Raw genomic sequence first — 102592 nt, forward strand, 5'->3', positions numbered from 1 at the left:
CTGTCAAACAATGAATAAATGATTGTAAGTTCTCCCATCAAAGTGTCTTCTTGGTGAGAAATGCTGTCAAACAATGAATGAATGATTGTAAGTTCTCCCATCAAAGCGTCTTCTTGGTAAGAAATGCTGTCAAACAATGAATGAATGATTGTAAGTTCTCCCATCAAAGCGTCTTCTTGGTAAGAAATGCTGTCAAACAATGAATGAATGATTGTTAAGTTCTCCCATCAAAGCATCTTGTTGATGAGAAATGCTGTCAAACAATGAATGAATGAGTGAGTGCTTTGCATGGGGCAGCCAAGCAACCCTTCACTCATTTTGCTCTTGAAGAGGGGCTGTTGCTGGGGCTTCTGTGTCCTCAGGCAGCATGTTTTCTCCCCGTGCATGTTCCTGTTTAACTCCTTGTTTACCATGTGCCAGGCAGGACAACAGAGCTAAAATAAAAATATTTGACCACATTGGCAGACGTCCAAATGTTTGCCATCAGTCAGTTCTCTGCAAAAATTGAGTGCCCGGCCAGCGGGGCGGTGAACAGGGGCCAGGAACCTAAGGACCTGGAATGACAGGGACAAGAGACACGAAAGAACGACAGCAAGACAGGTTTCTGATCAAGCTGCAAAATTTTATTGTGTTCGCAGGCATTTTAAGGCTTTGGGGAAGGGGGAGCATAGGGGGAAGGGGGAGGCAGAGATCGCGGTGGAGGGTCCCTTGCAACTATTTCTGTTAAACTATAACTATATGGTATGTCACTTAGTTTCTGGCAAACATCCTTCCTACGGGAATTAGAAACTTATCTTGAGGGCTTCTGTTGTTTCAAGGCTTAGCTTCTATCAAGCAGAGAAATGGCTTCTGGCAATTGAGAAACAAACTCATGCATAGCTGGTGAGAACTCAGAATCCAGGGCCCCTATATTGGCAACAAGAAAAGGACAGGTGCATTTTCCTTTGGCCCAGCCTGTTAGGATTCCATCTTGAAGAAACTGCAAAGAAAAGGACTTAACAAAAAAAAAAAAGGAAAAGAAAAGTGGCACAGTGTCACTCGTTCTGGCATCTACAATACTGGAAAAACAAAAGGCAGGAAAAGTTACCGGGCAATAAGCCAACAACAGGTGCTACAGGTCAGCTGAGTCACAGGGAAGGTGTGATCATGCATCATCAAGTATGCAGCAGAAGGCAGAAGAAAAGAAAAAAAAAAAAAAGGCTTCTCATGAGGAATCACCTCCAACTAACTGCCCACAACCTGCCTCTGTTCTACTGTTTTTGTTCTCACACTGCACTAGATAGTAGGAGACTGAATAAGCACAAGGGCAATTGAAGTGCGTTCTGAACACAATGCATTTTGAAATTATGTTAAATATTTTACACATTTATAAACTTCAAATTCCTAAAATGTAAAAGCAGAATCTGAAATGAGTGGATCTGACTGCTTTGGACCAGATTCTAGAAGCCAAGCCATTCCACCAGTAAGAACTAGGAAGGTGACCCCAGCCACACAGGCAGGTGGAGAGGAAGGCCAGGCAGGAGCAAGTACTGGGAGCACTGGCCCCTGCAGGCTCCAAGTGCCCAGCCTGCTGGCCCTCTGCCCCGGCCACAGGGCCTCAGGAGGTCCAAGGAGCTGCAGACCCAGACAGGACACAGGACATTCTCCGAGTGTAGGAAGTGAAAACTGTTTCACTTTCTTTTCTTTTTTCCTTCCAGGGTTATTGCTGGGCTCGGTGCCTGCACCATCAATCCACCACTCCTGGAGGCCATTTTTCCCCCTTTTGTTACCCTTGCTGTTGTAGCCTCGTTGTGGTTATTATTATTACCATTGTTGATGTTGTTTGTTGTTGGATAGGACAGAGAGAAATGGGGAGAGGAGGGGAAGACAGAGAGGGGGAGAGAAAGACAGACACCTGCAGACCTGCTTCAGGCCTGTGAAGTGACTCCCCTGCAGGTGGGGAGCCGGGGCTCAAACTGGGATCCTTACTCCGGTTCCTGCTTTGCGCCACATGCGCTTAACCCACTGCGCCACCACCCGACCCCCGTTTCACTTTCTAAGTATTCAGTATAAGGGTCCGAATAGGACTCCTGTTACCTTAGTGTTTCATCTCTTCCCCAGAGGTCTCCTAGACAGTGGGTCAGCAAACTTGCCACAAGAGTTTTATTTTACAAGAAAAACTAGTCTCCACCCTCCACTTATCTTAACTTCTGACTGACTGGAGGCAGACAGTAACTGAATAGCTAAGGAATGAGGAAGAATTGTTTAAAATTTTGTTTTTCCTGAATCTTGGAGTTGGTGCACCTGGTTGAGAGCACAAGGTACCATGAGCAAGCACCCGGGTTCGCGCCCCGTTCCCCAGCTACAGGGGGAGCTTCACAGTAAATACTGCAGGTGTTTCTCTGTCTCCCTATATCATACTCCACTCAATTTCTCTCTGTTCTATCAAAGAAAAAAACGGAGAAGTGGCCACCAGCAGAAGTGAATTCAGCCTGCAAGAACCAGGCCCAGCGATAACCCTGGTTAAAGCGTTTTTAAAAAGTGTTTTTCTAACAAGATCAGAAACGAAAACACAAATAGAACCTGAAATGTAATTGGCATATCGCACCAAAGTAAAAGACTCTGGGGTGGGTAGGTGGGGAGAATACAGGTCCATGAAGGATGATAAATGACATAGTGGGGGTTGTATTGTTAAATGGGAAACTGGGGAATGTTATGCATGTACAAACTATTGTATTTACTGTTGAATGTAAAACATTAATTCCCCAATAAAGAAATAAATTTTAAAAAATAAATAAAATATATATATTTTTTAAAAAGTGTTTTTCTGGGGCCAGACTGCGCCCCTGGTTAAGCACTCACATTACACTGCACAAGGACCCAGGTTCAAGCCCCTGGTCCCCACCTGCAGCTGCACGAGTGGCTGTAGGTATCTGTCTCCCTCTCCTCTCAATGTCTGTCTCTATCCTATAATAACTAAGTAAATGATTTTTAAAGTGCTTTTCTATTGCTAGACATACGGACTGTGAAGCCCAGCAGCCCCAGATGGTGTCGCGGTGGGCAGACTGGGCAGGCGCCCCCTTCCGCTTCCGCAGAATCCAATAAGCGCCTGGTTTCCCGCCTTTCTTCAGGTGTTAAGAGCTGGTCCTTGGGTGACCCGCTAACATTTCTAACAGGGCATCTGCCTTCCCGGGGGTTGGGATGGGGGGTCACGGTCTTGGGGCCCGGGGTCCAGTGGTTCGGGGCCTGGGTGGGCCGGGGCCTGGGTGGGCCGGGCGGAGCCCGGGGGCCTGGGGTCGAGGGGCTGGGAGTCGGGGCCCTGGGGTCTGGGGAGCTGGGGTTCCATGGTCCGGGAGGTCGGGGCCGGGGACCGGGGGCGCGTGTGACTCGGGACGTGGCCGGTCAGGCGGGACGCGCCTCTAGTGGTCTCGAACCCGCAGCCGGGCTCTCTGAGGCCCGGCCAGGACCTTGTCACCGCGTCCCGGCAGCACGCTGCGGGCGCGGGACACGCCCCCCACGACCGTCCCGTTGCGAGAAGACCGCGTCCCCCGGCCCCAGATGGACACGGGTCAGCTCGGCGACACGCGGCACTTCCGGCATTGGCCCCACGTTGCCCGGCAACGAGGCCGACAGCCGATTGGCCGTGCCCAGCCCCGTGACCCTTCAGGGAGGCACGCACTTCCGTTGGCGCAGGAAGTGACGTCACTTCCCCGCGGAGGCGGAAGTGCAACTTCCGGGACCGCAGCTCAGACGATAGCTTCAGCCCGGCCGATGGCGGCCTACCCCTACCGCCCCGGCTCCGGGGCCGCACCCGCCGCGGGGGCCGCGCTGCCGGACCAGAGCTTCCTGTGGAACGTCTTCCAGAGGTGCGAGGGCCATCTCCTCGGCAGGGCGCGTCCCCTCCGCCAGCCCCGCCCCCGACACCCCGGGCGCTGCCTGCCCCCGACGCCCAGGCCTCCTCTCCCGCGCCGTCCCCCACCCCCAGCCCCTGCCTGCCCCCCTCCGGCAGCTCTGGCCAGACGCGCGTGCCCAGTCAGTGCTGCCCTGGGAGCCCGGGTAGGTGGGGACCCCTAGCAGCCGGGGGCCCCTTCCTAGAGGCCGGCCACCTGGTGACTCGTGGCCCAGCTGCCGGGTGGAGCAGGGCGAGGGCAGCAGGGTTGGGGCGCTGCGGGCGGCAGGGAGGCAGCATCCCCGTCGGGCAGAGCCAGGGCCCCCGCTGGCGCCTGGACCTTGCAGGGACGCGTTCCTGCACTCGCGGCCTCCCCTTGCCTCCGCAGGGTGGACAAAGACAGGAGCGGCGTGATCTCAGACAACGAGCTCCAGCAGGCTCTGTCCAACGGTGAGTGTCCGCTGCCGCCCCGCCACCCGCCACCCGCCACCCGCAGGCCACGGCTCCCCTCGTGTGCGCCGACCGACCAGCCAGCGTCCCTTGTGGGGCGTGCGAGAGAGCTCACCCGCAGTGCAGGAGGCTGACGGGTGGGGTGGGGTGGGGGCCTTTGGAGGGGCTGGCAGCCCTCTGCTGGGCAGTGGTCTTGCCCGTGGGGTGGGGGAGCGCCAGGCTCAGGTGGAGGCGGGGTTGCGGTACCTTGTGGCTTTGGCCAGCTAGGCTCAGCGAGGGCCGGCGGTCAGAGGTGTGCCCCTGCCCTCGCCTCCGGCTGTTCTCTGTCCCAGAGGCCTCTGGGGAGTCTAGACTTGGAGCTTCTGTGCAGAGGTCTGGGAGATGCCGGGAGCCACCGCGGAAGAGGGTCCCATCCCCACCCCCGCCTGCACCCTGCACCCCACCCTGCACGGTGTGGGTTATTCTGCACCTGAGCTGTTCACGCCCACTCGTGCCACCTTCACTCTGGCCCCGGGTCTCAGGCCCCGTCACACATGCCTCCATGTGTGTTCACTCGGCCCTGAGGGCTGTGCCCTCCTGCTGCCTGTCCTTGCTAACCCAGTTTCACGTTTCATGAGTGTCTCCAGGCCTGCCGGAGGGCTGTCGACAGCAGCTCAAGCAGCCGGCTCCCTGCTCTTCGGCAGAACCCGGCATGAGGCTTTCTGGTGCTGGCCCTCACGTGGTCAGCTGGCCCAGGTCAGAGAGACTGGCACTCTAGCGAGAGGATGCCGGCTGGAGCTGCGGGGCATCCTTCTGAGGCGTCTGTCCGTGGGTGGGCTAACCATGTCGGTGCCCCACTTTTTGTTCGTTTGTTTGGATTTCCAGAGGACTGCCGGGCAAGAGCTCGTGAGAAACCTCAGCAGGAAGCGACAGCCAAGTGCTTGGCTTCCTGAACTCAAGGTGTGCCCACCCTGGAGCTTGGGGCCCAGGGCCTGGTCTGAGGGCTGCCCTGGTAGGGCTGCTGCCCTAGGCTGGTACTGGCCTTCCTGGCTGGGCCTCTGTCTCCAGTCAGTGCGCTGCAGGCCACGGGCTTCCTGTAACCCTTGGTGCCCAGCACAGCCTGCGCCCTGCTTGCAACGAGGGGGGCTGGCGGGAGGCTTGCATGCCCAGTGGGGGCGATGGTGGTTTGGCCAGTGTGTGAGGCTGGCTGCACATGCGTGCCCCAGTCACTGCTGCCCTAGGACCCTGCGTGTGGGAGGCCTCCCTCTGACCTGGGGTTGGGACTCTTGTTCTTGGCCCAGACAGATGAGCTTGGTCGCTGTGTGCTCGCTCAGCTGCCTGGCAGGGCCTGGGGCTCCTCTCCAGCAGGACCTCTCCCCAGGCTTGGCAGCTGGGGTCCGGGTTAGCAGAACTGTCTGCAGGTGTGCAGTCCCACCCCTGCGGCGAACACCTGAGCCCCCCAGCTCACTAAGCTATCTCCCCAGTGTCCGCAGTGGCTCTGCATGCTTAGTCCCATGGGGTCCTGCAGGAACCGACCCTAAGGCCTTCGTGGCTGCTGACCTGAGGGTGGGCTCTGTGACCTCAGTGCCTGAGGTGGCTACCCTGCTGCCTATAGCTTGATCCCTGGGCCATGCTGCTTGTGAGAGAACTCGCAGCTCCAGCTCGTCGGATCGGTGGGCGTGCACATCTGGTACACGTCCTGTGCACACCCCTGGCCCAGAGCTCTGCATCTTGTGGCCAATTTCTTAATTGCTAAGCAAGTTAAAGGTCTGCTTTCTGAGAGAGCTAAATGAGAATTTAGAATTGTATGTGCTGGGTTACACTGACCTATCTCAGACACATTACTTTTCCCTTAAGATTTTAAAGTTATTTTTAATTAATCTATTTATTCCCTTTTGCTGCCCTTGTTGTTTTATTGTTGTTGTTGTTACTGTCGTTGGATAGGACAGAGGACAGAGAAATGGAGAGAGGAGGGGAAGATAGAGGGGGAGCGAAGGACAGATACCTACAGACTTGCTTCACCACCTGTGAAGCGACTCCTCTGCAGGTGGGGAGCCAGGCATGCGAACCGGGATCCTTACGCCGGTCCTTGCGCTTTGTGCCACGTGCATTTAACCCGCTGCGCCACCGTCCGACTCCCTGGATTTACTATTTCAGTGACTGGGGAGATAGCTCAGCTGGCAGGGCACTGGACTTTGATGCCCAAGGTTCTCAGTCCAGTCCCCAGTCCTGCATCGACAGGAGGGTGCTCTGGCTTCTCTCCTGTTTCTCTCCCTCCCCCAAAGCTTGCTTTCTCACATGTACTAAATAAAATTTAAACAACTCAGATGTACTTATTTAGAAGACCATAATCCTGCTCTGGTGTACGCAATGCTGGGGAGCAGACCTGACTCTCAGGCACCCGGTTCCTGTGCTGTGCCAGCTGGGCCTCCTGCCTGGCTGACCCAGCCGTCCATCTGTCCTTTTTATTTATTATGACTGGACAGAGCTAGCCGGGCCTGTCCCTAGAGCCCCAATGCCCTGTGCCTCCCACACACTGAGCCCTTGAGAAGAGTTCCACACTTGACCACATGTGGGAGGGCCACAGTCACAGACGGAGGGGTCTGTTCCCTCTACCTTCAGTGCCACAATTGTCATGAGCTGTTTCTCACATTTCTCAGGTTCAGATTAACCTAGCTCAGGCCCCTTGTGTGTTTTTGCAGTCTGCTTTCGTGTTGATGTGTTCAAGGAGGCATCTGAACGTACACAAACCTAGACCATGTTTTGTCAAATTAAAGTTCCTGTTCTGGGGAGTAGGGCGGTAGCACAGCGGGTTAAGCGCAAGTGGCGCAAAGCGCAAGGACCAGCGTAAAGACTCCAGTTCGAGCCCACAGCTCCCCACCTGCGGGGGGGGGGAGGGTCACTTCACAGGTGGTGAAGCAGATCTGCAGGTGTCTGTCTTTCTCTCCCCCTCTCTGTCTTCTCTCCATTTCTCTCTTTCCTATCCAACGGCAATGACGACATCAGTAACAACAACAGCAATAAAACAACAAGGGCAACAAGAGGGAATAAATAAATATTAAAAATATATATATATAATATATATGTATATATATAAAGTTCCAGTTCTGCTGGGAACCAATGTGATGAGGAAATGAGCAAAATCAGACCACCTAAGCAGACAATTCTTGCAGACTTCCCACCTGTCACATCACCATCCTTGGCCTGGGGGTCCTCCAGTGTCATTGGCCCAGTGTCCACGAATGCTGTGGGTCCTTTCAGCCATCCAGCCTGAGTGTGTCTGGGGATCCACATCACAGCCTGTCACATCCTGCTCTTCTGAGGTGTGGCCAGCCAGAGTTCCAGATGGAAACAGTTGGGTTTGGTGGACAAAGCCAACAGCTTATCTGGTCCTTGAGCAGATCACATTTCTGGCCTTCAATTCTTCAGAAACCAGGGCAGTGGGAAGTTTAGATCCTCTCCCCAGATGCTGTTGGTCTGTGTCCTCCACGCGGTCCTGTCAGACACACTGGGCTCTTCTTCTGTCTAGACACTTGCCTGTTTCTTTCCTTCCTTCCTTTTTTTTTTTTTTTTTAATAAAATAGGGCTTCTTGAGATATTGTATTTATTTATTTATTTATTTACTGTTTGATACAGACAGAAATTGAGAGGGGGGAGATAAAGAAGGAGAGAGCAAGAGAGACACCTACAGCCCTGCTTCACCACTTGTAAAACTTCCCCTTGCTGGCGGGGACCAGGGGCTTGGACCCGGTCTTTGTACACTGTATGTGTGTGCTCAACCAGGTGCACCACCTCTGGCCCCCCAAGACTTGCCTGTTTCATGAGAGAGACGGAGTACTGCTCAGGGCCTGCCGTCTCCTGTGAGGACGCTGCTCAGGGTCTCTGTCCCCTGTGAGGACTCTGCTCAGGGCCGTCTGTCCCCTGTGAGGACTCTGCTCAGGGTTTTTGTCCCCTGTGAGGACTCTGCTCAGGGCCTGCTGTCCCCTGTGAGGACGCTGCTCAGGGCTGGCCGTCCCCTGTGAGGACTCTGCTCAGGGCTGGCCGTCCCCTGTGAGGACTCTGCTCAGGGCTGGCTGTCCCCTGTGAGGACGCTGCTCAGGGCTGGCTGTCCCCTGTGAGGACGCTGCTCAGGGCTGGCCGTCCCCTGTGAGGACTCTGCTCAGGGCCGGCTGTCCCCTGTGAGGTCTCTGCTCAGGGCAGGCCGTCCCCTGTGAGGACTCTGCTCAGGGCCGGCTGTCCCCTGTGAGGACTGTGCTCAGGGCCAGCTGTCCCCTATGAGGACTGTGCTCAGGGCCTGCTGTCCCCTATGAGGACTGTGCTCAGGGCCGGCTGTCCCCTGTGAAGACTCTGCTCAGGGCCAGCTGTCCCCTATGAGAATTCTGCCCAGGGCCAGCTGTCCCCTATGAGAATTCTGCCCAGGGCCAGCTGTCCCCTGTGAGGACTCTGCTCAGGGCCTGCTGTCCCCTGTGAGGACTCTGCCCAGGACCAGCTGTCCCCTGTGAGGACGCTGCCCAGGGCCTTCTGTCTCCTGTGACGTCTTCACGCCCCTTGTGATGGCAGTGCTCAGGGACTTCCTGTTGGAAGCCGACTCGCCTCTTTGGCTGCTCGTGTTGTAGACCCAGCAGTTAGAATTTCTCACAGAAGCAGTCCTCTTACTTTGGCTCTTGTTTGTTTTCAGGCACATGGACCCCGTTCAATCCCGTAACTGTCCGGTCGATCATCTGTAAGTAGGCCGCCTCCGTCCCTCCTTCATCCCCTCAGCAGCGGCATGCGGGCGGTGGGCCTGTCCTCTGCCCAGCTCTGCACCGCACTGTCACTGGCCAGTCACACCCTCAGCTTCTTGTTTTGAAGATGCTATGCCCAGAGCACCAGCCCAGCCTGCTCCACACTGCTGGCCAAGAACAGGGGTGTGCAGTGGGCACTGGGTATTGCTCACAGGACCTTCTCCTCTTCCTCTTCTTCCCCCTCCCCCTCCTCTTTCTCCTCCTCCTTCTCTTCCTCCTCCTCTCCTCTCTTTTTTCCTTCTCCCCTCCCCTCCCCTCCCCTCCTCTTCTCTTCCCCTCCTTCTCCTCTTCCCCTCCCCTTCTTTCCTCCTCCTCTCTTCCTCATGTCTTCCTTCTTCTCCTCTCTTCCTCCTTTCCACCCTTACCCTTTTATTAGTCTATTTTAATGAGAGATATAAAGAAAGAGACACAGACACCAGAACCCTGCCCAGCTCTGGATGATGGCGGTGCTGGAGACTAAGCCTGGGGCCCCAGAGCCTCAGGCAGGGGAGTCTGTTTCAGAACCCCTGTGACGCCTCCCCAGCCCTACCACAGGACTTTGATTTGCTTGCAGTGCCCTTCTGCCCAGACCAGGCGTCTCCTTGCAGGCTGTTGTTGTCTTTTAGAGTGCCTATTTTACAAGGGGGACACTGGAGCTCTGCTCTGCCCTGTGCCATGTGTGCTGGGGCTTCACCCATGGGGGCCCCGCACACAGTCAGCACTGGCATGCCCTGCAGCGTAGTTCAGACCAAGTTTCCAGATAGATCTGTACGGTGTTACCCCTTTTGCCGTGATACGCAAGTGTAGTTACGGCTTCTTTGGGGCTTAGACCCGAGATCAAGCTCACTTTTGTCTCCTGAAAGTAAAACAAGTAGACGCTTTCTCAGGGAGTGAGCCCCCTTGGACGTGTGTAGGTGTCTGCTCTGGCAGCTGAGGGTCCCCACTGGGGCTGAGAGGCGGCTCTAGGAACCAGGAGACGGGGCAGGCAAGCGGGCAGCTGTCCTCACAGGGCGTCAGCTTCGTTGCCCCTCACTGCACCTACATCAGGGCCCTAAGGTGGTGTGGGTGTGGCCGGTGGCAGCCTGCCCACCCGGCAGAGGTAACACGGAGGGTCTCTGGCGGGCTTCATGGTGAGTGTTGCAGCCCTGATGGCCCCACGTCCCTCCTCAGCCATGTTTGACCGGGAGAACAAGTCGGGCGTGAACTTCAGCGAGTTCACGGGTGTCTGGAAGTACATCACAGACTGGCAGAACGTCTTCCGCACCTACGACCGCGACAACTCGGGCATGATCGACAAGAACGAGCTGAAGCAGGCGCTCTCAGGTTTCGGTAACTCTCTTCGCTGGCTGTGTAGCCCATTTCATTTTGGAGCCTGGCGCCACGGCCGCCACTTCCACGCGTCTCTAACCTGTCTGCTTGCTTCACACAGATCTGTTTGGGATTATTCACACCACGAAGCTTATGTTTCATCCAAAATGAGATAAGGCTATGCAGGTGGTTTGCCTTGGTGACGTGGGTGCCCTCACCGCACCTTGAGAATGTGGCTGCGACAGCTGGGGGGTGAGGGTGGTGGGTGCGTGTCCATGGAAGGCAGAGTGCCTGGCCGCCACTGGCGTGGGTCTGTGGCCCATTCTCAGGAGTGTGTGAGCCTGCACACGTCACATGTATGAGGCCTGAGTGTGTGCCGTGCGGTGGGGGGAGCACCTCCCAGAGCAGGCTGGCCCCTGACCCAGTGTGACTGAGAGACAGTGGGTTTCTGGAGGAGAAACTGAACTGAGGGACCCCTGAGATTGGTGGCCACAGTTTCCAAGCCGCCCCCCCCCCCATGCCCGCTGTCAAAGGCAGCATGAAACACCTAGAAAAGGGAGGTAGTGGGGCCGAGTGGTGGCGCACCTGGTTAAGTGCACATGTTACAGTGCACAAGGACCTGGGTTCGAGCCCCCGGTCCCCACCTGCATGGGGAAAGCTTCATGAGTGGTGGAACAGTGCTACAGCTTTCTCTCTCCTTCTCTGTCTCCCCCTTCCCTCTATACTTCTGGTTGTCTCTTTCCATAAATAAATATGGAAGTTGGCAGTAGCGCAGCGGGTTAAGCGCAGGTGGCACAAAGCACAAGGACTGGCGTGAGGATCCCATTTTGTGCCCCCGGATCCCCACCTGCAGGGGAGTCACTTTACAGGTAGTGAAGTAGGTCTGCAGGTGCATCTGTCTTTCTCTCCCCCTCTCTGTCTTCCCCTCCTCTCTCCATTTCTCTCTGTCCTATCCAACAATGGCGACAACAACAATAATAAAAAAAAAAAATACAATAATAAAACAAGGGCAACAAAAGGGAATAAATAAATAAAATAAATTTTAAAAAGTACTTGCAAGAACTACAAAGAGAAAAAATAAATATAATAAAAAAGGGAAATAGTGATGTGCTTCAGCTGTCTGCATTTCATGGGCTTGCAGGACGTTGGCAGCTTGTCACCAGCTTGATTTCTGCCCTCCCTGCCTTCTCTTTGAGTAACACACACACACACACCGAACCCCCATGAATCCACATGGGGGTCAGACCTTGGGAAGAGCCTTTGAGCTCAGGATCAGGCAGGACTCACTCACCTCAGACTTTGGGCTGAACTTAGGAAGCAGCTGCCCCTAGCTCTGCCAAAAGAGGGTGCAAGGGGAGCCTGTACAGGAGGGTCAGACGGGGCCCCAGACGGAGTGGTGGAGAAGGGCCTGGCTTAGGAAAAAGACGGATATTTCACACAAAGACCCCTCATGTCAGGCTTCCTGTGTTTTTGCTGGTGGAATTCCAGGGTCACTTGTCTCCTGAGCCCACTGTGGCCGTCCTGCCAGTCGCTGTCTCCTGTCCTCTGCCCATCTGCCAGGCCAGGCACAGCCGAGGCTCATCTTCACCCTGCAGGCAGTGCTGCCTGGCTCTGTCCCCTGCTTTCCCCTGGGCAGATGTGTCCTCCCCTCCTGGACCTCTGTCTGACCTGTGCACTCTCTCTTCTGGCCAAGGCGGGAGGGACCGGGGCCAGTGTCACCGAGCTGCGCAGGATAGCCGGGCCACTCCGGAAGGTGCTGCCCTGTGTTTGCGTGTTTGCTCTTGGTGGTGTGACTGGGTGCTCACGTGGGGGCTAGGCTGTGACACTCCCTCCACAGAGGCTCCAGATGTCTGGGAGCATGGCATGTCCTGGCAGTGGGTCTGGGGACAGAAGTGCACATATGGTCCCTGTGGGGGCCTCTTCAGCATGCCCTGGACACACGGGGTGGACCGCTGACCAAGCTCACACCAAGGCAGCTGGCAGCATGAGGTCTCCAGCACTGTCTCCTGGTGCTTGTGCTGAGTCCTGTTTAAGTCTCAGGGTTCTTTGTGTTGAGGTGCTGGGTTTAATAGCAAAGGTTTTGTAGAGAACCCACTCCAGCCAGTCTGCCCTGGGGAGCACAGGTCACAGCAGCGCCTCCAGCGGCAGCTCCCAGCACACACTGTGTTTGCTCTCTGTGGGACCTCCAGCCTGGGCCTTCACCCACCCTCACTCTGCCCTCCGTCCCCAGGCTACCGGCTCTCTGACCAGTTTCATGACATCCTCATCCGGAAGTTTGACCGCCAAGGCCGGGGGCAGATTGCCTTTGACGACTTCATCCAAGGGTGCATCGTCCTGCAGGTAGTGTGAGGCTCCATGGGGGATACAGGGGTGGTCGTGTCGGGTTGGTGTATTAAAATGCACCCAGGGGTGCCCCATCCCACAGGTAGTGGGGCTCCATGGGGGCACAGAGGCAGGGTGGGGGGTGGAGTATCTGACTGGCTCTGGAGCTGGCAAGATGGAGCCCCCAGAGTAGGAGCCGACTGTCTTCTGCACACGGTGCTTCTCCTCCCCCGGAACGTTCTGGAGTAAGCGTCTCTCCCGATAGCTGTAGCCGTGCACAGGTTTTCTGTGGCATTTTGCTGTGCTTTTTGCTGAGGAGATGGGTCACTCCCCACTGTGATCCTGGCTGAGCCCTGCCTCGTGCATGAGCCAGACCCTCAGCTGGCTCCTCCACCCACAGTCCTGTCCAGCACCCATCCCTGACCACTGTCTGACCCCTGCACTGCGTGTCCCCTGCCATCACCTCACCACCTCATTCAGAGAGGACTCACCCAGCCCAGGGAGAGGCCCAGAGCGTCCTCTGCAGGCAGCCAGGTGTCTCCCTGGCACCACCCACTTCTGACAGGGAACCAGGCTTCAGATCTTCCGGAAATATTACCAGCTAGTGAGGAAAGTGGGAACATGTGAGACTCAAAAGCCCACTGCCTGCAGCAAAGTCTGTTTCTGTCTGTCCTTGCTTGCATCCAAGTTGAGGTCACTTCTCTGCTCCACAATCCAGAGGTGTGAGTGAATAACACACTTGCATTTATTCATTTATAAAAGTTGCTCATCAATGAGAGAGAGAGAGAGAGAGAGAGAGTAGGAACAAGAAAAAGAACCAGAGCATTATCCAGTGCCAGGGATCAAACTTGGGCTCCAGAGCTCTAACCACTGTGCCAGCTTTTCTAAGGTGCTTGACTGAACCCAAGGACTCATATCTATGAGACATGGTTTAACCACTGAGTCCTCCTTGGCCCTTCATGAGGTTTGAAGTGTAATTTGAGATTTTGGAGAACATTCTTAGTTTTGTTTAGTTTTGTTTTCCTTCCAGTTGAAAGGACATGAGTGAAATTTATCTGCTGGCCTGCTCAGTAAAAGCAAGCCTGCCTCTGTGTTGTCTCTGCCCTGGTCTGTGGCTCATAGTTAAGGGCCAAGTCTCCAGTAGAGAGACCATCTCCCATCTACCCCTCCAGGCAGTATGGTCTGTGCCCTGAAGCCACATCCTGGCTAAGCATCTCACTCATCCCTTCAGCACCCAGCTTCCATGTGGCTTTGCACCTGGTGGGGTCTGTGGTCAGAAGCCCACAAGCGTTTTGCCCAGGCCTGAGTGCCAGCCAGAGGTGGGCATCGAGAGGCCAGGAGGTAGCAGGCGGGTGGGGAGAGGTGGTTCAGTGTGGGCACACATGGTCGAGGCCCCAGGTGTTACCCCCAGAGCTCACATGCCACAACTGAGAAGCTTCCCCAGGAAAGGATCGTTTTTTTATCAGAGTCCTGCTCAGCTCTGGCTTATGGAAGTGCTGGGAGTTGAACCTGGAACCTTTGATGCCTCAGGCTTTCTGCATAACCTCCATGCTGTCTCCCCAGTCCTCCCCCATGAAAGTAAAAATCTAGTTGTGGTGGTGAGTCGGGCGGTAGCGCAGCGGGTTAAGCTCACATGGGCGCAAAGCGCAAGGACCAGCATAAGGATCCCGGGTCAAGTCCCCGGCTCCCCACCTGCAGGGGAGTCACTTCACAAGTGGTGAAGCAGGTCTGCAGGTGTCTGTCTTTCTCTCCCCCTCTTCCCCTCTCTGTCTTCCCCTACTCTCTCCATTTCTCTCTGTCCTATCCAACAATGATGACATCAACAATAGCAACAACAATAACTATAACAATAAAACAAGAAAGAAGGAAAGAAAAAACAATAAAACAAGGGCAACAAAAGGTAATAAATAAATATTTTAAAATAAAAAAAATACCTAGTCATGGCAGGAGGGTGGCCCAGTGGTGGAACTCAGGACTTGCCACCACAAGTACCAGACTGATGCTCTGGCTTGTTCCTTCTTCCTCTCAAAGATACATCAGTCTTTAATAGTAGCCTAAAATAAAGTAGCTGGTCAGATCAAAGGTCTGCCAGCAGGCCTCCCTGGCTGGTTGCCACCAGCATCTCACTGAACCCACCGCCCCAGCCCAGTGCAGGAGGGCCAGGACCCTTAGGAGACTGGGTGTGAGCAGCCTGTGCCCTGCAGGGGCTAGTCGGCCATGCACGTTCTCTGGGCGCTGAGGACATAGGCAGCTCTGAGAGGAAGGGCGGGCCCCGAGCTGCCCAGAGACCTGCCCCTTGCTCTAAGAGAGGGGCCCGGCAGGGCCGGCTTCCTTGTAGCTGGAATGGAAAGCTCCCCTAAGGACTGTCCTGGGATAGGAATGTGTAAGGTGGGCCCAGGCTCCCCCACAGGCCTGCAGTCTTGCCCTCTGCCTGCCCTGTGTGCCCCCCAGCAGCTTGGGGGTGAGGGGCACCGGGCCTTGCTCTGCTGTGGGTGTGGACACTGCACCTTCTGTTGAGTGAGCTCTGAGGCTGCCTCCTGCCTCTCCCCCCAGAGGCTGACGGATATATTCAGACGCTACGACACGGACCAGGACGGCTGGATCCAGGTTTCCTACGAGCAGTACCTCTCCATGGTCTTCAGCATCGTGTAGCAGGGCCCCTGGGACACGCGGCTCACGGAGAAGACTGGGACGCCAGACCTTTGCCTGCGGCGGGCCCTCCGGGCAGCCGGCACCACACTCCCTCTCGCTGCGGCAGCACCGGCGGTGGGACCCGGCAGTTCGGGTGGACGGGCTGTTGGTGTCCTGGGCCGTGCCGTTTTCAGAGACAGACGCTGTGCCATGAGCAGGGAGGGTCTCGGCCTTGTGCGTGCACGCAGCCCGCTGTCCTTGCTGGCAGCCTGGCTCTGTGAGAAAGCGCCTTTGCTGGCACAGGAGCTGCCAGGCTGTTCACGTGCCTTGGCTTTCACAGAGGGCTGTGCCCTACCCACGTGGATGTGCGGTGTAAACAATAAAGCAGGTGTGCCCCTCGGCTCAGACACTCACCTGGGGCTGTGAGGGCCCTGGGCAGTCTCCCTGATTCCTCTCCACTCGTCCCTTTCCCCTGAGCTGACTAAAGCCAGGATTTGGGGCAGACAACCTGAGGACGCTGGGTTCTGGGTGTTGCGACAGTTAAAGGCTGATAAGTAGGTCCAGGAATCAGAGATCGGTGTGGCTGTCTTCGGGGGCTTGGTGTGGGCTTCTGGAAGCCAGAACTTCATTGCTTGTGGGGGGAGTTGGGTCTTGTGGGGCTGTGGCGTCTCTGAGGCCCCCTTTCCACATCAGGTGCCTCTCTGGACACTGGTGGCTCAGCATGGCCCCACTTCTGCTCCACTGAGGTCAGTCCCTCCCTCCAGCCCATCCTTATTCATCAGGACCCCAGGTGACCACCAGACCCTGACTTCCTGAGGCCTCTACCCTAAGGCATCACATTCAATCACCAGGTGACTTCCCTCCCTCACCTGAGCTCCATGGATGCAGCTAGCACACACCATGCCACACCTGGGCCCCTGCCTGTGCTGCTACGAGACGGGCGATGGGAGGCACCTTGGCCACGTGCGTGGGGTCCTCATGCTGCAGATGGACCCTGGAGGCTTGTGCTCACAGTTGAGAGCCATGGTGGGGAAGTCTCTCGTGGTTTCCTGAAGGCAGTGAGGAACCGTGAGTGGTGGGGTTTCCTCTCACCACCTCCAGTGGCCAGGGAGCTGTGCGCCTAACGGAAACCACGTGGGCTCCACAGAACTCTCAGGTATGGGCCAAACAGTGCTGTGTGGTGCAGATGATGCAGGGTGGGGGGCGCAAAGGAGCGTGCTCCCAGCCAGTGATGTGTTGGGGAAGGGTTGGTGACAGCCGAGGCTAACGGTCTCTCAGGGCAGGTGTGGAGGCCAGACAAGGCCACTAGAAGTCTCGGCGGTGGGCGTGCCACTGCCCACTCCACACAGGAAGCCCCACTGCCCACTCCACATGGGAAGGGTCTCTGGCCACAGAGAAATCCTAGGGGGACAGGAGCATCACCTGCCACATGGGGGCAGTGTGGCCCCACCCTTGGCTGTCCTGAAGCCCCGACCACAGGAACTGCTGAGGGGTTTTGTCTAAGAACTTGAAGGGTGCAGTGGCCACAACCACCCCAAGAACCAAGGGGAGCCTCAGCTTCTCGTTCATTGGTTTGAGGTGTACCTGGCCACGGAGAGCCACATGGAAAGGACACGCGGGCACCAGGCTGGGCCAGCTGCTGTGCCTACCTCAGTACCGTTGTCCTTTGTCTCACCTCTGCCTCCTTCCTTCTTCCCCATTTCCCATCACCCTCACCTCTGCCCCCTTTCATGATTACTTATGCAGTCTGCACCCATCCCATCTCCGCCCCCACCCTGCCCTTGTCACCACCTTGCCCCTGTCCTGTCCCTTCACTTCTGATCACTGCTGTCACTTGTCCTCACACACTGCCCTGCCTTTCATCTGAGTGGTGTTCTGAGTTAATTCCTCCTCCGACTTACTGGGGAAACAAGGGGCCTTCCCAGCACACGAACTCCAAGCAGAGGAAGATAATGACTTGTGACAGCAACTGAAGCCATCCTCACTGCTGGTCAGCTCTGGTGCCCGCCTGGCTTGTCCTCACCTCTCACGGTGAATCCAAAGCTGTGTGCACAGAGGGCTGGCTGAGTGACACGTGTGCAGAAAGCACGTGTGTGAACGTCCCTTTCCCCGGCTGAGAAGACTGACTGCCCATGTGCCCCCAAGAACAAAGCATGCTGACCTGGTGGGTGGGTGTGGGCAGTGGGGCGCGCATGCACTATACAGGCAATAGTCTGGCTGTTAGCTCACTGTCTTGGCCGAGCAGGTGTGGTGGCTGGAGGGTATGAGCACCTCACGACTGCATGTCCACCTTCAGAATGCTCAGCACACCCCACTGCGTCTCTGGCCCCTTGTCCCCAAAGGCCCTGGAGCCCTGCATCGGTAAGGATGAAGGGGTCGCTGGCATCTGCTTAATGGGACATGCTCAGCCCAGACCCCAAGGGAGGAGCACGGCCACCCACATGAGCAGATGCCTCGTGCACAGCACAGAACTGTGCCCCCACATCTGGACACGTGCATTTCAGGCCCCTCACAAGGCACAACCATCGCCCCAGATATGGGCTGCATGGGTCTCTCACCTAGCAGCACCTGCCTCAGCCCCAAGAGCCTGCAGTGGCAGTGAGGCCAGGGTGGGGGTGGCACTTCCGGTCTCAGCCCTGGTTTACTGTAACTGGCTTCCTTTCTGGAATGAGCTGCCCACAGTGACTCACTGCTGGGCTTTCTCTGAACCGGAGAGTCCTCCACATCCTCTCAGCTCACAGAACCTTCTGCAGGCTTCCATGAGGTGTGGCACGCAGCCCTACCGGACCTGACTCCTCCAGGCCACTGCTCTCTGCTTCCCTTGGCCTGCCCATGTGGGCTCCATTGTCCCAAACACAGGACTTCCTCCCAGGAGCAGCCTCCAGATGGGCCCAAGCCATCACGCCACCTGAGCACCATGACCACAGCCCTGGCTGCCCCTGGCCAGCCCCTGCTCAGTCACAGCCGAAGGGAGGGGCTGTCCCACAGCCATGGAGCAGCGTGGAGAGGCCATGATGGGGCACAGTCCTGGCGTTGCTGGTCACATGACAAGCAGGAGTGTCCAGGCTTGAGTGGCTGGTCTGGGCTGACCCTCAGGGTCTGCTCTGTGGCCGTGGACTTTTATCCTCTCATCTCCTAATGGTCCTTGAGCAGTGGTGCCACCCTGCTGGGTCCACAAGGCCACCAGAGGGGGATTGGTGGGAGGTCAGCCCCCCACCCAACTCCCCAGGACCCACTCCTCCCACATGGCTCTAAGCCCGGCTGCGATCATCCAGTCATCCCCAAACATCCAGAACAACCCAGAAGCATGTCCTGCGGCTCCAACCCAGAAGCATGTCCTGCGACTCCGTGTCCCCACAAAGAGCTCAAAGACACTACTGCAGCCCTGGGTCACTCAGCGTCTCACACTCGGTCACACACAGTCACAGTCACACTCCAACATGGCTCCTGGACAAGACCTCTGCCCCTCCCCCCACTCCCACCCCCCACCGCATCCTCCCCACTCCAGGGCTGGTATGTGCCAGGGCAGGGGCCCTCGGCTGGCATCCCACCCTCCTAGGAGACCAGGTGTGTGTGTGTGTGTGTGTGTGTGTGTGTCAGGGAGTGAGGAGACAGCGCAGGCATGGAGACAGGCATCCTGGTCCAGCTGAGCAGGGTAGGGCAGCTGAGGGGCAGCGGGGGACAGGGCGACCCTCCCACCAGCCAGCCTGATGGTTGGCCTGATGCCTGGACAAGGCTGAGGACTCTTTGAGACATGGGTACCGCCCTCTCATGCCAAGGGCGTTCAGGGGTCCGTGGAGCCACCCTCCCTCCATGGCACAGCACCCCTCTGCCCCACAGGCTACACCCCAACACCACACAGCTTCCATGAGCTTTGGGCAAAGCCTTCCCACACCATGACTCGGGTCACTAACACCTGGCCTTCACCCTAGGCATGTGTGTCCAGGGTCTGGGAGTATCCAGGGTTTGTGGGTGCCCAGGGTCTATGGGGGGTCCAGGGCCTTGAGGTGTCCAGGGCCTGGGGGTGTCCAGGGTCCTCAGTGGTGCTGAGGATGGGGCGTCCATGAGGGGAGGGAGGAGGGAAGAGGCAGGGTTCGAAGGGACCAGGCTCCATGGATGAGAGTGGCAAGGGGTGGGTGCTCACATCCACTATGCGGGACGTGTGGGGACGGCGTCTCAGGGGTCCCCACAGATGGACACAGAGGAGAGGGACTGAGGTGTGGAAAGGACACGGGACAGAGGGACAGGGCTGGGGCAGGGAGAGTGGACTGGGGAGTGAGGAGAGGGGATGGGGAGTGGGGAGAGTGGACAGGGGATTGCAGAGGGGACAAGGGGAGGTGGGGAGAGGGGACAGGGTTTGCGGGAAGGGGACAGGATGTGGAAGATGTGGGGGGAGGAGACTGGGGGCGCAGGTCTGGGGGGGTCAGGGGCGCTGGGCGGGGCGGGGCCACCCGGCGGGTGGGGCGGGGCTTAGTGGGGCGTGGTCATGAGGTGGGCGGGGCTTCGTGGGGCGGGGTCCTGTGGTGGGCGGGGCGGGCCATCCCCTCCGGGTGAGGTGGGCGGGGTGCGGGTTCCTCCGGGTCCCCCAGACTAGCGCAGAGCGCGTCCGTCAGGCGCCCCCAGAGCCCCGCGCCGCGGTAAGTTCGGGGCCCGGCCCTTCCCCAGCCCTGGGGCAGCTGGGGGGCGCCTCAGCCCCTCCCTGGAGAGCTGCCGCTGAGACCCCTCTCCGGGCCCCACCCGGGCCCCTCACCCAGTGTCTCGCCACCCAGCATCCCTCGACAGGTGTCCCTCACCCTGTAATCGTCGGGCGGAGGCGCATCCCTGACCGTGTCCCTGCGTATTTCTGGCCTCTCCCTGGCTGGGAAGTCCCCCTGCCTCCGGTGTTGGGTGCAGGCAGCAGGCAGCCCGGCTGCCTTGGGGCAGGTAAGGCACGGTCGGACGGCAGCCCCCCCGCCCCCGCTGGCCCTGGCTGGTGGCTGCTTTGTCCCCTGGAAGCCTGTGCGGCGTGCCACCCACCCCCAACCCGGTGTGGCGAGAGTGATGGACTCTGTCCCCTCGGCGCTGCCTCCAGACCCGCACAGGTGGCCTCTGCCCGCCCCGTCCAGGCCTGCACAGGGTCTCGACATGCAGGCTGGGTCCCAGGTGGCCAGGGGGCCGTGCGCAGCCTGGACAGAGGCGCTGGGCGGCCGAGACTCCTGCGGTCAGCCGCTGTCCACTGGCGTCTGAAGGGGCCCGCAGGGGTCTGCTGAGTCCGCTGGGGCCGTGGGTGGAGGGCTGTGTCCTGCTGTCCTCTCCTAAGGCGCTCAGTCACTTTCTGGGAAGTCCTGCTGGGAGGGGGCAGCTCAGGGCCCAACACCACACCCAGGGTACTTCATTTTTTTCTTTTTCAATGTTAGAGTGACTTTATTTCTTTTTCTTGTTTAATTTGTTTTACATTTATTTTAATGAGAGAGTTATAGAGAGAGAATAGTTGACAGAGACCAGGGAACTGCTCTGCTCTGGCTGATGGTAGTGCTGGGGATTGAACCTGGGACGTTGGAGCCTCAGGCAATGAATGTTTTTTGCACGACCATTATGCTGTCTCCTCTGCCCCCAGGGTACTTCTTTGCAGCCCCCCCCCCCCCCAGGTCCCTGACTCCTCTGCATTAAGGGCTCTCAGGGCAGGAGTCCTCAAACTCTGCGGACCCAGGGATTTGGCTGGGGGAGGGCTGTTCACCTGGAGGGCATTTTGAGTGTGAGGAGGGGCACCCAGCAGAGGTCTCAGCCCGGGTTCCTCCCCACCTCCCACCCCTCAGGCCCATCTGGGAATGGGGGTGCCAGGCCATACGTGGGGATACAGCATTCCCAACCTTAGGCCCTGAGAGTGGCAGGTGGTGACACCCTTTTGGGTAGGGTACAGGGAGCTTTCCTGCTCTGTTCTCCCTGAGACGGGGTCCTGAGCTCAGAGGGGCTGCCTTCTCCCACCCCCAGGTGCCCAGAGCCAGATGGAGACTTGGGAACAACCACCCCATGCTGGGGCCCTGGTGAGGCTGGCACCCCATTCCTGCTCTGGCCATGGGAGCCCTGTCTCCACTCCCACCGCAGCAGCAGTGTCCCTGTCCCCCGCAGCCCAGAAACTGCCCCTGTCCTGTGCCCCTGCCCCTCACCCCCTGCCATGAACCCCCACCCCATGCCCCATGCCCCTTGCCACTTCTCCCCACTGAACTCCCAGAAGTTTCTGGCTCCCAGCCTCTCTCTCTGCTCTAGGAATTGACCTGGATTCCCTCATAATTCTGAGATGCTTACACTGAAGTCAGTCACATAGATCGAACTGCTGTCTCGGACCCAGGCAAGTGGGTCAGCTGATCTCCAGAGGCCCCAGGTCCCTCCCTCTTGGCCTTCCTCACTCCAGAGCTCTCACTGCCCCCCATGAGTCAAAATGCAAAAGTTGGTTTTGTTTTTTTTTCCTTGTTTGCTTCCAGGGTTGTCACTGGGTCTCGGTGCCAACAGTATGAATCCATTGCTCCTGGTGCCCTTTTTTTCCCTTCCATTTTATTGGATAGGACAGAGAGAAATTGGGAGAGGAGGGGAGATAGAAAGAGACACCTGCAGACCTGCTTCACTGCTTAAGAGGCTTCTCCCTGCAGGTGGTGAGTCAGGGCCTCAAACCAAGATCCTTGTGTGGGTCTTTGTACTATGTGCACTTAACCCAGTGCACCACTGTCCAACCCTCAAGTCAGCTGTTCATAATGTACAGCTCAGGAGTCTTATCTAGAATGCACCCAAAATGTAAATGCATAGCAGGTACACTGCCTCCAGCCCCGGCCTGTCATCCATCCCAGCCCATCCTCAGTCCCCAACCCTGTCCTCTGTCCCTAGCCTTCCCTTGGTACCCAGCCCATCCTCCTTCCCAGCCCATCCTCTAAGCCAGCCGTCCCCTGTGCTTCAGTCCCTGGAGTTCTTTTACCAAGGGGTGGCTCAGCGTGTCTGTGCAGCTCTCTGGCTGGGGGGCTGAGTGGAGGAGGTGTTCTGCCCCGTTCTGTGGGCACCGGGCAGCTGGCTTCTCCTTGCAGCACCCAGCAGGGGCAACCACCATCCTGGAGCTGGGTTGTTTCTCTGCATCTTTTGCCACCTGCACACTTTCTGGGGAGAATTGTCTGCTGCATCCTGGGCCTGCTTTTAACTAGGCTGCGAGACTTTTTTTTTTTTTTTTTTGCCTCCAGGGTTATTGCTGGGGCTGGGTGCCTGCACCATGAATCCATGGCTCCTGGAGGCCATTTCCTCCCCCCTTTTGTTGCCCTTGTTGTTTTATTGTTGTGGTCATTATTGTTGTTGATGATGTCATTTGTTCTTGGATAGGACAGAGAGAAATGGAGAGAGGAGGGGAAGACAGAGAGAGTGAGAGAAAGACAGACACCTGCAGACCTGCTTCACCGCCTGTGAAGCAACTCCCCTGCAGGTGGGGAGCCAGGGGCTCGAACCTGGATCCTTATGCCAGTCCTTGTGCTTTGTGCCATGTACGCTTAACCCGCTGCGCCTGCCCCTCTACGGGACTTCCTTTCTCACGTTATATGGGCTCTTTATACGGCCCTTCTCAGCCATGAGACTGGGGAAGGCTTTCTCACCCTATGGGTAGGTCTGAAAAGCACATATTTTTAACCTCGTGGAGATGGGATATGCCTTTTCTCCTCACATATGCTGTGGGGACACACTCCAGGATCATCCCAGGCTTCGTTCCAGCAACTGGGTTTGGTTTGTGGCACCAGCAGGGCCTGACTGCATTCTCTGGCATGTGGATGAGATGGTGGCCTCAGAGAACTTGGCGAGGAGACTTTCTTTCTCAGGGACTCTTGTCAGAAATTAAGTTACCAGATTATGCCAAGTCTCATGCCACATTTTCTCTTTTGATATTTTCTTTTAAAAAATGTTTAGGGGTCGGTGGCAGTGCAGCGGGCTAAGTGCACATGGCACAAAGCGCAAGGACCGGCATAAGGATCCCAGTTCAAGCCCCTGGCGCCCCACCTGCAGGGGGGGTCGCTTCACAAGCAGTGAAGCAGGTCTACAGGTGTCTATCTTTCTCTCCCCCTCTCTGTCTTCCCCTCCTCTCTCTTGATTTCTCTCTGTCCTGCCCAACAACAACAACATCAGTGAAAACAATAATAATAATGACAACAAGGGCAACAATAAAATGGGAAAAATGGCCTCCAGGAACAGTAGATTTGTGGTGCAGGCACCGAGCTCCAGCAATAACCCTGGAGGAAAAAAAAAAAAGGTTTTGGGAGTCAGGCAGTAGTGCAGCGGGTTAAGCGCACATGGCGCAAAGCGCAAGGACTGACGTAAGGATCCCAGTTCGAGCCCCGCTCCCCACCTGCAGGGGAGTCGCTTCACAGGTGGTGAAGCAGGTCTGCAGGTGTCTTTCTCTCCTCCTCTCTGTCTTCCCCTCCTCTCTCCATTTCTCTCTGTCCTATCCAACAATGACGACATCAATAACAACAATAATAACAACAACAATAAAATAACAAGGGCAACAAAAGGGAATAAATAAATAATTTTTTACATATTTATTTATTAACGAGAATGATAGGAGGAGAAAGAGAAAGAACTAGATGTCACACCAGTACATGTGCTGCCGGGGGTTGAATTCAGGACCTCATGCTTGAGAGTTCAGTGCTTTATCCATTGCTCCACCTCCCGTATCACATAAATATATTTTTTAAAGCTTTTTATTATAGAAAGCTTTAAGTGTCCTCTGACAGTGGAGGACTCGTGGGATCCTGGCTTGTTCTGCAGCATGGGCTGTGCTGTCTACAATGGCTGGCCTCAAGCCCCTCTGCCTTCCTGCTCTGCCCCTGGGAGACTGGTCGGTGGCCGTTCCATATGATAGCTCCTTCTGAGTGCCATGCCCCACATTTGTCCACATGTGTCCACATGTGTCCTGAGTGAGCCCCAAGTCTGTCTTGTGTGTCCATGCATGTCCGGAGAGTGTCCACGTGTCTGCATGTGTCCACAGGGGTGACTCACCTGTTTCTAGGTATGTCCTGAGTGTGTGCACACATGTCCTGTGTCCAAGTATGTCTATAGTGTGTCCCCATGTGTCTGCGTGTGTCTACAAGTGTCCCACAGGTGTCTGGCAGTTATCCTGGGAGGTGTCCTGCAGGTGTCCTGGGAGGTGTCCTGGAGGTGTCCTGGCTGGTGCACTGGAAGGTGTCCTGCAGGTGTCCTGAGAGGTGTCCTGCAGGTGTCCTGGGAGGTGTCCTGCAGGTGTCCTGGGAGGTGTCCTGGCTGGTGCACTGGGAGGTGTCCTGACTGGTGCACTGGGAGGTGTCCTGTGAAGTGTCCTGCAGGTATCCTGGCTGGTGCACTAGGAGGTGTCCTGGGAGGTGTTCTGCAGGTGTCCTGGGAGGTGTCCTGGGGGGTGTCCTGCAGGTGTCCTGGGAGGTGTCCTGCAGGTATCCTGGCTGGTGCACTAGGAGGTGTCCTGCAGGTGTCCTGAGAGGTGTCCTGGGAGGTGTCCTGCAGGTGTCCTGGGAGGTGTCTTGCAAGTGTCCTGGGAGGTGTCCTGGCGGGTGCACTGGGAGGTGTTCTGCAGGTGTCCTGGGGGGTGTCCTGCAGGTGTCCTGGGAGGTGTCCTGCAGGTATCCTGGCTGGTGCACTAGGAGGTGTCCTGGGCGGTGTCCTGCAGGTGTCCTGGGAGGTGTCCTGCAGGTATCCTGGCTGGTGCACTAGGAGGTGTCCTGGGTGGTGTCCTGCAGGTGTCCTGAGAGGTGTCCTGGGAGGTGTCCTGCAGGTGTCCTGAGAGGTGTCCTGGGAGGTGTCCTGCAGGTGTCCTGGGAGGTGTCCTGGCGGGTGCACTGGGAGGTGTTCTGCAGGTGTCCTGGGGGGTGTCCTGCAGGTGTCCTGGGAGGTGTCCTAGGAGCCCCAGGTCTGCTGCTGAGTGTCTGCATCCCAAGAGCTGTTCACTTGCTCTTTTTATCCCTGAGGAGGACAGTTAGAGTCTCCTTGAAGCCACCCTCACCCATCTATTAGTGTTCTCACCATCTTGAAACTTGGCAGTGGGGATCACATAGGTTCCTCTCCTCTTGGGAAAGGACCCGTTGTCACTAGGGACGTCCTCACCGTCCTGGCAGCTCTGCTGTCCCAGGGCCTGTTGCAGTGAGACTCCAGCTTCTCTGATGTGAGTGGCCCCCTCTGTCCCCCTCTGGGCCCACGTGTTGTCTCTGTTTGGGCGTGGGCCGGGCCTCACCCTGGCATTCTGGCATGCTCAACCCTGGTTGGAAACGGGGGCCTCTCTCCCAGGTGCTCAGGCTGGACTCTGCCCCCTCCCCACAGCTGCCCACTTGGCCTGTGGCTGTCACAGCTCTGGAGGTGTCCATGAGTGCCCAGTTCGCGCTGGTGAGGGGTCCCATCTTGGATGCCCTCGAGGACCCTCATCTGCATGACCCACATGGTCAGCTGGGCCTGCGTGGCCGGGGCACGTGCAGTCCGTGTGGAGGCCAGTGGTGTGAGCAGAGGGGACATTTACAGAGAGGACACTGTGTGTCTAGCGGTGCAGGCCGAGACTGGGAAAGAGGAAGGACTGAGGGGGTGAGCCCTGTGCTGGCACCCTCTGCTTCCCCCGTCCTGGGGGTCCCCGTGCATCCCCTCAGCAGTAGGCAGCTCCTGTGTCTGAGGAGGGGCGAAAACATGCCCACAACTGCGTCTGGGGGGGAGGACCTCCTGGGAGCTTGTGTCAGCCTGGGGACGGTGACACTGCCACCAGAGGGACTGTCACCGTGGGGACCCGCCTGATGCTGTGTTGCAGGGAGCAGGATGCTGATCCCACCAGGAGAGTGCTTGTATGCGGGCAGGAAGAGGAGGAAGCCCGTGCAGAAGCGGTGGGTAACCCCATCACTGTGAGGCACCCCTGTGTCCACCCAGGGCATCTAGGACCAGAGAGCAGGTGGGGTTTGGAGTCAGCCTTCCTGAGGGGGAGACACATGCAGGAGAGGGGGTAGTGGTGCACTGACCATAGCTGTGGCCCAGCCAGTGTCTAGCATATGAGGGTGACGGGCCTGCCTGCACAGCCTCCCTGAGCCCCACCACTGTCCTGCCACTGAAGACATCCCCAGCTGCTTCCAGGTCTCCCCAGGACTAAGGAGGCTGTAGGGGGTTGTTGGGCTCACCCCTCCTCAGGTTGGAGGTGCTCAGTCCCTCCTATTGCAGCTGAGAGAATAGCTTTGGAGGAACGGAGCCTAGCAGTGACTGAGGGAGCAGCCCCAGCAGTCCCCAGACTCGCCCCAGACACCCCAACAGCATCTCTGAGGTGTCATTCTTTTGAAAGTGTCGTAGTATATTGTTGATGAAATAAATAAATTGTGTTAGCATAAAAGGAGGGAGGGGGGCTGGGTGGTGGCACACCTGGTTAGTGCACACATTACAGTGTACAGGGATCCAGGTTCAAGCCCTTGGTCCTCTACTTTCAGGGGGAAGCTTCACAAGCAGTGAAGCAGGTCTGCAGGGTCTGTCTGTCTCTCCCTCTTTGCTCTGAGTTTCTCTGTCCTATCAAATAAAAATAAAGTTAAAAAATAAAATAAGTTATTTTAAAAATATTTATTTATTTATTCCCTTTTGTTGCCCTTGTTGTTGTAGTTATTATTGCTGTTGTTATTGATGTTGTCATTGTTGGTTAGGACAGAGAGAAATGGAGAGAGGAGGGAAGACAGAGTGGGGAGGAAAGATAGACACCTGCAGATCTGTTTCACTGCCTGTGAAGCGACTCCCCTGCAGGTGGGGAGCCAGGGGCTTGAACCGGGATCCTTATGCCAGTCCTTGGGCTTCATGCCACATGAGCTTAATCTGCTACGCTACCGCCCGACTCCCTTAAAATAAATGATCTAAGAGAGAGATAGGGAGGGAGGGAGGGAAGGAGTATCTAGCATAACAGATACGCAGACACTCTCCTGCTTGAGGCTCCAGAGTCCAGCTTCAAGGCCCAGCACCACCACCAGCCAGAGCTGAGCAGGACTCTGGTACACACACAAACAAAAGAGGACAAGAACACTTGGACCTTGAGGCCCAGAAGCAACTCCAGTATGACCCAAGTCTGGTCAGGTGTGTGTGCAGGAGGTGCTGGGGCGCTTTCTCAGGAGACAGAGAGCCTCTCGGCAGGGCAGCCGCATGGCTGCACCACATGCCTGAGGCCCTGGACCCTTCCCTCAGTGCCAAGCATGTGGGGTGTCCCCAGAGCTCAGGCTGGGACATGGGCCTGAGCCGAAGGGCTGCCCAGCTCCACCAGCCCTGCACGTTGGTGTCTCCCAGTCGGCTGCAGAGAGGAGATGATGAGCCGTCAGGGCTGCTGGCTGTGTGGGAAGCACCTTGCTGTGCCCAGGCAACGTATTAGCTGGGGTGTCAGGCCAGCACCGTCGACCTTGGGGACAGTCACACCGATGGCCGCGTCCCCTGGTGGCTGGTTCTGCAGCCTATGTGTCTCCTCTTGTGAGGGGACTTTCCAGCTGCACCTGTTTCTGAGGCCTGTCTGTGTCTCCTCACTGAGCCGTGAGGCTTCTCATTCTGAGCTCTGTTTCTGGTCACCAGCCAGCCTATCTTTTCTCTATGGCCTAAGAGGGTGCTTAGAACTAAAAGGAGAAATTCTTCTTGGTTCTTTCTTGATTACCTAGTCTTTGGCATTTCCATGTGAACTCTATTTTTAAAAGACGTATTGACTCATTAAGAGAGAGACAGCATCACTCTGGTTTATGCAACGCCAGGGACCCAGGTCAGGCCCTCACACCTACAAGTCTGGTTCGGGCGGTGTGTGCCACCTCCTGGGCTACCCCATGTCTCAAACACATTGCACAAGTCAGGTTTTCAGCGACTCGGTTGATCTTTGGGATCTCCCTGAACTGGTATGTCCCTGAGTTCCATCAGGATAGGCCACCTCCCAACCATGGACACCATGTCACTCAGCATCACAGTTCTCAGCCACATTGTCTGGTCTGGGCTCAGGTGGTTGGGGGACATTTCTTGGATGCACTCCAGGGATTTTAAGCACTGGAGCTACAGACTAGACTGTCCAGATGTGGGTCATGCTCACCCTGGAGACACTGGGAAGGCAGGGGTGGTCATTGTGGGGACAGTGATTGGGCAGGGGTGTCACCCTGGGGACACTGGGTGGGCAGGGTGGTCACTCTTGGGACAGCAAGCAGAAAGTGGTCCTAGAGAGAGCCACTCACTAAGCTCATCCACAGGAGGCTGGCCGCAGGGGCCGAGAAGTCCAACCCTTCCAAGCGGCACCGGGACCGGCTCAATGCGGAGCTGGACCACCTGGCCAGCCTGTTGCCCTTCCCGCCAGACACCATCTCTAAGCTGGACAAGCTGTCGGTGCTGCGGCTCAGTGTCAGCTACCTGCGGGTGAAGAGCTTCTTCCAAGGTAGGAAGGCACCATGGCCACATTAGGCCTGTGTCCCCTCAGCCCCCGGGGCCAGTCTGTGCCCTGCTGGACCTCACCTGCGCCCACCTGGGCATCATAGACACCCTGTGTTTGGCAGCGAGGTGGGGCGGCCCTGCCCCATGACTCACCTCTGTAGAGGTCACACAGTCTGGTGCAGCAGGGTGATCCCTGTGGGCCCCTGTGGTCTGTGTGCAGCAGGGTGATCCCTGTGGGCCCCTGTGGTCTGTGTGCAGCAGGGTGGTCCCTGTGGGCCCCTGTGGTCTGTGTGCAGCAGGGTGATCCCTGTGGGCCCCTGTGGTCTGTGTGCAGCAGGGTGGTCCCTGTGGGCCCCTGTGGTCTGTGTGCAGCAGGGTGGTCCCTGTGGGCCCCTGTGGTCTGTGTGCAGCAGGGTGGTCCCTGTGGGCCCCTGTGGTCTGTGTGCAGCAGGGTGGTCCCTGTGGGCCCCTGTGGTCTGTGTGCAGCAGGGTGGTCCCTGTGGGCCCCTGTGGTCTGTGTGCAGCAGGGTGGTCCCTGTGGGCCCCTGTGGTCTGTGTGCAGCAGGGTGGTCCCTGTGGGCCCCTGTGGTCTGTGTGCAGCAGGGTGGTCCCTGTGGGCCCCTGTGGTCTGTGTGCAGCAGGGTGGTCCCTGTGGGCCCCTGTGGTCTGTGTGCAGCAGGGTGGTCCCTGTGGGCCCCTGTGGTCTGTGTGCAGCAGGGTGATCCCTGTGGGCCCCTGTGGTCTGTGTGCAGCAGGGTGATCCTGTGGGCCCCTGTGGTCTGTGTGCAGAAGGGTGATCCCTGTGGGCCCCTGTGGTCTGTGTGGAGCTGTGCCAGCGTGTCCCATGATGGACACTTCACAGGTTCCCTGGCACCTCAGAAGGGCCAATGTCTGGTATGGAGCTCGCCCCCTGGACTGTGCCCCTGGGTACAGACCCCTGAGGGCCCCACCCTGCCGTGCCAAGCCCTGGACATGCCCAGGTGGACATGCAAATGCACCTCTAGTCCTCATGTAAGTTTACCCTCACTTCTGTGGGTGCTCTCACAGCAAGCCCTCCCATACCCCCTTCTGCAGCCCTGAGCCCAGCCACTTGCTACGGTCACTGCAGTCTGGTCACTGGAACATGGGGGCCACTGATGGCCTGGGGCCTCTCTACGATCCAGGCAGGAATCTGCACTCTGAGCCTGGAGGCAGGTGCACCTGGGGTGTCCTACTGCTGACAGGGGTGGGTGGCTGCTTTTGTGCAGAAGATGGTAGCCAGCTCTGGACACACTGAGCCTCTCGACAGTAGAGGTCCTGTGAGGCCAGCAGGGAGGATAGGGACACGCTGTGAGTGCAGGACCTCTGGGTCACGGCCCCAAGAGGCAGATGACTGTCCCCAGCATGGTGGCAAGCGGACCTGTCACAGTGCCCTGAGGTAACTGGGTTTGGAGGCTGATTTTGCTGGAGATATCTCTGGGACATCAACACAGTCGAAGTGCAGTAAGGAAATGGAGTCAACCAACAGAAAAAAGACAAGCAACTGAAACAGGAAGGGGCCTGGGAGCTAGATCAGCAGGAGTGCAGGCCTTACCCCACCGAGCCTCTGGGCCTGCTTTCTGGCCCCACTTGTGAGCACCATGGGTCTGCCAGCTGGGCTCCATGGATGGTGGAGTGGTCCTTTGATGTCTTCCTCTCCAAAAACTTGAGTTGTCCTAGAAAACAGCTCAACTGTGGTGTGGAAGCCCCTGGGTTATTCCCTGGAGAGAAAGGAGGAGAGAGAGAGAGAGGAGGGAGGAGGGGAGGGAAAGTGAAATGGGGAAAGAATAAAACAAAAGCAAAACATACATTTTCAAATCTGCCACTCACCACGGGGAAAGATAATACATGAGTAGAAGATGGGCTTATTGGGGTGGACTATAAGCCCCGTTTGCCAAGGACACAGACAAGGCAGAGGGAGAAATTGAAGGAAATCTGCTGAAGCTATACTGACGTCAAAAATTGTGGAGGTTGGGCAGTAGCACAACTGGTTAAGCACATGTGGCCCAAAGCATAAGGACCAGCGTGAGGATCCCGGTTTGAGCCCCCGGTCTGCAGGTGTCTGTCTTTCTCTCCCCCTCTCTGCCTTCCCCTCCTCTTTCCATTTCTCTCTGTTCTATCTAACAATGACATCAGTAACAACAACAATAATAACCACAACAATGCCAAAACAACAAGGGCACAAAAAGGGAAAAAAATAGCCTCCAGGAGCAGTGGATTTATGGTGCAGGCACCAAGCCCCAGCAATAACCCTGGAGGCAAAAAAAAAAAAATTGGTTTGGGGTAAAGAGCATCACTGGGGTCAAGAGAATATCCCCACATCATGACCAGAAAAATAATTTCTTTTCTTTTTTTAAAAAAATTTTATTTACTGGATAGTGACAGAGAAAAATTGAGAGCGGAGGGGGAGACAGAGAGGGAGAGAGACAGAGAGACACTTGCAGCCCTGCTTCACCACTCATGAAGCTTTCCCCCTGCAAGTAGGGACCGGGGGTTTGAACCTGGGTCCTTGTGCACTGTAACGTGTGCACTTAACCAGGTGCAACACCACCTGGCCCCCCAGAAAATCATCTCTCAAGCAGATAATACAGTCTTAAATGTATGAGCTTCTGATAGCAACCTCAGAAGTATAAGGTATCAGTAGAGTGATGAACTCATCACCAGAAGATTTTAAATAGGCCTTTTGGCATTTGTTAGATGAAATAAAGATGGGCTAAACTCACAGAAGGCTGAATCGATGGAAAGGGGGCTCGCACAGCACAGGCCTTCAGCTCTGCCGCCAGTGCACGCAGCCTCAGGGCTGGGACTGCTGCAGCAAAGCAGGTCCCCGGAGACAGGGAGCTGGCCAGTGCAGGGGTGCCACAGTGAGAGGTGACTGGATGTTTGCAGCCAGCACCCTTGTGCCCCCACCCCATGTGCTGCCAGGTGTGAGTCCAGGGCCTGGTGCATGGCATACCTCCCAGCTCAGAAGTAAACACACTGTAAATAACACACGGATGAAAGAAAACACAACGGGGCTTAGGAAATGTTTACAAATCAGAGTGTGTGGGATGAAGCTAGTGCAAGATTTAGAAAGGAATGATCTTTTATAAATAGAAGAAAGGCTGGGAAATGATCAGGCAAACACAGAATGCAATAGTTTGGATACAAGTTCAAAAAAGAAATAATAAAGAGAAGTTATCAGTGATTTTTTTTTTTTTTCTGCAGAGCTGGGACCTCTCACCTGCACGTTTTCACTGCTCTGGGTTTATTTTCATTACGTCAGAGAAGAGAAATCACAGTACCAGAGCCTCCCCCAGTACTGTGGTACTGCCAGGTGTGGCCAGAACTGAAGCCTGGGCTGCATCAGGCAGGGAAGGTGCCCCGTGTCCTGGCACAGTCACCCAGGTCCCACAGACTATGCCTGGGCCAGGCTGAGCTGTGTGAGAGAGGACCCAGGAGTGGTGCCCAGCAAGGCCTGGCCCATGGGAGCAGGAACTGTGCTAGGGACAGGAGGCAGGCAGAGGCTGCAGGGACAAAGCAAGACAGCCGTCCCTGCTCACCCTGCAGTGCCAGTCAGCACAGTGGACACAGCCTGCCCAGCTCTGCTGACAGCTCCAAACAGAACAGAAGCCCAGCCCACCGGGCCCAGGGCCCAGGTGCCCCAGCACTCCTGGGAGGAGTGGGGGGTTGCCAGCCAACCCCACTAGCCCTGGCAAGGTGTGAGGGATAAGCACCAACTGGAGAGGGCATCAGCCAGGACCCTACCAGCCCTGGGCCCACCTGCCAGCTCACCTGTCCTAAACTCACCTGTTCTTGTTTCACCTATTTTACCCACCAAGGAGTTAGTTGCTTTCACTTGAGCTGGGAGCAAAGTGGCTGCCACTGCTGGTCATCAAATCACCATCCAGAGACAGAGACCAGCCACTCTCCTGGCCTGTCCCCTACCAGCAATGGCAGGCACCCCCATCAGTCAGGCCCCAAGTGGTCTGTGGAGGGGTCCAGCCCCTGAACACAACAGCCGTCTCCTCTGAGAGGAGGGACGACCCTCATGAGGAGGGTTACCAGGAGGGCCTCGTGCCTCAGCACCCCCACAGCTGTGTGTGGTATTGTTACGGGACCCCAGCCCCCCCAAAAAAATCCCGCAAACTCTTCCAAAGAACACTGAAGAAAGCAGAGAGTAGGCTGGTGTGGGGCTCAGCCACTGCCCACAGCTGTGGCTGAAGCTGAGTGGGGTCTTAGGAAAGTATTGGCCAACACTTCCCATAGCCTGAGCCAACACGACCCCAAGAACCTGACTCCCACTTCCCCCCCAAAGCATGAGCTCCCCTGACTGAGCACCCCCAGGAGCCTGAGCTCTCAGTGACTGAGCCCCACTGGTTCCAAGACCTTGAGCCTCACTCACCCTCAGAGTCTGAGCCCTCACTGCATGAACTATCCCCAGAGCTAGAGCCCCCAGAACCTGAGCCCCTAGAACCTGAAGCCATCACTGTCCCCCCAGAGCCTGAGCCCCCACTGCACCCAGAGCATAAGCCCCTCAGAGCCTGAGTCCCAGAGCCTGAACCCCCAGAGTCTGTGCCCCCCAGAGTCTGAGCCCTACAGAGCCCAAGCCCCCCAGAACCTGAGCCCCCACTGTCCCCCAGAGCCTGAGCCCCTCACTGCCCCCCAGAGCCTGAGCCTTCCTTACCCACAGAGGCCAGGTGGCCAGAGCATGGCCTTCGGTCCCTATGGCAAAGCTGTGCAGAGGCCTACCTGAAGCTCCCTTGGGGGGCTCCTCCCTGCCAGGGAGACCGTTTGGGGAGACCCCGGGATGCAGGAGCTGGAGATGGAGATGTTGGGGCAGAGCATTCCTGCTGCTGGGGGTGAGGAAGTCTGGGGAGAGCTGGACCTGGGGGCAGGGGGTCTGAGGAGTCTGGGGGATCTGAGGAACCCAGGGGTCTGAGGAGTTTGGGGACAGATGGAGGGCTGGAGAGTTGGGGGATCTGGAAGTTGGTGGAACCTGGGGTATCTGGAGTGCTGGGGGTCTGAGCCTGGGGGACTTGGGGGGGCTGAAGTATCTGGGGCCTGGGGAGACCTGGGCTCCCCCGTGCCTTCTGTGCCACCTCCAACAAAGGCAATGCCCAGCCCCTAGCTGTGCCCCCCACCAGATGGCCTGGCCGCTACAGTGGGGACCCTCTTGGACTGTGAGCCGCTTGCAGCTGCCCCCCCCCCCGCCACCCCCACCCCTGCTGCTCGCCTGTGAGGCACTTGCCTGGCCCAGGTCCAGGCCATCCCCGCCCCATCGCGTGACAGAGGCTGCCGAGGGAAGTGGGGGCCCAGGCACGCGATGAGGCGGGGCTGGGGGGGATGGAGAACAGAGAAGCTGGGGGAAGAGGGAGCAGAGAGGATTGGGGTGGGGGGAAGCAGAGAGGCTGGGGGTGTGTGTTGGGGAGCAGAGGCTAGGAGGTGTGTGAGGTGGTTGCAGAGAGGCTGGGGGCTGCGGGGGGGTGGAATGGGGGAGCAGAGAGGCATGGGGTCAGGACGGTGGGGGGGAGCAGCAAGGGGGGCCCTGTGGGTGCCTCATGAGTATGTGGGGGCCAGGAAGGGGTGGGTGGAGTGCTGGGGCTTAAGTCCCACAGAGAGTGGGGAGGGCCCCTTACTCAAGGTCTGGCCCCCAGAGTGAAACGTACAGCAAGGGTGTTGCCTTCCCACACTAGGGGCTTGGGGTCCTGCATAGGTACAGAGAGCCCTCCTCCCTGAGCTGGAGTCCTGCAGAGTGAGGGGCCAGAGGGGGTGCCAGCCCCCCATAGTGGGAGCTTATAGTCCTGGGCGGCTAGTCTGCAGGTGTGGGGAAGGAGAGGGGTGTGCGGACCCTCATACTGTGCTTCAGTGTCCTGTGCTGATGGGGGAGGTGGGCTCCCCCACTCTGATGTGAAGTGAGTGGGTGCCTGCACACCCCCCAGGCTGACCCCTGGACTCTCCCTTGGGCCATGACTCCTGCTCTAGGCACCCCCACCGCTCCCACAGCATCTTTGCTGTAGGTAGGTGAGGATGTCCTGACCCTCCCTGGTGCCTGGACTTGCAAACCCAGGGTGGGGGTGGGGGTGGGAGTGGGGTGGGGTGGAAGGTGAGGTGCTGACTCTGGCTGGGGCCTCCAGGAGGTGGGCTTTCCTGGGGGCCTGTGCTGGGAGCTCTCTGGCTTTCTGGAATGTTCTGGAACATTCTGCAGCAGTTCTGGAGCTCCCATGAGTCTCCCTGGTGGAGGTCCCCAGGACACTTAGGTCCACTGCTGCCCAGCTCAGAGCTGCAACCCTGGAGAGTGACCTGACTCGGGGGACCTGCCAGCCCCAGGTGACTGACTGCTCACCCTGGCACACTGCCCTCTGTCTCAGGAATGGGGCCATTTCCTGTGACACTGAGGGCCCTGAGAAGCTGCAGGAGGGAGAGATGGAGGGGTCTTCACCTGCCCCCTACACCCTGCTCCCCCTAGGATCAGAAGAGGGGCCACCCCCCGGGGAGAGGGCCAGCAGCCTGTGCTGGGTCTGGGCAGAGCTGAGCTGAGGGCAAGCTCGGAGGAACCCCAGATTCCTGTGCTGTGAGGATGAACATGGAGTGGGGGCCATCCTGAGGTCCCCCAGATTCCACGGAGGTGGGGTCCATCCCTGAAGTCCCCCAAACTCCTGTGCTGTGAGGATGAGCATGGAGTGGGGGCCATCCCAGGGTCCCCCAGATTCCTGTGCTGTGAGGCTCAGTGTGAAGTGGGGTCCAGGTGGGCTGTGCAGGTGCCCCCATTCAGCCCTTCACCCAGACAGAGCTGTGGCCCTGACAGGGGTGGGGAGGGCACAGGGAGTCCTGGGGGATCACACTCTTGAGTCCATAGGAGTCTGCTCTGGGGAGCCAGGCTCTGGGGGGCTGAGGGGATGCAGGTCCTGGAGGTAGAGAGAGGCATCCTGGCACCACCTCACCCTGAGGTGTCTTTCCCACCCTCCCTCGGTCACCTCTGTGCCCACCCGCCTGTCACGTCCCCCTGCCCTGTCTCCTTTCCTCCCCTGTGCCCATCCTCTCCCCTATCCCCTCCCCTGCCCTGTCCCCCTCCCTGTCCTCTCCCTGCCCCCTTCTCCTCCCCATTCCCCTCTCCTCCCCTCCCCCTACTCCTCTTGTGTCCCCTCCCCTCTCTTATCCCCCTGCCCCTGCCGTGCCCCTCCCCTCTCCTTCTTTGTCCCCCTCCCCTCCCCTGTTCCTGTCAGCTTGCTGCCCCAGGGGGTGGGGAGGGAGATGCCAGGTCAGCTGGGAGCAGCGGTGCCTGCAAAGGGACAGGAAGCCTGTTAGATTTGGGTCCTGGGGCCAGGGCAGGAGCTCATCAGGGTGCCGTCTACAGCTCTGCGGGAGAAGAGCCCCCGGCCCGAGGGCAGGGCCCCCCCAGCCCCAGATGGATGTACAGGAGGAGTGTCTCCCATGCTGGAGGGTCCGTTGCTGCTAGAGGTAAGTCTCCCTGATTAGTCTGGGGAGGGGGCCCTCGTGGGAGGTCTGGGGGCTGCAGAGGGTGGTGGGGGAGACAGAGTGCCTAGGGGGTGGGGGCAGTTCAGCCTAGGACCATAGCCCACTGTGGTGTCCTTACTGGTTCTCTGGTTTCCTGCATCTGCGCCCAGGGCTGTGCCCACAGACTCTCAGGCGGACCCCAGTGAGTCAGTTGCCTACAATCCTCCCTAACCTGGCCTCATGGGCCTGTGACATCCCCAGGGCCTGACCATGTGGCCTATGACCCCTGTGGCCTGTACCCCCACATGGCCTGACCAATTGACCTGTATCCCCCATGGCCTGACCCCTGTGGCCTGTGTCCCCCATGGCCTAACCCCCAAGGCCTGTGTCCCCCATGGCCTGACTCCCAAGGCCTGTGTCCCCCGTTGCCTGACCCCTGTGGCCTGTGTCCCCCATGGCCTGGCCATTTGGCCTGTGACCCACTTTCTCCTCCCTTGGCACCACCCAGCATCTGTGGCTGGCTCAGTGACTTGAGACAACGCTGTGTAAGGAGGATAGTTTATGGGAGTCTCTCTGTCCTGTCATGGACCCCAGCTGTCCCCCTCTTACCTTCGAGGACTCACTTCCCACAGGCAGGGGTCCCACCAGTGTCAGAGTCACCCCTGTGGCCTCCCCCTACCTCATATGCCCAGTCCCCCTGTGGCCATCCCCTACCTCATATCCCCTGTCCCCCTGTGGCCATCTCCTACCTCATATCCCCTGTCCCCCTGTGGCCATCCCCCTACCTCATATCCCCTGTCCCCGCTGTGGCCATCCCCCTACCTCATATCCCCTGTCCCCGCTGTGGCCACCCCCCTACCTCATATCCCCTGTCCCCTTGTGGCCACCCCCTACCTCATATCCCCTGTCCCCCTATGGCCATCCCCCTACCTCATATGCCCAGTCTCCCTGTGGCCACCCCCCTACCTCATATCCCCTGTCCCCCTGTGGCCACCCCCTACCTCATATCTCCTGTCCCCCTGTGGCCATCCCCCTACCTCATATCCCCTGTCCCCGCTGTGGCCATCCCCCTACTTCATATCCCCTGTCCCCCTGTGGCCATCCCCTACCTCATATCCCCTGTCCCCCTGTGGCCACCCCCTACCTCATATCTCCTGTCCCCCTGTGGCCACTCCCTACCTCATATCCCCTGTCCCCCTTTGGCCATCCCCCTACCTCATATCCCCTGTCCCCCTGTGGCCACCCCCCTACCTCATATCCCCTGTCCCCCTGTGGCCACCACCTACCTCATATCCCCTGTCCCCGCTGTGGCCATCCCCTGCCATTCTCAGAGCCCTCTCTCCTGCGCCTGGGGTCTCTCCAGTCAGGAGCATCACTGTAGTTGCTTGGCTGATGGACGTGTCACAGCGCTCAGCTGTTGGAGCCGCTGTGCACAGGTGTAAGGCAGGAAGGCCACGGTCAGTGTTGCTGCTGGCTGCCTGGGAGCCTGCTCTGTCTGTCTCCAGTGTGGTGTGCTGTGGCGTGAGTGTCTCCAGCACTGTGGGAACAGGGTGCCTCAGGGCCCACCATGCCCCCCCACAGGACCAAGCGTCCTGAGCCCTGGGACCTCTCGCCACCGCCCCTGCACAGCAGGTCCTCAGGCCTGACCACACGCTGCTGCCCGTGGCTAGCTGGTGGCAGGCACCACGGGTGTGTGTGGAGCCTCCGAGCAGCCTTCAGGCCCAGCTGTTAGTCTGTGCAGAGACCCCCAGAGGGGAGGATAGGGCTCCCCCTCCATGGGCCTGCCTCAATGCTCCCGTACGGCTTCGGGGACTGGAGCCCAACCCCTCCTGCTAGCTAGGCCTGTGCTCTGCCCGCTGAGCTGCCCCGGTCGCCCTGGCTCCAGTTCTAATGGCCTTGTGGCCGTGTCCTCACAGGAGTGTCCTCCTAGCCACAGGCCTGATGTGCAGCCATCTGTTCAGAGCTTCCCCGTGACTGGGGCTTCTCATTCAAGCTCTGCATACTCACACATGAACTAGACACTGCTGCGTGTGGGCCAGTCTGCCAGCCAGTACGGGGACAGCAGCCCCTTCCTGTCAGCTCCAGGCTCCTGAGAGCCTCGTCTCTCCCTCATTCCAGTCTCCCTGACCCCTCTGATTTCAGTCCTCAGTAGCCTGGGTGGGAGGTGATAGACAAGCCCTGGAATCTCAAGCCTGAGGCCCTGAGAGGGCTCCTGGTGTCACTGTGCTCTCTCCTCTCTCAGACGTCGATGAGAAGATCTTTAAACAAGTATTTCACTTCTCAGCTTACAGACTTTGTGCACAGTGTTACGCTGGTAACTGACATCTTTCTGGTGTGATTATAAATGGAACTATTGTTTTATATGAGTGATTTAATAATGGTTTAACAAAGCATATAATTAGGGAGTTGGGAAGTAGCGCAGCAGGTTAAGCACAGATGGCGCAAAGCGCTAGGACCGGCGTAAGGATCCCTGTTCAAGCCCCCGTTTCCCCACCTGCAGGGATGTCAAGTCTCAGGTGGTGAAGCAGGTCTGCAGGTGTCTGTCTTTCTCTCTCCCTCTCTGTCTTCCCCTCCTCTCTCCATTTATCTCTGTCCTATGCAACACAACGACATCAATAACAACAACAATAATAACTACAACAATAAAACAAGGGCAACAGAAGGGAATAAATATTTTTTTAAAAGTATATAATTAGCATGTTTATAGTTTCACACTGCACCCACCATCAAAGTCATATGACATACCTCCACCCCCCCCCACACACACTGACCATCATAGTTCTCACAAAGTCTTACAGAGAGCTTAGTTATTCTTTATTTTTGACGAAGTCATATGTTTCAGTTCCATTTGTTCTTCAGATGAGCAGAACCATCTGATCGCTGTCTTTCACATCGCTGATTCCCCACTCTGGGTCTGCTTTTCTAGCTAAAGACAGAGACACCACAACACTGAGGTTCCCTCCAGCACGTGGGGGCTGGGCCCAAGCCTGGGCTGTGAGCTGTCTTGCCACCACCTTGATTTATTTTTAAGATTTTATTTATTTATTTATTTATTTATTTATATCAGAGCCTTGCTCATCTCTGGTTAGTGGTGGTGCTGGGGATTGAACCTGGGACATCAAGTGCTTGAAGCATGAAAGTTTTTTTGCACAACCCCCCCCACCCAAGATACTTTTATTTATTATGAGGGAAGGAAAATGAAAGAGGAGGATAAAAGGACAGAGCCCTCAGGTCTGACATAAGGTAGTGTCCAGGATTGATTGTGTGGCCTCAGACATGCACACTGGTTCTCTGATGGGCAGAACCAACTCCCAGTCCTTTAGTGTTTAAGTCCAGTTTGGTTGATAACATATAGAAACTCATCTCTCTCTCTCTCTCTCTCTCTCTTTTTTTTTTTTTTTGATAGATAGGACAGAGAGAAATTGAGAGAGGAGAGAGGAGAAGGAGAAAGATCGACACTTGCAGACCTGCGTCACTGCTTGTAAAGTATTCCTCCTGTAGGTGGGGAGCAGATGGGGAGGCTCAAATCCGGATGCTGCTTGAGTCCTTGCACTTAGTACTATGTGCACTTAATCAAGTGTGCCAACCCCAGGCCCCCATGACTCGTTTATCTCTATGCTCTGTGTCCTGTGTCCTCCTGAATTAGTGGTGCTTGTGCATTCTTCTGGAATTTTTATATAAATTCTATTGTCTGTAATCAGAGGCAGAATCACATCTTTTTTCAATCAGCTTAATTTTCCTGCCTCCGTGCAATCTAGCCAGAGTAGGGCCGTGAGGGGCATGGGCTCCAGGTCTTCCCTGCTTGGGCCTGGTTTGCCTCAGCATATTTGAGTAGTGTGTGTGTGTGTGTGGGGGGGGGTGGCCACGCAGGGCCTAGGGGCCTCCTATACGGCATGACGCTGTCATCCTCAGCCTGCTGACCCCGGCCCAAGGTCCACACTGATGGTGTCCACTCTGGATTGTTGGCTCCCTGCTTCGTCCTCCAACCTTCACTGTTTTGTGTCTGAAGTTTCTCCCTGGCAGCCTGAACTGAGCCTGTACTTACTTGCTTGTTTTAAAACCCACAATAACAATGTCCTCCTTCACTGGGTGTGTTCAGGCCACTTATGCCACAGTGAGCTCTGAGAGTGTGGAGTCTTCTAAAGTCTTTTTTCATTTATTTATTTATTTATTTATTGCCTCCTGGATTATCACTGGGGCTCAGGCACTACAAATCCACTGCTCCTGGAAGCCATCTTTTCCCATTTTGTTGTTGATGGATAGGACAGAGAGAAATCGAGAGAGAAGGGGAAGGCAAAGAGGAGGAGAGAAAGACAGACACCTGCAGACCTGCTTCACCGCTTGTAAAGTGACCCCCTTGCAGGTGGGGAGCTGGAGCTCAGACCCGGATCCTTGAGCTGTGCACTGTATGTGCTTATTATTTTATAATTTCTTTCTTTTTTATATTTATTCATTTATTTTCCCTTTTGTTGCCCTTGTTTTTTTTTTGTTGTTGTAGTTATTGTTGTTATTGATGTCATCTATGTTGGATAGGACAGAGAGAAATGGAGAGAGGAGGGGAAGACAGAGAGGGGGAGAGAAAGACAGACACCTGCAGACCTGCTTCACTGCCTGTGACGTGACTCCCCTGCAGGTGGGGAGCCGCAGGCTTCAACCGGGATCCTTACGCCGGTCTTTGTGCTTCATGCCACGTGTGCTTAACCTGCTGCCCTACCGCCCAGCTCCCTATTTTATAATTTCTTATTAATGGTTTAATAATGATTGACAAGATTGTAAGATAACAGGGTTAAGATTCCACACAGTTCCCACCACCAGAGTTCCCTGTCCCATCCCCCTGCTTTGGAAGCTTTCCTATCTTTTATCCCTCTGGGAGTCTGGGCCAAATTCTTTATGGGGAACAGAAGGTGAGAGTTCTGGCTTCTGTAACTGCTTCTCCACTGGACATGGGTGTTGGTAGATGGGTCCACACCCCCAGCCTGTGTCTGTCTTTCCCTTCTATCTTTCCCTAATGGGATTGGGCTCTGGAGAGGGGAGGTTCTGGGGCACATTTGGTGAGGTTAAAGTCTTTTTTTTTTTTTATGATAGAGGCAGAGAGAGGGTGGGGGGGAGAGACCTGCAGCTCACATCACCACCTGTGAAGCTGCCTCCTTATGGGTAGGAAGCGGGGCTTGAACCCAGGTCCTCGAGATGATGGCCGGTGCACTTACTGGTTGCCCCATTGCTCAACCCCGATAGTGCTTGATTTAATCCTACCTTTGTGCTTTTCCCTCACACCCTTCCCGCCCCTTCTCACTATGGGAAGATGATTGAGAAGACCCCATTTTAGCTTGCCCACTGGCTTGGAAACTATGCTTCATTCCGGTGTTTTCACACTGCTCTAAGGAGTCTCTCACATGAGCCCCGGCTCTGAGGAAGGGGGTCCACCTGTGGCCACCTGGGCACCACAAACAGGCAGCGGGGGCGGGCGGGCTGTCAGCAGGCCCACTCCACCAGTAGGGCCATGCAGCTGGCATTCCACAGAGATCAGAGGGAGGAAGTTGTCACGGAAGCATCCAGAAGTTTCCCAGAACCCAGATTCATTCCCGACCAGAAGTCCCAGGGTGCTGGCACAGTTGTCAGCCAGAATGAGCAGAATGGAGCCTGAGGACCCGGCGGGAGGCTCGGCCCCACAGACAAGGGTACTGGGGTTTGGTCCCCTCAGCCCCAGGCCGTGCTGCCTCTCTGCTTTCTCCTTCCCCAGAACCAGGAGCGAAGTGGGTGGGCAGGGGCTCAGGTCAGCCCCCCAGGAGGAACCAACCCCGGTTCCCACTGAGTAGAGGTCCACAGCAGTATGTCAGCTTGGGTGGTGAGTGAGTGGGTGCTGGTAGCAAGAGGTCACACAGCGGGGGCCGAGGACGTGTGTACCCATGTGCATATCTGTGTGAGTGCATGCTCCTGTGTACATGCATCTGTGGACATCAGCGTGTTTCACAAGCATTCACTCTTGCAGTGCACCCTCCTCCTCTGCTCCTGACCTTCTGCCATCAGCCCCTGGCCCTCTATCTTTCACCCCTGACCCTCCCTCCACCTTTCACCCCCGACCCTTCACCTTCAGTCCTGGTGCCTGATGGCCAGGTGGTGGTGACTGACAGTGACTGCCTCCCTGTGGAGGCCTTGTCCCTGTGGGCCTGTGGGGGCTGTGACCAGTGGGTCCTCCCTGTGGGCAGCAGCCCAGGCTGAGGTCACTGCTGGGGGCTTATAAACAGTGGGCCCCTCAGCCTGCTCGCACGCACAGTCCCTGGAGCACATGCGAGGCCAGCCAGCTGCTCCCCCCTCCCCAGGCCCTTGCGTGAGAAGCCAGCCTGGCCTTGGCGCTGTTGCTGCGTTGCCATGGCAAAAGCAGGCCAGAGAGCCCCAGCCCAGCTTCCCTCCGGCATCACAAGTGTCCCTTCCCCTTCCCTCGCTGGGCTGGCTTTCTCGTGCTGGGGCAGCTGCGGGGGTCAGGCCCCTGGGGGTGGGAGGGCGCTGGCCCTCAATGAGGCGCAGGTGCCTGTCATGGGGACCTTGCGGCCTCTCACCTGGGGCCAGGCCCGTCCATGGGGGTGAGCTCATTCTCCGAGTGCATGGCTCCAGGAGTCCTGGGGGCTGGGGGGCACAGTGCTGGGCATGTGTGAGCCCTGGCCGTGGGCCCAGCACATGGAATCCAGATGGCGGCCACATGTGAGACACTCAGCTCTGGGAGCTGGCCTCTTGTGAGCCCTTCTGGGAAGCGTGTCTGAGACTGGCAGCTTCTTGGTCTTTGAACTATTATTAGCAGCTGCGTGGCGTCAGCCTGCGGGGGAGCTGGACTGGGGCATGGGGAGCCAATTCCACCCTCAGCCCCAGGGGGGATCCTCAGGTGGCCACACTGTCCCCAGGCCACACTGTCCCCCCAGGCCACACTGTCCCCCAGGCAACACTGTCCCCAGGCCACACTGTCCCCCCATGCCACACTGTCCCCAGGCCACACTGTCCCCCAGGCAACACTGTCCCCAGGCCACACTGTCCCCCAGGCAACACTGTCCCCAGGCCACACTGTCCCCAGGCCACACTGCTCCCCCAGGCCACACTTTCCCCCAGGCCACACTGCCCCCCCCCCAGGCAACACTGTCCCAGCAAGCGGTGCCTCCAGCTGTCCATCCTCACTCATGGGAGTTCCCGTCATAGCACCCACCCTGGGTGCTGATGTCTACCCCCACCAGTGGGGAGGGGGTACCCCAGGGAGGGTTGTGGTGGCTGTGAGGGGCATGAAGGACCCCAGGGAGGGCTTTGGGGGGGCACCCAGGGGGCATCGCATTGGGGACAGCTCCAGTGCAGTGGAGTCTGTCTACCCCCTACCTTCGCTCCCTGTTTCCCTCTATCTCTCCTTCTTTCTCTGTCCCTATCTCTGTCTCCCCCTTTCTCTCACCCCCTCTTCCTCTCCCACTCCCATCTCTGTCTCCCCTGCCCCAGGTCTCTATCCCCGTGTCTCTGCCTCCCCTGCCCCAGGTCTCTATCCCCGTGTCTCTGCCTCCCCTGCCCCAGGTCTCTATCCCCTGTGTCTCTGTCTCCCCTGCCCCAGGTCTCTATCCCCCGTGTCTCTGTCTCCCCTGCCCCAGGTCTCTATCCCCCGTGTCTCTGTCTCCCCTGCCCCAGGTCTCTATCCCCGTGTCTCTGCCTCCCCTGCCCCAGGTCTCTATCCCCCGTGTCTCTGTCTCCCCTGCCCCAGGTCTCTATCCCCGTGTCTCTGCCTCCCCTGCCCCAGGTCTCTATCCCCCGTGTCTCTGTCTCCCCTGCCCCAGGTCTCTATCCCCCGTGTCTCTGTCTCCCCTGCCCCAGGTCTCTATCCCCCGTGTCTCTGTCTCCCCTGCCCCAGGTCTCTATCCCCCGTGTCTCTGTCTCCCCTGCCCCAGGTCTCTATCCCCGTGTCTCTGTCTCCCCTGCCCCAGGTCTCTATCCCCGTGTCTCTGTCTCCCCTGCCCCAGGTCTCTATCCCCGTGTCTCTGCCTCCCCTGCCCCAGGTCTCTATCCCCTGTGTCTCTGTCTCCCCTGCCCCAGGTCTCTATCCCCCGTGTCTCTGTCTCCCCTGCCCCAGGTCTCTATCCCCCGTGTCTCTGTCTCCCCTGCCCCAGGTCTCTATCCCCGTGTCTCTGTCTCCCCTGCCCCAGGTCTCTATCCCCGTGTCTCTGTCTCCCCTGCCCCAGGTCTCTATCCCCGTGTCTCTGTCTCCCCTGCCCCAGGTCTCTATCCCCGTGTCTCTGTCTCCCCTGCCCCAGGTCTCTATCCCCGTGTCTCTGTCTCCCCTGCCCCAGGTCTCTATCCCCGTGTCTCTGTCTCCCCTGCCCCAGGTCTCTATCCCCGTGTCTCTGTCTCCCTTCCTGAATTTAGCATCCAGCCAGGGTGCTCCTATATGTGGGAATAAAGGCGCCATGCAGGAACCTGTGGCACAAGCGTCCAGGCGACGGCAGGGGGACAGCAGCTGTGCCCTGCCAGGTCTCTGCGTTTGGTCACAAGGAGAGGAAGGACCCAAGCCCAGGGCTTCCACAGGTGGCTGGTCACAGGCGCTGCTGGGCAGTGACATGGCCGTTCTGGGCCTAAGGGCAGATGGCTGCCCATGTGTGGGTTGGGGCGGCCTCTGCAGTACCTGTCACCATCCCTCTCTCTGCTCCAGTCCCTCAACGGCTTTGTTCTGGTGGTGAGTGCAGATGGGATGATCTTCTACGCCTCAGCAACCATCTCAGACTACCTGGGCTTCCAGCAGGTGAGGGCACAAGAGAGCTACTGCCAGCCAGCATCACTGTCCCCAGGTCCAACCGGGACCCCACTGTCCCAGGACACTCACTATCCCCAGGACCTGAGCAGGACACTCATTGTCCCCAGGCCCAACTAGGACCTCACTGTCCCCAGGGCACTCACTATCCCCAGGGCCTGAGCAGGACACTCACTGTCCCCAGGCCCAACTAGGACCTCATTGTCCCCAGGACACTCACTATCCCCAGGGCCTGAGCAGGACACTCACTGTCCCCAGGGCCTGACCAGAACACTCACTGTCCCCAGGGCCGAGGACATCACTGGCCATAGGGCCCAAGACCCCACTGTCCCCAGAGCCCAGCACACTCTTGTCCCATATTCGGCCTGTCTGTCCTACCTGAAGGACATGTCCACCCCTGGCTGTACTGGTGTGAGTCCCCCCTGGGCATGAGGACCCCAGAGTGGCCACATCTGCAGGGCAGGGATGGGCAAGGCGGGCCGGGCAGCTGGGAGCCAAGACTGGCCCCGGGAGCTCGCGTCCCTCCACAGCCCACATCCAGCTGCTACAACTCCAGCGAGAGGGGCCCTGGACAGTCAGAGCCAGACTGTTGGTCTGGAGCTGGGTGCAGTGACCCAGCTGGCTGAGTCACCTGTGCCCGCTTGCAGACGGATGTGATGCACCAGAACATCTATGACTACATCCATGTGGACGACCGGCCAGACTTCAGCCGGCAGCTGCACTGGGCCATGGCACCCCCACCACCCATACTGGGCCAGCCACCTCACGCCACCCCAGGTGGGCCCCAGGGTGCCCGCAGCTGTGACAGGGCGGGGACTCAGTGCACACGGGGCCAGTGTGCACACACCCCAGGGACCCACAGTGCACGTGGGGCCCCCACACTGCGGGTGGCCAGGGTTCCCCGTCTCACTCCTCTTTGCATCATGTGGACGGCAAGCCCCCCAGCCAGGCCCCCCAGCTTCCCCTCCAGCACCTCCCACCCCACAGCCCCCATCCCAGCCAGCCCCCAGCTCCCCCTCCAGCAGTAGGTGGGCACAGCAGAGTGAGCAGCTCTGTGACCGGGCAGTGAGTGGCAGGAGGCTAGCATGGCCCAAACAGCCATCTCTATGGTGGGCAGAGGCTGCACGATGTATGTCTTCATGTGCTGGGAACTGCAGGGCAGGCATAGGGGGTCTCTGCAGGGGAGGGTCTCTGTAGGCAGATGGGTGAGCAGTGAACACTGTGCCCATGTGTGGTCTGGCGTGCACTTTGTGTGTGCTATGTATGATGACATGCACTCTCTGTGTGCTGTGTGGACTGACATGCACTGTGTGTGTGCTGTGTGGGCAGACATGCACTGTGTGTGCTATGTGTGCTGACATGCACTCTGTGTGTGCTGTGTGTGCTGACATGCACTCTGTGTGCTGTGTGTGCTGACATGCACTGTGTGTGTGCTATGTGTGCTGGCATGCACTCTGTGTGTGCTGTGTGTGCTGACATGCACTGTGTGCGTGCTGTGTGTGTGCTGACATGCACTGTGTGTGTGCTGTGTGGGCTGACATGCACTCTGTGTGTGCTGTGTGGACTGACATGCACTGTGTGTGTGCTGTGTGTGGACTGACATGCACTGTGTGTGTGCTATGTGTGCTGGCATGCACTGTGTGTGTGCTGTGTGGGCTGGCATGCACTGTGTGTGTGCTGTGTGGGCTGGCATGCACTGTGTGTGTGCTCTGTGGGCTGGCATGCACTCTGTGTGTGCTGTGTGGGCTGGCATGCACTCTGTGTGTGCTGTGTGGGCTGACATGCACTGTGTGTGTGCTGGCATACACTGTGTGTGTGTGCTGTGTGGGCTGGCATACACTGTGTGTGCTGTGTGGGCTGGCATACACTGTGTGTGTGCTGTGTGGGATGGCGTGCACTGTGTGTGTGCTGTGTGGGCTGGCATGCACTGTGTGTGTGCTGACATGCACTGTGTGTGTGCTGTGTGTTCTGACATGCACTGTGTGTGTGCTGTGTGGGCTGGCATGCACTGTGTGTGTGCTGTGTGGGCTGGCATGCACTGTGTGTGTGCTACGTGGGCTGGCATGCAGTGTGTGTATGCTGCGTGGGCTGGCATGCACTGTGTGTGTGCTGACATGCACTGTGTGTGTGCTGTGTGTGCTGACATGCACTGTGTGTGTGCTGTGTGGGCTGGCATGCACTGTGTGTGTGCTGCGTGGGCTGGCATGCAGTGTGTGTGTGCTGCGTGGGCTGGCATGCACTCTGTGTGTGCTGTGTGGACTGACATGCAGTGTGTGTGCTGTGTGTGGACTGACATGCACTGTGTGTGTGCTATGTGTGCTGGCATGCACTGTGTGTGTGCTGTGTGGGCTGGCATGCACTCTGTGTGTGCTGTGTGTGCTGACATGCACTGTGTGCGTGCTGTGTGTGTGCTGACATGAACTGTGTGTGGGCTGACATGCACTCTGTGTGTGCTGTGTGGACTGACATGCACTGTGTGTGTGCTGTGTGTGGGCTGACATGCACTGTGTGTGTGCTATGTGTGCTGGCATGCACTGTATGTGTGCTGTGTGGGCTGGCATGCACTGTGTGTGTGCTGTGTGGGCTGGCATGCACTGTGTGTGTGCTGTGTGGGCTGGCATGCACTCTGTGTGTGCTGTGTGAGCTGGCTTGCACTCGATGTGCTGTGAGGGCTTCATGGTGCCCTGTGTCCTCTGCATGGCATACGTGTCCTGTGCTGCACCACCCTGGCTCATTGGTATCTGCCCCCACCCCTGCAGGAGAAGATGCCATTCTGGGGAGGCTGCTGCTGGCCCAAGAGGGGGGCACAGGTCCCCTCACCGAGTACACGGCCTTCCTGACCCGCTGCTTCATCTGCCGCCTGCGCTGCCTGCTGGACAGCACCTCGGGCTTCCTGGTGAGCGCGGGTGGGGGTCTCCTCAGCAACCCCAGAAGCAGGGGCTTCTGTCTGGCAAGGACACGGGGTGAAAAACTGGGGCCCACATATGGGTCTCCCCACCCCATAATAGTGAGAGCACCAGGCCTTATAGACGAGAGGGTAGGGGGATGAACGGTGGACAGGTGGGTGGGTGATGGATGATGGGTAGCAAGAGGGAACTGGGGAGGGCTGAGAGGAGAGGAGAAGGCAGGAGTGCCTTGGTACCTGATTCAATGATACATCGTTTCCCCAAGCAGAAAGACCTTTGGTTTTCTTTTGTTACAGACTCCTGAGTACTCTGTATTTAGATGAGCTGGACTTTGCCTAAGTCTTATCATCATGAATGATGGTGATGCAGAGAGGGTTATCTTTGTTGTCTCTTTCTTTCTTTCTCTTTCTTTCTTTCTTTCTTTCTTTCTTTCTTTCTTTCTTTCTTTCTTGCCTCCAGGGGCTCGGTGCCTGCAGTACTAATCCACTGTTCCTGGAGGCCATTTTTCCCATTTTGTTGCCCTTGTTGTGGTTGTTGTATTGTTGTCACAGATGTTGTTGCTGTTGTATAGGACAGAGAGAAATGGAGAGAGGAGGGAAGACAGAGAGGAGGGAGAGAAAGCTAGACACCTGCAGACCTGCTTCACTGCTTGCGAAGCGACCTCCTGCAGGTGGGGAGCCGGCCCTTGTGCTTTGTGCCACGTGCGCTCAACCCGCTGCGCTACTGCCCGACTCCCTGCCACCAGGTTTCTCCTGGAGCCCAATGTCTGCCTGATGATTCCATCATTCCCAGTGGCTATCTTTCCCTTTTTATTTAATAGAGGCTGACGGGGAGGGGGGGTGGGGGAAAGTGGATGGCGAGGGGGCAGGGACAGGGAAATGGGAGGGGGACACCTGCAGCACTGCCTCCACCACCACCACAGCTGGGGACAAGGGCTGAAGCCTGGGTCCTGTGGGGCAGTGTGTGCTCCCCTGGGTGGCCACTGCCCACCTTCAGGTGATCTTCTCCAGCGAGTCCCAGAGTTGTGGCGCCGGTGGTGCTGTGGTTCAGATCATGGGGGCACATGCTCGCCACATGTCAGGAGGGGCCTGTGGGGACATGGAGGTCCTGTGACACTGAGACACTGGGCCCCACTGTTCTCGATCTGTGATATGCCTCCTGCCTCTGACCCAGACCATGCAGGTCCAGGGGAAACTGAGGTTCCTGTTTGGGCAGAAGCGGAAGACGCCCTCGGGGGTGGCCCTGCCCCCGCGGCTCTCACTGTTCTGCGTGGTGGTGCCTGTGGTCCCTCCACCCACAGCTGACCTGAGAGCAAAGGGCTCCCTCCTGCGGACCCGGCACCGGGCAGAGTCCTCCCTGACAGACACCAGGTGAGTGGGCTGGCTCCACCCTCGCTCTGTCCAGGGGCCCATGTCCCCAACCTCATCCTGTCCAGGGGCCCCTATTCTCACCCCCCCTCTATCCATTTGTGTACTGGGGCGCTCTGTGGGGAGCCAGGGGGTGCTGAGTGAGGAGGAACAGGCAGAACCGTCATTTCCAGGAGTTTTTGACAAACTAATGTAGATGTCTTCCTCTGAGAGGCACCCGCAGGAGAGGGCAGGTATGGGCAGATATGGACAGGTGAGAGTAGGTGTGGACGGGTGTGGACGGGTGTGGACAGGTGTGGGCAGGTGAGGCCAGGGAGGTGGGCATGTGAGGGTGGCGTCCACTCCCGGCGGGGGAGGCTGTGGAAGGTAGGGTGAGGTAGGAGGCATGGCATGCCCAGCGCCCTCTGGAGGGGTCTCTGGGATGGTCCTGGCTGGCCGCCAGCAAGGTCTGGGGTGTCCGTGCAAGGCTGGGGGTGTGAGGTGCTCAGCTCTTGCCTGGACTAACCCAGCTGGACAGCCCAGCCCGTCTGGGTGTGGGATCCTTCGCCCCCTGGTGCTCACTCGGGGAAGTGCAGTGCAGGCACTGGTGGTGTCTGTGCACGCATGTATGCAGGGCCAGTGTGAGTGCCAGTGCAGGGACTGTGGGAACAACTATGTGAGGGTGCAGGGGGGTGGGAGGGTTGGTGTGGGCATTGCAGCGGGTGTGGGCAGGGTCTCTGAAAGAATCTAAGAAACGGCCTCCATGCAGCAGTGAGGAGGGCCTGGCTGCAGCAGGGAGGGTGGCAGCTGAGGGGCGGACAACCCAGGGTCCCCTCTGGGGGTCTGGCCATGCTGGCTCCTCCTCACAGCCGAGGTGACAAGGCTCCTGTCCTCCATCCCCACAGAGCAACACCGGCCCCAGGCTCTTGGGACCCAGAGTTGCAGGCAAAACCCAGCTACTGCACAGGTACCCGTCCCACACACCCTAGTGAATGGTGGCTTCCCAGAGGCCTTAGGGGGTCTGGGTACATAGGGTCTGGGTGCACTGGGGGTCTAGCTGCAGGGAGGTGTGGGTACAGGATGTCTGGGTGCAGGGGAGCTGAGCACTGAGGGGCTGGGTGTAGAGGATCTACCTGCAGGAGGGCTGGGTGCAGGGTCAGTCTGGATGCAGGGAGGCTTCTGGGTGCAGGCAGAGGGTCTGGGTGCAGTGTGTGTGTGTGTGTGGGGTTTCTAGGTGTGTGTGTGGCAGGGGCCTGGATGCAGCAGAGGCTGGGAGCCCTGGCTGTGGTGAGACAAGCCCTTGAGAGGTGGCCTGTTCCCAAGCCTGTCTCCTCTCTGTCCCAGGATGGGGTGACAATGAGTGTGGCCCATCCGTGTTCAGGGAGCATCCGGAGGCCAGAAGCTGGGCTACAGGGTCGCCCTGTCTGTGCCTCCGGGCTGACCTCATCTTCAGTCCCCCACGGCCTGTGAGGTAAGTGGCCTGAGGATTCTTGAGCTGTGTCAGCCAGGAAGGTCTCAGGTCCCCCCCCCCGTGCAGGGTGGACTCCCCCCTCCCAGGGGGTGTGGGAGAGGATGGCCACCTGACAGAGCTCTGCCCACAGGGATATGGCTGGAGAGCATCCCGGGGAACAAGCCCGGGCCTGCAGAAGGGGGCATCCCTACCCCTACGACTGCTGTTTCCAGCCGCGGGGGCCCGGGCGACTGCTGGCATGGACAGGGAAGCCCAGGCTGGGCAGCCGGCTAAAGCTGGAACCCATGAGGGCCGGCGGGCTCCCCACAATTGCTGGTCCCTGTTCTGCTGGCCACGGAGACCAGCTTCACCCCAGGGTCCTGCAGGAGGGGGGCCCTGGCCAGGTGCAGCCTCGCCCCAGCTGCCCCTTCCCCCAAGGGGCCCCTGACAGTGGGCTCCTAGTGGAAGGCTACCCCACGAGGGACACCAAGCTACGGGGCACAGGAACCATGCCTCCCGGAACCCTGTGCGCCCCCAGGCCACCCCTGCACCTGCCCATCAAGATGGAGACTGTCCCGGGGCCCTCGGACACCGGCGGCTGCCCCCTGCCCCACATGTGGCTGGGGGCTACCTTGCCCCCCAGGGCACACCTCAAGTCAGAGCTTGAGTGCGGGTCCCCCTTCTGTGCCCCTGGGCCAGGCAGAGAGCTGCCCCACCTCAATACAGCCCCTTGTGCCCATGTAGGGCCCCGGCTGCCTCCTGGCCTCTGTGTGCACGACCACCAGCCCCCCACGCCAGCCCAGGACTGCAGGGCCCCCACCATCAAACTCGAGCCCCCAGACTTCCAGCAATGGGCCACTCATGGCCAGGGTGGGGTGCTGGGCTGCTCCCCAAAAGTGCCTTGGTGATACAGGTGCCACCCAAGGTCTCCACATGCTCCTGCCTTGGGCAGGGGGGTGGGTGCTGCTGGAGAGCGTGTTCACACTGCATGCTGGACGTCCAGCTGGGCAAAGGGAGGGACCCACCTGCCCTGTCTGGATGTCCTGACTGGGGTGAATGGGGACCCTCCTCGGAGGCTGGGGGGAGCAGGTGTGACCCCAGAGTCTGTGTGAATGCCCCATAAATCCAGAGTGCAGCGTGCCTCCCCAGGGGTAGACTGTTCCAGAAGCCAGCAGGCTGCCCACTCGCCCACTAGAAGACAAGGCCACACCTCCAGGAGCACCTCAGAGCAGTGACTCCAGCATGTACACCGACGGGGAGGTCGGCAAGGAGCTCAGATGGCTGGTGTCCTCCCTGGGGAGTGGGGGCGGTCCAGGCTGGGTGCCCAGCTCCACACCCGATGGGCACTGGGCAGACCCGACCCCCCCCCCCAGGCCACGAGGCTGCTGGAGCCTGGCTCCTGGTGGAGGCTGACACCAGCCCCAGTGCAGTACTTCGTCCTGAAGAATCCTGGAAGCACATCTGTGCCCACACAGACGGGTGGGTGCTGTGGGGTGTGGCCGGCCGTTTCTAAGCCACAGCCTAGTCCTCCCATCTGTGGGTGGTCCCTCCCAATAGTTGGACACTGCCAGCCACCTAGAACGGGAACAGAGGGGAAAGGATGCAGCATGTTTCTGCTGGAGCACTTTTCAGGACCTACCCGGACTTGCTTAAGTTGTAAAATGCAGACTACACAACGTGGCTTTTCACACATGCCGTACGGCGTTCCCACGCCCGGCATTCCCACCACAGCCCTGTCCATGACTGCCGTGTCACAGCTCTCCCCATGCTCACAGAAGTGGGGCTGCACACCTTGGTCCCACACCTTGGACTCCCCCACACCTTGGTCCTCTCACTGCAGTCCTGGGTACTGAGACCAGGTACTGCCCCAGTGGCTCTCCCACTGGCCAGCAGGCTGGCACCGTCCCAGCTGCCCACTGGACACTGCTCTTGACCTGTGAAGTGGAGAGGTGACTGGCCCTGTCATGGGGAGATTCTTGGGGGACAATCTTCCCCTCAGACTTGGCAGCAGGTGGGCAGTAAGGGTGGGCTGTGGGGTGGTCTGCAGGGGTATGGTCGGTGGACTGGACCAGATGTCCTCTGCAGGGAGGGTCTTGTTTTCTGGTGTGGGAGGCCCCGCAGACAGAAACGAGACTCCACTCCCATCAGAGTGGGTCCTTTTTGCCGACTGTGCCAGGCACGCTGGCCAGGCTCCGCTGAGACTCTGGGCACCACGCATCCCAGGATGGGTCCAGACCACCCTACAGCACTAGGGCAGAAGACAGCAGGTCCCACTCCCCTCCAGGCCTGCAGCAGGAGGGAGCCGTCCGCAGGGCCAGCTGACTCAGTTCCTGGGGCTCTGTCCCAGCAAGTGAGTTCTGGGGGCGCAGTATGTGATGTTGTGTGGCTTCTGGCTGTTCTGGCCCAGAGCCCTGCCCGGCTCGGCCATCCAAGGTGCCCAGGATAGGACGAGCCCTGTGAGCCACCCTGCTGTCCTGCTGTCTCCTGTCCCAAGTGCAGGGCCCTGACCAGCTTAGAGGAGGGAAGATTGTGAAGCGGGAGCTGTGAAGAACCTAGTACTTGTGAGCACCATGTGCAAGCATGTCCATGTGTGATCATGTGTCCAAGCATGTGTCCATGTGTGTTCCCATCCACCGGTGCAGTGTTCAAGCCATGTGGAATATGTCAAATATTCACATGTCCCATGTGTTCACGAGTGTGCCGTGTCTTTCTTGCTCCTGGAGGCCCCGGGGGCATCTCCACAGCAGGGACTTCACTTCCTCCCGGGGAGGGGGGAGTGCTCTCAGTGTTCCCACCCCGTGTCCCCAGGTGTGCGGCAACCTCAGATGTCCACTTCGCTCATCAGTCCTGCCACACTGTCTCCTCCAGCCCGTCACCCACAGCCCTGCCTGGCTGCACCCCTGAGCCAGGAGTCCCTAGCCTACACCCCAGAAACACTGGCCTAGTCCCCTCGGGACACTGGCCCAGGGCTGACCCCTCGCCCGGGGACACTGGCTGACCCCTCCCCCAGGGACACTGGCTGACCCCTCCTCCGGGGACACTGGCTGACCCCTCCCCCGGGGACACTGGCTGACCCCTCCCCCGGGGACACTGGCTGACCCCTCCCCCGGGGACACTGGCTGACCCCTCCCCCGGGGACACTGGCTGACCCCGACCACAAGGACACTGGCTGACCCCTCCCCCGGGGACACTGGCCAGCCCCGACCCTAAGGCCCCGAACCCAAAACCCCTCTCGCACAACCCTCCGATTTCCGGCTCCTGCGGCGCGGGATGACGTCACTCGGCGTCCTGTGCGCGTGCCTGGCCCCGCCTCCCGCGCAGCCGGAAGCAGAAGTGTCAATGGCCGGCCACTTCCGGCTGGGCTCTGAGGCGGCAGGAGGTGAGGACCTGCCGGGGCGCTGTAGTCCGTCCCCTCGGGGTCCGCCCCCCGCTCCGCCCTCCGGCTCCCGGGGCCGCGCTGCAGAGACGGGGACTGGCGGGCGGGGGTCTGCGGGGACGGGCGGGCGGGGGGTCTGCGGGGACGGGCGGGCGGGGGGTCTGCGGGGACGGGCGGGCGGGGGTCTCCGGCGTCGGCACCCAGGGGCGAGTCGCCCTGGCGCGGGTGTAGAGGACGTTGGGTGACCCTCCTGCCTCCTGTCCCCGCAGGGGGGTGGAGGACGGCCCCGCCCTGCCCCTCAGACTGGGGGTGAGGTTCGTGCTGCTTCTGCCTTCTGCGCCCCCCCACTCGTGTGACATGGGGACCCCCAGGATACTCGTGTGACTTGGGGACGCCCATCATCTCCAGGACACTCGTGTGACATGGGACCCCTGCCACCCCCCCACTAGTGTGACATGGGACCCCCATCACCCCCAGGACACTGGTGTGACACGGGGACCCCCGCCACCCCCCACTAGTGTGACATGGGACCCCCATCACCCCCAGGACACTCGTGTGACACGGGGACCCCCGCCACCCCCCCACTAGTGTGACATGGGACCCCCATCACCCCCAGGACACTCCTGTGACATGGAGACCCCCATCCCCCCGCACTAGTGTGACATGGAGACTCCCATCACCCCCAGGACACATGTGACATGGGACCCCCCCATGACCCCCCCACTCATGTGACATGGGGCCCCCCACCCCCCACTAGTGTGACATGGGACCCCCATCACCCCCAGGACACTCGTGTGACACAGGGACCCCCGCCACCCCCCCACTAGTGTGACATGGGACCCCCATCACCCCCAGGACACTCCTGTGACATGGAGACCCCCACCCCCCCACTAGTGTGACATGGAGACTCCCATCACCCCCCAACTCATGTGACATGGGGCCCCCCACCCCCCCACTAGTGTGCCATGGGACCCCCATCACCCCCAGGACACTCGTGTGACATGGGAACCCTCCCGACACCCTTATGGTGTCACCCCCCCCTTGACACCCCACCGCGTCTCCCCGCACTCAGGACGCTGTAGCGTGGCGGCTTCCGCTCACAGGGCCCACGTCAGGCGTGACCACCGGGCGCCCCAGCCCTGCACCATGAAGGAGACCGACCGCGAGGCCGTGGCCACGGCCGTACAGAGGGTGGCGGGCATGTTGCAGCGCCCCGACCAGCTGGACAAGGTGGAGCAGTACCGCCGGAGGGAGGCCCGCAAGAAGGCATCGGTGGAAGCCCGGCTCAAGGTGGGCAGGATGGACGGGTGCTGGGGGAGACCGCCGCAGAGCCCCCCCCCCCACGGGAGGGCCAGGCCGGAGCTTGGGGTGTCCTGCGCATCCCCGGCACTCACCTCCCACCCGCCTGGCCAGGCCGCCATCCAGTCCCAGCTGGACGGCGTGCGCACGGGCCTGAGCCAGCTGCACAGCGCTCTGACCGACGTCAGGGACATCCGGCGCGCCCTGGGTGCCGTGAGCACCGACTGGCGCCAGAGCATCAGCACCATCGAGAGCCTCCGGGACGTGAAGGACGCCGTGGTGCGGCACAGCCAGCTGGCCGCCGCTGTGGAGAACCTCAAGAGCATCTTCTCAGGTGGGTGGGGGCGCGGGTGAGGTGGGTGAGCTCTAGGACCCCAAGGACAGCTTCTCGGGTGGGGCCACCCATCCAGCTGAAGGTTAGCCCGCTGGAGATGTGCCCAGGATGACTGGTGCTTGTGGGCATCTGTCCTGTGTCTCTACCAGCTGTTCAGTCTCTTCTCTGGGGGTCTGGGTGGCAGCTCCCCAGTTAGAGGGAGGTTGGCGCAGCTCTGTCCTAACAGCAGTGACTAGTCACACACATACTGTTTTCAGACGCCTTTTACCCCGCCTCCTATGCATGGTTTTTTGTTTGCTTTCTTTCTTTTGTTTGTCTGTCTGTTCGTTTAATTGCCGCTGGGGTCATCGCTGGGGCTCGGTGCCTACGTGATGAGTCCAGAGCTTCTGAAGGCCATTTCCCCTTCTCTCTCTATTTGACAAGACAAAGAGAAATTGAAAGGGCAGAGAAAGAAAAACACCTGCAGACCTGCTTCACCACTTGTGAGGCTTCCCTCCCTGCAGGCAGGGAGGAGGAATCAGGGGCTCGAACCCTGGTCCTCGCGCCTAGGAATGTGTGCGGGCACCCAGGTACGCCACACCAGGTCCCCTCATGCGCCGGTGAGTTGCGTGTCACTCATTTTGCTGCACTGGAGCGTCACACTCGCACGATTCCACCACTCCTGGCAAGCCCTTTTTATTTTGTTTTTGAGAAGTTGGTTTCTTGATTTGTTTTTCTTTTTCCTTTTTTGATGACCTAAGACAGAAAGGGAGAGATTCCATTGTTTTCAGGGCTGGTCCCTCCATGTGGTGTCGGGCTGGAGCGTGGGTCCTTCCTTGTGATAAAGCTGCGCTGTGCAGAGTGGACTGTTTCCTAGCCCCAGATACTTCCGTTTCTATTTTAGCTAAGTAGCATTTGTTTCTTTCTAGCTTATTTTTCATTTTATTGGATTGAGACAGAAAGGCAGAGGGAGAGAGGACGAGAGAGAGACACAAGCCGAGACCTGTAGTATTGATTCACTGCTCATGAATCCCCGTTAGTGGGGACCAGGGCTTTGAACTCATGTCCTTTTGCATGGCAACATACAGTTAGCTAGGTGTGCCACCGACGGCCCCTCAGCTGAGTGTTTTCTGACTCCCAGGAACTTAATTTTGATCCAGTGTTAGTGGTGTTTAATATCCAAAAATCTGTGGATTTTTTCCTGTTAGTGATTTCTTCCTTTTTTTTTTTTTTTAATTTCTCTATGGAGAGATTAATGCTTTACAGTCAACAGTAAAATACAATAGTTTGTACATGTGTAACATTTCTCAGTTTTCCACATAATGATTCAACCCCCCCTCTAGGTCCTCCACTGTCATTATGCTGGAACATGATGGAAACCTGGAAACCTGAGCCCTTCCCCTCACCCACGAGTCCTTTACTTTGGGGCAAGACACCAACTCCAGTTCACGTTCTGCTCTGTGTTTCCCCTTCTGTTCTGATTTCTCCACTTTCTTTTTTTTAAAAAAATATTTATTTATTCCCTTCTTGTTGCCCTTGTTGTTTTTTATGTTGTAGTTTTTTTTGTTGTCTTCGTTGTTGGACAGGACAGAGAGAAATGGAGAGAGGAGGGGAAGACAGAGAGGGAGAGAGAAAGACACCAGCAGACCTGCTTCACTGCTTGTGAAGCGACCCCCCCTTCAGGTGGGGATCTGGGGGCTTGAACCGGGATCCTTAAGCCGGTCCTTGCGCTTTGTGCCACCTGCGCTTAACCCACTATGCTACCACCCGGCTCCCAATTTCATCCATGAGTGAGATCAGCCCATCTTCATCCTTCTCTTTCTGGCTGACCTCACTTCACAGGATTCCTTCAAGCTCCAGCCAAGATGAGGGGAAGAAGGTAACTTCATCCTTCTTCAAAGCCGAGTAGTATTCCGCTGTGTATCTTGACCACAGCTTTCTCAGCCACTCATGTGCTGTTGGACACCTGGGCGGCTTCCAGGTTTTGGCTATTAGAAATTGTGCTGCTGTGAGCTTAGGTGCACACAGATCTTTTTGGATGGGTGTGTTTGGTCTATCACTGAGTTCTAACCACTCTTGTCAGAGTTCTGGCAGACGCCGGCCCTGCTGCTGAGGAGAGGGTGCGAGGCGCCGTGCCTGCACCACTGTCCTCAGCACGCTTCCACCTCCCGCAGTGCCCGAGATTGTGCGGGAGACGCAGGACCTGATCGAGCAGGGGGCGCTCCTGCAGGCCCACCGCAAGCTGATGGACCTGGAGTGCTCCCGGGACGGGCTGATGTACGAGCAGTACCGCATGGACAGCGGGAACACGCGGGACATGACCCTCATCCACAGCTACTTCGGGAGCACGCAGGGGCTCTCGGACGAGCTGGCCAAGCAGCTGTGGATGGTGCTGCAGCGGGCGCTGGTGACCGTGCGCCGGGACCCCACGCTGCTGGTCTCAGTGGTGAGGATCATCGAGAGGGAGGAGAAGATCGACCGGCGCATCCTGGACCGCAAGAAGCAGACGGGCTTCGTGCCCCCGGGGCGGCCCAAGCGCTGGAAGGACAAGATGTTCTCCGTCCTGGACAGGACGGTGACCACCAGGATCGAGGGCACCCAGGCCGACACCAGGGAGTCGGACAAGATGTGGCTCGTGCGCCACCTGGAGATCATCAGGAAGTACGTGCTGGACGACCTGCTCGTGGCCAAAAGCCTGTTGGTGCAGTGCTTCCCCGCCCACTACGGGATCTTCCGCAGCCTCCTGGGCATGTACCACCAGGCCCTGAGCACGCGCATGCAGGAGCTGGCCGCAGAGGACCTGGAGGCAAACGAGATAGTGAGCCTGCTCACCTGGGTCCTCAACACCTACACCAGGTGACTCCCCAGCCCGCTCACCTGGGTCCCAGCCCTGCACCAGGTGTCTCCCCAGCCTGCTCGCCTGGGTCAGTCCCCCCCCTTCTCTCCCTGAAGCCCACTGCGGGTAAGCTCTTGGCAGTTCCTTGCTGGCTCTTCCGGGGCCGTCTTGTCCAGATGTTGGCACAGCCAGGTGTGAAGGTCAGGTGCAGCAGTGCCTCTGCCCTGTGCCAGTTCAGGACAGGCCTGGGCATAGTCTGTGCTGAACTGAGGATGGTGTGGGCTCTGCTGAGCTGAGGGGAAGCCCCTTTCATTCCCCAGGCTGAGCAGGAGGCGGTATTCAGTACCTGCAGACGTCTCCGTCTCACCGCTGGTGCACAGACATTGTTGTGTCATGTGGCTGTGGGGTGCCACGGTTGGTCTCAGCACTGCTCACGGTCGGGGTGGGCTCATGCTCGTTGGCGTGTCTGGGTGGAAGCGGGGCCGTCTGCGTGAGTCTGTGTTCTTCCATGAGCCGCCTCCCCTGCCCTGCACAGGCACTTTTCATTACAGAAGCTGCAGAGAAGGCGGGCTTGCCGGTATGCTCCAGGGACACCGGGACCGTGTCCATGGCCGGCAGTGCCAGGCCTTGGGCTGCTGGTGTAGGCTGACTGTGGAGCCTTCCCTGTGGGGGACGGCCCCGAGGAGCCCAGACGTGCCCCGTGTTCAGAAGACGTGTTCCTCTGGCCTGTTGTTATGAGCTTGCCCCAGCCCTGCTTTGGGGCTGAAAAAGTGGAGCACAGACCTTTCCTGTGAGGCCCTGAGTTTAATCCCTAGCACAGCTCTGCTCCGGCAAAACTGCGTGTGTCTGTCTGAAAGTGCTCACGACTAGTGATCTAACATTAGCTTACAGAGCCTGCGGGCTGAGAAGTAGTTCTGTGTGTGTCTGTCTGAAAGTGCTCACTGCTAGTGATTTAATATTAGCTTACAGAGCCCGCGGGCTGAGAAATAGTTCTGTGTGTGTCTGTCTGAAAGTGCTCACTGCTAGTGATTTAACATTAGCTTACAGAGCCTGCGGGCTGAGAAGTAGTTCTGCGTGCGTCTGTCTAAAAGTGCTCACTGCCAGTGATCTAACATTAGCTTACAGAGCCTGCGGGCTGAGAAATAGTTCTGCGTGTGTCTGTCTGAAAGTGCTCACTGCTAGTGATCTAACATTAGCTTACAGAGCCCACGGGCTGAGAAGTAGTTCTGTGTGTGTCTGTCTAAAAGTGCTCACTGCCAGTGATCTAACATTAGCTTACAGAGCCTGCGGGCTGAGAAATAGTTCTGCGTGTGTCTGTCTGAAAGTGCTCACTGCTAGTGATCTAACATTAGCTTACAGAGCCCATGGGCTGAGAAGTAGTTCTGTGTGTGTCTGTCTGAAAGTGCTCACTGCTAGTGATCTAACATTAGCTTACAGAGCCCACGGGCTGAGAAGTAGTTCTGCGTGTGTGCGTCTGTCTGAAAGTGCTCACTGCTAGTGATTTAACATTAGCTTACAGAGCCCACGGGCTGAGAAATAGTTCTGCGTGTGTGCGTCTGTCTGAAAGTGCTCACTGCTAGTGATCTAACATTAGCTTACAGAGCCTGCGGGCTGAGAAATAGTTCTGCGTGTGTGCGTCTGTCTGAAAGTGCTCACTGCTAGTGATCTAACATTAGCTTACAGAGCCCACGGGCTGAGAAATAGTTCTGCGTGTGTGCGTCTGTCTGAAAGTGCTCACTGCTAGTGATCTAACATTAGCTTACAGAGCCTGCGGGCTGAGAAATAGTTCTGCGTGTGTGCGTCTGTCTGAAAGTGCTCACTGCTAGTGATCTAACATTAGCTTACAGAGCCCGTGGGCTGAGAAGTAGTTCTGCGTGCGTCTGTCTGAAAGTGCTCACTGCTAGTGATTTAACATTAGCTTACAGAGCCCGCGGGCTCAGAAGTAGTTCTGTGTGCGTCTGTCTGAAAGTGCTCACTGCTAGTGATTTAACATTAGCTTACAGAGCCCGCGGGCTCAGAAATAGTTCTGTGTGCGTCTGTCTGAAAGTGCTCACTGCTAGTGATTTAACATTAGCTTACAGAGCCCGCGGGCTCAGAAGTAGTTCTGCGTGTGTGTGTGCGCGTGCATCTGCGTGTGTGCGTCTGTGTGTCTATATATAGGCCCCCTGCTAGCCACTTTGCTAGCTCTGGCAGTCAGCGCTCAGTCTAAGAGGTGGTTTGGTGATGTTTATTTTTCGAGGTCACTTGCGGTAATATTTATTTCCTTACTTGGCAGAGAGGAGAGAGAAGGAGAACCAGAGCATCACTCTGGTACTGGGGGTGGAACTTGGGACCTCAAGCGTCCGAGTCTACCTCCTCATCCACCTCCTGGCCAGCCAGATTCGTCTGCCTGAGTTCTCTCTCCCCCGGGAGTGGGCCTGTTGGCCGATGCCCTATGAGAGGCCACTCGCAACTGCATCTGAAGTAGAGGAGGAAGGCCTTGGCCTTAGGCTCCTGGGTGTCTCTGCCAAGCGGAGCCTGGGTCGCCCGCCTCGATTCCTGGCTGCAGGGAAGCGGCGTGTCAGCAGGGCTCTGTCGTCCCCTGACGGAGTTTCCTCCTGCGCCTCATAGCTGCGAGATGATGGGGAACCTGGAGCTGGCCCCAGAGGTGGACGTCAGTGCCCTGGAGTCTCTTCTCGCTCCACATGTGATCTCTGAGCTGCTGGACACCTACATGTCAACTCTCACCGTGAGTCGTGGGCTGAGGGCCGGACACCAGGGCGGTTCTGGGCTGCCCCACCTGTAGGTGGCAGGGAGCCTGCCAGCCCTGCTTCCCGAGGGCATGTGGGCTCAGAACTGCCTGGCGTCCTGGAATCCTTGAGTCAAACGTTGGCTTTGACCTGAGCTGTGGGGGGTGTGCCTGGTCCTTGTCTGACTGTGTCCTTGGCGTGTTGTTCATCATGGCTTCAGACAGAGGCGGTGGCCACTGGGGGCCACGTGCAGTGGGAGCCGTGTCCTCTGGAGGCGCCGGAGCCTGTGACCAAGTCACCCGGGCCTGTGTCTGGTCTCTGCAGCTGCTCTGGGCAGCGTGACTCAGGGCCTGTTCTTTTCTCCTTCCCTGTGATACTCACCTTAGTCCAACATCATCGCCTGGCTACGGAAAGCTCTGGAGACAGACAAGAAAGACTGGATGCGAGAGACTGAGCCAGAGGCTGACCAGGACGGGTACTTTCAGACAACGCTCCCTGCCATCGTCTTCCAGGTACCCTGGAAGCCTTGGCGGTGTGGAGGGGCCAATGTGTCTGCTGGCTCTTCATCTCAGGACTGAGCTCAATGGCGGTGTGTGGGGGTGTGGGGGGTGTGGGGGGTGGTGGTGGTGCTAGGCTGCACTGCCTCCTCAGCCCCTGGGGATGTGGACTGCTGACACATCCAAATGACAGCTACATCTGCGCCTCCCTTTACTTGCAGAAGGTGACACGCTGCAGGCACGTGTGAGGGGAGCACTGCCTAGCCCGTCCACCCTGCCCCACCCCCACCCCCACCCCCACCCCAGGCTTGGAGCTGCCTCCTCCTGCTGCTTCCTACAGAGCAGCTTTTAGAAGTGTCTGGCCCCAGACAACCCCAGCTCACAGCCCCACCTCTCTGTCCCCTGGTAAAACAGCCGTCTGCAGGTGGCCAGTAATGAGTCCCAGGGGCTTACTTGATGACACACACTTGGCTGAACTTACTGCTTCAAGTAGCTCACCTGTTTCTAAATCTGTGCTGTTGGTGGGTAGGAGGCTAGTGGAAGTGAGTGCATTTTGTGCTTTCTGTCGGATCTCATATGTCGTCTGGTTTTTAGATGTTTGAACAGAATCTTCAAGTTGCTGCTCAGATAAGTGAAGAATTGAAGACAAAGGTGTTAGTTCTGTGTCTCCAGCAGATGAACTCCTTCCTAAGTAGGTGTGTGTTTCTGCCGGTGTGTTCATCTAGAAAGCACTTTATTTCGTTTTTCTTTTTTTATTTATTTATTTTCCCTTTTGTTGCCCTTGTCTTTTTTTATTGTTGTTGTAGTTGTTATTGATGTCGTCGTTGGATAGGACAGAGAGAAATGGAGAGAGGAGGGAAGACAGAGGGGGAGAAAAAAGACAGACACCTGCAGACCCGCTTCACTGCCTATGAAGCGACTCCCCTGCAGGTGGGGAGCCGGGGGCTCGAACTGGGATCCCAATGCCGGTCCTTGCACTTTGCGCCACCTGCGCTTAACCCGCTGCGCTACCGCCCGACTCCCTTGTTTTGTTTTTCAAAGTGTTAGTTCATCCTAATTTACCTGATACTTAAGTAGAGTAAGTCTGGAGATTGAGTTCTGCTGTGAAGCACAGGGAAGGAGGAAGTAGGCCTTTCCGTGTGTGGCACCATTCCCAGGTTCTCATAGCTCCAGCCATGTCCACCTCCTGGCCACATCAGCCTTAGTCATTTCATTAGAGAAAAGAGAAGTTCAGTAGTGAGGACGCTTCCTCTTCAGCCTAAGCTGTTAGAAGAAGCAGGTTTTCTTCCTCTGTTTCAGCTGTTAGAGGAACCTGCAGAGGGGAAGTTTCCTCCTCAGCCCCAGCTACTAGGGAAAGCACAAGGAATTCTGAAGAAAGCTGTTTCCTCTCTGCTGCAGTCTTGGAATGTCTGCAGGTCGGGGGAAGGGCCTTGAACCCGGGTCCTTGCACATGATGATATATGTACTTATACCAAGTGTGCCATCACCTGGCCCCCATCCTTTCTTTGTCTGTTAGAATTTCTTTTTTTTTTTTTAACCTGAGCACTGTTCAGCTTTGGCTTATGGTGGTGTAGGGGCTTGAACCTGGGACTTGGGAGCCTCAGGCGTGAGAGTCTGTTTGCATAACCGTGATGCTGTCTGTCCTCTGCACTGTCTCTGTTAGATTTTAGCACATGGTGTGTGATCCTGTTCATCTCCTTGGTTAGCCCAGGGAGGTTGCCATCTCCTTCATATATCTTCATGGTTCACTGTATAAATAGATATGTATTCTTTTTCTTAATTTGATAGGGCAGAGAAATATTGAGTGGGGAAGGGAGAGAGAGATTCAGGGTAGCAGTGGAGCACCCCATTACGCACATAGTATAAAGTGCAAGAACTAGAACAGGGATCCAAGTTCAAGCCTCTGGCTCCTCACCTGCAACAGGGACACTTCATGAGCAGTGAAGAAGGTGTCTCTCTCCTCTCTTCTTCTCTATCTCCTCTCTCAGTTTTTCTCTGTCCTGTCAAATAAATGGGAGAAAAAAATGGCTGCTAGGAGCAATGGGTTCATAATGCTGGCACTAAGCCCCAGCAATAACCCTGGAGGAAAAAATAAAAATAAAAAAAATCATATACATGTATATGAGAGAGACGAGAGGGACACCTGTAGCTCTGCTCCACCACTTGTGAAGATCCCCCCGTGGTAGGGCCTAGGGCCTGGAACCTCAGTGTTTGCACATGGTGATGTGTGCATTCGACCTGGTGTGCTATTGCCTGGCCCTGATTCACAGTTAGGAAACATGGATTTTTCATTTCTCTGCCTGCAAAGAGAATGTGTTGTCTGGCAGGGTTACACATCTGGGTGAATTCATCTCAGGGACAGGCCCCCGTGTGATCAGGGACCTAACCCCACCCTATAGCCCATCTTATCAGTGTGGTCACTTCGAGCCTCCCCTGCTGAAGTGTGGGTGGCCTGAGGCCAGTGTGTGTCCGCTGAGCGTGCTCTGGCTGGGTGCTTTGTCCCAGGTACAAGGAGGAGGCCCAGCAGTATAAGGAGGACCACCTTCGCGACCGTCAGCACCCACACTGCTATGTGCAGTACATGATTGCCATCATCAACAACTGCCAGACCTTCAAGTGAGTGGGGCCTGGCGGGCTGACAGTCCAGCATCAGCTGGGCTTGACTGTGACCCATCACTGGGCCTGACTGTGACCCTACACTGAGCCCTGACTGTGACCCCACACTGGGCCTGTGACCTCTCACTAGGCCTGACTATGACCCCACACTGGGCCTGACTGTGACCCCACACTGAGCCCTGACTGTGACCCCACACTGGGCCTGACTGTGACCCCACACTGGGCCTGTGACCCCACACTGAGCCCTGTGACCTCTCACTAGGCCTGACTATGACCCCACACTGGGCCTGACTGTGACCCCACACTAGGTCTGTGACCCTACACTGGGCCTGACTGTGACCCCTCACTAGGCCTGACTGTGACCTGACCCCTCACTGGGCCTGTGACCCCACACTGGGCCTGTGACCCCACTGGGCCTGACTGTGACCCCACACTAGGCCTGACTGTGACCCCTCACTGGGCCTGACTGACCTGACCCCTCACTGGGCCTGTGACCCCACACTGGGCCTGTGACCCCATACTGGGCCTGACTGTGACCCCACACTAGGCCTGACTGTGACCCCTCACTGGGCCTGACTGACCTGACCCCTCACTGGGCCTGTGACCCCACACTGGGCCTGTGACCCCACTGGGCCTGACTGTGACCCCACACTAGGCCTGACTGTGACCCCTCACTGGGCCTGACTGACCTGACCCCTCACTGGGCCTGTGACCCCACACTGGGCCTGTGACCCCATACTGGGCCTGACTGTGACCCCACACTAGGCCTGACTGTGACCCCTCACTGGGCCTGACTGACCTGACCCCTCACTGGGCCTGTGACCCCACACTGGGCCTGTGACCCCACTGGGCCTGACTGTGACCCCACACTAGGCCTGACTGTGACCCCTCACTGGGCCTGACTGACCTGACCCCTCACTGGGCCTGTGACCCCACACTGGGCCTGTGACCCCATACTGGGCCTGACTGTGACCCCACACTGAGCCCTGACTGTGACCCCTCACTAGGCCTGACTGTGACCCCACACTGGGCCTGACTGTGACCCCTCACTAGGCCTGACTATGACCCCACACTGGGCCTGTGACCCCTCACTGGGCCTGACTGTGACCCCTCACTGGGCTTGACTGTGACCCCACACTGGGCCTGACTGTGACCCCTCACTAGGCCTGACTGTGACCCCTCACTAGGCCTGACTGTGACCCCTTACTGGGCCTGTGACCCCATACTGGGCCTCACTGTGACCCCACACTGGGCCTGACTGTGACCCCTCACTAGGCCTGACTGTGACCCCTTACTGGGCCTGTGACTCCATACTGGGCCTCACTGTGACCCCACACTGGGCCTGACTGTGACCCCACACTGGGCCTGACTGTGACCCCACACTGGGCCTATGACCCCTCACTAGGCCTGACTGTGACCCCACACTGGGCCTGTGACCCCACATTGGGCCTGACTGTGACCCCTCACTGGACCTGACTGTGACCCCTCACTGGGCTTGACTGTGACCCCACACTAGGCCTGTGACCCCACACTGGGCCTGACTGTGACCCCTCACTGGGCCTGACTGTGACCCCACACTGGGCCTGACTGTGACCCCACACTGGGCCTCACTGTGACCCCACACTGGGCCTGACTGTGACCCCTCACTAGGCCTGACTGTGACCCCTTACTGGGCCTGTGACTCCATACTGGGCCTCACTGTGACCCCACACTGGGCCTGACTGTGACCCCACACTGGGCCTCACTGTGACCCCACACTGGGCCTGACTATGACCCCTCACTAGGCCTGACTGTGACCCCACACTGGGCCTGACTGTGACCCCACACTGGGCCTGTGACCCCACATTGGGCCTGACTGTGACCCCTCACTGGACCTGACTGTGACCCCTCACTGGGCTTGACTGTGACCCCACACTAGGCCTGTGACCCCACACTAGGCCTGACTGTGACCCCACACTGGGCCTGACTGTGACCCCACACTGGGCCTCACTGTGACCCCACACTGGGCCTGACTGTGACCCCTCACTGGGCCTGACTGTGACCCCACACTGGGCCTGTGACCCCACGCTGGGCCTGTGAATCTACACTGATCCCTGTGACCCCTCACTGGGCCTGACTGTGACCCCAGCTGACCCCTGAGTCTCCCCTGCAGAGAGTCCATCGTCAGTCTGAAAAGGAAGTATCTGAGCAGTGACATGGAGGAGGGCCTGGGCCTGAGCCAGCCCAGCATGGACGGGGTCCTGGACGCCATCGCCAAGGAGGGCTGCAGCGGCCTGCTGGAAGAGGTCTTCCTGGACCTGGAGGTGGGCCTACAGCCCCACTCACACTGCTCATGCACCCCTTGGGTCCCAGCTGGCTCGCTCTGTGCAGGTGCTGTGTGCACAGGAACCCAGTCAGGTCCCACGGGGCCTTAGGCTCTGCTGATGCGTAGCTGGACAGCCAGTCATGTGCGGGGGTCACTGTCAGCATTAGCCGCTTCGCCCGCTCTCACTGACTAAGTCACAGAGACACAGTGAGTGTCGAAGTGGCCAGACAGCTCACTCAGCGGGCTCCAGGTTAGAAGCAAGATCTACCCAGTGAGTGCCTGTGTCTGTGTGTGCGTCTCTGTGTGTGCACACATGTACACATCCTTCCTACATCTTTGTTTTGAGTAAGGTTTCAAAGGAAAGCCCTCAATGAGGACATCTAGCACCATGGAAAGGCGTCTGACAGCCATGGGGGTGAGGGGTGTCCCAGTGGGGGTGGTAGCTGGGACCGGGTAGGGGGCAGGGCTGTGGCTGTTGTCCAGGTGCCCCTCTGCTTTCCAGCAACATCTCAGTGAGCTGATGACTAAGAAGTGGCTGCTGGGCTCCAACGCTGTGGACACCATCTGTGTCACCGTGGAGGACTACTTCAATGACTTTGCTAAAATTAAGAAGCCATATAAGAAGGTGAGGTGAGGTCTGATTTCCAGGGCAGGAGGCCTTTGGGGGGGGCTCTCCCCCCAGCACCTGTGCATCGATTCATGCCTGGCCTTGGGGGCCTGGAGGGGGTGCTCTGCTACTGTCTTGTCTGGGGGCGCCCCAGCTGGGGCGAGGAGCTGTCCGCTGCTGCCCTGGTGCTGGTGTGGAGTGCCCCACATGTCGACTTGGGAGCAGGTCCCAGTGGAGCAGACCCTGGTAGGGCGACGGGGGTGGCATGGCCATGTCTGCATGCTGTGGGAGAGGCTGCTCCCTCCCGACATGCCTGTGGGGAGCCCAGGCCTCCCTGTAGCTTGTGATGCAGGGCAGAGCCGTGCAGACCCACCCTGCAGCTGCCGACCCATACCCCACCCTTGGGTGGCTGCTGGAGCTCATCCCCGACGCCTCTGGGGAAGGGCAGGGCCCAGCCTGAGTGCCTCAGGCCTGTCACCATGAGTTTGGGGAGACAGAGGGCTTGAGGGAACCCTTCTGCTGACCCTGTTGCCCTGCCCAGAGGATGATGGCAGAGGCGCACCGGCGCGTGGTGGTGGAGTACCTGCGGGCTGCCATGCAGAAGCGCATCTCCTTCCGCAGCGCCGAGGAGCGCAAGGAGGGCGGCGAGAGGATGGTGCGCGAGGCGGAGCAGCTGCGCTTCCTCTTCCGGAAGCTGGCGTCCGTGAGTGGCCCTGGGGCGCGGGCAGTCCTGGGGGGTGCTCCTGGGGCCGCTGTCCGTGAGCGCCCGGGCCTCAGGCGCCCTGGGCAGCTAGCCAGTGGCTGTGAGAAGGTGGGTGGGAGCCCGGGGCAGGTCTGCTGGCTCCACGGGGAGTGCAGACCTCAGTGCGGCCGTGCTGGGGTCACAGCTGCGACAGTGGGGTGACGGCTCTGCAGAGACCAGGGAGCCCCTGGCCTGTCCACACCCTGTCAGAGCTGGCACTGGGACTGTCCCCTTGCAGGGGTTCGGGGAGGATGTGGATGGGCACTGTGATACTATTGTCGCCGTGGCCGAGGTCATCAAGCTCACGGACCCCTCCTTGCTCTATCTGGAAGTCTCCACACTGGTCAGCAAGTACCCTGACATCAGGTACCACTCCACGCAGGCCAGATTATGGGACCGTTGCCGAGGGCCTTGGGACAGACACTTGCCCCTTGTTGGGAGCACCCATGAGGACAGGCCTCATTGATCCCTGGACACAGCCCCCGCTCCCCGGCCCTGGACACACTCCCACCTGTGTCGTGTCCTGGACACAGCTGGCCCTTGGCTGGGGTCTCCAGCCTGCTCCCCTCCCAGTTCTGCAAGGAGAGCTCTGGACATAGCCACCCCCCACCCCATGGGCATGTCCTGGGCACAGCAGGCCTCAGCTAGGGTCCCTGTCCTGCCCCCCTCCCCATTCTCAGCACATTGGCAGGGGCAGCGTGGAGCCTGGACTCCTCAGGAGGACATGCTCTGGTCAGGGCCATGGCTCCCTCCTCGTGCTGTCCTGAACAGGGTGGGTGGGAGGCACAAAGCAGTGTCCAGACCCCCTAGCAGTGGTGTGGGGAGGAAAGGCAGGGGTGGGGGGATAAGCTCACCCTACCCTGAGGGGCCCCGGGCAGTGGGACAGACACCTGGCCCTGTCTGCAGGGACGACCACATAGGCGCGCTGCTGGCCATGCGTGGAGATGCCAGCCGGGACATGAAGCAGACCATCATCGAGAGCCTGGAGCAGGGCCCCACACAGGCGAGCCCCCACTACGTGCCCCTTTTTAAGGACATCATGGTGCCCAGTCTGACCGTGGCCAAGCTGCTCAAGTAGCCGATCCAGGTGCTACCATGCCTAGGAGGACAGACGACAGCTGGCCCTTCTCCCTGGCAGAGCAGGGCTGCTGACTGCCGCAGACAGCCTCACCTTCAGGGGCTGTGTCCCTGGGCTCCCGTGGACACCCTGCATTGAGTGACTACGTGATCCCCCCCAGCTGGGCCCGTGTCCTTATTACCCAGTGCCAGTTTATAGGTGGCAGTGTGAGTGTCCGTGTCCATGTCCTGTGTAAGCTGTGCTATATGCCCTCAGCAGAGCTGCCAGCCTCGCCTCCCTCCCAGCACCCACAGATGAGGAATAAACGGGGCTGTGTGCTCTGAGCACCTTTCTGCTTCACGGCTGCCCTGTTCCTCTGGGGGGACCAGGGGCCCAAGGGTGCAGCCTGTCAGGCAGGGCGGCTGAGCACAGCCAGGTCTGGGTATGTGGGTTCACTTCACAGCAAAGCTGCCACGTTGGTCTCCTCAGGAGACTCGTTCTGGAAAGAGTCCAGTCTCAGATGTGTCCACCCCTCTGCTGTCACAGCTCAGAGGTGCCTGGCCGCTGGACACTGTCCTCTGGAGTCAAATGCAGCAGTGTGGCCCTGCTCACCCTCACTGACGCCACCAAGCTGGCCCCATGAGTAAATGATGTGCCGTGGGGTCATTACACCCCTCAGTATCTCAGCCGCACTGTCACAGCGGAATGGACGTGGACACACCTGGGAGGGGTCCGTCAGACGTCCCACTGAGACGTGCCAGGACACCAAGGCAGGGCAAGGCTCCATCCACCCTGTGTCCCTGAGCAGCCTCTAGTCTCATCACCAGACGCGGAACCAGGCCCGTCTGTGCAGCTGTGTCTCTTGCCCCAAGCATGTGACCTCACAGTAGGACTCCCAAGGGAGGCTGTAGGGACCAACTCCCGGGAGCCATGGGGGAGTGCACAGGCCTCTAATCTGGTCACCTTTGCCTGCACTGTGGACACAGGCACACACAGGCCCAGCCTGCAGTGGGCAGGGACGAACGCAGTGTACCCAGCAGGCCTTGGAATGTCTTTAATGGACGGGCAGCCAGGCATCCCCGGCCCCCACGGCCAGCGGCACTTAAGGCACATTGTTCTGTAGTTTGGCCACAGAGGTGACAGGTGAAGTACAAAACGAACAGACCACTGTCACCAGGCCGTGCCAGGGCTCCCGCCTCACGCGGTCTCCCCAGCCCCACAGCTTCTCCCCCACAGCCTCCCAGCCTCAGTAGTGTAAATAAATAGAAATCTCTTCCAATAAAAAATTTACAAGTCTCCACAGGGAAATACATTCATGAGACTTTTACATTCCGTTTGGCAGGAAAGCAGGGCCTGTGGGCCCTCACCACCTCTGCCAGCACCCTGAGCTGGGTGTCCCATCAGCAGGGAGGGCTGGCCGGGGACAAGCCTGTGGCCGCAGGCGTCCATGGTGAGGGGGCTGCTTCCCACTCCCTGCTGAGAGAGGATGCCACATCCACCTCCTGGACCTGACTACCTGCTAGGCGCCCCTGTGCTGTGCCCAGGCGAGGTGTCGGGTGGCCACTGCTGGGCTGTGTCTCCGACAACCCCCAGGTGCTACTGCAGGACAGGCCATGACTGCAGCCTAGTGGCCTTGCCCCAGCCACCCAGCCTGGCAGCTCGGGACCTGGCATTAGGGCCAGGAGGTCCCCTGCCATCCGTCCTTGGGTCCATGGAGGCCGTCCCTGGGTGGGCAGTCGGCAGGGTCTGAGTCCCGGGGAGGGGGGGGGTGGCACTCGGGTGGGCCTGGCAGTCCAAAGGCGAGCACGGATGTGCCATGCAGGGCCCTGGATGTCCAGCCCTCGGCTGGCATCAGGAAGTCGGGTCCCCAACCTGGTGTGCTGGTGACCCTGGTCCCAGACGCAGCCGGGCAGCTGGGGTCGGGGGTCACAGTGGCGTCTCCTCCTGCTCCAGCGCGTGCACAGGGTTCGGCTGCAGGGATGCGAGCTTGAGCAGCCGGGGGCGCGCGCGGGGCCGCTGGAACGAGCGCCGGCTGTGCACGCGCCGCGCCGCTGCAGACCGCGCATGCGCGCCCGGCAGACCCCGCCGCTCGGGCCCCGCCCCCACCTCAGGCTCGGTCGGTTGGCTGGGCGGGGCCTGATCCGCAGTGGGCGGGGCTATCCCGGGGCCGGGCGGGGCACGCGGGAGCCTGGAGGGCAGCGCGGGCACGACTGCTGGGGGTCTGGTCAGAGGCGCATCCGATCCAGTATCACCTGCAGGAAAAGCGGGCAAGAGAGTGGCAGCTGACCAAGGACCCTCCTGGCCAGATACCTGCTGACCCTCCCTCTAAGCATCCTACCTGGGTGGCTTCTGCCCCAGGGGCTGCTCTGGGGACAGACGGGCCCCAAGGAGACAGAGAAGGGTGAGGTCAGCGGCAGAGGCACCTGAGGGCTCCCTCCCCCACCTGGCAGGCACAGGGCAGGCCACACACAGCGCATCACTACTGTCCCCAGGGAAGCCCAGTGCTGAGAGGCACTGCCCAATGCAGCCTGCCCTAAATGTCCCTGGCTGGACTGACCGACACCCTCTGTGGGTCACTCCCGGGCAGACCGAGCTGCACAGGGAGAGGGACCACACATGGCCATGGGCCCAGGATCCCCTGGACTGTCTCCTGTCACTGCATGGTTCTGGCCCTGGACATCTGGACATGTCTCCAGCCACTGGCCCCTCTGCTACTTCTTCCACAGTCCCATTCTGTCCTCTGCTGTCACCTCCACTGTTTCTCCCACAGTCACTTCTGCTGCTAGCGCTGCTGTCCCTCCTGGCCAGTCCCATGAAAGTCATCACACAGAGCCATTAATGATGTCAGGACAACCTAGACCCAAGCTAAGAACACAGCACCATCCTGAGGACTAGGCATCCCAGTGGGTCCCTAGGAGGAGGGACAGAGAGCAGGGGAGGAGTCCCAGGAGGTCACCTAGGAGGAGGGACAGAGCAGGGGAGGAGTCCCAGCAGGTCACCTAGGAGCAGGGCCCCAGGAGGAGGGACAGAGAGCTGGGGAGGAGTCCCAGCAGGTTCCCAGGAGGAGGGACAGAGAGCCAGGGAGGAGTCTCAGCAGGTCACCTAGGAGGAGGGACAGAGAGCAGGGGAGGAGTCCCAGCAGGTCACCTAAGAGGAGGGATGGAGAGCAGGGGAGGAGTCCCAGCAGGTCACCTAGGAGGGACAAAGAGCAGGGGAGGAGTACCAGGAGGTCACCTAGGAGGAGGGACAGAGAGCCGGGGAGGAGTCCCAGCAGGTCACCTAGGAGGGACAAAGAGCAGGGGAGGAGTACCAGGAGGTCACCTAGGAGGAGGGACAGAGAGCAGGGGAGGAGTCCCAGCAGGTCCCCAGGAGGAGGGACAGAGAGCAGGGGAGGAGGGACAGAGAGCAGGGGAGGAGGGACAGAGAGCAGGGGAGGAGGGACAGAGAGCAGGGGAGGAGGGACAGAGAACAGGGGAGGAGGGACAGAGAGCAGGGGAGGAGGGACAGAGAGCAGGGGAGGAGTCCCAGCAGGGCCCCAGGAGGAGGGACAGAGAGCAGGGGAGATGATGGCTGGGTCAGTTGGCCATACATGTGGGTGGCCTCAGGCCGGGCAGGGGCCTGGCCCTGGGTGCTGTCGTCCGGCTGGAAGGAGTCGGTGGACCTGGTGCTCAGGCGGAAGGGGGCCAGGCGGTGGACGTTTCCCGGGGAGCAGGGGATCTGCAGCCGTGCCCTCTGAGAGGGCACCACCGTCTCCCCGGGGCTCAGCCAGGGAGGCACCCGGGACAGGAAGCCGGGCTCCTCGGGCTCGAAACCGGGGTTGTCACAGCCTAGGAGAGAAGAGGGTCAGCGCCAGCCGCGCAGCTGGGGTGGGGGCATCTGGTCCATGGCCTGGCGGCTTCCCCGCCTGAGGTTCCAGCCGGTGCCCCGAGTCTCTCACCCGCCCCGCCGGCCCGGCGGCAGCTCGCAGGGCACGGGGACAGCGATGCCGTGTGTGTCGCAGCCTGTGTCCTGGGACGCCTCTCACCTGCGGGTGACTCCGTGGCTGTGTCCTGCGTGACGGCGGCCAGGAACTCGATGCCCCCACTCACGGCATCGTCATCTGCGGCCTCCTCTGGCTCCAGGAGCTCCAGGGCTGCGGGCAGCAGGGCGGCGAGGCGGGTGGACGCTCGTTTGAGCGTGTCCTGACCCTTGACCTCGCCCTGTCCCTACCAGTCCCGGGATCTGGACCTCCTGTCCCCAGCATGGCGCATGGCTGTGGGGCCAGGCCTAGGCCCATCGCCCATGACGGAGGATGGGGGTGCCGTGCTGGGGACGGGTGCGATGGGGTGAGGGGGCACCTACCTTTCTCCGGGATGGTGAAGCTGGGTGGCCTCTCCAGGGGCAGCTTCCCGTTGGGGATGCTGCTGTTCCTCTGCGGATAGCCGGGCCTCAGGGGGCGGGGCCTGGGGCTGCCCCGCCCCGAACCTCTGCGCCCCGCCCTGCGGCCCCGCCCCGAACCTCTGCGCCCCGCCCTGCGGCCCCGCCCCGAACCTCTGCGGCCCCGCCCCGAACCTCTGCGCCCCGCCCCTGCGGCCCCGCCCTGAACCTCTGCGCCCCGCCCAGCAGACCCCCCCTCACCCTGCGCGCGCGCTCCCGCCGGTGCAGCCGGGTGGCGCCGTGGCCCAGGCCCAGCTTGGCGGACTTGAAGGAGTCCAGGCGCTTCCGCATCGTGCGCTGGAACACCTCGCGGTCCTGCCGCTCGTCCTCATTCGGTGTCAGCTCGTGCCGGCTGTACAGGTGCTTGTACTGCGGCCACCAGGGGCGTCACTCGGGGTGTCACCATGGGTGTCACCACGGGGCCGCCACAGGACACCGCGGAGTGTCCCCGTCCCTGTCCTGGCCTGTTTCGGCTTGTACAGGTGCTGCTTGCAGGGTGTGGTGGGTCACCATGTCCCCCGTCCCGTCCCCCCGTCCCCTCCCCACCTCCTGCCGAGGCTTGTACAGGTATTGCTGCAGGGTGTGGTGGGTCATCATGTCCCCTGTCCCCCCCTCCCCTGTCCCCCCGTCCCCTCCCCCCATCCCCTCCCCACCTCCTGCCGAGGCTTGTACAGGTACTGCTGCAGGGTGTGGTGGGTCACCATGTCCTCCATGTCCCGGATGCTGTGACGTCGCTGCTCCAGGGACTGCATGTCCAGGCGCACGGCGCTCATGTTCTCCCTCCTGCTCCCGGAGGACAGATGGACAGACAGGCTAAGTAACCGCACACTGTCCCTCCTGCTCCCAGCAGAGAGAGGGACAAATGGACAGGTGTCCCCTCTTGTTCCCCCCCAGTGTCCCCACTTCCCTCACAAACCCCATCCATCCCTCCCACTGCCTCTCCTCACTGGCACCCCCAAAGATCCCTTGGGAGACCCTGCACCCCTGGACACCCGACCCCAGCACCTAGCACCCAGCCTGGCTGAGAGAGACCTGGCTCCAGCACCTGCCATACAGATGAGACTTTAAGCCCTCGGCTCCATCCTCACAGCCCCTCTCCCCTCTCCTGTGCCCTCCGTCTACACCCCACCTCCCCCACATCCTGCCTCCCCCTGCACCCCTGGCTCCCCTCTCCTGTGCCCACGCTGCCCAGTGACTCCAGCTGGGACTGGCACCATGCTGTGTCCCGAGGGGCCTCTGACCGGGCTGTCCAGGGCCCTGCTGCAGAGGTCAAGCGCCCCTCCTCCCCCCACACAGTACGTACAGCAAGTAGGAGACAGAGGCCTCCACAGTGGACGGCCGCGGGGTACTGAAGTCCACATTCACCATGTTGTCCGTGCTGGGGGAGCGGATGAAGGCCAGGGAGCCACGGCGCTCACCCTGTGGGTCAGCACAGCCACCCAGCCAGGGCTCAGTCAGCACCCTTCCAGGGCTCAGTCTTAGTACCCTCCTAGGGCTCAGGCTCAGTCAGCACCCTCCCATGCTCAGTCTCAGCACCCTCCTGGGCCTCAGTCAACACCGTGTCCCTGGAGTCAGGCAGGCTGCTGGGTGGCCATGTGGACAGGGGAGCAGCAGGCCCTGCCTGTGAGGGCACAGTGCAGTGAGCACCCAGGGTGTCAGGGCACTAAGACCCCACGACGTGGGGAAGGTGGCCCAGACAGCCTGGCCTGGCCCCAGGAGGGTGGGCTCAGTGAAAGGAGGCAAAAGCAGAGCTGGGCAGGCGAGGAGGACGAGAGGTCCTGCCCTTGAGGACGAGGGTGCGGGCAAGGGTGGGCAGTAGGCCATCACGGTCACAGACCTCCCGGAGGCTCCCGCCTCTCGCTGCCCACAGACTCCATGTGGCTCCTGCCGGGGGTCCACACCTGCGCCCAGGACCACCCAGCAACCTGTATGCACATCTGCAGACGGTACGTGCAAGCGTGTGCAGGTTCATGCATGTCGTGACCGAATATGTGCACGTGTGCGTGTGCACGCCTGTGTGTATTCCATGCCCGTGGGTGCTGTGCGTGCATTTTTCTGTGCCCGTGTCTGCATGTCTGTACACATATGCACAAGCCTTGTGTATGCACACGTGTGCTCGTGTGTGAGTGCATACACGCCTGTGTGTGGACATGTCTGTGTGTGAATGTCGTGTGTGCACACGTGGGTGGGGCCATGTCACAGCTTCCTACTGGCTCGGTTCGGACCCAGGCACGGGAGCCACAGGACTGTGCCGCGTTTCTAAGTGGCTGGGGGTGACCACCTCAGTGCCTGTGAAGGACTCTGAGCCCTAGTGACCCAGGAGGCCTGGGGGGTCAGCCTGTGCCACCAACAGTGTTCCTATGGTTCCAGTGCAGGCAGACACCCAGGCCCACTGCCCTGCCCCATGCATGGCCAAGTCAGAGAATGAAACCAAGGAACATTCTAGAACCTCAGCCACGTAGCTGATGGCATCCTTCAGGTTCAGTTCATGGAAGACATTCAGAATCCGGTCCCTAGACTTCTGCGCTGACCGTCTCATGAGGACCTTGCTGAGGAACCTCCTGTCGAAGTTGGACCACCTGGGGGGACAGGCCGGCAGGGGTCAGCCTTGGGTTGGAGGTGGACGTGGGGCAGCAGCCCAGGGCATAGGCCAGCCCTGGGACCTGTAGGCAAGGGGTTGGAGCCCCTGAAGCTGAGGGGGGCACTGCTCAGAGTGGGGAGGCACCGGGTCAGGGTTGGGAGACAACCCAGGAACCTGAAGGACTCTCCTGCCTGAGGCTCCAAAGCCCCAGGTTCAACCCCCATCACCCCATCAGCCAGAACTGAGCAAGACTTCTCTCTGTCTTTCTGCATCTCTCATCAAAATGAAACAACAGAGGATATCTCCAGAGGCTGCCTGCCCCACACCGTCATATGCTCTGGTCACTGGAGGTGCAGAGCCGTGAGGACAATTATAGCCAGCAGCCCCTCCCAGTACAGGGACAGGACAGGAACAGAAGGACGTGAGGGAAGCCCGACTCCCTGAGAGGGCGGCCACTGGGGCTCAGCCCCAACTGACCAACAGACTAGACTGGCAGAAGGGGAGGTGGCCTGAGCAGACCTCAAGGACCTTTCACAGGAGTGGGGCAGAGAGGTCCCTGGGAAAGAGGGGTGCCCCAGGAGAAGGGCCCAGGGAGGAGGAGGAACCCAGGGTGAGGAGGCACCTAGGCTAAGGGGGATCCTGGGTGAGGAGGGGTCCCCCAGATGGTGGGGGCCCCAGTGAGGAGGCTTCCCTGGCCCTCAGCCCTGCAGTCACTGGACAGGGTGGCAGAACACAGGCAGAGGCCTGTCCCCACTGTGGGCTGGACATACTTGTCCCTGAGGTAGTTATGTCCAATCTGCCCCGAGATGTCCTCAATGGCTGAGAGGATGTGGTCAAATGCCTGTCACAGAGAAGGCAGGGTCACCCATGCCCCCGTAGCACCCCTGGGCTCCCTGCATTCCCTATCCCCCATCCCTTACCCACCCCCTAGCCCCCCATCCCTTACCCACCCCATAGGCCCCCATCCCTTACCCACCCCCTAGACCCCCATCCCAAACCCACCCCGTAGACCCCCATCCCTTACCCACCCCCTAGCTCACCATCCCTTACACACCCCCTAACCCCCCATCCCTTACCCACCCCCTAACCCCCCATCCCTTACCCACCCCCTAGGCCCACATCCCTTACCCACCCCCTAGGCCCACATCCCTTACCCACCACCTAGCCCCCCATCCCTTACCCACCCCATAGGCCCCCATCCCTTACCCACACCCTAGGCCCCTCAACCCTTACCCACCCCCTAGGACCCCATCCCTTACCCACCCCCTAGGCCCTTCAACCCTTACCCATCCCCTAGCCCCCCATCCCTTACCCAACCCCTTGGCCCCCCAACCCTTATCCACCCCCTAGGCCCCCCAACCCTTACCCACCCCCTAGGCCCCCCATCCCTTACCCACCCCTAGACCCCCATCACTTACACACCCCCAGGCCCCCCATCCCTTACCCACCCCCTAGTCCCCCATCCCTTACCCACCCCCAAGCCCCCCATCCCTTACCCACCCCCTAGCCCCCCATCCCTTACCCACCCCCTAGGGTCCCATCCCTTACCCACCCCCTAGGCTCCCATCCCATACCCACCCCCTAGCCCCCCATCCCTTACCCACCCCTAGGCCCCCCAACCCTTACCGACCCCCTAGCCCCCTACCCGGCCATGCAGCTTCTCATTGAGCTTGGGCTCCCTGTGTTCACTCCGCTTCACCTTCAGCCACTGTACCAGTGGCTTGATGGTCAGGCCCTGGGGAATGGGGCACTCAGAGGCAGGCCGCAGGGCCCCCAAGGTAGGGACACAGGGCCCCCACGAGCAGGGACATGAGGACATGTCTCCCCCCAAGCAGGGCTCAGTACCCATGTTCCCCCAACACACCAGAGCAGGGCCCAACACCCATACCCCCCAGAGCAGGGCCCACACCTGTATCCCCCAGAGCAGGACCCACACCCATACCCCCCAGAGCAGGGCCCACACCTGTATCCCCCAGAGCAGGACCCACACCTGTATCCCCCAGAGCAGGGCCCACACCTGTACCCCCCAGAGCAGGGCCCACACCTGTATCCCCCAGAGCAGGACCCACACCTGTACCCCCCAGAGCAGGACCCACACCTGTACGCCCCAGAGCAGGACCCACACCTGTATCCCCCAGAGCAGGACCCACACCTGTACCCCCCAGAGCAGGGCCCACACCTGTATCCCCCAGAGCAGGACCCACACCTGTACCCCCCAGAGCAGGACCCACACCTGTACGCCCCAGAGCTGGGCCCACACCAGTGCCCCCAGAGCTGGGCCCACACCTGTACCCCCAGAGCTGGATCCACACCTGTACCCCCCAGAGCAGGACCCACACCAGTGCCCCCAGAGCAGGGCCCACACCAGTGCCCCCAGAGCTGGGCCCACACCTGTACCCCCCAGAGCAGGACCCACACCTGTATCCCCCAGAGCTGGGCCCACACCTGTACCCCCCAGAGCAGGACCCACACCTGTACGCCCCAGAGCTGGGCCCACACCTGTACCCCCCAGAGCAGGACCCACACCTGTACCCCCCAGAGCTGGGCCCACACCTGTACCCCCCAGAGCAGGGCCCACACCTGTATCCCCCAGAGCAGGACCCACACCTGTACCCCCAGAGCAGGGCCCACACCTGTGCCCACCTGAAAGATGACAGTGAAGTAGATGACGATGATTGTGGTGCTGACAAACAGGTTCTTCTCCTTGACCTTATTCTCGTCCAGCAGCACCACCAAGGCGAAGGCCACGGCCCCCCGCAGGCCGCCATAGGACATGACCACCTGGTCGATGGGCTCCAGGGCCACCATCCGGTAGCGGTTCAGCACCCAGGTCTGCAGGACCACGCCTGCAGTAGGGGAGGATGGTGGGTGTTACCTGGGCCTGTGGCCCCTGGCCCTGCCGTGTCTCCCACACTGACCTGGCCCTGCAGCGCTGAACCCTGCCCCAAGACCCCAGCCCTGTGCCCAGGTCCCCCTGAGACCCCAACCCCATGCCCAAACCTGAGACCCCACTCCAATACCTGGGCCCCCTTGAGATCTTTTTTTAAATTTTTTATTTATTGATTTTCCCTTTTGTTGCCCTTGTTTTTATTGTCGTTGTAGTTATTATTGTTGTCATCCTTGTTAGGACTGAGAGAAATGGAGAGAGGAGGGGAAGACAGAGGGGGGAGAAAAAGACAGACACCTGCAGACCTGCTTCACCACCTGTGAAGCGACTCCCCTGCTGGTGGGGAGCTGGGGGCTCGAACCGGGATCCTTACGCCGGTCCTTGAGCTTCACACAATGTGCACTTAACCCACTGCACTACCGCCCAACTCCACCCTTGAGATCTTAATCCCATACCCAGGCCCCCTGAGACCCCAGCCCCATGTGAAAACCCCCTTAAGACCCCACCCAAATACCCGGGCCCCCTGAAGCCCTAGTCCCATCCCCAGGCCCCTCTGAGACCCCAGCCCCATGCCTGCCCCCAAAAAACCCCAGCCCTATACCTGGGCCCCTGTGAAGCCCCAGCCCCTTGCCCAGGTCCCCCTGAGACCCCAACCCCACACTGGGCCCCTCTGACCATTGTCCCCCCAGCACTGACCCCTGTCCTGTATTCTCCTGCCCAGCAGCCCCACTGCTCAAGACCCCAGCCCACACCCCTGTAGACCAGCTGACCCAGGGCTCGGTACACAGAGATGAAGACCAGGGTGAGTAGCACGAAAGCCGTGTTCCACTTCCAGATGAGTGGGTCCACTGCCGAGATGCCCAGGAACATGAAGATGATGGTCTCCGCGCCGCTGGCCAGCATCTTCATGGTGTAGCGCACAGTGGTGGCCGACTGCTCTGAGATGTTGGCTTTCACGTATTTCTGGCAGCAGATGCCACAGAAGGTGATGCTGTAGGACAGGGCCCGTCACCCACTGCCACCTCTACCGGCTCAGCAACATGTCACACAGGGGCCTGCCGCACAGCTGGGGACAAGTGACAGTGATGTCATGGGGACAGGGACCTGCCACCACGGCCAGCAGCCTGGACAGATTCCAGATAGGGCCGTGTGCAGGCCGGCCCCGGTACCCCGCCCACATGCAGGGGCTGGTCGGGAACCTGCGGACCCAGCCCACGGGGGCTACCGTAGGGGCTACTGGGACAAGCCCCGCAGAGAGGCACGGGGCGGCGCTCACGCCAGGATGGCCGACAAGGACAGCATCTCGGAGGTGAGGTAGGACAGGTAGGACAGCACAAAGACGAAGCCGGGCTCGATGGTGCGCACGTGCTTGGTGAAGCGGGTGACCAGCGACAGCAGGAAGGCAAAGGCCACGCCGACCAGCGCGCCCCCCAGGCTCACCACGAAGAAGGACACTGCGGGAGGGCGCTCAATGGGCCTCTGTGCCGGGCACTCCGCCCCCCACAGTGGGAACAAGCACCCCATTCTCTGTGCAGTAGGTGGGGCGGCCACGGTGCAGAGAGGGGCCGCCCCGCGTGGGCAGCAAGGCCCCAGCACCCAGGCCGGAGCCTGAGACAGAGAGCCCCGCCCACCGGCCACCTACCTATGCCCTTCACACAGTCCACACCGGTCACGTTGTCACCTCCCAGCGTCACGAAGGACTCAAACACATTGTACAGGACCTGGGGGCAGAGGGCACCATGCCAGACTGCCCTGCCCACCTCCCGGGGGGGCAGCACAGAGCCACGAGGACAGCCAAGGGCAGAACAGGCACCAGACGGCCGAGAACACCCTGGAAGGAATGTGCCCTCCCCCAGCGTCCCCCCCTGAGCAGTAGTCCACCAGCTCTGGTGGCCAGGGGCAGGGCCCAAGGGATAGGTGTCCACAGGCAAGCCACAGCAGACTGGCCCTGTAAGGGCCACAGTTCTGGTGGCCAGGGGTAGGGCCATGGGGCAGGGGCCACAGACAGGTCATAGCACATTGACCCTGTGGACAAGGGGCCCACAGTTCTGACAGCCAGGGGCAGGGCCATGGAGCAGGGGCCACTGGGCAGGAGGCCACAAGGCAGGGACCATGGGCAGGGGGACACAGGCCAGGGGACCACAAGTGGGCCACAGCAGACTGACCCTGTGGGCAAGGCTCCACAGTTCTGGAGCAGAAGCCACAGGGCAGGGGCCTTGGGCCAGGGTTCAGGGGTAGCGAATAGCTCTCAAACAATGGGGTGGGGGTGGTATCTTCCTCTCAGAGATGCCCCTCGGGGACAGCCTGGCCACCCCCCCTGGGACAGTCCAGCCACCCCCCGGGGACAGCCCAGTCACCCCCCGGGGACAGCCCGGCCAACCCCCGGGGACAGCCCGGCCACCCCTCGGGTACAGCCCGGTCACTCCTCAGAGACAGTCCGGTCACCCCCCGGGTACAGCCCGGTCACCCCTCGGGGACAACCCGGCCACCCCACTCACCACGGTGACAGCGTCGTTGAGCAGTGATTCTCCAAAGACGATGATGAACAGAACCTCGTTCACGTGAACCTCCTCGAATACAGCCAGCACGGCCACAGGGTCCACCGCCGCAATCAGACTCCCAAACAGCAGGAAGTCCAGCAGCCCCGTGTTCAAGTCACCTGCAGGGGTCCCAGAGCTGCTGGATGCCAAGACAGCCCCACTGGACACCAGAAAACACCCACGAGGCACTAGGATGCCCCCATTGGACTCTAGGACACCCCCACTGGATGCCAGGACACCCCCTGCTGGACACCAGGACACCCCTACTGGACATCAAGACACCTCCTCCACTGGGCACCAGGATGCCCCCCCCCACTGGACACCAAAATGCCCCCCCGGATGTCAGGACACCCCTCCGCTGGACACCAAGACCCCCCCATGCCAGGACACCCACCCCCAGGACTACCCAGCACACCCCACCCTGCCCACAGAGCTCAGAGGGTCTGAGGCTGATTACAGGTTCGGAGTCTGGGAGGATGTCCCCCAGAAGGGACACTGTGGTCAGACTGGCCTGCAGAGGGAACGTCCCACCTGGGACCTCCCCATGTCCCTGACTCCTAGCCCCCAGTCTTCCAGCCCCCTCCCAGGAGCTTGACCCCGTGACCCTGTGTCCCTGCGACTCCATGTCCCTCTGTCCCAGTCTCTGCCCCTCCCCATGTCCCCCGGCCGCCGGCTCACCCATCAGCCCGCTGAGGAACACGCCGTAAAGGGACAGGCCAGTGGTGGCAGCGTTCCACACGGTGCCCACCACAGCGTAAAGCAGGATGGATCCCAGGTTCCCAAAGAAGAGGCGGTTGGGCATGAAGTAGCCGGCGTCCAGCACGATGGGCGGCAGCAGGTAGAAGAAGAAGACCGTGGGTGTCAGGGAGAAGGAGGCGATGTGGTCGGCCGCCCACACGATGCCGCCCAGCACCAGGCCCAGCACGATGAGCAGGGCGCTCTCGGGGACCACGCTGGTGACACGGCGGGACAGGTGGAAGCCTGGGGAGAGGCCATCACTGGGGAGGGAGCAGGGGGGCGGGAGGGGAAGAGGGAGGGTGGAGGAAAGGGGCAGGACCCCTGGGGCAGGATCCTGCTGGACACCCACTGGGGAACTGGGGAGATGCAGCAGGCTTGGGGGCACCCCCAGTCCCCAGTGTCTGCCCTGAGTGAGCGGTTGTGCAGGTGGTCAGTGCTTCTGCATCCCCCAGCCTCCCCAAGGGTGGGCTACAGAGGCTCTGGGGCTCCTGGACTCAACCAGGAAGGGGCTTGGGGGTGCTCTGAGGGTAGGAGACACAGGCAGGACCTGGCCAGCCCCACCCTCCCGCTCCGCGTCCTGGGAGTCCAGCTCTCACGGGGATTAGGAGCTGCTACCAGGGAGGCTGGGGTGGCCCGCGTCAGCCCTGCCTGGCCCAGCAGGCATCCGCCACCCTCATGTGCCCACAGAGTCCTCATCTGCCCACCAACTCTGCCCCTCTCCTCCCACGACCTGGGGGGGGCAGGGTGCACCCCAGGAAGCCATGCCCAGCGCCCAGGGAGGACGTAGGGGAGGGGAGGATGGGCCGACACAGGGGACAGGGATGTGGCGTGCCAGTCCAAATCTGGGAGGCCACAGGACTCTCCTGGTGGCCACACATGTCCCCGTAGCAGCTCCATGTCATGGAGGATCCCCAGGCCCCCAGGGTGGCTCTACACCTGTTTGGCTGTGGCACCAGGTGTCCCTGTCCTCCCCCAGAGGGACCCTCTCTGGACAGCTCACTAGCGGGGCCCATGATTTCAGCCACAGCCCCCGGAGGAGCCACACATGGACTCCTGAGCTGTACTGAGTGGGGAGCACACTGACTGTGCCATCCCAGGGACCCAGGGAGGCTGGCCAGGGGCTAGGTCCTCTCCAGCCCTGCAGCTGTTTGTCAGTGGAGCTGTGTGTCAGTGGGAGGCCCCAACCCCCACTTCCCTCACCTGCAGGGAGACCAGGCCCCCTCAGCCACCCCTGCAGCCTGGGCCCTCGCACAAGAACAGCCTGTCCTGGACAATGTGAGCTGCAGTCTGCCCTGGACACCTCACATGGTCCACCCTCCTATGGGTCCAGTCTGCTGCAGCCCCTGCCATCACTCCCCCCGCCCTGACCCCTCCTGCCTTGCCACCCCTTGCCATGGCGCTCTGCCTTGCCCCTCCCCCAGTGGCCCTTTTTGTGGCTCTGGCTCATCATGGCCCCCACCTGATGCCCCCCAGCGTGGCCCCCGCCTGCCAGTGGCATCTGCCTGCTGTAGTCCCACCCTGCTGTGGACTCGCCTGCTATGGCCACCCCCCCCGCCATGGTCCCGCCTACTGTAGTATCCGCCTGCCGTGGCCTTGGGAGGGGTCACCAACTTGGTTGCTGAGAAGCACTCCGTGGGTGAAAGGGGATAGGGTCTGGGGCCCTGGCAGTGGGTGGGAGACCCTGTGCACAAGTTCTCACCTGGGGACCAGGTGGTAGCGCACACCAGGTTAAGAGCACATAGTGTGAAGTGCAAGCACCTGCACAAGGATCCCAGTTCGAGCCCCCGGCTCCCCACCTGCAGGGGGGGTCGCTTCACAAGTGGTGAAGCAGGTCTGCAGGTGTCTGTCTTTCTCTCCTCCACTCTGTCTTCCCCTCCTCTCTCCATTTCTCTCTGTCCTGTCCAACAACAATGGCGGCAACAACAATTACAGCAATAAGAACAATGGGAAAAGATGGCCTCCAGGAGCAGTGGATTCACAGTGTAGGCACCGAGCCCCAGCGATAACCCTGGAGGAAAAAAAAAAAACCCTCTCACTCCAGGCTAGGTAGTCCAGGTGTGGTCACCTGCTGGTCCCACTTGGTCATGGCCAGAGATGACACTTCACGTCTCTGGGGACAGCACTGCCCGCACCAACCCCAATCCAACAAGCCTCTGGAGCATAGGGTGACAGGTAGCACGGACAGTGGGTGGGCAGCAGGTCAGACAGTGGGGCAAAGGCAGGGTGGACAGCAGGTGGCCAGTGGGGAGGCAGGGCAAACGGGTGGAATGGACATCAGGGCAAACAGGCAATGGACAGTGAGGCAGACAGCAGGGCAGGTGAGCAGGAGGGACAGCAGTGGGCAGCAGAGTGGGCGGGGCTGGGTGCAGAGGTCCAGAGAAGCCAGTGGGTGGACAGGCATGGGTCCTGCCTGTGGACCACAAGAGGGCCGCAGTCTCCCCCATACTGTGTGCCCAGCACCAGAGCAGAGTCCAGCGAGGAGGCTGCGGCCCCCCAGGTGGGGACCGCAGAGGAAGTCCAGCCCCGAGGACTGGGCCACCCATGCCAGCGTCACAGGCCATTAGACCCGAGGACAGGACTTGCCGGGGCTGCCCGGGAACACGCATTTAGCCCTCATTAGTAGCTGGCCGGCAGGAGAGGTCAGCAGGAGGCCCATGGGCAGCCAGGCCTCTCTCCAGGGTGCCCTCAGATTCAGCTGAGCCCAGGGAAATGCAGAGCACAGTAAATCCCCTGGTTTTATTTTAACGGCCCAGTGCCGGCAGCCCCGGGCCCCAGCTGGCGGCCATGGTAGGGCGCGGACAGGATGCCAGGCCAAGACCACCTGCAGCAGGAGGGGGCCTGGGAAGGCCACTGTGCCCCTGTGGCAGTGGCCAGTCCTGCCTGTCAGCCCCCACGCCCTAGTCACAGCCACGACCTCGCATCTCCTCACAGTGTCGGGACTCCGTGTCTGAGCTGCGGGTGGGTACCTCCACCCTTCTTTCCCAGGACTTAGAGCAAGAGACACCACAACCCTTCCACAGCTCTTGTCCTGGCCCTCACAGATCACCCCACCTTGATGTTGTACTTACTCATTTTAAAATATGTGTAAGAATGAACTTACTGGATAGAGACAGAAGCCAAGAGAGAAGGGGGAGGCAGAGAGAGACAGAGACACCCGCAGCCCTGCTCCACTGCTCCTGCAGGTGGGGAGTAGGGGCTTGAACCCAGGTCCTTGTGCTCTGCCAGGTGCCAGGTGTGCCACCACCTGGGTCCCAGCAGGTGCATCTGCACTTACACTTTTTCTTTCCCCCAGATCCCTACTCAGCTCTGGCTGATGGTGGTGTGGGGATTGAACCTGGAGCTTTGAAGCTTCAGGCAGAGTCTCTTTTGCATAACCACTGTGCTGTCTACCCCCACCACAGGATCATTTTGTAAAGTCCACATCTTGCCTTCATAGTCCTTTATTTTTTAAATATTTACTTATTTATTCCCTTTTGTTGTCCTTGTTTTATTGTAGTTATTATTGTCATCATTGTTGGATAGGACAGAGTGAAATGGAGAGAGGAGGGGAAGACAGAGAGGGGGACAGAAAGACAGACACCTGCAGACCTGCTTCACCGCCTGTGAAGCCACTCCCCTGCAGGTGGGGAGCCGGGGGCTTGAACTGGGATCCTTACACCGATCCTTGTGCTTTGCACCACCTGAACTTAACCCGCTGCGCTACTGCCCGACTCCTCTTCATAGTCCTAACACGCCCACCTTTCTTACTTCATGAGGCAGAGAGATGTAGATATATCTATTTCTTTTTTTTTAATATTTATTTTATTTATTTATTCCCTTTTGTTGCCCTTGTTGTTTTATTGTTGTAGTTATTATTGTTGTTGTTGTTGGATAGGACAGAGAGAAATGGAGAGAGGAGGGGAAGACAGAGAGGAGGAGAGAAAGATAGACACCTGCAGACCTGCTTCACCGCCTGTGAAGCGACTCCCCTGCAGGTGGGGAGCCGGGGTTCAAACTGGGATCCTTATGCTGGTCCTTGTGCTTTGCGCCACCTGCGCTTAACCCGCTGCACTACAGCCCGACTCTCGATATATCTATTTCTATGCAGCGATAAGATACAGGTATATAGACAGAGATAACAGAGCCAGAGAGAGACAGAGACACACCTGCAGCCCTGCTTCCCCGCTCCTGAGACATCCCCCCTGCAGGTAAGGAGCCAGGGATTGAACCCTGTACATTGAACCATAACATATATGCCCCCCTAATGCACTGCTATCTGGCCCATTGATTTGCATGTTTGCTTTGTGCCATTTTCCTCATGGGCCCCTGAGAGCAGCTCCGCTCCGACAGAAGCCAGTTTTGTCTTGAGTTGAGAACCCAGAGGACAGACAGCCGGCTGCGAGGGGGCCATCAGGGGAAGGCCAGGGTGGTAGGCTCCCAGGGCTGCCTGGACACTGCTGGGCCCTGCTGACCCCAGCCACAGTGGACCAGCTGCTGACTGAGGGGACACAGGTCCCTCCCCACTCTGGGGGACAGGCACCCTGGGCACAGGTGGAGCCCCGGGTGGAGCAGGCCATGGGACATCCCAGTCAGCCCATAGACACTTGAGACGATCCCAGGCCAGCTGAGGGCCTCCATGGGGTGGACAGGCCAGCTGGGCATCACATCTGGACTCCTGGGTCCCAGGTTCAACCCCTGAACCACTGCAGCTTCAGCGGTCAGGACTGCAGCTCAGTGAGCAGAGGAGCCTGGAGGACAGCCGTGACCACAGGGGCCAGCGGGTAGGGCTCCAGTACCCCCTTGGCAGGGGTGCCTCTGACCTCTCAGCAGCTGTCGCAGACCATGTGAAGACAGAGCCCTGTCCCCATCACTACCCATCCTGGGTCCATGTGACTATGTGCTGCCCTGTGGCAGGGCACTCCAGTCCCTGTCCCCATCTCTGTTCCCATGCCCTGCCACATCCCTGTCCCTGTCCTGCCCCTGCCCTGTCCTGTCCCCATCCATGTCCCTGTCCCCTGCCCTGTCCCATCCCCATCCCCGTCCCCTGGCAGGGCACCCCTGCCCCTGTCCTTTCCCTGTCCCTGTCCCCGTACCAGGGCACCCATCTGTTCCCAAGCGACTTTATCACAGCTGTGCTGGGTGACTACTGGGACTGTTGACTTGTGATACTTCTGTGGCTGGCTGACAAGGACACACGAGGTGCCTTGGTGGGTGGTGGTGTCTCCCGAGGCTCAGGGTGCAGCCAGGTATGGGGGGGGCTGTGGGTTTTACCCCTGACCTTGCACTGATTCCCACAAAGCCATTCCCAGTGCTGCCAGGGCCAAGGAGCCTGGGCGCAGGGCCCAGGTCAGCGCAGCCGGGGAGCCCTGCCCCTCTTCTGCACTGCCCCACCCCTGCCCACCTGGGGAGCCCTGCCCCTCTTCTGCACTGCCCCACCCCTACCCACCCAGGGAGCCCTGCCCCCTCTTCTGCACTGCCCCACCCCTACCCACCCAGGGAGCCCTGCCCCTCTTCTGCACTGCCCCACCCCTACCCACCCAGGGAGCCCTGCCCCCTCTTCTGCACTGCCCCATCCCTACCCACCCGGGGAGCCCTGCCCCCTCTTCTGCACTGCCCCATCCCCACCCACCCAGGGAGCCCTGCCCCTCTTCTGCACTGCCCCACCCCTGCCCACCCGGGGAGCCCTGTCCCTCTTCTGCACTGCCCCATCCCTACCCACCCGGGGAGCCCTGCCCCCTCTTCTGCACTGCCCCATCCCCACCCACCCAGGGAGCCCTGCCCCCTCTTCTGCACTGCCCCATCCCTACCCACCCGGGGAGCCCTGCCCCCTCTTCTGCACTGCCCCATCCCTACCCACCCGGGGAGCCCTGCCCCTCTTCTGCACTGCCCCACCCCTGCCCACCCGGGGAGCCCTGCCCCTCTTCTGCACTGCCCCATCCCTACCCACCCGGGGAGCCCTGCCCCTCTTCTGCTCTGCCCCATCCCTACCCACCCGGGGAGCCCTGCCCCTCTTCTGCTCTGCCCCACCCCCACCCATCCTTAGGCTCAGTATGGACCCCACCTGCCCCACGGGCCTGTGATCTCAGGGCACTGCACCCAGCACAACCCAAGGGACACTGAGGAGAGACTTGGCAAAGCACTGAGTCCAGCACCCAGGTTGGAGCACTGAGTCTAGCACCCAGGTTGGAGCACTAAGTCCAGCACACAGCACCCTGGTTTGAACACTGAATCCAGCACCAAGCACCGAGGTCAGAACACTGAGTCCAGCACCCAGATCAGAGCACTGAGGAGGAGCAAATGCAGGACGGCCGAGGGCAGAACCACAGATATGCCCAGAATGAAAGTGAGTGTCTTCAGAGACTTAGCAGCTCCAGAGAGGGTCCTGGGGTGGGGGCTCAGCCTGCAACATACAGGGAACCCACTACCGCAGAGAAAGCTGTGGGTGCAGACGGCCCAAGAAGGGATGGTCACAGGGTGCAGGGCCCCGGCCACCCCAGGAGTCCAGGCACCACACACTGGCTGTGCCGAGGCCCCAAGGGGTCAGGTGGATGGGTGACACTGACCAAGGAGTGGGTCACTCCTGGACAGCTGGACACTGAGCTGGGGGCAGGGCTACCCAGACGCAGCTGCAGGGTGGGGAGTCAGGTGTCCATTCCTAGTGGGGCCGTGGGGTGCCGAGAGAAAGAGAGAGAGAGAGAGGAGGGGGAGAAGTGAGAGAGAAGTGGCCCTGCTATAGGAAAGGGGGGGAGAAAGAGAGAGAGAGGAGGGGGAGAGGTGAGAAAGAGGTGGCCCTGGTATAGGAAAGGAGAGAGAGAGAGAGAGAGAGGTGGCCTTGCTGCAGGAGAGAGAAAGGGAGAAGGAGAGAGAGAGAGGTGGCCTTGCATGTGTGTATGAGAGAGGTAACCCTGCTATAGGAAAGGAGAGAGAGAGAGAGAGGTGGCCTTGCTGCAGGAGAGAGAGGGAGAGTATGTGTGTGAGAGAGAAAGATAACCCTGCTATAGGAAAGGAGAGAGAGAGAGAGAGAGAGAGAGAGAGAGAGGTGGCCCTGCTGCAGGAGAGAGAAAGGGAGAGGGAGAAGGAGAGAGAGAGGGAGAGAGGGCCCTCAGCCACAAGCATGGCCGTCCACAGTCAGGGAGCCCATGATAGTGAGGTCTGCCAGCTACTGGGGATGTGGGGGGACATGGCTCCACCACGTGGGACAAGGGTGCACACACGCAGACACACACTCACCCCTATGCTGTGACATGTGCACACGCCCCTGCAGCTCAGCTGGAGCTCAGACACACGCAGACACACACACACCCCTGCACCACAGAATTTACACACAACCCCCACACCACAGCTGTCTCTCACCCCTGCAGCAGGGTTCTCCCCCTACTCCACAGCAGGGCCACTCCCTTCACCCCTGCAGCAAGGCTGGGTGCATCAGGTTGAGAGCCGTGACCCAGACGGGGGAGGGGGGGTAGGGCTGAGCCTGGACAGGCCATGTGGGGACCTCGGGCACGAGGACTGTCCCTCCACCCCCACAGGGAAGGGTAAGAGAACGCCCACTCTCGGGCCTCCGTGCACCCCCCACCTACCCAGTGCTGTTCCTGGGCTGACAGGGGTCCCCGCTGACCACTCTGCCCCGCCCCACCCCGCCCCGCAGGAAGCCCGGCTGGCTGGACTTTGGCTGGGGCTCCGCAGGTGGCAGTCCAGGCCCAGAGATTCCAGGAAGGAAAGCACTCACCACCACCCCCAACAACCCCAGCCCCACCCCCGCTGCCCACCTGCTCAGGCCTCCCAGGGCCATGCTGCTCTTCAACAGAGTCTGGGGGCTCGGGCTGGGGACCCGTCTGCACCACACTGCCCTGCCTGCTGGCCCCCTCTGGGCCCTCACATAGTGACCAGCTGAGAACCCCAGGGGGAGCCGGTGCCCCAGGTATAATGGACCTGGTGCCAGGACTCTGAACCCATGGCAGAGCCCATGGCTCCTTCCAGAAGCCAGAGAGCAGGGCCAGAGGAAGGGCTGCCAGTTGAAAGGACAGGAATGGCTGGTCCACTTCCAGGGCCCTTGCCCACCCACCCCAACAGGCACAGAGAGCCTGACAGAGGCCTCGACCACACACATACAGAGCGTGGCCACTGGTGTCAGACATAGCCTGTCACCACAGCAGTGACAGCCCTGCCCCACATCAGTGACAGCCCTGTCCCACACCAGTGACAGCTCTGTCCCACACCAGTGACAGCCCAGTCCCACAGCAGTGACAGCCCAGTCCCACAGCAGTGACAGCCCTGTCCCCACACCAGTGGCAGCCCTGTCCCACACCAGTGACAGCCCTGTCCCACACCAGTGGCAGCTCTGTCCCACACCAGTGGCAGCCCTGTCCCACACCAGTGACAGCCCTGTCCCACACCAGTGGCAGCCCTGTCCCACACCAGTGACAGCCCTGTACCCACAGCAGTGACAGCCCTGTCCCACAGCAGTAACAGCCCTGTCCCACAGCAGTAACAGCCCTGTCCCACACCAGTGACAGCCCTGTACCCACAGCAGTGACAGCCCTGTCCCACAGCAGTAACAGCCCTGTCCCACAGCAGTAACAGCCCTGTCTCACAACAGTGGCGGCCCTGTCCCCACACCAGTGGCAGACCTGTCCCACACCAGTGACAGCCATGTCCCACACCAGTGGCAGCCCTGTCCCACCAGTGGCAGCCCTGTCCCACACCAGTGGCAGTCCTGTCCCCACACCAGTGGCAGCCCTGTCCACACAAGTGGCAGCCATGTCTCCACACCAGTGACAGCCCTGTCCCACACCAGTGGCAGCCCTGTCGCCACACCAGTGGATCCCTGTCGCCACACCAGTGGAGCCCTGTCCCACACCAGTGGCAACTCTGTCCCACACCAGTGGTGCCCTGTCCCACACCAGTGACAGCCCTGTCCCACACCAGTGGCAGCCCTGTCCCACAGCAGTGGCAGCCCTATCCCACAGCAGTGGCAGCCCTGTCCCACACCAGTGGTGCCCTGTCCCACAGCAGTGACAGCCCTGTCCCACACCAGTGGCAGCCCTGTCCCACAGCAGTGGTGCCCTGTCCCACACCAGTGGCAGCCCTGTCCCACAGCAGTGGCAGCCCTGTCCCACACCAGTGGCAGCCCTGTCCCCACACCAGTGACAGCCCTGTCCCCACAGCAGTGACACCCCTGTCCCACAGCAGTGGCAGCCCTGTCCCCAGCAGTAACAGCCCTGTCCCACACCAGTGACAACCATGACCCCACACCAGTGACAGCCCTGCCCCACACCAGTGGCAGCCCTGTCCCCACACCAGTGACAGCCCTGTCCCACAGCAGTGGCAGCCCTGTCCCACACCAGTGACAGCCCTGTCCCACACCAGTGGCAGCCCTGTCCCACACCAGTGACAGCCCTGTCCCACACCAGTGACAGCCCTGTCCCACACCAGTGACAGCCCTGTCCCACACCAGTGGCAGCCCTGTCCCACACCAGTGGCAGCCCTGTCCCACACCAGTGACAGCCCTGTCCCACACCAGTGGCAGCCCTGTCCCCACACCAGTGACAGCCCTGTCCCACACCAGTGACAGCCCTGTCCCACAGCAGTGGAAGCCCTGTCCCACACCAGTGGCAGCCCTGTCCCACACCAGTGACAGCCCTGTCCCACAGCAGTGACAGCCATGTCCCACACCAGTGACACCCCTGTCCCCACAGCAGTGACACCCCTGTCCCACAGCAGTGGCAGCCCTGTCCCCACACCAGTGACAGCCCTGTCCCCACACCAGTGACAGCCCTGTCCCACACCAGTGACAGCCCTGACCCCACACCAGTGGCAGCCCTGTCCCACACCAGTGACAGCCCTGTCCCACACCAGTGGCAGCCCTGTCCCCACACCAGTGACAGCCCTGTCCCACACCAGTGACAGCCCTGTCCCACACCAGTGACAGCCCTGACCCCACACCAGTGACAGCCCTGTTCCACACCAGTGGCAGCCCTGTCCCCACACCAGTGACAGCCCTGTCCCACAGCAGTGACAGCCCTGTCCCACAGCAGTGACAGCCCTGACCCCACAGCAGTGACAGCCCTGTCCCACACCAGTGGCAGCCCTGTCCCCACACCAGTGACAGCCCTGTCCCACAGCAGTGACAGCCCTGTCCCACACCAGTGACAGCCCTGACCCCACACCAGTGACAGCCCTGTCCCACACCAGTGACAGCCCTGTCCCCACACCAGTGACAGCCCTGTTCCACACCAGTGGCAGCCCTGTCCCCACACCAGTGACAGCCCTGACCCCACACCAGTGACAGCCCTGTCCCACACCAGTGACAGCTCTGTCCCACACCAGTGACAGCCCTGTCCCCCAACCAGTGACAGCCCTGTCCCCCAACCAGTGACAGCCCTGTCCCACAGCAGTAACAGCCCTGTCCCACACCAGTGGCAGCCCTGTCCCCAGCAGTAACAGCCCTGTCCCAAACCAGTGACAGCCCTGTCCCACACCAGTGACAGCCCTGTCCCACACCAGTGGTGCCCTGTCTCACACTAATGACAGCCCTGACTCACACCAGTGACAGCCCTGTCCCACACCAGTGGCAGCCCTGTCCCACAGCAGTGGCATCCCTGTCCCCAGCAGTAACAGCAGAGAGGAGGCAGGCAGAGGCAGAGCTGCTAGGCTGGTTCCAGGCGGGTGGGGTGCCCTGGCTCAGCCCAGCCAGCTGGGGGTCCCCACCCTGTGCAAGCCACACCCATAGGCTCAGGCAGACGCTGTCATCCAGGCCCAGGCCCCACCTGGGAGGGCGCCTCACCTGTGCTGTCACGGCAGTGTGGCAACCAGTGATGGCCAGCCAGGGCTGGGAGCCTCCCAGCACCCTGCTGGGGCCTCATCCATGGCCTGCACCCACCCACATATCCCCTTAGTCACCCACTCTCCTCACTCCTCACCCACTCACCCACCCACTCACCCACTCACTCACCCACTCACCCACTCACCCACTCACCCACTCACTCACTCACTCACTCACCCACTCACTCACCCACTCACTCACTCACTCACCCACTCACTCACCCACTCACTCACTCATTCACTCACTCACCCACTCACTCACCCACTCACTCACTCATTCACTCACTCACCCACTCACTCACCCACTCACTCACTCATTCACTCACTCACCCACTCACTCATTCACTCACTCACCCACTCACTCACTCATTCACTCACTCACCCACTCACTCACTCACTCAGTCACCCACTCACTCACTCACCCACTCACCCACTCACCCACTCACTCACTCACTCACTCACCCACTCACCCACTCACCCACTCACTCACTCACTCACTCACCCACTCACCCACTCACTCACGTGCAGACACTCCCCTCTCCATCACCCACACCCTCCTTCCTTCTCTCATTCATTTACTCCTCCTCCCTCACACACATACTCACCCAGTTACTCACTCATTAACAGCACCCATCCCCAGCACCCATCCCAAGCACCTGTTCCCAACGTCTATCCCCAGCACCCATCCCCAGCATCCCATCCCCAGTACCTGTCCCTAGCACCCTTCCCCAGCACCTCTCCCCAGCAACCCAACCTAAGCACCCGTCTCCAGCACCCCATCCCCAGCACCCCATCCCCAGTACCTGTCACTAGCACCTCTCCCCAGCAACCCAACCCAAGCACCCCTCCCCAGTACCCCTCCTCAGCCCCCATCTCCAGCACCCATCCCCAGCACCTGTCCCCAGAAACCCAACCCCAGCACCCCTCCCCAGTACCCCAACCCCAGCACCCCTCCCCAGCACCCCATCCCCAGCACCCTTCCCCAGGACCCCTCCTCAGCACCCATCCCCAGCACCCCTCCCCAGCACCCCATCCCCAGTACCTATCCCCAGCACCTATCCCAAGCACCCCATCCCCAGCACCTATCCCAAGCACCCCATCCCCAAGCACCACATCCCCAGCACCACATCCCCAGCACCCCATCCCCAGTACCTGTCCCTAGCACCCATCCCCAGCACCCCTCCCCATCACTCCATCCCCAACACCTTACCCCCAGCACCTCTCCCCAGCACCCCTCCCCAGCACCCCTGCTCAGCACCCCATCACCGGCACCCCATCCCAGCACCTCTCTCCAGCACCCCATCCCAGCACCTCTCTCCAGCACCCCTCCTCAGCACCCCATCCCTAGCACCCCATCCCAGCACCTCTCTCCAGCACCCCTCCTCAGCACCCCATCCACAGCACCTCATCCCAGCACCTCTCTCCAGCACCCCATCCCTAGCACCCCATCCCAGCACCCCATCCCCAGCACCCCATCCCAGCACCTCTCTCCAGCACCCCATCCCTAGTACCCCATCCCAGCACCTCTCTCCAGCACCCCATCCCCAGCACCTTTCCCCAGCACCCATCCCCAGCACCATATTTCCAGCACCCTGTCCCCAGCACCCCTCCCCAGCACTCCTTCCCCCACCCATGGTCCCGAGTCAGGACTCCCAGGGGTCCTGCAGTGGGGGAAGTAGGGCCAGGCTGAGGCCCACAGATGCGTGGACACTCAGATCCTTGATCAGGGAAGCTTTCATGCTGACACAGGGACCCAGCTGTGTAGGACCCAGACCCCACAGGGCCCACGCGTGCTGGGCTCCACTGCATTCAGACCAAGAAGACACCTGGCACCCGAGGGCAGCACCTGGCACCCAGTATCTGACAGCAGGAACCCAGCACCTGAGGACAGCACCTGGCACCCAGCAGATGACGACAGGAACCCAGCACCCAGCACCTGAGAGAAGACACCTTTCAGGGATGCGGTGCTGAGGACCCGGGGTCCCAGGCACAAAGGTGGTGTTCTCCTGCACCCAGCTGGCGGGTCCTTCTGAGCCCCAGGCTACCCATTCCCCAAGGGGGCTCAGAAGGTGGAGCCAGCTCAGGACTAGGGTCAGGCTCTGCGGGGGGCTGGGGGCACCAGAAGGCCACAGGAGGCCTGGGGTCCCCTATCAGCCGCTATCAGCCAACCTTTGGCCCCGCTCCCTGGGTTCCACAGGGCAGGGTTACTTTACAGCCGGCAGGCGCCTCAGGAAAGAGACTTTACACCCTGCTGGCCTGAGGGGGGGCAGCCGGGGGGTCCCTCCTGCTGCCAGCACCAGCCCCCCCACCCTTTGCCCCTCCCCTCACACAGGCCCTCAGGGGCGGAGGCGTGGGGAGAGCCTGGGGATCAAGCTGCCCAGCAGAGAGCAGGTTCCCCAGCACCCCAGACAGCTGAGGGTGAGCACTGGGCAGGGCCACCATGGGGCCAGGGGCTCAGGCCTGCACTCTGAAGGTAGCTGGACCCAGGTGGGGGGCTTGGCCCTGTGCCTCCCCCTAGTGCCAGGGGCAGCCACTGACCTTTGCTGTGTGAAAGCCCCCCTCCCTGTCCCCAGCATACCCCAGACACAGACACCCACACCCCCACTTGGGCCCTGCACCCTGTGGTGACAGAGGAGAGGTGAGCTCTGGGCCTCCCAGCCTCCCTGCCCTACCCAGGGCCCATGGGGACGGGGTCAGATGGACCTGCATCCCCTGTACATCCACTCTGCCTGCAGCCCACCCCCAGACCTCTGCCCGCCCACCCTGCCTGCTGCCACCTGTCCCCGCATCAGGGCTGGGGCCACATAGCACTCACTGCAGACCTGCCCACTCCCCTGGTGGCTTGCACGGTGGGGACAGGCACACCCAGGGTGGGGGTCCCAGCATCCTCCTCATGGAGGGGGCACATGCGGCCAGGACAGGCCCACAGGTTGAGATGCCCCAGGGGTACTCAGGAGAGGATGCTCAGGGTTCCTGAGGTGGGCATGGCCTTGGGGGCCCCAGGGTGCAAGTCCAGAGACCCGGGCAGGGCCGGGTACCCCACTCGGGGCTAGACATTGAGGACCAGAGCACTGATGGGGGCTTCCCTGGGAAGTGGGCATGGAGGCAGACATGGCTTGTCTGTGGAGTTTGGGGGGATGGGGAAGTGTCCACTCAGAGACACTATTGGGGGACCCACCTTGGGGGAACCTCTGGCTGAAGGCATGGGACAGGTCCCTGGATCCCCTGACCATGGGGATGGGGGGGGCAGGAGGGACCCCATGGTGCATGCAGGGGGGAGGAGGGACAGGACAGGAGGGAGTTCCCAGGGAGAGTGGGGTCATGTGAACTCTCTGGGCTCCAGGGTCAGCTGAGGGGTTGGGATGAGGGCTGAGCCCAGGGAGGGCCAGTATGGAGATCACTGCTGATATGAGGGCCCAGTGCTGAAGACGGCGGAGGCTGACTCAGGGTGGGGGCACCCAGGGGACACTCAGCCAGCCTGTGGACTGACATGGGGTTCCTCTCAGGCCCCCACCCAAGCTGGCGGCCTTAAGGAGGAGAACCCCAATGTTCAGGGATGTGGTCAGTCATGCCAGGACCCCCAGGACCAGGCTGGGTATGAGGGTCAGCAGCCCCAAAGCACTTCCCAGGTGCCCTGTGGTCACTCCAGAGCTCCCCCACCCCAACCCCCTGCCAGAGGAGTGAGGAGGGGTCTACTTCCTGGGCAATGAATGATGGGGGTGGGGAGGCTTGTAGTTAGAGCAGAAAAGACGGCTTGGGGGGGTCAAGGCAATACCAGTGAGCCCTTCAAGGGAAGGAAAGCTGGGCATTGAGGGGTGTCCAGCCCCTGGTCCAGCCCCCCAGGCCTCAGCTCCAGGCCACTCCAGCCTGGATGGGCCCGGGACCCTGAGTGAAGCTGGCTCCGTCCTGCCCACCGGGAAGGGTGACCTTGCCTCTCCTTGTGGCCCCCTTGCCGGCTCAGTGGAGCAGGGACAGGGACAGGGAGGGACAGGCAAGGCTAATCCGAGCTGGAAAGTAGGGCGGCTGGGTCCCAGGGGTGGAGGGGGGCGGCGGCTCCACTTTGGGGACAGACTCATTGCAGAACAGCCCTATCCCCCCCCACCTAAACCAGCCAGGGGCTGGGGTCACCATGGGGAGAGGGGGGGGCCCACTGGACACTAGTGACACCCTGACACCGAACCCGGCCAGCCTTGTCCCCTCCCAGCAGGCTCGGTCCCAGGACGGTCCAGTGGGCGGGTGTGGGAGCGGGACCCAGGGGTGCCTGGTGGGACCCCCCCAGCTTACCGATCTTGGCCACGCTGGCCACGAGGATCCAGAGCGCAATGATGTAAGGGTCCTGGACATGGTGCCATTTGAAGGTGACCACCTGGAAGCCGTGGCCCCCGCCATGGGCGCCCCCCGGCTGCTCCTCCACAGCCCGCGCCCCCTGCGCCCCCAGCGCCAGCGCCCCCAGCGCCCCCAGCACCCCAGGGCCCCGCATCGCTCAGCGCGTGGGCCCCCTCATGGCAACGCCGCTCGGACCCGGGCTCGGACCCAGGCTCGGACCCGGGCTGGGAGCTGGGCTCGGACTTGGGCTCGGACTCGGGCTCGGACCCGCGCCTGGGACCCGCGGGACTCGCTGCTCCGGCTGCCGCCGCCGCCGCCGTGGCCTTTAATCGGTCTCCCAGGGCGGGGCCTGCACGCCCGCCCCGCCCGCCCCGCCCGGTCCAGATCCCCCCACCCCGCGCCCGCCCCACGCGGGGTCCTCCCGCCCGCGCCGGGTCCCTTCCTCTCCCAACGCGCAGACCCCTCGGCGCCGGCCCCCCGCGCCCCACCCCCACTCACCCCTGCATAGTCACCCTCCATCACCCCGCCCCAGCCCAGTCCCCACAACCCCAACCAGTCCCCCACCTACCCACAGACCTCACCCAGCCGAGAGACCCTCACCCAACCCAAAGACCCTCACCCTATCCCAGAACCCCACCCAGGCCACAGACCCCAAACCAGCCTCATCCATCCCACAGACCCTCACCCAGCCACAGTCCCCATCCAGACAACAGAAGCCTACCCAGTCCCCTGCCTACCCACAAGTGACCACCAGCCCACAGACCCCACCCAGCCTAGACCCCCACCTACCCACAGCCTAAGATGCCCACCCAGCCCATAGATGCCCATCCAGTCCACCCACCCCATTCTACAGGACCCCATACACAGCCCACAGAACCCCCAGCCAGTCCACAGCCCACAGACCCTCACTCAACCTACAGACCCACACACAGCCCACAGAATCCACCTTGCCCCCACATACCCACAGCCCATAGATGCCCACCCAGTCCATCGACTCCCAGTCTACAGACCCACACACACATCCCACAGACCCCCCCACCCAGTCCACAGACCACAGACCCTCACTCAGCCCATAGACACCCAGTCTACAGACCCCCCACCCAGCCTACAGACCCTCACGAGCCCACAGACCCCCACAACACATAGCCCACAGACTCCACTTAGCTCCCCACCTACCCATAGCCCAGATGCCCACCTAGTCCATAGACCCCCCAATCTACAGACCCCCCGCCAGCCCACAGACCCCCACTAACACACAGACCCTCACTCAGCCCAAAGACCCCCACTAGCCCACAGACCCTCACCAGCCCACAGACCCCGTGCCAGCCCAAAGCACAACTTCTGCCCTGTGCCTGGCACACAAGGACACTTGAGACAGCACCTGGGGGTAGCACATGGGCGGGTGACCAGAGAGTGTGTGGGTGGTGGGTGGCAGTGGGTGGGTGGTGGGCATGTGGGTGGATGGACATGTGGGCAGGTGAATAATCAAACAGAAGGACAGATTGCTGAGGGGCCAAATTAATGAATGGATGAAAGGAGGGATGGGTGACCAAATGATGGGTGACAGATGGACCGGTGGACAGGTCAATGGATGAACAGATGGGTAGGTGAATGGAGGGATTGATAAATGGTTGAATGATGGTGGTGAGATGCGTGGATGGATGGATGGATGGATGGATGGATGAGTTGTGGAAGTGGGTAGCTGAGTGGTTGGATGGATGGGTGAGTGAACAAATAAATTAACTGGTCCTCTGGAAGGTGGTGCAGTGGATAAAGCACTGGACTCTCAAGCTTGAGATCCCAAATTCAATCCCAGGCAGCACATGTACCAGAGTGATATCTAGTTCTTTCCTTCTCACTTCCTATCTTTCTTGTTAATAAATAAATAAAGTCTTAAAAAAAAAAACAACTTGGGAACGGGGCGGTAGTGCAGTGGGTTAAGCACACGTGGCACAAAGTGCAAAGACCAGCGTAAGGATCCTGGTTCGAGCCCCTGGCTCCCCACCTGCAGGGGAGTTGCTTCACAGGCAGTGGAGCAGGTCTGCAGGTATCTGTCTTTCTCTCCCTCTCTCTGTCTTCCCCTCCTCTCTCCATTTCTCTCTGTCCTATCCAACAATGACGACATCAATAACAATAACTACAACAATGAGACAAGGGCAACAAAAAATACATAATAACTATTTTTTAAAAATTAAAAAAAAAACTTTAAAAAAATGAACTGAGTGGATGAAAGTATCGATGGAGGGTGAGTAGATAGAAGGTAGCTGATAGGGATGGACAGACAGATGGAGGGGGGAAGGGCTGTGTCTTCTGGCATCTGGGTGAACCCAGGAACTTAGTGGCTGTGCTGAGCTTCGAGACCAATCAGGATTCTGGCTTCTAGAGGCTAGACATCCAGGAAATGGGAAGTGCACCTTTGGGTGAGGAAGCTAGGTGGTGGGATGGTGGAAGTGGGGGGGGTCATCTGTGGGATGCAGAAGCGCCTATCTTTACTAGGGTCCTGCGGGGACCCAGTATGAGTGTCCTGGGCAGGGACCCTAGGGTGAGGACAGTGCGTGACCCACTGGAGGCACTGGACCATGGAGCTGTCCCACGTCCACTGTGCTGGCTGCTGTCCCCAGCTCCCATGGGGTCCCCCGTCCCAGGGACGGAGCCAGCAGGCAAGATCAGGGTCACCCTGGCACACACAGCACCCTGTTCCCTGAGGGCTCAGAGGTGTCACAGTTCAGTCCATGGTCAAGTTCTCACTGCCCAGTCTGGCCAGTCTGGGGCTCTGCAGGAGGGGCTGAAGACCAGGAGGGGGAGCTGATCAGAGGGCTGATGGCTCCCAGGATACACCCCAACTACTGTCACAGACTTCCAGGCACAAGAGGACTGCCCCCCACCCAACACACACAGAGTGGAGGCTACCCTCCCACGAGGCAGGAAGCAGCTTGAATGCTCGGGATGGGGGCAGGGAGGAGATGTGCATAAGCCTGGTGTGTGCTCCCCAAGTTAGCCCCCAAACAGGGGTGAGCCCCACATGATCCCCCCTTAAGCCCCCATGTTACCCTGTGACCCCTCAGTGCCCCCATGTGGCCTCATGACCCATCAGTGCCCCCCACTGGCCCTCCCCTAGCTGGGTGCCACCCCCCATGAGCCCCCAGCAACCCAGGGGCATCTGTCCCTCAGATCCCTCCCCTGGGGCAGTGGGCGCCAAGCCAGGTCCCTGATGGGTATCTCCCAGGCTCAGGGTGCTAGGAGGCCAGTCGGTGACCCATTCCTAGACTGCATGCCAGCTCTGCCCCCATACCACCTCCACTCGCCCCCTGCCCTCAGGACCCCTGCCTTCTCCCAGGATCAGCACCTGGGAGCCCTACTCCCACCCACTCCACAGGGTCCCCCTGGAGGCATGACCCCTCTCCTTAAGGTCCCCCCACCCTCATCACTGTGTGGCCTGGAACCCCTTCCTTGGCTGCCTTCCTACCCAGGAAGAATCTTGGTGGTCTCAATCTCTCCCTGCAAGTGTCCTGGACACACCAGCCCCGTGCTGGGCCCTGAGCTGGCTGGACACTCCCTCAGGCCACTGGCCCTCAACAGCTGGAACCCACAGCTGGAACCCTGCCCCAGCCCTGCCCATACTCAGACCCCTTCAGGGGCTGTGGGGGCCCCCACCTGTGTCAGGGTGAGGGCACCTCTTCTGCTGTAGGCAGCAGCTCCCCAGGCAGCAGGCCCTGGCTGTACCCCATGCCCCGACAGGGTTGGCCTGTAGGCTGGGTGTCATCTGAGTCAGTCTTATCCTGAGGGATAGGGCTGTACCCCCCCATGTTCCAGGGACTCAGAAGGACCTGGAGCCCTGATTCTGATGCAAAGAAGGGGGCCTGTGCCCACCTGCACCCCAGTCCTGGGCAGCTGCCATGGGGAGGGGCCTGTGCCCTGGCCAGCCCACTGCCCAGAGCAGGCAGCCTGCAGTGCTGACTATGGCAGGCGGCTCTGCGTGTGGGGAGAACTGAGAACAGGGCTGGACACAAGGAGCTTTGTGCTCGGGATGGGGGGGGGGGCGCTCTGCCTTAGGACACACCCCAACACCACCGCACCCAGCCCCCAAGCCAGCCAGCAGCCCCACCCAAGGGCATCCCAAGGCCAGCAACTCACCACGTCCCCTCCATGTGACGTGGTCCTGCTGTGGCCATGCCACTCCTGAGCCCCACTCCAGGCCACAGGGAGTCTGGGACTCTGTGGCCTTTGCGTCTGGACATGAATGAGGGCCAGGCCTGGATAAGTGGTCCACATCCCTGTCTGTCCCCTCCCATGTGACCCCAGCAGGTACCATACTACCACATCAGGGAGGCCACAGGACACTGAGGGCAGGTGGCCCTAAACCCGAGAACCCCACCAGGCTACCCCAATCTTGTCAGACAGCTTTGTTCCTTCCAGGTGGCTGGAGGGCTATGACCTGTGACAGTGCTGTGACATGGGGTCCTGAAGCCCCAGGGGTCAGGCTGAGGGTCCCAGGGGACAGGCTGAGGGTCCCAGGGGTCAGGCTGAGGGTCCCAGGGGACAGGCTGAGGGTCCCAGGGGATAGGCTGAGGGCCCCTGGGGTCAGGCTGAGGGTCCCAGGGGTCAGGCTGAGGGTCCCAGAGGTCAGGCTGAGGGTCCCAGGGGTCAGGCTGAGGGTCCCAGGGGACAGGCTGAGGGTCCCAGAGGTCAGGCTGAGGGTCCCAGGGGTCAGGCTGAGGGTCCCAGGGGACAGGCTGAGGATCCCAGGGGTCAGGCTGAGGGTCCCAGGGGACAGGCTGAGGGTCCCAGGGGACAAGGCTGAGGCTCCCAGGGGTCAGGCTGAGGGTCCCAGGGGTCAGGCTCAGGGTCCCAGGGGTCAGGCTGAGGGTCCCAGGGGACAGGCTGAGGGTCCAAGGGGTCAGGCTGAGGGTCCCATGGGGCTGCTTCTCCTAGAGTGGAAAGTTTTCAGGTGAGGAATGTCCCCATCTGTGCGGGAATGACACTCATTTGCACAAATTAGCCTTTCAGATGTGATGTCAGGCATGCAAGACCTCAGACTCTGTCCCCTCCCCCTCAGCCACACCACTCCTCAGACCTGGGTGACATGCTGTGCGGAGGACAGTGACATGGAGGTGTGGGGTCAGGAAACAAGGGGCAAGGACACAATCCTGAACTCAAGACAGGGACACGGGGACATGACAGGGTGGAGGCCCATGGAGAGGGGCCACACAGGACAGAGGACATGCAGCACACATGGGAGGGGGCACAGGACTGGACACACAGGGCAGGGACATGGAGGACAGGGGACACTCTAGAC

At 59.9% G+C, this 102592-nt stretch overlaps 5 protein-coding genes across 7 annotated transcripts; 4 read left to right on the forward strand and 1 right to left on the reverse strand.

Annotated features, from left to right (window-relative positions):
- The first annotated feature begins 3687 nt into the window (after nucleotides 1-3687).
- On the forward strand, nucleotides 3688-15728 carry PDCD6 (programmed cell death 6). 2 transcript variants are annotated; one of them, XM_007520530.3, is made up of 6 exons: nucleotides 3688-3845; nucleotides 4257-4318; nucleotides 8976-9020; nucleotides 10231-10389; nucleotides 12599-12708; nucleotides 15244-15728. In XM_007520530.3, exons 1-6 carry the CDS (start codon nucleotides 3751-3753, stop codon nucleotides 15340-15342), a joined length of 570 nt encoding a protein of 189 aa, XP_007520592.1. In that variant the 5' UTR covers nucleotides 3688-3750; the 3' UTR covers nucleotides 15343-15728. The 2 variants fall into 2 exon arrangements, with proteins under 2 accessions (XP_007520592.1, XP_007520593.1); XM_007520531.3 differs by having other exon boundaries at nucleotides 10231-10383.
- LOC132538580 (uncharacterized) lies at nucleotides 4405-6195 on the forward strand. The gene is made up of 2 exons (XM_060191063.1): nucleotides 4405-5257; nucleotides 5603-6195. The coding sequence occupies exons 1-2, from the start codon at nucleotides 4700-4702 to the stop codon at nucleotides 5915-5917; spliced, it is 873 nt and encodes a 290-aa protein (XP_060047046.1). The 5' UTR covers nucleotides 4405-4699; the 3' UTR covers nucleotides 5918-6195.
- Nucleotides 15729-19939: 4211 nt separating the features above from the next.
- On the forward strand, nucleotides 19940-53318 carry AHRR (aryl hydrocarbon receptor repressor). Its single transcript, XM_060191064.1, is given in 13 exon segments — nucleotides 19940-19958; nucleotides 21292-21344; nucleotides 26102-26174; nucleotides 28527-28708; nucleotides 36059-36162; nucleotides 44828-44917; nucleotides 45574-45703; nucleotides 47686-47822; nucleotides 49006-49202; nucleotides 50084-50145; nucleotides 50523-50649; nucleotides 50780-51504; nucleotides 51507-53318. Coding segments are annotated over 11 exon segments (2064 nt in total). The 5' UTR covers nucleotides 19940-19958; nucleotides 21292-21344; nucleotides 26102-26109; the 3' UTR covers nucleotides 51752-53318.
- A 609-nt stretch (nucleotides 53319-53927) lies between these two features.
- EXOC3 (exocyst complex component 3) lies at nucleotides 53928-69349 on the forward strand. The gene is made up of 13 exons (XM_007520535.3): nucleotides 53928-54007; nucleotides 55077-55294; nucleotides 55418-55637; nucleotides 57791-58472; nucleotides 61063-61180; nucleotides 61568-61693; nucleotides 62273-62373; nucleotides 64184-64294; nucleotides 66447-66597; nucleotides 67102-67224; nucleotides 67748-67909; nucleotides 68187-68314; nucleotides 68855-69349. Exons 1-13 carry the CDS (start codon nucleotides 53968-53970, stop codon nucleotides 69024-69026), a joined length of 2352 nt encoding a protein of 783 aa, XP_007520597.2. The 5' UTR covers nucleotides 53928-53967; the 3' UTR covers nucleotides 69027-69349.
- Nucleotides 69350-70044: 695 nt separating this feature from the next.
- Nucleotides 70045-97601, reverse strand: SLC9A3 (solute carrier family 9 member A3). 2 transcript variants are annotated; one of them, XM_060191065.1, is made up of 18 exons: nucleotides 97255-97601; nucleotides 82108-82410; nucleotides 81388-81548; nucleotides 80532-80610; nucleotides 80166-80343; nucleotides 79660-79880; nucleotides 78646-78848; nucleotides 77648-77737; nucleotides 76773-76843; nucleotides 75871-76000; nucleotides 74725-74840; nucleotides 74075-74204; nucleotides 73623-73790; nucleotides 73347-73416; nucleotides 73030-73137; nucleotides 72595-72832; nucleotides 71344-71371; nucleotides 70045-71257 (listed from the first exon to the last, which is right to left on the reverse strand). In XM_060191065.1, exons 1-18 carry the CDS (start codon nucleotides 97448-97450, stop codon nucleotides 71231-71233), a joined length of 2517 nt encoding a protein of 838 aa, XP_060047048.1. In that variant the 5' UTR covers nucleotides 97451-97601; the 3' UTR covers nucleotides 70045-71230. The 2 variants fall into 2 exon arrangements, with proteins under 2 accessions (XP_060047048.1, XP_060047049.1); XM_060191066.1 differs by lacking the exon at nucleotides 71344-71371.
- Nucleotides 97602-102592: the final 4991 nt, after the last annotated feature.

The sequence above is a fragment of the Erinaceus europaeus genome, chromosome 5 (genome assembly GCF_950295315.1).
Source record: "Erinaceus europaeus chromosome 5, mEriEur2.1, whole genome shotgun sequence".
NCBI classification, from domain to species: Eukaryota; Metazoa; Chordata; class Mammalia; order Eulipotyphla; family Erinaceidae; genus Erinaceus; species Erinaceus europaeus.

Coding starts and splice junctions, on each gene's coding strand:
- PDCD6 (XM_007520530.3), top strand. CDS start 3,751: ATGGCGGCCTACCCCTACCGCCCCGGCTCCGGGGCCGCACCCGCCGCG. Junction 9,021..10,230: donor AACTGTCCGGTCGATCATCT/GTAAGTAGGCCG, acceptor GTCCCTCCTCAG/CCATGTTTGACCGGGAGAAC. Junction 10,390..12,598: donor GCAGGCGCTCTCAGGTTTCG/GTAACTCTCTTC, acceptor CTCCGTCCCCAG/GCTACCGGCTCTCTGACCAG.
- LOC132538580 (XM_060191063.1), top strand. CDS start 4,700: ATGCCGGGAGCCACCGCGGAAGAGGGTCCCATCCCCACCCCCGCCTGC. Junction 5,258..5,602: donor CTTGGCTTCCTGAACTCAAG/GTGTGCCCACCC, acceptor TGGCCCAGACAG/ATGAGCTTGGTCGCTGTGTG.
- EXOC3 (XM_007520535.3), top strand. CDS start 53,968: ATGGCCGGCCACTTCCGGCTGGGCTCTGAGGCGGCAGGAG. Junction 62,374..64,183: donor ATGAACTCCTTCCTAAGTAG/GTGTGTGTTTCT, acceptor GCTTTGTCCCAG/GTACAAGGAGGAGGCCCAGC. Junction 67,910..68,186: donor TCTTCCGGAAGCTGGCGTCC/GTGAGTGGCCCT, acceptor GTCCCCTTGCAG/GGGTTCGGGGAGGATGTGGA.
- SLC9A3 (XM_060191065.1), bottom strand. CDS start 97,450: ATGCGGGGCCCTGGGGTGCTGGGGGCGCTGGGGGCGCTGGCGCTGGGG. Junction 73,791..74,074: donor TGTACAAGCCTCGGCAGGAG/GTGGGGAGGGGA, acceptor TGGTGGCCGCAG/TACAAGCACCTGTACAGCCG. Junction 72,833..73,029: donor AGCCACGGAGTCACCCGCAG/GTGAGAGGCGTC, acceptor CTTCTCTCCTAG/GCTGTGACAACCCCGGTTTC.